Raw genomic sequence first — 120,504 nt, forward strand, 5'->3', positions numbered from 1 at the left:
ACTTCCCTTTTGGATTGGAGTATATGTGTTTAGTAGGTCGCATTAGTTAGGGTAAAAATTTGCATTGAACCAACATACGGGTTAACAAAAATTTAAAATTCTTACCAAAATCTTGTATTTCTTAACAAATCATTGAGTCGAGTAGTCTCGTTCATTAATTAAGAGGAGGATCATGGATTTATAAGTAAGGAACACTATTCTATTGGTAGCTCACATGAGGCAACCCCTGTTCTTAGTATGATGTCGAGGTCGAGTTGTGCCTCTTGGCCCAATCTTTGCCTCATTCTTAACTCGAGTCAAGGACACTTTTTTTTTCTTTTTTTTCTTTTTTGGTAGATAAAGCTAGCCAACAGGAACTTAGACGTAGATGACTCTTATCGAAATAACCATTCATAGAGAACACAAGAAAATGTGTCTCCTTGGCCTCCTGACTCAAGAAAAGGTACAGTGAAATGGATCAAATTAAAAATATACGATTGAGGCACGTGAAATGGGTTAATTTCTCCAAATCAGATTTTGGCATCAACAACGGTAATAATAATTATAAAAATAAAATTGGGTATATACTTTAAAAATCTTTGCACTTATATCTAAATTTTAAGTTGATCGAAGTGATAATAGATTACCTTACTAGGTATATACATATTAAATAAAGCATAGCTCATATAACGATAAGATAAGGTAAGAAAGTGTAACAAAATAATATATTCGTAGAAGCAAAGTGGGTGTGTGGAAGTTTGGGTATTTTGTTGATATGTGATCAAATCCCATAAAACAAGGTATGGATGTAAATTTGACAAACATTTAATTAATTAAAAATAAAGTATTAATATGAGATTCTCCCTTAAATTTGACCAAATCAATGTTTTTAAATAAATGTTTGAATTTCTTGTCTTCACAACCCCTTTTGTCTTACTTTCGTTAATTTAGTCAACAATGTTTTGAATTTTAGGTTACGACCTCCCTCCGGACTACAAAGGTTTGGTTAAATAGAGAGCAGAAGGAATGAGAAGAGAGTTTATCTCGTTACTAAACAAGACCGAAGATGAAGATTATATATATAAATTGAGCTAGGTAGGGCGGTGATTCCCCGTCCTCAACCTTGTTTAGGTAGTAAAGACAAGACATGTTAAAATAACTTGATTCGTACATAGGAACAATCTTTTCTCTTAAAAACAACTGGAGACAAGTAAAAAAACGAAACTAGGACACAGAAAAATATTCGACAGTTAAGAATTTCATAATATCTTTTTAAAGTTAGCCTATAATATCCTCTAAATTTAGCAAAAATTCCAATTTTACCTCTCTCAACTTCAAAAGTTTCATTTCAACCTTTTAATTTTGAAATTTAATATATATATATATATATATATATATATATATATATATATATATATATATATATATATATATATATGTTATAAAAGTAAACTTTTCAAAAATCTAGGGGTATAGTTGAAATTTACCAAGGATATTTTGTAAAATTTATTTATTTTTAATTATGAAAAAAAAAAAACAATTGTAAATTATCCCCATGTAAGAAAATTGAAGAGATTTAATTAATTAATTAATTTGTATAGAAAACAGAAAAGAATTAAATGCTTTGAATGTTGTTCCATATATACACAAATTAGAAACCCTAATGTAGAATTCCAAGGGATGGTTGACATTTAATGCCATTATTAATTAATATTAATAAACAATTAGAAGACTGTTTTATCTTAATTAATTAAAATGATTAACAAATATATGTCAGTCTTAAATTTTTATTTATTATATTTAATTCCCGCATTTATTGCTCCCAACATTATTTCATAATTTTATATGTTTGTCAGAAAATAGACCAAAACCTAATAATAATAATAATTATTTTAAAATTTGTTTGTATTTAATTTATGGTTTTCTTAATTCTAAACCCTAACCTAAGCAAACACCCAAATCTTAATTAATAATTTTAATTCTCTATTCCTATATTTCTAGAAAATAATATATCAAATAAATAAATTCCATGTCCCAGATATATATATATATATATATATATATTTTGTCATTATGCCATTCTTTTATTTAATTCTCTACCATTTTTTAATTAATTTTATTTTTCAATCCTCTAAATATTTTTTTGGCATTTTATTGAATATTTAAAAAAAAATATTCAATGCTCGTTCATAGGTTCCTTAAAATTAGTTTGAGTTGAATAGAGCCAGAATACAATTTTTTAAAATATATATTAAAATTGAGTTACACATTTTAATTCAATAATTTAAAATAAATAAGTAAATATTCTAAATATTAATATTTATTTTCATTATAAATAAAAAAAATTAAACAAATAACGTGAATCATCCAAATCAACCTAACTCAACTCGAAATTTAAGGTTGGTCCAAAAGATTTTTTTAACCCAACTCATATACATCGCGGTAAAAAAAAAAAAAAAAAATCTTAACCTAAGTTTCAATCCAATGAGATTGAAAATAAGAAATAATGACGCAATAAATTAAACATAGGTTATATCAATTATTTGATGATAAATAACTCTCAAAATCCAATTATTTGGATATGAATTGATGGAACAAATTTATGTAAATATACTAAGAACACTATAATTTATTGTGGTGAGAGAGAGATATTAATTAATTAATTAATTAATTAATTAACACAAATAATAAAAAAAAGATAAAAAGGGTCCAAGTTTAGGATGAGGTTGTAGGCTATATATATTGTACATAGGGTTGAACAAACCCTAATTAAAATGCCCATTCCCTAAACCTACTTAGCTTTATTATAAACATTCACATTTTCCCAATAATCTTTTCACCAAAATATCTTTCAAATTAAATAATAATAATATCTAAATTAAATGTTGATGTTTTGTTTGATGATGGAAAAGGGAATGTTTCACACACATTGATGTGAGATTCCACATCAATTGGAGAGGGGAACGAACTATTCCTTATAATGGTGTGGAAACTTCTGTCTAGCAGATATATTTTAAAATTGTGAGACTAACGACGATATGTAACGGGTCAAAACGGACAGTATCTACTAGAGGTGGACTTAGGCTATTACAAATAGTATTAGGGTTAGACACCAAACAGTGTATCAGTGAGGACGTTGGCCCTCAAGGAGGGTGAATTGTGAGATTCTACATTGGTTGGAGAGGAGAACAAAACATTTCTTATAAGAGTGTGGAAACCTCTCCCTGACAGATATATTTTAAAATCGTGAGGCTAACGACGATATGTAATGGGTCAAAACGGACAGTATCTGCTAGAGTTTGACTTAAGTTATTACAAATAGTATCAGGGCTAGACACTAAATAGTGTGTCAGTGAGGACGTTGGCCCTCAAGGAGGGTGAATTGTGAGATCCTACATTGGTTGGAGAGAAGAACGAAGCATTTCTTACAAGGGTGTGAAAACTTCTCTGCCTCCAAGGAGGGTGAATTGTGAGATCCTACGTTGGTTGGAGAGAAGAACGAAGCATTTCTTACAAGGGTGTGAAAAATTTCGCCCTAGCAAACACGATTTAAAATCGTGAGGCCAACGACGATATGTAACGGGTCAAAACGGACAGTATCTGCTAGAGGTGGACTTAGGCTATTACAAATAGTATCAGGGTTAGACACCAAACAGTGTGTCAGTGAGGACGTTGGCCCCCAAGGAGGGTGAATTGTGAGATTCTACATTGGTTGGAGAGGAGAACGAAACATTTCTTATAAGAGTGTGGAAACCTCTCGCTGACAGATATATTTTAAAATCGTGAGGCTAACGACGATATGTAATGGGTCAAAACGAATAGTATCTACCAGAGTTTGACTTAAGTTATTACAAATAGTATCAGGGCTAGACACTAAACAGTGTGTCAGTGAGGACGTTGGCCCCCAAGGAGGGTGAATTGTGAGATCCTACATTGGTTGGAGAGAAGAACGAAGCATTTCTTACAAGGGTGTGAAAACTTCTCTGCCTCCAAGGAGGGTGAATTGTGAGATCCTACGTTGGTTGGAGAGAAGAACGAAGCATTTCTTACAAGGGTGTGAAAAATTTCTCCCTAGCAAACACGATTTAAAATCGTGAGGCCAACGACGATATGTAACGGGTCAAAACGGACAGTATCTGCTAGAGGTGGACTTAGGCTATTACAAATAGTATCAGGGTTAGACACCAAACAGTGTGTCAGTGAGGACGTTGGCCCCCAAGGAGGGTGAATTGTGAGATCCTACATTGGTTGGAGAGAAGAACGAAACATTTCTTACAAGGGTGTGAAAATTTTCTCCCTAGCAAATACGATTTAAAATCGTGAGGCTAACGACGATATGTAAAATCGCATTGGATGTTGTCTCAGTTTATTCATGTACACTTCCAATGTTTATAACTATTGTCGGGTCAACTTTGATCCATCATTTTGATTAAAAAAAATTCACCATTATTTATGTTCTAGTCGAGATGTCTTAAATTGACACGATTTTGTGTAACCCTTTCTCATATATAATTAATTAGTTTTTCCTCCTCGAGAGTTGCTTAAAAAGTTGTTTCATTCGATCAAAACACTTTTTTTAAAAGACATCACGAACCCGACCTTTAACTAATGAACAACGGTAAATTAATAAAGTCAAAAGAAGATTTAGTTTCTAAACCATTACCAATTAATTTATGGTCGTGCCAAGTTCGTGCCATCGACTTCGAGAACACCGTGAGTACCCTCCCTCGTGCTTTGTTCTTTCTACTCTCGAACCCGCCCTCTTTCTCTATTCTTTCTCTTTCTCGATCTCTCTATCCCTTTCTCTATGTTCCTAGGTTGTAAGACGAACAAGGATGTGTTGATGAAGGAGTACATGAGAGTGAGGAGGCTTTAAAAGGTCGTGGGGTCAAAAACCACGCCTCGCTGAAAATCTCGCGATTTCCGACGAAGTTTGAATTTATTTATTTTAAATATTAGAGATTTTTTTTTTGCCTATAATAATAAAGCCTAAATTTCCAAATTAACAATAAAATCTTCCATTTTTAACCTCTAGGGAAATCAATCATTAGTTCCAATATATAAACAAAGGGGAAAATTAACTTTTACTTGTTTTGGAAATTAACAAAAACCCTAGGATTCTTTTTTTCCCCTTTTTCTTCAAATTACGGTTTTGAATGAAACGGGGAATTTTCTTGTTCGTTTTATCAAGTGAAAGCAACTTCGCTCGTTTAATTCCCACAAATGACCTTAATCATTTTTCGGAAAAAATAGATTGAGAAACTTTTTAGGGTTTAGGGTTTAGGATCTGAGACCCACAAGCACCACGAGCTGCAATGTTTTTTTGTCAAATTAAGGGTCAAAATTAGGATAAAACTAAACTTATGGACCTGTTTAAAATAACGTCGATACATGTTCAGACTCGGTAAATGATAACTTGAACATAACTCAAACGTTGAAGCACGAATAATGTCGTTATATTTTAACAGTGTTTTCTATAAGTTAAAGGTTCAAATCTTCGTCGTTAATTTTTTTGTTTTGACGTTAAACGTAGAAGGTGAGGGGTAGTTTGGTAATTGTGCGACGAAAAAGACATTGTGATGGATTTTTGGGGAAAAGAAGAAAACGAAAGAAAAATGACCTCAGCTCGTTTAATTCCCACAAATGACCTTAACCAATTTCGGGAAAAACAGATTGAGAAACTTTTTAGGGTTTAGGGTTTAGGATCTCGGACCCACGAGCAGCAATGTTTTTTTTGTCAAATTAAGGGTCAAAATTAAGATAAACTAAACTTATGGACCTATTTAAAATAACGTCGATACATGTTTAGACTCGGTAAATGATAACTTGAACATAACTCAAACGTCGAAGCACGAATAATGTCGTTATATTTTAACAGTGTTTTCTATAAGTTAAAGGTTCAAATCTTCGCCGTTAACTTTTTTTTGTTTCGATGTTAAACGTAAAAGGTGAGGGGTAGTTTGGTAATTGTGCGACGAAAAAGACGTTGTGATGAATTTTTGGGGAAAAGAAGAAAAAGAAAGAAAAAGAGGGAATGATGAAAACAAAGCATTGGTTTCAGTTCAAAAAAAGGGAATTTTGTTAGTGAGAGGAAGCTATAAAGGTAAGAGGATGAGTTGTTAAGGGACAAATCCACATATTAAAGTTCAACTCGAAAATAAAATTTAAATAAATATATTTTCCATTTTTTTCTTATTAAAAAAAAAACTAAATTAATAAAAATATTATCGAATTTTACCCTTAAACTTAATTAAAAAAAAAATCTCAAAAATATTTTAAACGATCAAAATAAAATTAAAAAAATACCATTATTCTTAGTTTTAGATGGAACCCGTTTTGAATTTTTAAAAAATTTCGTTAATTGTGATGTCACACGTTGGTTGGGGAGGAGAACAAACCATCGTTTATAAGGGTGTGGAAACCTTCACCCAGTAGATGCGTTTTAAAACCTTGAGGGGAAGCCCGAAAGGGAAAGCTCAAAGAGGATAATATCTGCTAGCGGTGGATCTGGGCCGTTACAAATGGTATCAGAGCCAGATACTGGACGATGTGTTAGCCTTCTCGCTCTTTCTCGAAGGGGGGTAGACACGAGGCGGTGTGCCAGTAATGACGTTGGGCCCCAAAGGGGGTGGATTTGGGGGTGGTCCCACATCAATTAGAGGAAGGAAAGAGTGCTAACGAGGACGCTGGGCCCCGAAGGGGGGTGGATTGTGATGTCCTACATTGGTTGGGGAGGAGAACAAACCACTATTTATAAGGGTGTGGAAACCTTCCCCTAGCAGACGCATTTTAAAGCCTCGAGCCTAGATTGTGATGTCCCACATTGGTTGGGGAGGAGAACAAACCACCATTTATAAGGGTGTGGAAACCTTCCACAGCAGACGCGTTTTAAAGCCTAAGGGGAAGCCCGAAGGGGAAAGCTCAAAGAGGATAATATCTGCTAGCGATGGATCTGGGCCGTTACAAATGGTATCAGAGCTAGACACCGGACGATGTGACAGCCTTCTCGCTGTTCCCCGAAGGGGTAGACACGAGACGGTGTGCTAGTAATAACGTTGGGTCCTAATGGGGTGTGGATTTGGAGGCGATCCCACATCGATGGGAGGAAGGAAAGAGTGTCAGCGAAGACGCTGGACCTTCGAAGGGGGGTGGATTGGTAGACACGAGGTGGTGTGCTAGTAATGACGCTGGCCCCCAATGGGGTGGATTTGGGAGCGGTCCCACATCGATTGGAGGAAGGAAAGAGTATCAGCAAGGACGCTGGGCCTCCGAAGGGGGTGGATTGTAATGTCTCACATTGGTTGGGGAGGAGAACCAACCACGATTGAAGTGTTGATAGACTGTTTTCGTCTAAGAATTTTAATTAATGAGTATTTTGTTTTAAGTAAGAATACTTTATACTTTCATATGACCAAATTTAATCGTTCTCAATAAATTTGGGAAGCATATTCCATTATTTAGTGAAAATTATTATTATTTTCTAAATTCAATAAAATATATCTTAAAATAAATCTCTCTCTCTCTCTCTCTAAAATGTCATTTTCTCACATATACTTCACACAATAGAAACAACCATTCACTTCATATACCTTCTCCTCTCTCTCTCTCTCTCTCTGTCTCTCCCTAATCTCTCCCAAATCTCTCTCTCTCTGTCTCTCCCTAATCTCTCCCAAATCTCTCTCTCTCTGTCTCTCCCTAATCTCTCCCAAATCTCTCTCTCTCTCTCCCAAATCTCTGTCTCTCTCTCTCTCCCAAATCTCTGCAACTACTCTCTTAAATTTGATCAAAACCCCATCTTCAAAGAACACCAGAAATCTCTGTCTCTGTCTCTCCCAAATCTCTCTCTCTCTCTCTCTCTCTCTCTCTCCCAAATCTCTCTATCTGTCTCTCTCTCTCTCTCTTGAAGAAGAAGAAGAAGAAGAAATGGAACTGTTTGGAGGGCAACCAGATTTATCTCTTCAAATTAGCCCTCCAAATTCAAAACCCACTTCCTCTATTCCTTCACACAACCCTCTTGATTTCCTCTTTTTCAATAACTTCCCTTCTTCTTCTTCTTCTTCTTCTTTTTCTAATTTTGGCCCTTCTCTTTCTAATCCTAATCCCTCCCATTTCCTCTACCACCATCTCCTCCCCACACCTACCAATGTCGGTGGCGGCGGCGGCGGTGGCGGTGGCGGCGGTGGAGGTGGGGTTTTCCACCGTCATCCCCATGATCTTCATCATCAAGGCCTTGGATTCTCGACACCCATTAGGGGAATTCCCGTCTATCAAAACTCTCCTTCCTCTTCCTCTTCTTCCTCTTCTTACCCGATATTCGGGAGTGGCGGCGGCGGTGGCAGTGGCGTTCAATTTAACTACAACGGCCTTCGATCGAGATTTTTGGCTAGGTTTCCAGCGAAACGGAGCATCCGAGCGCCGAGAATGCGGTGGACCACCACTCTCCATGCTCGTTTTGTTCATGCTGTTGAGTTTTTAGGTGGCCATGAAAGTAAGTAAAAGCTTACACTCATATTTTCTCTCTCTAAAAAGCTTGCAAATTTTCATTCCTCTCAAAGTTTTTTCTTCAAATTTCTCTTTTTTGAGCTTGATTGAAAAAACCCACCTTGTTTTTTTCTTTAATTCTTCACTCTCTCACTACAAATTTGCAAATTTTCCTCTCTTTCTCTCTCTAAAACTAGAGAGAGAAAGAGAACTTTCCAAAAGAAAAAGAATGAAACTTTCTCTCTCTCTCTCTCTCTCTCTCTCTCTCTATCTCTCTCTCTAGCCATGAATTCAACAGCTCTGATTTTTATATCTGAAATTTTTCGATGTGGGATTTGATGATTAGGAGCCACACCCAAATCAGTTCTTGAGCTCATGGACGTCAAAGATCTCACCTTGGCTCATGTCAAGTCCCATTTGCAGGTTTGAATCACTCCCTTTCTCTCTCTAAAAAAAATGGGTTCTTTAGGTTTCAATTACTCCCTTTCTCTCTCTAAAAAATGGGTTCTTTAGATTTGAATCACTCCATTTCTCTCTCTAAAAAATGGGTTCTTTAGGTTTGAATCACTCCATTTCAGTATCCAAAAAATGGGTTATTTGGGTTTGAATCCCTCCATTTTCTCTCTCTAAAAAATGGGTTCTTCTCTCTCTAAAAAATGGGTTATTTAGGTTTGAATCCCTCCCTTTTCTCTCGCTAAAAAATGGGTTCTTTAGGTTTGAATCACTCCATTCTCTCTCTAAAAAATGGGTTCTTCTCTCTCTAAAAAATGGGTTATTTAGGTTTGAATCCCTCCTTTTCTCTCTCTAAAAAATGGGTTCTTTAGGTTTGAATCACTCCATTTTCTCTCTCTAGAAAATGGGTTCTTGTCTCTCTAGAAAATGGGTTCTTGTCTCTCTAGAAAATGGGTTATTTAGGTTTGAATCAGTTCTTGAGGTGTGCTTAGATTCAAAATAATTAGGAGTATGGTGGGGTTGGGGTTGGTAGCAAAGCTGGTCAGATTATTATGAACAAACTTCTGCATTATTGTACTTTAATATTTACTAACCTCAAACCATTAATATATGGCCTTCACATTTCTAACTATAAATGTTTCAAACTTCAAGGCCCTCTCATAAATTTGGAAGCAAAAGGACAATATCGGTTGAGAGGATAACGAAACACCCTATATAAAGCAGACACATTTTAAAAATCTCGAGTGAAAACTCAAATATGACAATAGGAGGCCTGAGCCGTTATAGTTTCAATTCACGGTTGGATGTATGAGAGAGAAACTGCAAAAGTATCCCGAGCTTTTGGATCTATATTTAACGGTTGTTTACACGACGGGCTCGTTAAATAATTTCTATGTTCCGAAATTAGGGTTTTTGTGATATTTATATAATCCCTTGATCTCTTTTTGCAGATGTATAGAACGGTAAAGACCACTGACAAAGCTGCTTCTGGTGCAGCTTCTTCCGGTAACTTTAACCCTTTTTTCGTCGCACGTTTAGCCTAATACGTTAATTTTCTCGTTAGAATTAACACGAGATTAGGTTATGATATAAATGTAGGGAATTCAGAAGTTCACGATCAAAATAGGTCATCAAGAGATACAACAACAGAAGATACAACGTACGAACCCGAGAAGTCATCAAGAACAAGACTTAACACCCCAACCACTGATTCTCCTCGGCATCAACTCTCGCCATCCTTCCAAGATGAATTTCGTAAAACCGTCGGTGGAGAACAAGATCATCGTCGTACTCACACCGACCTTCCTGCCTTATGGAGTAATTCTTCGAGGTAAAACATAAAACCCTAGCTCCCTTCTCGAGACATTATTAATACATACGACTATCTATTCTAAACCGTTTGATATACGAGAGAGGTTAAAAACGATACGATGACGTTTTTTTTTTCTTTAATAGTAGAGAAGCTTTATTCCATGGCATTATTCCAAAGGATTCCTCACAAAACCAGCCCTCTCAGCTTGATCAGGTACTTCATTTTCTAATATTTATAACAATTATTTTCCAAAATTAAATGCTACCCATTTATTAAAAATCAGTAAAAGAGATATTTTTATATAATTATTTTAATTATTTGGAAGAATTAATTAATTAATTAATTTTTTAATTTTTTAAAATATTAGAGATATTTGGAAGACAAGAACTCAAGCCATGAAAGAACATCAGATGGAAGCTCACTGACAAATCTTTCAGCTGGAACCAGTCCACAAAAACCCAATTTGGAATTCACTTTAGGAATATCCATTTAGCAATTTTATTTTATTTTATTTTATTTTATTTTTGTAATAAAAAATTTATCAGAAGAGAAAAGAAAATTAATTAAAGGAAAGAAAAAAAAAAAGGGTGGGAAAAAACATGTTTTTTTTTTTGTTTTTTTTGTTTTCATTAAGGTTGGCTATTATTATATTTCTATGTGAAATTCAAATTAAGAATGTAATTTTTTTTAATGTAAATACATGAAAATCATGCATGCAATTCATTTTGTTAAATATTTTAAAATTACTTTTAGAGTATAAATTTTTAATTTCGGACAAAATTTGGAACACGGAATCGTGTTAGGAGTAGGGTCATTCTTGTGTTGTCATACGTACCTAGACGTTATACCAATTGTGGTTGGCCCAATAGTTCCTAGTGTGACGATGACCTAGAACGAGTGGCGAGTCAAATTACAGTTTTAGGTCACCGCCACATCATTCTATGTCTCAATTTTTGTTTTATGTTTATGAAAGGTCAATGATAAAAGATTATGGACCCCAAATCACTAGTAGATAGTGGTGATAATAAAACGAGAATAGTATTTATACTGTCGTAGATATCTCAATTTTTATTCTCTTCGATTCATATTTTTCAGCAAGTGAATATCTATGAGATCCCATATCGGTTAGAGAGGAGAACAAAACATTCGTTATAAGGGTGTGGAAACCTTTCCCTACCAGGTGCGTTTTAAAATCATGAGGTTAACGACGATACATAACGGGCTAAAGCGAACAATTTGTTAGCAGTGGGTTTGGGCTGTTACTAATGATATCAAAGCTAGATACCGGGTTATGTGTCAGCTAGAACACTAGGCTCCCGAGAGAATGAAGCATTTCTTACAAGGGTGTGGAAACATTTCCGTAATAGACGCGTTAATATCTAGTAACGATCTCGTTATCAACCTACCCTATTCAAGTCGTACCGAGATTTAAAAATTACCCTAAGGGTCATTATCAAAATCATTACTTTAGTTATTGCACTTTGAATTTGGGAATTTGGGAATGGATAAAAGCCTTAAAAATACCACATTTACTTTTGTAACTTTTTTCAAAAAGAATGGCTATCAATTGTGGTTTTGAATGCCATTTCTCCAACAAAGGGAACAAAGTACTCATCATGTTTTTTTACCCTAAACCCTTTAATTCATTACAATTTATCTTTTTTTAAAAAAAAATTATTAGGAATTATAAAAGAATTTGAATAACCCACGAACTAAAATTTTCATAATCGATGAACTGATGAGTCGTTTTCGAATAATTCTCGATAAGTACTCGTTTACTGAACTAAAATCTTCCTAACTGATGCATTGATGAGTCATCTTCGTGTCCCGACTTTTAATAATTCAAAAAAAGTTAACTATAAGTAGATTTATATTCCGTTCTCAATCATTTAGCTTTTGAAATAGATGAATAATGCCAACCATTTAGGTTTGAACGAGAGAATAAAGATATGCACGAACAAAAAGATAGGTATTACTTATATCGCTTTTTTGAACGTGGAATATGGTGCAAATATATATATATATATATATATATATATAGGTGAACTTGTTGAATTTCAACATAGACATCGAGCAAAATGAGTTAGCTTTAACACGGTTTCTCTTTATTGAAATTCTACGAGCCACTTTTTTCTTTCTATTTATTTATTATTATTATTATTATTTTCCGGGGAAAATCAACACCAACAACTTGGAAGCAAAAGTCACTTAAAATTTATATTAAAAATAAAATAATTAATATAGAAAAATAATGACAACTTTAATAATTAAAAAAAAATAATAAATATTTCATAAAAATGCATTTATTTAATTTTAAATTAATTTAAAATATAATAAATAAAACTTGCACGTAAGGATCAAAAAGTAGTTGCCGTCAAAAAGCAAAAAATAAAAAATAAAAAATAAATAAAAGAGAGAATAAAAGTTATAGTAATTGCTTTAGTTTTCACCTTTATATAATCTCTCTTTATTAAAAAGAAAATATTATTACTATCTTTTCTCCGAAAATAAATAAATGGATACATAACGACTCGACTCCCGAAAAAAAGAGCCCATGTGAATCTTTTCAATGGCAGCCCCGAGCCACTTAGAACAACAGTGGACATATTTGATTGAACGATCAAGCAAATTATTTGGGAGGATGCAAAGTAACATCATGAACACGAAGACAGTACGCTAGGTCAGTCGCTATACCTTTTGATATAGGCAGTTTCCTGCACTGAAACGATAAATCAAGTTATAATTTTGTGTCATGTTAAGATATTTTAACGTTGAGGATGAAAATGAGACGTTGATTAGACGAGAGTCGAGTAGACGTGTTTGAATGAATGATGTGTTAAGACATGCATGCGTTAAAGCGTAGCCTGTATGATTGACGACCCAACGAGCCGAACATGGGTTGGAACACAACCGAACTCAAGTCGGTACGAAATGGGTCATGATATTGACCTTTTCAAATAATCAAAATTTTTAATATTAATATTTAAATTAAAAACTACTATATTAATGAATGTACACATTATATTATATTAAAAACTATGGGAATTACCACATTGATATAACCACACCCACGTCGGTCAATAACATTCATTTGCAGAACCGAATTGTCAAATTATTTCACCATCATTACACTGTAATTCCACGTGGCGAAATCCAACACCCTTGATTTTCGGGCCCCTGCAATCCCTGTCTTCCGTCAGATCTGGATAGCGACGTGTGCTATACTGAACCCTACCGTCCTTGATTTCATCCTTTTTTTTAAATTAAAATATTAAAAAAAAAACCCTAAAATTTACAATTTGTCTAAAATAAAATAACAAACTTTTTCAAAACATTTTATACTTTAAAAAAGAAATTAAAAAGTATCTTTATTTAAAAAATGTTTTAAAAATACTCAATGTTTTCTAAATTTTTATTAATACTTTTAATTTTTTTAAAAAAATATAAAATTACTGTTACATTTAGATAATTTATGAATGGTAAAAAGACAATTTATACCAATATATTGGTGGTAATAACTTTTTTATTTTAAAATTAAAGAGGTTAATGTTTAAAATTTTATAAGTATTTTTAAACAATAATAATATATATTTTTTTGACATTTTAAAAATTAAAGGTTATTAATAAAATTATACCCCGTTTAAGGATATTTTAAAAATAAATATAAAATTTAGAGGTATTTTTATTAATTTAATGTAATTATTGTGCCAACGTTTTATTATTATTATTTTATAAAATTTTTATAAAAAAAAAAAAAACTCAGTATAAACATATAGAAATTTTATTAATTTACCAATCAATAAATATTTGGGATAAATATTTAATTGGAAATATAATCTTAAAATTCTCAATATTATTAGAAGTATTAATTCTTATTTATAAATATTTAATGCATATTTAATTTGAAATTTAATTTTAAACAAAATATTTAAAATTATAAAGGGAGAGAGTAAAGTTAAAATTATAAAATTTCTATGGCACAACACAACGCATTATAAGGCGATATTCTCGCGGGGACAAAAGAATAAATAAATAAAGCAATCACACACACGCTTACAAATTCTTCCCACGTGTGAAAGTGACATTTCAAAAAGAGCAGCAGTGGCTAAGCGACACGGTCAAAGACACAGCACCCAGCGTCACCGCCAATCACCGTGGAGAGCGTTTTTAATTTATTTAATAATTTGGAAATCATTTTGTAATCCATTGCTTTATGATTGATGCCTCGCTGACGGCCCTGTCACCCTAGCACCAGTGTCGCTCCTTTGTCCTTTCTACCCTTTTCCGTTGGGCAGCACGGGCAATCCAAACCTATTATACTCCGATTGTGACCATTCTTTATTAGTCCTGTCCTCTCGGGCAGTCTTTTCCTTTTCTACCCGGCATTCAAGGCGGGCTATTTATTTTATTTATTCTTTTTATTTATTTTTAATGAGTATTAGAATGTATTTAAAATTATACGTAATTTACTTTAGACACTTCTTTTCTCTTTATTTATTCCTTGGTCCAAATATTCTTGCTATTTTGTCTCTAGATCCTTCCCCGTCGATGCTTAATGATGACGTCAGCAAAATGTCAATTGATCCTTACGAAAAAATAAAGTCGATGCTCGAGGATACAATGGTTAAAAAATACGTAAAAAAAAAAAAAAAAAATTATCATATATAACAACAAAATACACGTTCCTTTTCAATAACGGTTGAAATATAATATTTGGAGAATATATTATTTATGAAATATATATATATATTATATCTTAATATTGTTTCTATTTTATTTTATTCTCAATATTTAATTAGTTTATATTTTCCTTTTTTAGGTATTAGCGGGTAGCTTTTATCCTGTTTAAAGGTTATGAATATCAATGAAAATACACCTCTTCAATTCCAATTCTATATCAGAGCACTGATCTTGGTATAAATATCAAAATTTCCTCTTGAGTTGGGGTTGGTATCAGAGTCAAAGCCAAAACCTAACTCAATCAGTGAAGCTTTTACCGCTACCGATCATCTATCGTTATAAGTCTATTTGAAAAGAGAACAACCACAACTTCCGGCTTTCAACAGCTTCCAAACCATCGCCGTTGCTTTCGAATCTCAATCATTCTACTAGACCTCTACTTGATCGAGAACTGTGGTTGGCAAACTGTTCTCGATCATCTAATATCAAGAATACGTTATAAGCATTTTGAAATTTCTCACTAAACATGTTTTAAAAAAAACGTATAAAAAATATGATTATATATAAAAAAAATACGTAAAAAATATGAAAATGATCATTTATACTGATAAAATACACGGTTCTTTTCAATAACTCAATCATAAGAACTTCAAAGTTAAGCATGCTCGGTTTTGAACATTTATTTATTCGGTGATCTTATAAGAATTTTCTTAAGAAACATGTGAGTGAGGACAAGACGTGTTAAAAAAACGTAAGAGAATATATATTTTTTAAATCTCTCAAGTGTATTCATAAAATTTTAGAATAAAATAGTAAATAAAACAAATTAGAGGGGTGAATTTGAAAATCCCAAAATCAAGAGGGGGTGGATGGAAAAATAAGTTGTCAGAAGCTGTGACACTCTGACATTGTCATAAAGTTTTAATATTAATATTAAAATAATAATATAATAAAATTATATATATTTTTTAATATAAAATTTTATCCCATAGTATGCAGTGAATCATTCATTAATAATGGTAGGTTTTGAAAATGCATGGTATGAAAAGAGGATGCATGATGTGACGTGTGCTGAATTGTATGTATTATGACTGCTCCCTCCCATCTATTTGGGCCCCACCTTTTTGTCGTTTTCCACCAAATAATAATAAAATTAGGTCACACTGAGCCGAGAGTCCGAACAGACACTGAGCGGTGTGCCAATGAGGATGCTGCCTCCCAAAGGGAGTGGATTATGGGATTCCACATCGGTTAGACAAGGAAACGAAATATTTCTGATAAGGGTGTGAAAACCTCTCATTAATAGACGCATTTTAAAACCGTTAAGCTGACGACAGTATGTAACGGGACAAAGCAGACAATATATGCTAGCGGTGGGTTTGAACTCTTACATGATGTGTACAAAACGAGATATATAAAAATAAGAAGGGAAATTATTAAATATACTATGAACAGCTCGAGTCTCATTTTACTTGTGATCGTCTGTAACAAAATGAGTAAAAAGATAACTGCTCGAAATTAAATGAGTAAAAAGATAACTGCTCGAAATTAAAGACCGTATCAGTAATTTTTTACCTGAAACACGAATTTTTTTCTCTGATTTAATATTCTAAAATTAATTTAAAAAACCTATTATATAAAATAAGTTTTTTCCTTTTATCTTATTAAAAAATTGAAAAGAAAAATAACAAAAATTAAATAAAAATTAAATAACATTTCTTTTGAAGGGCCCATTAACAAGACATTTGGGCCGGCCTTTTAGGTACAAAAGAAATTGGGCCGGCCGTTTAGGTACAAAAGAAATTGGGCCGGCCTTTTAGGTACAAAAGAAATTGGGCCTTGAAAGGCGTCGTTGAGCCCACAGTATAAGTATCAAGTTCTGGGCTCATTTTGGAACGCTGAATATAAAATTCGAAAGACTCCGGCCACCATGTGCCGATCGCGCCTCCTGTAATCTCCTTATCCATTTTCTTGGCGCGAAGCTCTAATGGCTTCGGCGAGCTTTACCAGCGCTCTGTGTTTCTTTTCGCAAAACCCTATAAGAAACCTCGAGGTATCCTCCTCTCCGATCTTCTATTCTAGCTCCAATGGCGTTGAATTCGCTTCCAATTCCATCGGTCTCACTTCCTGTACCGGCCTCTCTCCTGCAACTTCTCGTTTCAGTTCCCGTTTCACTCGTAACTGCTCCTCCAGCACCGCTCCAGTTCGCACTTTGGATTACGAGGTACTTCTTCTTCTACGATGTTTTTTGTTTAGTTTGTGGAAAAATTGGAACTCTGAATTGTATGTCGCTTCTTTTATTTTGTTGAATCTCTTTGTTGTTTAGTCTGTACTAGCCGCGTTCATGATTTTTGGAAGTATTTCTTGGATAACCTTTCGCATTTCCTTCCAAAAGTGGTAAGGATTGTATCTGGACTGATTATTGTTAGAATGTGCTTCTCTTTTCCACTCGTTATCTCTAGAACGGTGTATTTGATCAACATTCGTTGAACTAGAGGTTACAGAGCTGAAGTTTTGTATGCAAATGCCTTGTTGAAGCTGTGGTGAAATTTTGAGTGCTGTGTTTATGTGTTGTCTTTGTAAGACATGTAAAGAGTTTATTAGCAATGAATAATCAATCCATTTGCATTAGTTTATTGCACATAACGTTTGAAACAAATTGGTTTATGTATCTGGTAATTATCATAACTCACTAGAATAGCATAAGAAATGGCAGGAAACATTATAATAATTGCTAAGGTAGCATGTGTTGTGGCCATTAGATGACGAGTTCTAACATCATATAAGCATTAGCACTTTATATTTCATGCATTCATCCAATAAGGATGATTTTCTTCGTTCCCCAGTCTCTTACCCCCCTATTTACTGGATGAAATTTCATGCAGTTCACCGATGGTTCTTCTGAAGTGGAACTGAGGTTACAACTTGAGACTCAAGACATTCGAAGTTCAAAAGATGCTTTTGTGGATGCAAATGAAACCTCGTTGACTATTAGAGTACGACGCTTGGGATCTATTGTTACTCTTCTGGAAACAAAGCAACTATTTGAGAAGATTAAACCTGCAGAAACAATATGGTTTGTCGTTGTCATTGTAGATAACCTACTACATCCAGTATGAATTTCAATTTCTGAATATGACATTGCTTATGTTGAACAGGTATATTGATGAAGATCAACTAGTTATAAGCTTAAAGAAGCATGATCCAGACTTGAAATGGCCCGACATTGTAGAGTCTTGGGAATCCCTAACAGCAGGATCTACACAGCTTCTAAAGGGAACATCTATATATTTGATAGGGGATTCGACAGATATTAACCAAAAAGTTGCTCATGAACTCGCAGTTGGACTTGGGTATGGTGTTTACTCTATCTTGGGTCATTTTAATCTTCCAATGGTCTAAGTTGATAATGGTCGTCACATAAATTGCTAGTTTATTTGAAACGACTGATTGTTTGTAATGTTCATCAACTGAATTGTGGCCTTGTAACATGACAACTTAAACAAGGTAAATATTTTATCTCCAGATAGTACATACTTCATCAGTTATCATAGGTAAGAACAACGTTAACTCCCATTTTTCAATTATTAACATCAAAGACTTTGAGAAATTTATGCCCTCTTGGTGTTTTGAAAAGCCCACTTAACCGTGTGCCTAGGCCCATGGCATGCCTCAATGCTCAATGCCTACTAAGGCAAGTTTAAAGTTTAAATTAATACAACTATTAGTTTGAGGCTTATATAACCTCAAAGTTTTGGGGCATAAATTTATTTCCCTCCAGAAAGTCTCAACTCGGAGGAAGAAATCTATTAATATTCTTAAAATGTCTTTGTTTGTTACCCTATAATCTCAAATAAAAACTATGCTTTCTTAAAATTTTATCACGTTATTATTTGTCATACAATATTTCTTCATACACAAATAAATTATTTACATATTTCTTTTGTGCATTCATAAAAGCCCACACTTTTTTTCGCCTCGTACTTGAGCCATGGGGGGCTATTGTGCTCTAGTGTGCCCAAGGCTTTAAAAAACACTACCCCTCTCTACAATTGTTCCTGCTAATTTTGTCAAACTTTCATCTGAGAAATTTTATTGGCATCATTCTTAGGTATACTCCACTGAGTACAAAAGAATTGCTGGAAACGTTTTCCAAGCAGAACATTGATTCATGTAAGTACTATTTACTCTAGCCCTGCTTCGATGTCACTAATTACCGTCAGGGTTGTTGAGGATTGTTGGGATGGAGTCCCACATTGGCTAGTTTAGGGAATGATCATGGGTTTATAAGCAAGGAATAGTATCTCCATTGGTATTGAGGCCTTTTGGGGAAGCCCAAAACAAAGCCACGAGAGCTTATGCTCAAAGTGGAAAATATCATACTATTGTGGAGATCTGTGATTACTAACATGGTATTAGAGCCATGCCCTAAACTTAACCATGTCAATAAAATCCTTAAATCTCGAACAAAGTATTGTGAACCTCGAAGGTATAGTCAAAAGTGACTAAAGTGTCGAACAAAGGGTGTACTTTGTTTGAAGACTCCAAAAAAGGAGTTGAGCCTCGATTAAGGGGAGGCTACTCGAGGGCTCCATAGGCCACAGGGGAGGCTCTATAGTCTACTTTGTTTGAGGGGGGTATTGTTGAGGATTGTTGGGATGGAGTCCGACATTGACTAATTTAAGGAATGATCATGGGTTTATAAGCAAAAATAGTATTTCCATTGGTACGAGGCCTTTTGGGAAGCCCAAAGCAAAGGCATGAGAGCTTATGCTCAAAGTGGACAATATCATACCATTGTGGAGATCCGTGATTACTAACAAGGGTCTTTTAAACTTCTATCCGTTTTCACCATAAACACGGAGTTTCTCTAGAGAGAAAAACGGATTTCCTTGACTACTAACAATTTAATAATTTGGTCTATACTGATTCTGAGGTCAGAATATGATGTACCTGTTTCTTTATTTCTCATCTTTTAGAAAAGTGCAGAATGGAAGGCCCTCACCAAAAAAGAGGACTACCAAGCCAAAAGGGAAGCACAGAAACTTGCACAAAAAAATCCCTAATTTTTGGTAACAAAAAATAGTGGGTAATCACAAAATAAATGTGAATTAGGAGTAGTCTAGAAGGAAGCGCTAATTGCACTACCTCCTCATGCAATTCTTCTTCTTGATTTGAGGACTCAAAACTACTTCTATCATCTCATTGAACTAGAAAAAAACAAAAATTCTACCCCAAGAAATTCCATTTTATGGATGTGAAAAGGCCCACGAAATATGATTCATATCCTCTGCCATGCTCTTACACACCAGTTACGACCAAAGACAAAAAATATAGCTTTAGTATTGATTCTTCTGAGGGCTGCAAGCCAGCAAAGAGCTGCATATTCTCTAAAAATTTCAACTTCCACTGAGTAAAGAAGAAAGAGTGTGTGTGAGAAGAAACCGAAAAGACACCAATCATAACAAAGCAGAAATAAAGCGAAAAACTTAGAAATTCTCTGTTGCAGGGGTCGGCCTCGGCCTCCCACTGTCGAACATCCATGGTGATTGCCACCATTCTTGTTTCTTCAGATAGCATTCTTTTTGAAGCTTTCTGCTCCCCCCTTATCATCCCAACACCATGTGGCGTTGGAAATTTCATGACTTGGCGGTAAGCTGATGGAATGGCCTTTAATTCGTGTAGCGTTGGTCTCCCTAAGAATGCGTTGTAAGCTAAAGAACAATCCACCACAAGGAAGTTCACCATCTTCCCTACTGACTTGGAGTTTTCCCCAAAGGTCATGGAAAGTTCAATGTTGCCTTTAGAATCGGTACAATTGTGCCCCCGAGAAAGTCATCGAGGATGATGACTAAGTTAAGTGGGGGAGAGTGTCACAACCTCACTAAGAGAAAGTAGGGTGTGACCCCCACACGCAAGATAGACAAGAGGCGACTCTCAAGTGGCGCCCCTTCGGTCACATGAGGGTCAAAATTGAGAAGTGCCATGATGCGACTGAGGAAGACGGTGCATCATCCAACACACCAAGAGTGTGCATTGAAGCTAAGTCGAGACATACGCAAGGTTCGAGAGAATGAGGGGACACGAGTGTCAAAGACAAGCTCGAAGAGGGCTAGGTAGGACCTTGGGCCATAACCTCAGAAGTTGGGTTTCGATATGAGTTTTGGCACGTGGCTTGGGAATTAAATCCGTATATATGAAAGATGAAAGCTCACCAAACCTTCTCCCCTCCAAATTTGAGAAGGGTTCGACAGCTCCTTAGTCGCTCTCTTCCCAGGTTCATTGCATTAAATGTTGTCAAAGATAGGACATCGGTTGAACTTCCTCCATTGACCAAAATACGTTGGACTTTTCGATTGGCGATGGTTAGAGCTACCACCAAGACATTATGAGATGGATGGAGGGCCTCACCTCTCTAAACTCAATATTTTGGGTATCACTCTGCACGTGGGCTGAGTACACTCCATTGCCCTCAGGTGCAAAGCTATACTCGTGTGACCCAACCCAACGCCTTTCAGAACCTTGAGCAAGACCGTGCAATTAAACCCAAAAATAAACCTAGCCAAGTGTGTTGATGCGCTGATACTGACCTTAGATACTCGTAGGGAAGTCTCTTATACTGCGGTAGTAAGGGTACTACTCTCATTAATTGATTTTCACATCAACATTTTTTTTAGTGGTGTGAAGTTTAGCTACAATAAATGTAGTTTTATGAAAGGGAAATTTCTAGTGTGAGCATAGTGGGTTCTACGAGAGTATTAGAAGAATTTCTGCTACTCAAGTTTAGTTTCAACAAATTCTAGATAGATGTGTGTTTTTGCCTCAAGACTTGCGAGACTCGCCCATACTCCAAGCTCACTCATTAAAACAAATAATAATAGAAAGAAAGAGGCTCAGTTCATTCCTTAAGGAGGCAAGGAACTTACATAACCTCGATCCGACCCAATTTGAATTTTTTCAATATTTTCCACGAGGGTGTTCCCTGCGTGGATTTCTCATCTTTGGATGCAGAGGTAGACATTGAAAGATACTCCAACAATTGTGTGAGGAATACTAACAAGTTCCACATTCGGTTCATGGTTTATAAGTGAGGACAATTATCTCCAGCCGTATGAGGCCTTTTGCATGATTCAAAAAAAAAAAAAACCATTAAGGCCTATGGCCAAAGTGAAGTATATTATACCATTAAAAGATAGGCGGAGGGTGTTTTGTTCTTATCCAATTATTTTCAAATCTACAACTTGGATTTTTTAGAAAATTGGTGTAGCCAAAGAAACCAGGGGAAATTCTCTCCAAGGAGTCTAAACTCAATATTACCAATCAATGTTAATGAATACAAGAGAGCAATTCTCTATTTATATGTATAGTGAATTGGAACAAACTAAAAATTCAAAACACAAAATTAAAAACTAAAAGGATTTACCCAAGAATTAACCCAAACTACTAAGGTTAACTAACTATCCTCGCATGCATATTTACAATAGGAGGTTTAACATCAGGTTCCTAAGATTTACCATTTACCTCAAGATTTGATAGTGCCAACTCAGACAGAAGCAAAATTGCGTTACATGCTTGAAATGACTTTTATCCCCGATTTTGCAGTGTGTTAATGACTAATCAATTCCAGGGATGCTTGCCGAAGGCTCTGATGCTGTAGCACAAGCAGAAAACGCTGTATTAGAAAGTTTAAGCAGGTATATCCAAAACTTGTCCATCCTTTTAGCATTTGCTTGATTAATAGAATTGGAGAATGTATGTTCTCTTTCCTGTTGATTACGCAGCCATGTACGTACTGTTGTCGCAACGCTAGGTGGTCGACCGGGAGCTGCAGGAAGAACTGATACTTGGAGACATCTTTATGCAGGATTCACTGTCTGGCTTTCACAAACCGAGGCTATGGGTAACTTCTTCCATACATTGTCTCTGTTTTATTTAGTTCCAAAAGAAATAGAAAAAGAAAGAAGAGAAACATTTATCATCTCTATGGGATTAAATTAAGCATTTACTTTCATTGTCCTATGGATTTCTTTCACTCGATAAAGCTGTTTTTCAGAACCTGAATCTCGGTTGATCTTACTTTTACTTCATTCATCCTTGTCAGATCATTAATTTTTTATGCTTTATCGGTAAATAAGTGTCAAGCCAGTATGAAACAGGAGAGCCCCTTCCGGGCAAGGTTCCTTAGGCTCCGTTTTTCCTCTAATATTGAGGGGTTGGAAGAATCCCGCATCGTCGCAACTTTTCTGAACTTGGTTCTTTAAATGCAGATGAAAGTGCAGCTAAGGAAGAAGCTAGGAGACATATGCAAGACAGTAAGGTAGCATACTCAAACGCAGAAGTTGTAGTTAAACTTCAAGGTTGGGATGATGCTCATTCCAAAGCAGTGGCTCAAGCAGCATTAAGTGCCCTTAAGCAACTTATTCTGTCAGACAAAAACCTTCCAGGTATACTTTGTTTCACCCAATCTCGAATTCTAGTGTGTTTGGAATAACTTGCATAAAAAATTGTTTTTCTAAACAAAATCAATCCTTATATAAACTATGGAGTATTTCTAATTTAAAGTTATGTTTAGCATACATTCATCGGGTATGTTTGGAATACATTCATCGGGTTCGCCATTTCGTACCCACTACATCTCACACAGAAACATTGCTTATTTCTTGCTGCATGTTGAGATAAAATTAGGAGAATGTTAATGCATATGCATATACATGTCTGTATATACACACACACACATACTTCAGACAGCATTACTGATAGATAGGAGACTAATATCAGATCTTATGCCATTGAATTATGATCAATACGAATATGATATCATACTGACATGTAATATGAATCTCACGATTGTGTCGATATGGAGTTTCTTGTTTAGCTTGAACTTTGAGTTGTTTGTTATGACTCAAAAAACACTCGAACAACAAGAATAAGTATTTATCGAAAATATTAGTAGGATATTGTTTTATTGTAATTTATGTTGATATTCTAATACATTACTATCTTAGTGTTACTTCTGTTTTTGTGTTTTTTTTGTGTGTGTTAGGGTACCTAATAGAATGCTTAGCCACAGCTTTGCTGAGGCAGCCTAGGAATAGTTCGTCATCATGTTTCCAAATTTGCAATTTATTTCGATCTTTGATTTGTTTGTACATTAATACATTAAAGATCGAAACATGGAGGCTGTCGATTTTCTTTGCAGTTTGAATAATTTCAGTTCGTGTGGTTCGTTTATATTTCGACCGATTGAGCGATTTCCTCTGCTATGTTATTGTAGATAAGAAAAGTCTTTACATCCGATTGGGATGTCGTGGTGACTGGCCAAACATCAAACCTCCTGGATGGGATCCTGCTTCTGATGAAAACACAAAGAAGACCAGTGCCTGAAACAGAGGCTTTGCGGCTCTTTATTTCCACATTAAGCTTTCAATTAACAAATTTTCTGGTGATTTCACTCCTCCACCCTCAATTGTACCTTTGAATAAAAAAAGGGTTTGTTAAAAATGTGATTTTTTTCTTTTTTTTTTTTTTTTTAAAAAAAAGAAATATATGTAACATTATTCATTGGGTGGAATCAAATTATGAACTTACCCTTTTTTCATATTCGTGCCGGTAAAACTTTTACAGCTTGGCATCTTCATTAAGATTTAGTAAATTTTATTAAATTTAGTTTTAAACTTTTTAAGTTTTTGTTTATTTGATTTGTAAACCTGTCGACATTGCAAATTACAAATTTAGATTTATGTATAATGTATAATATTATTTTATTTTATTTAATAGAAGATTACTGATCTTTTTAATTTAACCGTTCATTTTTTTTGTTGAGATATTAAAAAAAAAAAACCCTGAAATGGAGAAGGGCAAAAAAAAGGATACATGAACGACACGAGATAGAAAGATGACAAGAAGAGATTTCAATACGAATTTCAATTAACTTTCATTACAATATGATGAGATCACAAGTACATTTTGCTCGTCTCATTCCCGACAACTTCCCACACCTAATCCATACTAACATTCAATAATCAATAACCAAAATCCTTCGGCATAAAATGAAAACTTGGAAACGCTAAATTCGAAGAAATAGACACACGACAAAGTACATTGCAAGAGCTTAAAACAGAAAAACCCGACATCCCGACGATTGGAAAAATAATCACTAGCAAAATGAGCTTCTACAGTCGGCACATTTATGAACATATGTTCGAGAGATATTCACAATTTTATGTCGACACATTCTAACCAAAAGCATCATATAACTATTACCATTAAAAGCACTTTGTCCACGTTGGGTCGAATCCAAACGTTATGGACTGGATGATTTCAGTGGCACCTGCAAGAAAGAGGAAGTTTCAGTAGAAAAACATTGGACATCCTAACGAAAACAGATTTCTCACAAAAAATTATTCAAGCCAAATGCACTGGAATTTTTTAAAAAAAATTACAAATGAATCTCTCCAACTTCATTAATCACCCATGAGTAATGATATGAGACCCTACATCGATTGGAGAGGAGAACAAAGCAATAAGTGATGATATGAGATCGTACATCAATTGGGAAGGAAAATGAAGCATTCTTGATAAGGGTGTGGAAACCTACCCTAGCAGCGTGCTCCAAAAATCTTGAGGGAAAGCCCAAAGAAGACAATATCTACTAGCGATGGGCTTGGGCTATTACAAATGGTATTAAAGCCAGACACCAGGCGATGTGCCAGCGAGAAGGCTGAGCTCCAAAGGGGAATGGACACGAGGCAATGTGCCAGCAAGGACGTTGAGCTTGATGGGGGGTGGATTGGGGGTCCCACATCAATTGGAGAAAGGGAACGAGTGCCAGCAAGGACGCTGGAGCTCGAAGTGGGGTGGATTGTGAGATCCCACATTGGTTGGAGAGGGGAATGGGGCATTCTTTGTAAGGGTGTTGAAATTTCTCCCTAGCAGACACGTTTAAAAAATATTTAGGGAAAACCTAAAGAGAACAATATCTGCTTAGCAGACACATTTAAAAAATATTTAGGGAAAACCTAAAGAGAACAATATCTGCTATCGGTGGGGTTGGGCTATTACAGATGATCGCACAAAAAGCACGTTAGTTGGGACAAACTAAAAGCATGCGACCAAAAAATATATTTTATCTACCCGTATAATACGTTTTTTTTTTTTTTTTTTTTTTTTTTTTTGGCTCATATGCCCTATTTTATTTTATCCCATTAGCTAACTTGTGCCACCTAGTTACTTGCTAGGTCATGCTAAATAATCACTCGTTAATCCAAGCAATGTGCCACATAAATACTTGAATAATGATGTTGATGGTAAGAACTGACTGGTTAGACACCACTGTTAAAGAATGTAAATGAGACTTCTTAAATGTTGGAGACTGAATAGACACCACTGTTAAAAAGTTGAATCAATTTGTAATAAATAAATAAAGATATATAGAGTAAACATGCAAAGACAAATCAGTTATCTCATCTCATGTCTACAACTTAGCTGTACTTACAGTGATGCATATTAGACTTTACAATAAACAAAACATCATCTATTTCCTACATTGGTGAACTCTACCAACTATTTCTGGATGACGTTTTGCAATTATGCTCCAGTGTTGAGAGTGAAAAGCTTCATGTCCAAATAAGTGGTTTATATAATTCATTGTGATGTCCAAATAAGTGATTTATATAATTCAATGTGGCACTATTTGTTTTGAATATTCTTATGATACACACATTGTATCATTGGAAATTGTTCGTCATACTTTTCTCTACTTATAAGCCTTTCCTATTTAATGAGTTCAATAACATGCAGGGTGAGGATTCAAACATCTATAACTGTCGAAGATATAATGTCTTAATCTTGAGCTATGCTCGGTTCACTTTTCTTACAAGCTTTTGTAACAAACATTGTGTCATTAGAAGCATGTCATTGGCCTTTTCAACTTTCCATAGGTACTGGTACGGCAATTTTTTTATGTTCTTTGTAGTATTTCTTAAATGTGAACAATACAATTTACAATTAAAAATTTTTAAAAGTAAAAATGTATTAAATTTTTAATTGACATTTTAATAAATACGACCATGTCTTTGCCACTTTTGTATGGTTTATTTCCACGTGGGGTGGGGTGGATTTACATTGATAACTGACAACAGGATTATAAGCTCCAAAAAATGCATTTGATTTTTACTTTGTCGTACTTTAATTCTAAAATCAATAATCATTAACTAGCTAGCATGTTTCCAATTTTTGGGCATCTTGTCTAAGACTAGGAGGTTTAAAGGACTAAATAATTTAAACATCCTGAATAAAGTAACTAAGTTAACAAATTACTAATGCAATCTCAAAAGATTGTGATTTATTTTTTACCCGAATTTTCATGTATAGAGGTCAAAGAGAAACATTGGGCAGTTTTAGATTCAATGTCACTTTGGTTTCGCGGTCTTGCTTTCTTGCCATTTTAGTCAGCTTGTTTCTCCCTAGGGTGTCTTGTTCCTTATTGTTCTATCTTACCTTGTATGTCTTGGGCGGTTTTCCCTTTTTGGTTTGGTTGCTCGTTATCTTTCACTCCTCTTGGGTGTTTATATTCATGATTTTTATTTTTCATCTAACAATGAAAAGTTTGTTTCATGTCCAAAAAGAGAGATGTTGAAATTTCATGTATAGAGGTCAAAGTACCAAAAATAGAATGAATTTGGAAAGAAATAGAGAATCAAAGAATTTTTTTTTATAGGAAAAAAAAGAAGCAGCAGAAGATGACCTTGGAAAGACTTGTTATTGTAGACCTCAACAAAGAATCTCCAACTATCAGTCTCAGCTGTCTTACAAAATCATCACGATTCATCTTCTTGGCCTAGAAAACAGCATCAAGATAAATAACATGAAAAGAGAGAAAACGAAGTATGACATAAAATTCAAATTTCAAATTACCCTGAATTGTTCGTATTGCACATTAATAGATTCCATGTCTTTAGAAGAAACTTTATTAGAGATAGCAGCAAACAACATGGAGAAAGGCATCCATGGAGACTTGGGCGTTTTCATAGAGTTGGAACCCACACTAACTGCTCTGTCGTGAGATCTCAAAATATCTGAAGGTTGGCCATCGCTAACCTAAAAGATAGTTTAATATTTGCAAGTAAAGCCACGTGCTAAAAGATCAAATATAAATAAAGTTCTCATGCTTTGACACAGCTCACCAAATGCCATCTTCAGGAAAACAACAAACATGAACCACAGCCCATGTTTTGAACCTTCATATTCATAATGAATGGCTGCAATGCTATAGACATAAATCAATTGATAAATTTGGAGGCTTACCGCATTAACTACTGAAGACTCCAACTGTATTTGGTCAGGAGACCCTTGACGAGATGCCGTGATCCCCGAAACATCATTAGTATGGCATTCAACTGCATGCATGGACTAGCATCAATAAGTGCTCAGAATACCATTCCATGTATTCATTAGATTTCTACTAGTTTAAGTAAAATTTAAAAAAAAAAAAAACTGTAATCAACAGTATCATTTCCAACCATCAGTACAGTAACATCTCTAAGAAAAATATGGCTGTTCTAGAGCAGGATTTGTAAAACTTATCAAGGAAATAAGAATTGAGTCACTATCTCCTCCCAACAAACAGTGAAACCAGGGAAGATGGTCACCTTTGGGACTGGGAGCAACCTTAAAGCTGACAACAGATTCTGGATAGATGTGAGTACTCATATTCATTCTCCATACAACGTAATATGTTGGTTCTTTAAGGTTGTCCACTCCACAGTCAAAATCCTTGCTACTTGGATGGAATTGTCTGCTTCCAGGGTGAAGAAGTTCCACGTTTCCCAATATTACACGGCAAAATACCAGATGCTGCACTCCATTGTCATCAATATCGCAATGACTTGCACTGTAAATAAACAAAAGATCAAATCTTCTGAAAGCAATATGGTATGCATTTACCAAGCATAGGACAAATTGTAACATGAGAATACCAGTCAACATAGATACATTATATGAAATTGTCGTGCCAGATGAACAATAAGCAAAACATGTAGGGCAGGTGGATGTATAATAAGACGAAAATTTACTGAGTTGGACGAGTTATATATATTTCTAGTCCACTTAACCAAAGTAAAAGTCATTCAGAAACCAATTCTCTCGGCCGTCATTGACAAAAATCACTTGAAAACACTTTCCAAGAAACCGGAAATCACTGTGCACAAATGATAAAATCACTCAAAACAAGAGAAGATGGTAAAAGAACTGCAAACATTAAAAAAGTTGAGTTTTTTTATGGCAAATAAATAAAATAATTATTTTTCTTAACAATAAATGTAAATCCAAGAAGAGGGTAACAGAGTTACATTAAAATAATTTTTTTTCTTTAAAAAAAATCCTCCCCCAATGGCACAAATAAATAGGGGATCTCAAACATTAAGCGAAGATGGTAGCCAACACATACTTTATACGAGTTCAAAATCATATAAAAGATGATTATTGTTCTGAAAAAATCTAACCACCTGACATTTGAGCAATTGACAGCTGTGAGGTGAACACCAGTGCCATATATGGATCTGATTGAAGAAACCCCACAATGCCCAATTCCATACATCATCAAGCTAGATACTTCTGTTTTAGAAACAGGAAGCCAAGCATAACGAACATTTGCATCCCCTCTGTACACTTTGATCATTTCTATTTGCTTATTGAAAAGCTCTAATTGAGATTGCATTGAAGCGTCAATGCAGTGTTTTATATTAAGTATCTCTACACTACCATCAGAGCTCATCATTCCATCACGAAATATTTTCTCCACGGTTCTGGTATCCAATCCTCCGCTCACATATTGAGTCCCAGAGATGAGGTTTACATCCAATTCTTTAAGTTCTGGTACAACGCCATATGTTTTTCCAATAGGTATTCTACCACAACTATCCCCAACTTCTTCCATATCACGGTCATAAGCAAGTTCTTCGTCAGGTCCGGACGGCTTGACATAATCATTTGACTCCCCACTGCACACCTTCAAACTCGATCGGTCAACTTCACCTATTTCAATTTCCAACTGCAACTTGATTACATTAGACCCATGAGTTTCTTCAACCTGTGGTTCTTTATTTTCAAAATTATTGGAATGGCAGCATTCATTTGTATCTGCACAATAAATCTCAGGAAAGAAGCAGCTCCCTGCTGCATCAATCCATGCAAGAGGTTGTTGCAACCCCGTATTTAAGTCCAAGAAAAACATATGCAAAAAGTCTAGAACACAGTGCTGTCCGTTAAACTTGATTTCCAAAGATGCTTTCTTCACCTGCAGATCTTCCACAACCAAATCAAGAAGATCACGGGGAAAGTTAATCCACTCGCCATTTTCATAAAACATTATGTGTTTTGGTATCCCACTTTTCATAAAATTTGAATAACCTCTGTACAAGGGTTTAAAACGAGTTTCAGAGGTTGCAAATCTGCTGCTACATCCACCTAGCTTCCGTCTCTTTCCCACCCTACTTAATGAAGTCAAGGTAGGCCACTTGTGCTCCATGCAGACTGGTTCTGTTGAATATGCATCAAACTGTGCTGCTCGCTTTCTTTTTAAAGCAAGTGCAACTCTCTGGCTACCCAATACCTTTGCGATCCTGTCTTCCATTTTTACTACCTACACTAATATTTAAACCCAACTTCAAACCAAAAAATGTGTCACAAATCCGGAGCACACACTATACATTAACCGGACTTATGAATAAATCCATTTGGGATCTTGGAAAACCCTGGAAAGTGAAAATATGGCCATTAAATGAGAAAATGTCGAGCAATCATAAACACTAGACAAATTATGTGGACAAACATCAGAAAGAAAATTTAGAATAAGTGATAAAAGTTTATTTTCACATTTGGAGGTGTGTGAAAACTTAAGCCTAAACCTCAGATTATTTTTTCACATTTAGTAGTCTACGCCAAAAAGGACGTCATTTATTTTTTAAATTAGACTTCTTCCACACGCATGATCTTCCAATCAAGATTAAGATGCTCAGCTCTTTCCTAGAACTTTGAAACATAAGTTTTGCGATGGGCATCCAAATAAATCAGATGTAGAACATGTAATATAAGAAGAACCATAAATATTTGAAAATAGCAAGAATGGACCACACCACATTGAGGTGGGGCTCTTGAAGGTTTTTTTCATTATTATGAGGAAGATAATAAATAGTATACTATCCATTCATGCTAAGAAAGAAAAATAGATTCTTATGACCAAAAATCTTTCGAAACTGCAAGATGCAGCATAATTAAACTCAATGTACAAAAAATATTCATGTCAATTTGAAAGAATAAAACTATAGATTAATGTTGGAGAAAATCTAAACATGCTAATCTATGCCAAATTCTTCAATGAGAAGGCATTACCAGAGTCACCTTCATACTAGATCAGAGCAATTGAGTAAAGGCACTATGCTTACGCCACTTTTTCAGGTAAAATCTAAATTCATCAGGAAGGAACTTTAAATTTGCTATTTTTTACCCCCTTTTTTTTGGAGGGGGAGGGGGAAAATTATTGTTGCCTAATCGAAGAATGTAAAGAATCCTCAAGTTTTAAGAGCTGGGGGCATTCATTAGACATAATTGTCCACAGCTATGTGTAGTGATGTGCTTATTCAAATGCATGCTGAAGTTGAAAGCATGGATCAGTGGAAATAAATTAAGACAAAATGGAGATAAGAGGACGACAAAATGGGATTTTGTTGTCACAGCAAAACTAGTTGAGATTACCAGGTGCAACTAACAGTCTTAAAGTCGATGATTGCTTCATAAAAATGTATAAAAATAAAGGAAAACAAACAATATAACACAAAAGAGCTTCAACAGTTGATGCTACACTGATCTTAAAATTGACAGCCAAATCTTTCCTCCCATCCCCTTAAACCGATACTAAAATCTTGCTATGTCCTAAATAATCCAGTAACTAATGAAAATTTCTGCACTTAAATTAGGAATACCATAACCAATCATTCAACTCAAAGTCTCAAACCAAACAAAAATTCACAAAAATAACCTAAAACTGCCATGAAAAATTAACCAAAATAACTGAGATCGAATAGATCGGAGTCACCCGCAAGTTTTTATCAGCTTTGACTACAAAATTAACACTCCTAAACACAAAAATCTAAATACAGCCATAAACAGGAGGATTAAAACCTGAAAACACAATCGAAACTTTAAAAAAAAAATTTGCGAAAAACAATATAACCAAAATCTTACCATTAATTTGACATGTAACACAAAATAACATAACCATCCGCTGGATTTCAATTTGCATAAAAGAAAAAAAAAAAAAAGGTCAAGGAGCGAAGAACAAGCAAGGAAAAAAAAAAGAAAAAAGAAAAAAGAAAAAAAGAAAATAAAAACTTAGGTATGAACAACGAAGGGCGGTAAAAATTGACTTTATATATGGAGATGAAACGGCGTCGTAAGACCGTTCCCGCCAACGACTTATAAGTCGGCGATGTCTTTATCCTTGGCCTTAATGTTAGCTGCCACGAACCTTCGAACGGCAAAATTAATTAAAATAGTTAAATGAGTTTTTTCACAAATTATATTTTAAAAAATATCAATTTTATGAAAAATAAAATAAAATAAAATAAAATAAAAGGCTTGAGTTGAATTATTGCATTTTTTAAAAAATTATCCTCGTTTAACATTACCTCAATATTTTAATTCTTTAAATTTATTTTATAGTTTTTTTCTATATACCTAATTTATTTAACGCAATTATTTATTTATATATATATATATTAATTATTATAAATTTTAATATAAAATAGAGGTAGAAATAAACCATTTCTTATAAGGGTATAGAAAACTCTACTACCAGACGTGTTTTAAAACCGCGGATGACTATAAATAATATATCAAAGTAGACAATATTTATTAGTGATAAGGTTTGGTTGGTACAAGTGACATCAAAGTCAAAGTCAACGTCTGAACAATAATATTAAATTATTATAGTTCAAAAAATATATATATATATATTACATTTTTTTATGTCATTGTTTGAAATTCTTTCATTTAAGAAAGTGATCGACGTGGATATTCATACGACCTAATAGCTCGATTAACCTAGATTAACAAATCCAGCTAAGATTGGAATGAGTTCATTTTTCTTTCGGTGCGAGTTGAGTTTAATTCTTGAAAAATAAAAAATTCTATTTAGTTTGTAGATTGACTTTTTTTTAGTCAATTCAATCCGACTAATTCAACCAAGTCGAAAACTAGATTACAATTCAATTCTATTACACTTTGGATTAAGAGTATTTAAGGTTTGTAGCCAATTTTAACCGTGAGTGAGTCGTGACTTGTAAATAATTTCTATTTAAATTTTAAATTTTTTTAGATATTAATATAATCGATAAAATTGATAATATTCTTCACGTGGCGGGCGGCTATTGTGTTTGGTGGGAAGCATCTGATTCCCACATTCATCGCCTAGAACGCCGCGGTAGAAAATACTCCGCCCTTATTTTACTTTTTTTTCTCCATCTATTTATTAATTATTAAATAATTTAGTGGGTACATTTGTAAATTCACTATTTTATCGACAAAGCTGAAAGTTATACAGAATCTCGAAATTAGTTAAAGCTTGTTCACGTTGATTGAAAATTGTCTCGAGAGCATCAATTGATATGACTCCATAACAAATTGATAGCTTTTATTTCACAAAATGGGTTATCAATTTTATTATCATTAATTTTATTCGAGATATCTACGACCATGGCGTAGAATCTAAATTTCAAATTTTTATGGGTATTTTTTAAAAGTTTAAAATTTTATTTAATATTTTTAAATTTATCACCTTAGTATACACTAAATAAAAAGTCGACTCACTAAAATTCAAATTTAATTGAATTAAAAAACTATCCGGGTCGGGTCGGGTCGGGTCGAGCGCGATTCGATCCGATCAGACCCGAAAAATGTTTATCGTCTTGCCAGTTGCCACTCCCAGTTCTATACGTCAGGTCGCGGCAAGCTGAGGCGGGAGCACATTTCCTTCAGGTTTTTATTTGGTTCTTCGTCAATCGCATCAATCTTAGAATTCAGTCGAGAATATGGAGCTAGATAGAATGTACTGGGATGATTCCATGATTGTCAAAGCCATGGATGAAGCAATGTTGAAGTATAAGGTTATCCTTCTCTTTTTCTATCCATCTGGTAATTCTCCGTTTGCAGTATCCAGAAAGTGCTGTTTTGATTCGTCGGTATTGATTTGTGTTGATTTTCTTTGAATTGTATGATTTGTGGCTTACATGTGATGAACTGTTGGCGTTTTTCAGACAATGCATGGATATGAAGTCCGCCGTGTTTCAGCCGAGGGAGGAGGCGTTTTTAATGGTTGCGGTAAGAGTGACGAACCAAGAAGGTCCGTAGTTTTTTTGCCCTAGCGTTTTTCTCGTTTTTAGGTATCATCTATTGCATCTCTAAAAGTTGAAATGCTAATGCAATTATTTAACATTCCCTTTTTAACGGTTTTATTATTTGAGTTCGACTCGGGTGTGGATTCGAACCTTTAACCTTTGGGCGAGGTTTCCCTCAAGGTTTTTTAAAACACGTCTATTAGGAAGAGGTTTCCACAACCTTACAAGGGTGTTTCGTTCTCCTCCCCAACCGAGATCTCACAATCCACCCCCTTCAGGGCCCAGCGTCCTTGCTTGCACTTGTTTCCTTCTCCAATCGATGTGAGACCTCCCAATCCCCCCCCTTGCTGACACACCGCTTTGTGTCCACCCCCTTTGAGGCTCGGCCTCCTCTCTAGCACCTCGCCCGGTGTTTGGCTCTAATACCATTTGTAACAGCCCAAACCCATCGCTTGCAGATATTGTCATTTTAGGGCTTCCCCTCATGTTTTTTAAAATGCGTGTACTGGGAGAGGTTTTCACACCCTTATAAGGGGTGTTTCGTTCTCCTCCCCAACCGTTGTGGGATTTCACAACCAGTTTATTATTTAAAGTTTTGTGATCATGGTTTCCACACCCTTATAAATGGTGTTTTGTTATCCTCCCCAGCCAATGTGGGACATCACACTAATGATCAAAGAAACTGTGCCTTGAATACATTGCTTTTCGACCTGCAAAATGCGGGGGGAGCATTTACAGGTGCTTGGTTTGAAATTGGCTCCACAATATTATGGAGGTGCGTGAACGATTTAGGGGTGCAATTTGTATCGGTCCAAGCCCATTACTAGCAAATATTGTCCTCTTTGGACTTTCCCTCAAGTTTTTTAAAACGCGTCTGTTAGGAAGAGGTTTCTACCACCTTATAAAGAATGCTTCGTTTCTCTCTTCAACTGATGTGGGATCTCAGAATCCACCCTCCTTCGGGGCCCAGTGTCCTCGCTGGCACTCTTCCTCTCTCCAATTGACGTGAGATCTCACACAATTGCTTTCAGGATGTAGAAGAATAGGAATGGTTGAAAGGTTGTTAGAACGGTTTCTTTGGCTGCTGTTACAAACACAACTTAGGAGAACATTTTGAGAAAAATAAAAATAGTGATTTTGTAGAGATTCATGGTATTGTAACTTTCCATTTCAGTGTTATTCTTGTCCAATTGTGGAAGGGTCCTATAATTTGAGGGGGACACATGCCCCCGCTGGCCCCAATATGATCTGCCCTTGCATGACTCCTTCTTTTGTCTTCTATGATCGTTTTTGGGACGTTTTTTGGGACGTCCTGAGTGTCTTCTTTGAAGCTATCCCGCTTAATATTTTATTACTATCGCATCTTGAAAGAACAGGAGTGTAGATGAAGAGAGCTATATTGGAGCAAATGATGTTATGTTTGAAGTCAATGAGCCTACAAATACCTCAGAAGCTAAGGAAAATATCAGTGTAGAGCCATGTCCTATATCTTGTACAGATTTTTCAGCCGCCCTATATGTGAAAGAGACGGAACAGGAGACCGTTAAGGACTCCAATTTAAATCTAAAAGGTGAAGATGGCTATAACGAGCTACTCAAGCAGTATTACGAGCTTGAGGAGAAGAGGCAGAAGGTTCTAGAACAGCTTTATCAATGTGGTGCTGGTGGTTGGAACTACCAGGATGTCGGTGCAGGGTCTGACATCGGAAATCAATGGGGAACATCTGCTGCCTATCAAGAACACCCAGTCTCTGCAAGCCAACCTTCTCTTAACCAGGCAATACCGTCTTACCCGCCCTCCAGCTATCCAGTTTCAGCTGGTATGTGATATCAATTTTCTATTTGTTCCTTGTTTGGAATGGCTGTTGGGCAAAAGTGTTACCCATTATTCACTCATTGGCTACAGGTCCTCAAAGTTCGTCCCGTGCTGATGGTGACATAATCAAAACTGCAATGGATTCTGCAGCAAGAGCTATATCGTCCATAAAGACTGTAAATAAAGGTTGATTCTATGGAGCCTGAATGAATCTCTTCAGATTATCTGCATTTCTTTTTATTCTATGATTGAAGATTCTTTTTATGTATGCTCTGATGACATAGATGTTTTGAACAAGTAACAAAATTTGTATTAGAAAAAACATCATGAACATGATGTTCACTAGAAAACATGAACTAGAGGCAACAAAATATGTCAAAAGGGGGCATGAAAATACCCCCAAAAAAAAGCCGGAAAGAAACAATACAAAGCAAAACTGTAACGACCCAGATCCACCGCTAGCAGATATTGTCCTCTTTGGGCTTTCCCTTTCGGGCTTCCCCTCAAGGCTTTAAAACGCGTTTGCTAGAGGAAGGTTTCCTCACCCTTATAAAGAGTGTTTTGTTCTCCTCCCCAACCAATGTAGGACATCACAATCCACCCTCCTTCGGGGCCCAGCGTCCTTGTTGGCACTCATTCCTTTCTCCAATCGATGTGGGATCATCACCAAATCCACCCCCCTTTGGGGCCCAGCGTCCTTACTAGCACACCGCCTCGTGTCTACCCTCCTTTGGGGAATAGCGAGAAGGCTGGCACATCGTCCGGTGTCTGGCTCTGATACTATTTGTAACGACCCAGATCCACCGCTAGCAGATATCGTCCTCTTTGGGCTTTCTCTTTCGGGCTTCCCCTCAAGGCTTTAAAACGCATCTGCTAGGGGAAGGTTTCCACACCCTTATAAAGGGTATTTTGTTCTCCTCCCCAACCAATGGTATCAGAGCCAGACACCGGACGATGTGCCAGCCTTCTCGTTGTTCCCCGAAGGGGGGTAGACACGAGACGATGTGCCAGTAAGGACACTAGCCCCAAAAGGGGGTGGGTTGTGATGTCCCACATTGGTTGGGGAGGAGAACAAAATATCCTTTATAAGGGTGTGGAAACCTTCCCCTAGCAGACGTGTTTTAAAGGCTTGAGGGGAAGCCTGAAAGGGAAAGCCCAAAGAGGATAATATCTGATAGCGGTGAATCTAGGTCGTTACAAAAACAAAGCTAATGAAAGGAATTATAATGGCTCTTCTCTTCTCTGCTAAAACTCTACAATAAAAAGATGATAAAATGTATGTCCCTTTGGACGTTTGTATCTAAGGACTTCGTTGTTACTCGTTTTGCATTAGATTCCCTTTCAAGGTTTGTTCTTGTTTGGCTCCTACTAGGTTGTTGTTTTTGCACGCCCTCGTGTTGTCCTTGTTTAGTCATGTGCCCCTCGTGTCATATTCGCTTAATGAGTATGTAATGAGAACGGACCAAACCACTTGATGCTCATGGTATGATATTGGAACATGTATATGGTCATCTAGCACATTTCATTTCTATATGATTCTTTATTAGCTTTAGATAAGATTATAGGGACTTCATGTTTACTGGTTCAGATGTATAGGTTTTTGTAACAAATGGTGACAGAAAACGTACTAATGAACTTCCCATTAGGCTTTCCTTTACATTGTCTATGTACTTTACGTTTTCATCTTATCCTTTTTTAAACATCTCTCGAGATTCCACGTTGGTTGGGGAGGAGAACGAAACACCCTTTATAAGGGGTGTGGAAACCTCTCCCTAGCATATGCGTTTTAAAAACCTTGAGGGGAAGCCCGAAAGGGTGAGTCCAAAGAGGATAATATCTGCCGACGGTGGGCTTGGAGCTGTTACACTAATCCATACGACATTGCTTCTCATTGGGCTTTAAGTTGCATGATTTGATACCTTGCGACATTTTTTTTTTCTTTTTAATCAGTTCACATAGAGAAAGAAAGCGAGGGACATGCTGGGATAATGCCTCAAAGTGGTGCTAGCTCTGAAACAGACCTTACTACTGTGTTAAATGCTTGGTATTCTGCAGGCTTCTACACTGGCAAGTAAGTTTTGCTTAGTTTCACTCTCTCTCAAGACTTGCATTCTATATTTCTTTTTGTCCACAGATGTTTCATATTTTATAGTATCTTCCTTTTTTGAAAGAAACACAAAAAGGTCTTCCAATTCCTAATAATCATGGAGAGGCTGTATTCATTCTGTCATAATCAAAAGGATCGACTTCTCTGGGGTGTTGGAACTCCTTCTCATGAATAAACTATCTACTTAAAACAATCGATCGTAATAGGCTTGCAAAGTATAGGCTATGTAACCTTGTTCACCGACCACTGTGATAGGCTATAGTTTTCTAGGCTCTTTGCATTTGTTTTTTCTTTATTGAATTCAATCGAACTATCAACTTTTTACTCTTTTCTATGGAGCTATGTGTCACAATCGCACTTTTGATGGCAGCGGACTTGCGATTGTGCGGCACTCACTTTCCAACGACAAGTGAGCTAAGCCAATTCGTTCTTGCGTCGTCTACGGCCAAGCGACGTATGCTCGAGCCTCTGGCCTCGGTTTTAAGAGAAGGTTTTAGAAAACGAGGGCAGAGAGAGATTTTCGAAAGAGAGATTTTTGAAAGAGACGTTATATAAGCAAGCAAGAGAGAAATAACAACGGCTCACAATATATAACCTTGGGTAGGGAGAAGTTGACAACTAGTCGTATCCCCCTATAGTACATTCTGAGGCATTTATGTCTGACAGGCCTAGACATGATATTTCTAAAACGTCATACTTCCTCGAAATACAAAAGTAAAACACTAGAATATGAAAAGACATAAAGGGTTGGGCTTATCATGGGCATGCGGCCATGGGCAACACGCCTTGGACGAGCATGACCGTGACACTATGCTCGAATTGAATGCTCTTTGCATTTGTTCAAAACTCGGTTTTTCCATGAAAAGAAAATTTTTACTGATCTTTTCAGTGCTTTCTGCATGGTATCTCAACAGAAATATAGAACACAGAGCACTCGATTCTTCGAATACTTTGCTTTATATTTCCATCAGCCAAAGGTTCAGCTCGTTGCTCAATCAGCCAAGCTAGCTGTTTATTATATCTATCATTTCAAAATTTGATGTGCAGTTTCCTTCCTCAAGCTGTGAATTTAAATCTCTTGACTGAAGTGTTTGTTTGTTTGTTTGTTAGTTATATGCTGAAATGAAATGCAAGTATTGAGTTCTCTCAAAACTAGATCTGTTTTGCAGATACCTTGTGGAGCAATCTCAGGCCAAGAAATAATGAACACCAGGCTCATCTTACCAATTTCCCCCACTTTTGATACCCACCCAATGGCATATGTGTGCTATGAGTTTGAATTTTGATCTAAATGAGTTTGAATTTGATGTTTTTTAGAATTCTGATCAAACTATAGTTCAACGGGTTAAGACATATATTCTCGACCAAGAGGTAAGATGTTCAATCTTTTTATTCCACGTGTGGTCGACCCATAATAGAACTCTGATCAAACTATAGTTCAACTGGTTAAGCATTATTCTCGACCAAGAGATAAGATGTTCAATCTTTTCATTCCACATGTTGTCGACCCATAATAGAACTTTGATCAAATTATAGTTCAACGGGCTAAGCATATATTCTCCACCAAGAGGTAAGATGTTCAATCCTTTCCTTCCACGTGTTGTCGACCCATAAATAGAACTTTGTTCAAACTATAGTTCAACTGGGGTTAAGCATATATTCTCGACCAAAAGGTAAGATGTTCAATCCTTTCATTCCACGCGTTGTTGACCCATAAATAGAACTCTGATCAAACTATAGTTCAACTGGTTAAGATATATATTCTCGACCAACAGGTAAGATGTTCAAATCTTTTCATTCTGCGTGTTGTTGAATGAAAAAAACATAATCAAGGTGGAGCTCTGTCGATTGAGCTATACTTTCTCGAGCTAAGTGGGGCTTGTATGAAAAGGTTAGATATGTGTTCTATTCTTTTCCTTGTTGCAGCTCGACCATTCAAATCTTGACAACATAATTTGATGTGATTTTATTTGTATTTTAAAATGGTCGTTTTTTTGTGACTTCTCCCCAAGCGCACTATAATTTGATCTCTAAGCCGATAGAACATGTAACGAACAATAAAATTTATCCAAATTAAATGTTAATTTACTAATTTATAATTAGTTTATCAATCTAAATTCTAAATTATAAAGTAAATATTATAGAAGAATTAAATTAATTTAATTTTGAATTGAGTTGGAAAATTGGGTGGCTTGATTCAATGAAAGTCCACAACCTTCCACGTCATTGGCCGTGGAGTAGGCCGCCGCCGGCGGAGATTGCAGCTCGCCGGAGAAGAATCGTGGAGAGGGGCCGCCCGCAAGAGAGGCCGTTAGGCGATTTTCGGAAAGTTAGGACCGAGTTCTAGAAAAGGGTAAAAAGGACTTTTCGCTCCTAAAAACTGGTGAGATTTCCCTAGGATTTCATTTTGGACGGACGTCTTCATTTGTTCTTTGCTCATTGAGGCTCCAGAGCTCGGTATTGCAATGGCGAGATCCACAAGCAAGGACGCTCAAGCTCTTTTCCAGTCGCTTCGCTCAGCTTATGCTGCCACTCCAACAACACTCAAGGTATGTATATCTTTTCACTCCCGCTCTGAATTTTGCTGATGGAACTTTGACCTAGATCGTCTTCCTCGCAGATCATTGATCTCTATGTGATTTATGCTGTGTTCACGGCTCTGATCCAGGTTTGTGCCGTTTTGATCCTTCTGTGAACGCCATTTCCTTGATTATTGATAGTTTTGTGTTGTTCCGGAACGGATTTGTTTCGAATTTTCCTTTTCTGCGTCCGAATTCGTCAATGTGTTACGCTCTTTTGATTACTGTCTTTGAACTGTGTTCGATTGTGGAAAACTGCATTGCAATGGAAAAACGAATGCAAGTTTGACGTTGCTTCTGTTTTCTTTACTTTTTATAAAATACGATCTAGCCTGTTATTTTACCAGACTCCATGCTGGTTTGTATATCTCAGCATAAGTTCTTGTTCCTCTGCGTATCATTGTTTTTTATGAGCAACCTTCATTGAAAATGGAAGAATACAATAGAATGGAATCCTCTGGCTTGCTTAAACTGGTTGCAGAAATTTTCCAAGTACCTCAAACAGTACAAGCTAATAATTACAAAAATCTGAGTTGCCTCAAGAAGATATAAAAAGTAATGTTGCCTAAACATCTTGAAAATTCATCTCGTACCAAGGACCCAACAAAGGGATCGGCCTTTCATGCCGAGTCCATTTGTGGAGGAATGTTGCGATCTTATCTTGATACCCTTTACATAATGGCACGTATTTTGTGCTTCATCTGTTCAATTCAACGTTTGGCATCTTTCTTTTGAAAAAGCTATAATTGAATATTCATTATAAGAGATTAACTAACTCACCGAGTTCTGAAAGTTTCCTGATTTCCTTGGTAAGTTATAACTCTCTTTTTTCGCTTAATTGAATTCTTGAGCTTGTTTCATTTACGTTGGATAAATTTTATCAACAAAAAGTGCTGTGGGAGTGGAAGGTTTCATTAGTGTAGGCTGTGCTTGATAAACTAATGCTACTCAATTATTTGCATTTGATCTTTGTTTTATAATCGTGGGTCTGTATCGTTGGCATTCACATTTAAAACTTGGTTGAGTTTATGATTCATCGTTTGGATTTTCTACGCATTTTATATTTTGAACTGTGATGCCTAACTAAATAAATAGAACATATGTATTAGATGAATGACAATGTAATGAAAAATTAGATGATATTTTTTCAGGTGATTCTTTAGCTATAGGCTTTTTCGGTTTATCTATGCAACATAAATTTATAAGGTCAGAGATATCCAACAGCACGCACCTTTTGCGCTGTGGAGATGCCTTCATCTTGCACAACGCCGAGTCGCACTTTTGAAAATGTTTCTGAGTTCTTAAATTTGTTTTGAATTACTTTTAACCGATAAGTTCTTGTAAACAGGTAGCATACATGGCGATTGTTGGATCGTTCCCATTCAACTCCTTCCTCTCAGGCGTTCTTTCTTGTATCGGGACAGCTGTCCTTGCTGGTAAGCAGGATGTATATCTTGGTTATCAAATCACAAAATAATGTGAGGAGCAATTCCTATTCTGATCGAATTCTTCATTTTCAGTTTGTCTCCGGATTCAAGTTAATAAAGAAAACAAGGAGTTCAAGGTAATTTCTTCATGTTTTTCTACTTAATTTGACCTCACTTTCATTTTTCATTTGCATATTAGGAAAGAGTATGGGTAAAATCCTTGTTTTCTTTTCATTAACAATGAATATTCCAAACTGAAACCGTCCAATCCAAGCCCACTGCTAGCTGATATTGTCCTCTTTGGACCTTTTCTTTCGGGCTTCCCCTCAAGATTTCTAAAACGTGTGTGCTAGGGAGAGGTTTCCATACCCTTATAAAGAATTATTCATTCTCCTCTCCAACTATCCAACTAACGTGGATGTGCCATAAAATTTTAAACAATTTGTTCAAATACTTATCATTCCTCACATGATTTGAAATGAAAGGCATTAACCCTTTCTTTCATGCCATTTTTTCATGGTGGAAAGGAAATCACTCCCACCCCCAACCTAACCTCCATTCATTATGGGAAAAATAAATAATAGACGAACTTCGTATCATGAAATCCAAAAATTGGTTACAACACGTTTCGAAATGCTTAACGAATCCTGTTCAAATTTTCAGGATTTGGCCCCGGAGCGAGCTTTTGCTGATTTCGTTCTGTGCAACCTGGTTCTCCATTTGGTGATCATCTGCTTCCTCGGATAAAACACCTCATTTTGGGTTCTACTTCTTTTCTTGCTTTCTTTGGAGAATTAATTTAAACCCAGAAAGTAGCTTATGCTAGAAATTTTCTACCAAACATAGCATATTAGAAAGAGAGAGTTATTCCTGCAACTGAATTAATGTCATTCTGAGTTATTTTCTACAGTGATGTTTTTCCAGACAATCAAATGCGTCAACACTTTTCTGGCCATTATGTTGCAAAGGTAAGAACTATACTTACACTTTCTGTCACTTAAACAATGAAGATAACACAAAACAAGTTCTTTTAACTCTTGGGATTGGATGATGAAAGTCCCACGTCGACTAATTTAGGGAATGATCATGGGTTTATAAACAAATAATACTCTCTCGATTGGTATGAGGCCTTTTGGGGAAGCTCAAAGCAAAGTCAGGAGAGCTTATGCTCAAAGTGGACAATATCATACCATTGTGGAGATTCGTGTTCGTCTAATATGGTATCAGAGTCATGCCCTAAACTTAGTCGTGTCAATAGATTGGTAACTCCTCAAATATCGAACAAAGGACTCCAAAAGAAAATGAGTTAAGCCTCCTCGAAGGCAGTAAAAAATGACTAAGACTCCAAAGGAGTCGAGCCTCGATTAAGGGGAGGCGCACGGCGCACTTCGAGAGGAGGTGTTGGATGATGAAAGTCCCACATCGGCTAATTTAGGGAATGGTCATGAGTTTATAAACAAAGAATACTCTTTCCATTGGTGTGAAGGCCTTTTGGGGAAGCCTAAAGCAAAGCCATGAGAGCTTATACTCAAAGTGGACAATATCATACTATTGTGGAGATTCGTGTTCGTCTAACCCTTGCAACTACGAGGAGGTAAAATTGTGAATTAAGTTCTTGCCAACTGCATGTTCTATCTCAGTATGTTTCTTTTTTTTTTTTTCTTTTTCAGAATATGCTATAAATCTTTTTTCACAATTATTGTATTTTTTACACTTTTCAAAGTTAAAAAATATTTTAAAACCATTATTTTTTAAAGTTAAAAAAATAATTTAAAACCATTTAGAAAGATAAAAAAAAATATTTTTGAAATAAAGTATTAATTGTTTTTATCTAAAACTAACCATAAAAGTATTTTTTTTAGACATTTAGATATATATTTTTTTTTAGAGAGGGCATTTTTATTAATTTGACTATTTTTATAAGACTTAAAAGGTGTTAATCGTTCACTAAAAAACAAGTTTTAGAGCATTTTTAGATTTTTTTTAAAAGTTTATTTCTGAAAGGTTTGAGATATATATGGTATTTTTATTAAATTAAATCATTTTAAGTAAATAAAAATGATGTGGAAAATATGATAAAAATGGACGGCCAAGATTGAAAGCGTGGGCGAAAGAGGATCCAATGAGACGGGTTCGGCGCTTAGGATGTAGCAATTTTACTGACAAAACTGTAACACACGAGTACTGCCTCACTGTAAAGTTCTCCATTTCAAGTAAACTTCTCCTTCCACACTTTCTTGGGCCCACTTTTTATTTTTTTATTTTTTTTTTTTGTCTTTATTAACATCTTGACATCAATAAAAATGTACGTCTAAAAAAATATTATTAAATTTTCAAATTTTTTAATAATATTATTAATTTTTAAAATATCTTTTTTAAAAATATATAAAAATAGGAATTCAATCTCCGTAAACATAAATGTAAACATAAATTAAAAAATTTGAAATTGAAATAGGAGATAGAGACAGAGGTCGAAGAGTCCATCATAATTTTTATGATTAGTATTAAAAATTAATGAAATATTATTAAAATATCAACCAAATATGGTTTAATTATTTAAAAGAAGTGAAAGGCTTATTTCTTAATTTAATATTTGAAAATTTGAAAATTTTATCTATATTTTCATGATTATTATTATTATTGTTATTATTATTTAAAATAATTCAACAAAGGCACCCAAAAACAGAGTTGAATTTAATATATAGGGACTGTTTCTGCCACTCCCATTTATCTATCTCTCTTTCTGTGCTTATAGAAAACTTTACGTTACAAACAACGATCTTACACCAAGTATAGCTAAACATCCAAATCTCATTTCCTTCAATTTCAAATCCCACTTTCATTTCTCCATTACTCTTATTTCTCTCTCTAACCCACTTTCTCTCTCCTCTCCTCCAAAAAAGATGTTGTGAATCTGATGAATTTGAGTTTAAGCTGTTTTTGCAGTGAATGGGTTGCATGCTCTCTCATTTGGCTTCCAAATTCGCCTTCTTTCCGCCGTCGCCGTCGACTTATCAGATCATAAAGCGAGACGGCGACGGTCGGCTTACGGTGGTTTCGACGGCGGCGGGAGCGGTGGGGTCGGCGGTGGAGGACAGTTTGTTGGATGTTTTGATGATTGATACGAAACGTGGGAATAAGATAGTGGGATTTTATTTGAGGAATCCTTGTGCGAGACTTACTCTGCTTTATTCCCATGGCAATGCTGCAGACCTTGGCCAACTCTATGACCTTTTTCTTCAGCTTAAACGTAATCTCAGAGTTAATCTTATGGGGTTTGTTCTTTTTCCTTTCTTTCTCAATGATTTGATCTTCACTTTGAAGGAGTTGGGTTTCCTTTTAGACTTATTTTTGAACTTATGGGCGTAGTTTCTTCTGGGTTCTGATTAGTTGGAGCTCTGTTTTTTCTTGAAGCTTTTCTGGGTTTTTTTTTTTCACTGTCTTTGTATCTCTCATATAATTTTATTCTGATTAATGGTGCTCTGTTTTTGTTGAAACTTTTTTTGGGCTCTCTCTCTCTCTCAACTCTGTGCTGATTAATGGAGCTCTCCTCTTCTTGAAGCTTTACTTCCCTGTTTTTTTTTACATTCTTATCAATGGAGCTCTGTTTTTGTTGAGGTTTTTTTGGGTCCTCTCTCTCTCTCTCTCTCTAAAACTCTATTTTTCTTGAAGCTTTTTTTGGGTTCTTATTACATTGAAGGATTTGGGTTTTTCCCCCTCTCTTTTAACATTCTTATCAATGGAGCTCTGTTTTTTGTTGAAGGAATTGGGTTTTTTCCCCCTCTTTCAGTTTTCTTCTCAATGGAGCTCTGTTTTTTGTTGAAGTTTTATTACTTTGAGGAGTTGAGCTTTTCCCCCCCTCTTTCATGGGGTCAGTGTTCTCTGTTAACTTTGTTCTGATTAATGGATCTCTGTTTTTTAAGCTTTTTTGGCTATGGCTTCTCTTTCTGATAAGGATTCATTTTACTTACCTTTTGATGAAATTGGCTTCCATCTAATGGGTTAAATCTTGCAATAGACGAAGGTCATACAGCTAGCAGATATTGTCCGTTTTAGTCATATGTACGGCATTAGCCTCGTGGTTTTAATGCCTCTCTTGGGGAGAGACTTACACACCCTGATAAAAAAATGTTTTGTTCTCCTCTCCAATCGAAGTGAGATCTCATAGTGATAGTGTTGGACTTGAGCGATTACAAATGGTATAAGAGTCAGACATCGAGCGGTGTGCTGCGAGGACACCGAGCGGTGTGTCAGTAGGACAGAGCACCCTAAAAGGGGTGGATTGTGAGATCTAGCATTAGTTAGAGAAGAGAACGAAACATTCCTTATAAGGGTGTGAAAACTTTTCCCTAGAAGACGCATTTTAAAATTATGAGGCTAACGACAATATGGACAATCGGGTGTTAGATTCTCACTTTGCTCTGATTCAGGGAACTCTGTTTCTGTTGAAGCTTTCCTGGCTATGGCATTTCTTTCTCTGACATTTTTGTATAAGAAGCATTTAGTTATTGCTTATCCTTTCAATCTCATGGGTTCAGTCCTCTCTAATTTCTCTTCTTTTCCTTTTGAATGTTCCCTCGAAATGGAAATTTGAAAGTTACCGTTGTTTTTGCATTTGGGTTGGGAGATTTACATCAAGTATTTACCAATGGAGAGTGTAAAGTGTAGAAGAGAAGGCTAGTTTTAATAGTTCCAAAGTTGGTCTCTTTTCAGGACATTTTTTAACCTTCTTTTTACCCTTTTTCCCTGAAAAAAGCAGCCATTTTCCCCTCCTCTTTGAGTTGCAAATTATGTTTTTTTGATGAAGTTCTGTGCTTTTGGGGTTCTGGGAAAGTTCTGCTTTTACTCCCTTTTTCATTGTTCTGTTCTATGCAAGATTTGCTTTCCTTTTCCCATGAAATCACATGTTTTTTCCTCAATAACTCATCTTTTGTTTACTAGAAATTGTGCACAATCTCACTAGTGTGTGTTCATATTGACGATATACACGGAAGTCCATTCGTCCTTTTGGATTAGTTGAATCCTTGTGGTCAGTTGTAACAACCCAAACCCACCGCCTAGCAGATATTGCTCTCTTTGGAGTTTCTCTTTCGGGTTTCCCCTCATGAGTTTAAAATGTGCTTGTTAAGGAGAGATTTCCACACCCTTATAAAAAAATGCTTTGTTCCCCTCTCCAACCGATGTAGGATCTCGCAATCCACCCCCCTTTGGGGCCCAGTGTCCTCTCTAGCACATTACCCGGTGTCTAGCTCCAATACCATTTGTCACAGTCCAAACCAACTGTTAGCAGATATTGTCCTCTTTGAGCTTTCCCTTTTAGGTTTTCCACAAGGTTTTAAAACGCGTCTGTTAATGAGAGATTTTCACACTCTTATAAAGAATGTTTCGTTTTCCTCTCCAACCGATATAGGATCTCACACCAGCTACCTAGAATATTGAATTCTACTAGTTTCTTGAATTCGAATGTTGTATGTTACTACGGTTGTCCCTTGAGATAATTAGCCGAAGTGAAGTGTGCTTAAGTTGCCCTAAACACGATTGAGATGAAAAATGTTTGCACTAAGCTGTTCATTTGTTTTAGGAGAACAAATGTGAAGCCTAACGCCATGATCTTGAACACGCTCTCATGTCTTATGCATTTTGTTGAGCTTTTCTTGGTTTCGTTTTGGGGAATTTTATCGTTTTCATCGGTTTCTGGCTTATATTTTTTCGTATCTAAACTTTTGTAATCTTTTATGCAGATATGACTATTCTGGCTATGGAGCTTCAACTGGTAAGGTATGTGGCTGTTCTACTCTATAGAACAGCAAACAGTTTATACCTTTGATTTGACCGTTCAAGAGTTTAGGGATTGATCTCTAGAAATGAAATGGCAGGTTAGGATTCTAACCTTTCTACTGTGACAACATCGAAAAGGTAGGGGTCGAACAAGGGAATGAGATTAACCCAAAATAGACGGGAAATAATGTAATAGCCCAAGCCCATTGCTAGCAGATACTATCTGCTTTGGCACGTTACGTATTTTCGTTAGCCTCATGGTTTTAAAATTCGTCCGCTAGGGAGAGGCTTCCACACCCTTATAAGGAATGTTTCGTTCCCCTCTCCAATCAATGTGGGACGGTGGGCTTGGGTTGTTACAAATAATCTAGGCTTGTCATTGATGAAAATCTGATGAATTTGGAGTCCTTAGCATTCCATTTGAGCATTTAGTGACGAGGTTCCATTGATTCTCGTTACGAAAATGGTCGGATCGTTGTTAGAACGTGGCGGAATTAGCTAGCTCTTGCTCGGTTTTTGCTCATTGATCTTCCTGTTTACAAAAATTCTAAATCACAATCGCCATCAGTGAGTCAAATTAACGTTGTTTGTGAAATTCAGCCGAGCGAATCAAATACGTATGCTGACATCGAAGCGGTTTACGAGTGCCTTGAAACTGAGTATGGAGTCAGCCAAGAAGACTTGATCTTGTATGGGCAATCGGTTGGAAGTGGACCAACGTTGCATTTGGCTTCTAAACTGCCACGGTTGAGGGGTGTCGTGCTGCATAGCGCAATCCTTTCGGGTCTACGGGTTCTATGCCATGTGAAGTTCACCTGTTGCTTTGACATTTATAAGGTCACATACCTATCTTTGACGTTTATGGCATCAATACTTTCATCTGTACGTTAAGCTTATGAGTATTCTCACCATTGCAGAATATTAACAAAATCAAGAAGGCGAAGTGTCCTGTGCTTGTGATACATGTAAGTTCTTTCCACCATTTCCCCCTTTTGGATATGTTTCATGAAAAAAAAAATAACTTGAACTTTGTTTCCATGGTTTCGAACCCGAGCGTTAATTAGATGGTCAAGTGATTATTGGTGTAGACAAGTTCTTACGGTGAAAATATGTTTAGATAACTGTTCTATTCACAACTTTACGATCACATATCATAAAAACGAACCCAAGAATGATTAGATGGTTAGGTGGGTATCGGTGTAGACAAGTTTTTACCATAAAAAAAATGTTTGGGTAACTGTTCTATTCACGACTTTATGAAAACATATCATAAAAATGGTTTGAATTCTGCCAAACAGTTTTTGTACAAACTGTGAACGTTACCAAAGATGACTTTGATGTTCCTGGATAAAATTCACAGGGCACGGACGATGATGTTGTCGACTGGCTCCATGGAAATGGTTTATGGAAAATGTCGCGAGAACCGTACGACCCTCTATGGATAAAAGGAGGAGGACACTGCAACTTAGAGCTTTATCCAAACTACATCCGCCATCTTTGCAAATTCATCCAAGATATGGAGAACATTACCACGAAAGTTCGCCTAAAAAAGATTCGACAAACTCGTGATCTACCAAAAAGATCGTGTTGCTGTACAGTCTCTTGTGATGGATGCTGCTGCAAAGTGAAATGCTGGCGACCACCAAAATGTTCGAGACCAAGCTGTGCAGGTTGCTGCTCGATACGGTTGAAATGCCCCGAATCCTGTAAACCCAGATGCCCAAAATGCCCGACGCCAACGTGCTGCTTCAGCTGCTCCTCCATCACCAGTTGTTTGGCTGAATGGAGATTCAGTAACTGTTGTAGCAGCAGCTGTTTCCAATGGAGATGCTGTTGTGAAAGAGGGTCCTCCAATGGGTAGGAGGGGAAGGACTTTGAATGGTGGTTTGTATAGAAGAACGCTGGAGGAAGAAGGTATTTTTATCAGATAAATTCTTTTGGGGGACAAGATTTTATTTAATGATGTTCAGTTATTTTAAGAAGAATTTCTATACCATTTGGGCAGATCTCACTGTTATAAAGATGAATATGAATCTGCCCCCTACTGAACTGAAGCTACTATTTGATGGAGGCAAGCAAGGTCGTTTGCTTACTCTCCGTTCGCGGCAAGGAAGGAGGCATTGAAAATCAAACTAAGACCATAAGTCGAGGCATTCGGAAAACAACTAGTCACTTCTGACCAAGCTTCTATCAAATCGACCACTACATAAATAATCTAGTGAAGCTGTTAGAGGCCGAAGATGTAGCTTATTTGACAAAGCAAAGCCACTAATGGAGCGACGAAGGAGGCATAGTAACACCAAATGAACTATTTAAGTCATTAGTGTGATTGCATTTTGAATTCGCTTGTCAAAAATCCTAGCATTATGAGTTCGTTGACCGAGTAAAAGCAATCCATCTTGATAATGAATTCCACGATAACAACTCAACGCGTTACGAATAGATTGTGATATGTTCGGGTTCGCCGATAACTCCGTTGTTTGAACTATCTTATGTGTACCTTAATGAATCTCTCTTATAGACTTGCTAATGTGCTCAGTCTCAGGATGGTCAACAAAAATTCAAGAAAACCACAAATAAAGAACAGAAAGTACAAGAAAAAGTAAAGCCTTGCCAAGGTGTATTAACTTTTCTACAAGTTAACAATAATTAATGTGGACGGTTTTAGTACAGAAGCTAACGTGTGAATGCTACAAGAATAAATTCACACACCAAATATCTAATCTTTGTGGGCTTTTACAGTTAAGGATACACCCCATGGAGATATCATAATATGGATTGCAGGAACAAACAGTCCCAACACTACAACAGGTCAGCAGCTTACATTTAAACTAGAACTACAAGCTATGGGAACTACAATTTTGGGGTTGACAAATTAGTTAGGTTATGCGCGTAAAAATGCAGCAGTAAGCAGGAAGGGAAGATTCAATTCTTGTTACCAACTTGCACGACCGCTGACTCCGTAAGTTGAGTGGTTTCGTTACTCGAGTGCTGGCCGTTCCTGCTGGTCCTTAGTTCTTCATTTCCTGGAACTTCCCCGAGTCGTTCCTGCATAAACAAAATCTAGCCCATTAGATGGGACAAGTTTGTGCCAACATATATCTGCTGCAATAATGAAGGGGAAGATGATTTCTCCATGCTCATCACTCTAGCTGCATACATACAATGAAATAGATAATAATATTTGTAACAGCCCAAGCCCAAGCCCACCGCCAACATGTATTGTTCTCTTTCGACCTTTTCTTTTGGGTTTCCCCTAAAACGCATCTGCTAGAGAGAAGTTTCCACGCTATTATAAAGAATGCTTTGTTTCCTCCCCAACCGATGTGGGATCTCACAATATTTATTGCGACGTAAGTCTAAATATCATACCCATCTCGTTGATTACCAGAAAGATGGCTAAGGATTATTCAAAGGAAAACAGCTTGCTCCATTTCACATGTACACTTCTTAGTAAATTAGATTTAAAAAATCAACATCATAAAGTAATTATAATGAAGTGATGGTCAAGGTGTGACAAAACATTGAGGGGGTGAAAGAAATGAGAAGCAGGAAACTAAATATTTTTAGTATTACCTTCAGAGAAGCATTCTCTGAGAGTAGTTGTTCATATTCACTCCTTATCCGGTTCACTTCAGACCTAAGACTGGCATTCTCTTCTTGTAATGCTTCAGCTCGGTGTGCTAATTCGTCACATTCTGCCTGAAAATCATGAGTTTGGAACCAGTTGGTAATAGGAGAGGGGTACGAGAACCCAGGTCTACCAACAAGATTAATAGTTTCCAGCAGGTTTTTCAATACCTGCTTACGTAACCGGGATCGTCGTGCAGATTCTCTATTTGATTGCTTTCTTCTCTGTCGTTTAATCTCTCTCTCATCCTAAATCCAAAATTTTATATTACTTTTTTTTTTGTCATTTTTCAACTTCAAAGTTCAAGTTATTGAATCATATTAAGAGTTTACCTGCAACCAAAGTTGTGACTGTATGCCATCCCGAGATCCAGTGGTAACTAGTCCTCCAGCAACTGGAACGGATTGAACCTTTCCACGCATTGCAGGGATAGTGGATGGTGTACCCCAATAGTCCATGCCAATATTTAAGTTGGTTGGGGGACCAGGACCGATACCCGGGGCCCCAGCAGTTGCCAATGGGATGGCAGCCATTGCCTGAGTATTAGATCCTCCGTTTTGAGTACCATGCATAGAGTTACCATTCTGAGATGCTTCAACTGTAACAGGAAAATGTATTTTTTACCATGTCTGACAAGAGATATTGTCGAGACGAAAGAAAAAAGAACCAAACCTTCCGAAGTGTCTTGCCTGGAACCTAACTTAGGTTGTGATTCCTACAAAAGTAAAGTACTGCTAAATCACTTTATCTCAAAAGAAAGACTGGAACAGCACTACCAAAAAAAAAAAAAAGACATTGGCATCAGAACTATACAAGCAAATAATAAACAGTATTGACATATTTCCCAATCTGTCAGTACATTTCCCCCCCTCAAACAATCTAAATTAACATTTAAACACAACTTATGAAAACTCTTTAACTTTCATTCTCAAGCTTCCTCATCGTTGAAAACGTCGTTCGACTTTAAGCACAGGGCTGAGGATCTCAATGAGGTAAGAAGAATAAATCTTTTTTTTTTTTTTGGGTGGGGGGGGTCCGGTCCCACTACTTATTCTTCAGATAAAGTGAATGCATAAAGAACCCAATAAACTTATGGCATGCAACATTAGTTTGACTCACCTACAGAAACAGAACCTATCCAGGTCACATCCAAAAATGAACAAAATCGATTCATTCGAGAGGAAGATGTCAATCGACAAGCAATGACCACTACTTACATTTTGAGAATTGGCATCGCTTCCTTCACTTGAACCTTCGCTGGCACTCTCAGCACTACAAAAATCAGGTCAGATTCACATCACCCAAGGATCCAATTGGCACATCAATAAAATTGTTATTCTACATAGGCAATTTCTAGAAAAGTTAGACAACCTCTTAGAGTATGCTCCATTGGCAGATGTTCCAGATGTTTTACCGAGCTCATTATTCTTCCCTGTAATCATGTTCAAACTGCCCAAACTTCCTTTTGATCTTTTAATTGGCAGCTTTTCCTTCACTTCAGGTAGCTTAACGTCTCCCTCCAAACTGCCTGCGGTATTACCCTATATACGTCTTCACATGTCATTTTTATCCGCTTAAAGACAATGATACCTGTCATAAAATAAGGAGGAAACTCACAGAGGCCTCAGTGATGCCATTTGGAGAAGGCATTGCAAATGGGCTAAAAGGATATGATCCCTATTATACACATTGGAATATAGCATAAAGTATTAAGCAAATCCGTCAGACAAAAAGATAATAGAAGTTTTAAACATTAAAAAAAAAAAAGTCAAATTATAATGCCCAGAAATACCGGGGGAATGGACGGATGAGCGTATATGCCACCAGGTGGATACATTGCAACATATGGATGTGGAGGCGTGCCATAAGGAGGCATAATATGCTGTAGATAAAAACCTACGTTTAGATGAATACACAGAGCATTCCTTCCCCAAAAGCACAAGGCCATATTCCTTAAAGAACTGTCACGAATATTGTATGTAATGCATCATACAGTTATCAGAAATGGCATGAACCATTACAGCACTCAACGATACGTAAACATTACCAAACAAGAAGTTCGCTCAAGAGACACGGGCTTCATGTTAGTATCCCCAAATACATTAATAGCGCCATAATTGAAATAATAATAAAATCAAGAAAAAGAGGAAGAGTGCTATAAAAACAGATTTCCAGTCCAATCAGAATATATGTGGGTCAACAAGCAGACATAATAGACCCAAAAAACCAGTAGATGTACCTGAACTCCCCACATATATGGGTGGGCTTGAGGGCTCGATGCCAAGAAACCATGTGGAGGAATAGGAGAATATGCCTGAAAACCAAAAAAGATATATATACATAATGATTTAACCACAATGTCATCCCAACAAACAGGATTAAACTAAAAGCTCTTGCCCCAGGGTAACCTGAAAACCTGACCAATCAGGATTAACTGCGCCGGCGCTTGTGGTTGAAGTCTGCTCCTGTAAAACGATTACAAGAGATTATCATACAGAACCTGTGAGGACAGACTTTAAAGAAAATGAAATAAACACTAAGAAACTGTAAGTTAACATTTTCAGTGACGTTTGATAGAAAAAATTTAAGTAACAACAAGAAGCCATAACCAATTAGAATCTCTGAGTACTTACTTTAAAGAAAATGAAACAAACACTAAGGAAATGTTTGCTCATATGTATTTGTTTCTGTGATAGAATTTTTAAACACGTAATACTAAATTCGATCTTGAAATTACTTTCTCAACCCATAATTTTATTTAAGAACGACTTGGTCGTTACAGGAAACGAAATTCTCGTGAAAAACAAAGAATGAGCTATATAGAACACAGTAAAAAGAAAAACAAAAATCACTTACAAAAGTCAAATGAAATAATATGCAACTCAAAATGAGGCCTAAATTAAACCTGGGTAGTAGGAGGCGGTGTCTTCGACTCCTTGTCTTTTGGTGGTTTCTCCATGTCACTGCCACTCATGGTTCTGCTTCCCATCTTCCTGCCATCCCCCAAGCCTTCCAATAACACGAATCCTAATCTTTACAAGACTGTAAACTGACCGAACCGCAGCCACTCCCTAATGGATTTCCTTGAACATAAACAACAACTTCAAATTTTAAATTCCGGTACAAACTGAATAAGAAGAGGAAAAAAAAATCTATATTTTCGTTCCCACAATTCAGAATTTCATTTGTGTGTTCAATTTTCTAGCAAAACAAACAGAAAACGCATAAATTTGAAGGAAAACAAGCACACTATTCAGCCCTAGCATGCATGAAGCTGAACAACAACGAACATAACCAAAAACCCTAACAGAAATGTGAGAGGAAAACAAAAGCACGAAAACACACACAATTCAAAATTGAACAAGATGGAGCTTTTTACTTACCAAAAATCGAAACCTCAAACCCACTGGGAGGAATAATTCGAGACTCAATTGAAGGAGCCTCGAAAGGTGATCAAACGATGAAGAGGAGGTTTGAAACAGCAGCGATGGCGAGGAAACGAATGGAAAATTTAGGGAATTGAGCGAGGAGGAATTTGGAAAAGATTCAAGAATTTTTTTTTTTTTCTTTTTCCTTGAAAAACTGAAAAAATGGAAAGATCAGAAGTAGAACACGGGAGATTGACGATGAGAGTCTTCGTACGGCGTGTTACTGTCTCTCTCTCTCTCTCTCTCTCTCGAGAAGAAAAGTCGCGAAATCGCCGTCTCGCCCCTCAGCCTCAGGGCATGAGCCACTCGATTTTCTCTCTCCTTCATTCCTTCGGCATGACCGGGCTCATGGGCTGAAGCCCAAATCTGTCTTCTTTCGGGCCCTGATTAATGGGCTTGGCCCATTCTTTCATATTGACATTCCTTCGGCATCGCCAGACTCGTGGGCTGAATTAAGCCCAGAGCTGTCTTCCTTCGGGTCCATATTAATGGGCTTGGCCCATTATTTGCATGTCGGCAGCCGAAGCCCATATCTATCTTTTTGGGCCCTGTTAATGGGCTTGGCTCATTATTTTCATGTTGGTATTCCTTCGGGATCACGAGACTCGAAGGCCCATGCTTGGCCCATTATTTTCATTATAATAATTACAATTTTAGTATGTGAATAATGATTTGATTTGAGCATAATTTTGGTGTATTTTGTTGGATATATTAATTAATGATTGAAAGCTGACCTGGCAGCGTGCGTTTAGGCAATAGGAAGAAAATCATATCTGATCCCTTAAGGATATCTCTTCTCACCAAATAAAAAAATAAAAATAAAAAACCTTATGGGTCCCACTTCCACACTTAATACTGCCATCCACGTGGCTATCATTAAAATCACCTCGTCCTGGACTCCCACCCACCTTTTTACTTATGCTATATATATATATATATATATATATATATATTATTTTTTTTTTAATTTTATTTTATTTTTTTTTTTTTTTTGTTAAAAATTAGAAGGGATAGAAAAATATTTTTAAAATCGTAAAAGATTTTATTAAAAAATTTAAATATTACAATAATATCTTTAAAAATAGTCTATATAATATATTAAAACTATGAGTACATTATTTCAAAAATACTATTTAACTTTAAAAGTTTTATTAATATCTTCAACATTTTTAAATTAACTAGATTTAAAAGATACTCATTAAAATTTAAAAGTAATATTAACATCATACTTTATTATTATTTTAGTATATGAACGAAAACAAATTATCCCATTTTTAATTTTTAGAAAGTTTATTAGCAGAAAGATTATTTTTTAAGTTTTTAAAAAATTTCAAGAGTTTTTCTTAAAAAATGGTATTTTTGAAACATTTTTAAAAATTGATGGGTAATTTAAATAAGAAAATTAAGTTAAAAAGAGAAAATTTAAAATTTTTAAGATTTTTTTTTTTTACTTAAAATACAAAATTTAATGATATTTTTTATTTATTTAACCTAAAAATTTAAAATAATATAAAATATATATATTTTAAGAAGTCCGCCTTTTCGTACTCTGCTCAGTTCTTCGTGCCTTGGATTCCCACGAAGACACTTTGGACCCATCTTCGGCGGTGCTGGACAAAAATTCCCCGCAACCGACGATCTTTGGACCAATCTTCTTTGTAGAATCCCATCCGTCGTTGTAGAACTCCAAATGTTCGATCTATTCGTCGCCATTTCTCCGTCGGCGTTGGCAATTACAATTTCGAGATCGACTTTCAAGAACTTTCGAGTGCCTTCTCATTCGCAATTACATTGCGATCTCCGAAGAAGAATCTTGATTCGGATTATAACTTGTGGTTTCTTGATTCAATTGTGCCAGGAAATTCGTCTTGATTTTGAGTAAATTTTGAGGATCGAACAGGTCGGCGCCTCTCTGTATTTTAGGGCTTTTCGGTTTCAAGAACGCAATCGATTTCTTTAATTCGAGCGATGCGAAGACGATTAATCGAACCAAAACGAATATCAGATATGAACTGAATAAAATCAAAGCCGTAAACTAGCATTTCGATGAGATTCTCTAACCTTTTTGATCGAGATTGTTTTGCCTGATTCTACGGCTGTCGGCGTTGGCCTGATATTGCCGGAAGTGATCGTCGGTCGCCGATAATTGCTGTTCCGCTGCCGCCAAGGTCTGAACAGTCTATCGTGGGATTGTTCTACGCGAACGAACAGTCCGCGATATTTAATAAATAAATAAATAACTTATTTCCTTTTTTTTAATACTTTTATCTATTTTAATTTTTAACCTAATAATTTTTTCATTCATCCAATACAATTTTGACACGTAAGCAGGTTTTAGTCTAATAATGGATTTTCAAAATTAATATGTTCATCCTTTGGTATTTGAGAGGTTAAAAAAAATGACTTGGGTGTACCAGAGCTTTGAATTTGATCTCTAATTTGACTTTGAAATTTGAAATTTGTTTCCTCGTCACCCCAAGTAAAACCGTGGTATATGAATGAATTGGGACAGATGTGTGATGTCGACATTGGCTGAGTGTGGAAACAAAACCACCATTTTATAAGAGTGTGGAAACATTTCCCTATTTTAAAACTTTGAGGGGAAGCCCGAGAGGGAAAGCCCAAATAGGATAATATCGGTTAGTGGTGGATCTGAGTCGTTACAAATGGTAATCAAAGCCAAACACCGGACGATGTGTCAGCATTCTCATTGTTTCTCGAATGAGGGTAGACACGAGGCGGTGTGCCATTAAGGACGCTGGCCCCAAAGAGGGGCGGATTTGGGGGCGGTCCCACATCAATCGGAGGAAGGAAAGAGTGCTAGTAAGGACACTAGGCCCCTAAGGGGGTGGATTGTGATGAGGACGCAGGGCCCCTAGGGGGATGGATTGTGATGTCCCACATTGGTTGGGGAGGAGAACAAATCACCCTTTACGAGGGTGTGAAAACCTTCCTCTAGCATACGCCTTTCAAAGCCTTAAGGAAAATAATATCTGCTAACGGTGGATCTGAGTCGTTACAAAATGAGTGAAGACAAAACATATGGGTATGTGGGATAGCCTTCACACTTAGAAACAAAGAGTAAATAACACCATTTTACAAAAATGCAGCGGAATGTCAAGTTCATCAAATGTCAAAATTGTAGTTTGAATCCTCGATATCGATCATAATTTACCTACGGAAGGGTTAAAATAAAAATTAAATTTATATTTAAACACGTCATATTCAATATTTAAAAATATATTTTAAAAAAAATTAAATTCAAATTTCAATATTCAAAAAAGTGTTTCCCCTTTTCTATTGCTTTTCCACCTCCCAATTTCTTTTGTTCTCGTAATGTTGTCATTTTCATAATAATTCCCCCACTCACGTTTTTAATGATGAGCTGTCAAGCGCGGGAAGGTCGATTTCACTAAATAATTTATTTTTATTAAACATAATATTTAACCAACTTATTAATTTAAAATACAAAATTTAACTTTTTTAAGCTATATATTTAGGGAAATGATAATAATTCAACTAATTACTGATAAATATTAAAATATTTAATAAATAATAAATAAATATCCAACAATATAATCAAATATAGTTTTCATTCAATATTCATTTTATAAATGGTTAAAAATATATAAAATAAAGTGTTTTTTTGTTACATGATTATTGTTTAATTAGCTTCAAATTAATTTTAAGTAACTAAAATTACAATTTATTAAAAATAAATAAATTAAAAATTAAAAAATACAAAATTAAATAAATGAAACTGAAAGTAATTACTTAAAAAAAGAACTAAAAGAAAATGTTATTAAATTGAAGTCAAATGACATTAATGAATAAATGGTGGAAACTAAAATTACAGCGTCAAAGTTAACGATACCGTTACCGTCAAAATCGAGATGATTTCCCACGCTCTACGAAGCGCTTTCAAACAGCAATTTCATGGTACCAGATATCTTGGTCGTGTCGGCATTTAAGTCCACGCGCTTCATAGGCGCGTGGATTACTTCAACGAAACCGTCTGTTTAAAATTTGGGACCCACTTCTGTCTTTATCCCCTCTCTCCCTAATCAATATCTCTCTTACTTACCCTCTGAATCGAGTAGTTTTATTAATATATATATAATTAATTAATTAATATATTATCTTTCGATTAACAATAAATTAACTTATACTCTAAATTTTGAAGTAAATTATATAATTATTATAAAATAGGTATATAGATTCCGAGATCTCATAACAGTTGAAGAGGGAACACATTCCTCGTAAAAGTGTGGAAACCAGTCCGTCATATAAAACTGTGAGAATGACTGTGGTGCTTAACAGACTGAAATGGACAATATCTGTTAGGGCTTGAAGTGTTACAAATAATATTAGAGCCAAGCACCTGGCGGTGTGTCAACGAGGACGCTAGACCCCAAGAGAGGTGGACTATGAGATCTCACATTGGTTGGCGAGGGAAACTAAGTATTCATTATAAAGGTGTGGAAGTATCTTCTTAGACGCGTTTTTAAACCGTGAGGCTGACAATAATATAGGCAAAAGCGGACAATATCTGCTAGTAGTGGACTTGGACTGTTACCGTTATTGAAAAACAACTGCATTAGATAACCACAACTAGTAATTAAAAAAACAATTTATATTTTTTAAATTAAAAAAATAACGGTATTCAATTGATATATAGGATAAGAATTAACAATATAATAGTTGCAGTGATGTAACGCTTTTTTTAATATTTTTTAATACCAAATTTTACCGTAAGCCTTTCATCGTTTGAATCTCGCCCATAACCTTAAGGCTATGCCATCCTAAGGTGCTACTAAATGGAAGGATCGATGTCGGAAAAATGGAGTGCTATCATATAGCTTTGTATCGGCTAAGTTCACGAGTTGGAGATAAGCGGACTCGAACCGCTGACATCTGCCATAGGGTAAACCACCGCCTCTCAGGCCCCCGACTGATTCTACCATAGAGGCCAACGATAGACAATAACTCCCCCCGAACACAGCTTACAACTTTCATCGTACTGTGCTCTCTAAAGAGCAACTCTTTTCAAAATCTCAGAAGGTACTGAGTTGGAATGTAATACTGCTATAACCCCGACTATAACTCAACCAGTGAATTATATATTTTAATGTAATAAATTATAATAATAATTTTTTTTATATATTATAAATATAATAAATATAAAGTAAAAAATATATATATATATATATATTTTTTTTTGTTTATAGATATTTTAACCGGATTGAGCCTTACACCCATTGCTCTCTCACCATTTTTGTTCTCTCTCCGAACTCCGTACTGTATTTCATCTCCTTCTCTCTCTCTGGAAGGGGCTTCGTCTTGTGTTCTTGCGTTCATGGTGGTGGGTTTCGCAGAGGCTTTGCCTTTTGGGTTCCAAAAGCCCCAATCAAACCTCAAAAAGCCGTCTCTCTGGCTTCCTTCGCTTCGCAAACTCAACGATTCGCTTTCATTTTGTCACTTTCCTCATCCATTTCCATTTTGACTCTCTCTAAAAGCGAAACTGTTTACTCTTCAAAAGGTATTTCTCTCTCTCTAGTTTTCCCCTTTTTTTTAATCTATTATCTTCTGGTAAAATAGTCTTCGCTTTGAATATTTGATTCTTGTGGATTTGTTGGGCGTGCTCTGCTGTTCTTTATCTTTTTGTTTGTTTATAATTTGTTTGACTCTGATTTTTTCAACTCTTGGATTGTAGAGGTGCGTTCGTCTGCTTTTTTCAAGGTTTTGAAAAATATTGTTTGATTTGCGTTTTGGATGTCCTGATTTTGACTGGAAACTTCGTGATCGAGAACCTTGATGAATGGAGCTTTCTGATTTTGAAGTTTTCTTAGCATTCTGTTCTTTCTCTTGAGATTTTGAGTTTGATTTCTGTCATTGATGTGATTTGGTTGAACTAGGAACGATCAATCCAGGCTCTGATGAATGTTTCTGTTGGAGTCTTCTTCGTGTCAGGATTTTTGTTTATATCTTTTGCCATTGTCTCTGTTGATTGAGGAGATGATTAAGCTTTACTCGTGGATGCTGTTGTAGGGAACCATATATAAAATTTGAGTTCTTCTATCTCAAAAAGTGTTCAGAAGTTTGGATTTAGTACTCCGCTGTAAATCTAGCAATATGTCGGTTGAAACCAAAAGAAGGGGGGAAAAAAACTGGAAGGAATTGGTGAAGAAGATGCTCCCACCTGGAGCATCTCTCCCTGAAAGTGCTAGCGATCTAGATTACTCTATAGCTATGGAGTACGAGGGTCCACCAGTAGTCCATGACGTTCCAAGAATCGAACCGCTTGACGTAAATTCTCGTTCAATTCCAGTTGCTGAACCTCTTTCTGAATCCCAAAGGTCCATTGCAAAGGACGGTCCTCCAACGATCGAACCAATTCCTTTGCCTGTCTCTCGTATTGCTGGCGTCACGAGTTCGCCTGCTCAAAGCCCAAGGGCATCAGGAAGTTCAGAGTCTGTAGTATCCGTCTTGCAAAACCATGATTTTTCTTCAGCTTCACCTTCTGCCTCCCCAGCTTCAGTTCACAACCCACCTAGCAATCAACCTAAACAAGTGGTTATTGATGCAAGAAGAGCACCTGTTGTCACTTTTAATACTGTTGATCACTCCCATCGAAAAGAACTTAGCGTCGAGAAGCAAGTGTATCCTGAGTACATAGGAGTTTCGAAAGAGAAAAAGAAAAAGAAAAGTCGGGTATGTTATAGGTGTGGCAAAGGAAAGTGGGAAACAAAGGAGTCATGTCTTGTCTGTGATGCCAAGTATTGCGGCAACTGTGTGCTTAGAGCCATGGGATCGATGCCTGAAGGGCGTAAATGTGTCACTTGCATTGGTGATCCTATAGACGAGTCGAAGAGGTCGAAATTGGGCAAGCATTCGAGGGTCTTGTCTCGACTACTTAGTCCTTTGGAAGTGAAGCAGATTATGAAAGCAGAGAAAGAATGTCCTGCTAATCAACTTCGCCCCGAACAGCTGATTGTAAATGGATCACCCCTACGATCCGAAGAGATGGCAGAATTACTTGGATGCCCTCTGCCTCCACAGAAACTGAAACCCGGAAGATATTGGTACGACAAAGAATCTGGTCTCTGGGGAAAGGTAACTATAATTTACTGACGTTAGCTTTTCTATGTGTACTTAATGTATGGCCATGTGACCTTTGCTTCTGCAACTAGAACTTCATGAAGTACTTTTGTTTTGACCTGACAGGAAGGAGAAAAACCAGATAAAATCATTAGTTCGAACTTAAGTTTCACCGGCAAACTTAGCCCGCACGCAAGCAATGGGAACACTGAAGTTTACATCAATGGTCGAGAAATCACGAGACTCGAATTAAGGGTGCTTAAGGTACACCTTTTGGCTTCATAAGGTGGAATATAGGCATTTAATGCTCTTTGTTTTTGCTTCTGAAACTGTAACTGCTAATTTTTTATATCATACACAGTGCCCTATGTCATAAATGATCAAGGAAAAAGATTATGGAGGAGATGATGTACTGTATTGCCTCTTTAGATGGAGAATCTGAATACTTGTAATCCTTAGTCAGCTTGAATGTTGAAGAAGTTATATAGAAAATGTAAGAACTTATGAGATCCCACATCGGTTGGAGAGGGGAACGAAGCATTCCTTATAAGTGTGTGAAAACCTCTTCCTAGTGGAAGCATTTTAAAACCTTGAAGGAAAGCCCGGAAGGGAAAACCCAAAGAGGACAATATCTGCTAGCGGTGGCTTGGGCTGTTACAAATGGTATCAGAGCCAGACACCGGGCAGTGTGCCAGCGAGGATGTTGGACCCCAATTGGGGGGGGGGGAGTGGATTGTGAGATCCCACTTCGGTTAGAGAGGGGGACGAAACATTCCTTTTAAGAGTGTGGAGTGTGGAAACCTCTCCCTAGTGGACGCGTTTTAAAACCTTGAGGGAAAGGCCGGAAGGGAAAGCCCAAAGAGTGCAATATATGTTAGCGATGGGCTTGGACCGTTACAGGACTATATGTATAAATATATTGAAACATGACTAGATATCTTATATTTGTTTAGTTTTGTTTAGTTTTGTTTGAGATGGTTGTTCTGGTGGCTGGTCTTGGGCACATCACGTAACATCTATCTATAGAGGAGACTGCACTTTAACTGACCTGTATTGCACACTGTTTTCAGCCTCCTTGTCACATGAATGCCTTGATGAGAACTCTTAAGCTTATTTCATTGGCTTCCTTTCAGAACTAAAATTATCTTGATGTCTACTAAAAAAAGTTATTAATATTATGAACTCGGTTCCCTTTAGATGTCTAATGGCTTGCAGTATCTGGTAGAACTAAACGTACCCAATGCTATTAACTTTTCAGTTGGCAAACGTACAATGCCCACGTGACACCCATTTTTGGGTCTACGACGACGGTCGCTACGAGGAAGAAGGTCAGAACAATATCAGAGGAAATATTTGGGAGAAGGTGAACATAAAACCTTTTGAATGAAGGCTAACCTATGTCAAATTTATCCTTTTTGATATCAAGAACCTTATATATGCTTTGGTTAAGGCAGGCTTCAACGCGCTTTGTATGTGCTTTGTTCTCATTGCCCGTGCCACATGGTCAGCCACCCCATGGAGTGAGAGAAGAGGCTAGCAATTATACAACAGTTCCCAACTACTTTGAGCAACAAAAGAGGATTCAGAAACTTCTTCTCATTGGGATTGAAGGCTCCGGAACTAGCACAATCTTTAAGCAGGTAAACATTTCATCATTATTGTCGTTATTTTTGTACTCAGATCGTCGCTTCCTTGGGCTTTTCGATCTTCCCAATATTACATCTGAAGTTTGGAAACCATGTAACATAACTTAATGTAGGTAGTGGAGAGAAGTAGAAACTTAAATGTATATATGTTGACAGAACTAGTACAGCTAGACAACCACGGTTTTTTCTAAAGAGTTGTCAGACGTCTCGATAAATCTAAGTTTATACTTTTTCTTTTTAAGTTTGGGATACAATTATAACAGTCCAAGCCCACCGCTAACAGATAAGGTCCTCTTTGGGCTTTCCCTTCTCTCTAGGTTTTTGTTCCCCTCTTCAACCGATGTGGAATCTCACAATCCACCCCACTTTGGAGCCCAGCGTCCTTGCTGGCACTCGTTACTTTCTCCAATCGATATGGGATCTCACAATCTAGCACCCTTCGGGACCTAGCATTCTCACTGAAACACAGCCCGGTGTCCACCCCCTTTTGGGCTCAGCGTCCTCACTGACACACTGCTCAGTGTCAAGCTCTGATACCTTTTGTAAAAATCCAAGCCTACCGTTAGCAGATATTGTCCTCTTTGGGCTTTCCCTTTCAAGCTTCTCCTCAAGATTTTTAAAACGCGTCTGTTATGGAGAGGTTTCCACACTCTTATAAAGAATGTTTCGTTCTCCTCTCCAACCGACGTGGAATCTCACAGCAATAGAGTAAACTTCTCTTTATGTCAATAGATCACAAACGTGGATGGATATATGGATATATGAATATATGAATGCATGTATTCTTTTGGCTTTTGGTTTCTACTATTATTTTCGTGGGCCATTAAGCTTTGAAGGTAAGAGGTCTGTTTGACGTATTGTATAAAAAGAAAACGAAAGATTTTATCTTGCAATTGTGAGGTGGTCACGGGGAATGTATCTCTGAGAAGGTTGTTTAAAATCTATTAGAAATGAAACAATTCCATCCACTATCTTCAATGTTTACTTTTTTGGGCAGGGAAAATTTTTGTATGGGAACAGATTTACTGAAGAAGAACTTCAAGACATCAAACTTATGATTCAGAGTAATATGTACAAGTATCTTAGCATCTTGCTTGATGGTCGAGAACGCTTTGAGGAGGAATTCATGAACCGAAAAAAGGTTCAAAGTTCCCAAGAAGGTCGAGCTCTCGAAACTGGTAATTTTTGCGATGTTCATTGGGCTTTATGATTAGATCAGGCTAGAAGTCTCTCCCTAAAGATTGTACTTATTTAATGAAATGTTACTCATGCTTCTCTAAGTACAAAATTTTCTTTTCACAGATGGAGAGAGGGAAGCTAGTGAATGTATTTACTCCATCAACCCAAGGTTGAAACATTTTTCCGATTGGCTCCTCGATATCATCGCTACCGGAGATTTGGATGCGTTCTTCCCTGCTGCAACTCGTGAGTACGCTCCGTTAGTTGAAGAGCTATGGAAGGATCCTGCAATCCAGGAAACGTACAAGAGAAAAGACGAGCTACACTTCCTTCCCGACGTTGCCGAGTACTTCTTAAGCAGGGTAATCCATCACATACTCAAATTTCAAAACCAGAACGTTTTTATTGATGATAACATTGTCTGCCATCATCACGTTTCATCTTTTTTGTTTAGGAACGATTGAATTGTTTCGGGAAAATGCTTAGAATTTGTGATTGTTTGCAGGCAGTGGAGGTTTCAAGCAATGAATATGAACCTTCTGATAGAGATATCCTGTATGCAGAAGGGGTAACCCAAGGGAATGGATTGGCTTTCATGGAATTTTCACTTGATGATCGGAGTCCAATGTCTGAGACCTACACTGATAATCTTGAAGCTCCGCCCCCACCTCTTACTAGGTATGGAGTGGAATTAGTGAATGAATGAATTTCTAAGCCAAGAATCCCCTTAGAAGTGTTTTGACTCATTGGCTTGTATCTATCGTTACAGATACCAACTTATAAGGGTAAGTGCCAAGGGGATGAATGAAGGGTGCAAATGGGTAGAGATGTTTGAAGATGTTCGAGTTGTCGTCTTCTGCGTTGCGCTTAGTGATTTCGATCAATTGTCTCGTGCCCCAGAAGGTAACAGCAGCGGAAACCTATTACAAAACAAGATGATGCAGAGTAAGGAGCTTTTCGAGACAATGGTCCAACACCCTTGTTTCAAAAATACCCCATTTGTGTTGATACTCAACAAATACGATCTCTTTGAAGAGAAAGTAAATCGAGCATCATTGAATGTCTGCGAATGGTTTAACGATTTCAGCCCCGTGCGACCGCTGCATAGCAACCAGTCACTATCTCATCAAGCTTACTACTATGTAGCTATGAAATTCAAAGACCTTTATCAATCCATCACGGGTCGTAAGCTTTTCGTGTGGCAAGCTAGAGCGAGGGACCGAGTGACGATTGATGAGGCATTCAAGTATATAAGAGAAGTTGTGAAGTGGGATGAGGAGAAAGAGGGGCCTTACTATGGAGGACCTGAGGATTCCTTCTATAGCACAGATGTGAGCTCATCTCCATTTGTTAGACAACAATGAGGTTTCTTTCTTGTACTAGTTTCATAGATAGTGTCAAAAGGAAGCCCAAAAAAGGAAGAAAAACATGGCTTCACTTTCCATCGCTTCTCTACTCCTTTGAATAAGGTTATTCTTGCAAATTTTTTTTATGAAGGCTAGTTTATAAGAAATCTTGAACTTTGGATGAAACTGATCCTCATGGAGCTCATTAAATCTCAATTGTATGCAACAAAAGTAACAAATACAGAAGGGAAGAGTCCAATAACCACTCTTTAAGTCCGTTTCTCAACTCCTCCAATCCATGCTCACTTTCAAAACTAAGACGTAGAGGCTTCTGATTCCTAGAAAATAGTTCAAGAAAGATGGAGGCAAGATAGCTAGCTAGCTAGCCAAGCCAGCACATGAGAATCTTATGAAGGATCAGTAGTTTCTTCTGGCTTTTTGCTTCCTCCCTCTGCTAAGTTGTTTAGAGATGCAATGAAGAGGATTACGATGCAACTAGATCAGGCGTCTCGGCCTCGACTGAAAGCAAAGTTGAATGAACTTTATCCACCCAACTGTCCAGTCGGTCTCGCAGGGATTTGATCTGTGGAATGCCTAGTACCCTTGGTTGCACCCAGGAAACATGGACCGTTCCCTCGACTTGATCGATGATACCCTCTATAAGGTGGACCTGCAATAAAAATCACTCAGCTTTTTGTTATCATTCGTCAGAAAAACAATGGTCGAGTTCTCCAATCATGGCAATTATCGAATCAGTAAGAAAGGTCGTTAAATGAAAAGGAACGAGGTGAAAGAAAAAAAAAACTGTAAGACAAGGGTTTCGTCAGAACAGGTCAAGATGAAACATGTTATGAGAGGTATCAATCAGCAACCATGTTGATCGATATTTTTACACATTCAACCTAGAAGGAATTTATGTGCCTTTCAAAATAATATCACCATAGCTTTTTCTCTAGGTAAAAACCGAGTTCTTCCAGCATCATAATTTCTCGACCCTATCTTAATTTGAAGTGACCAAAGCCATGGACAAATTTGAAACAAACATTCTTGTGAAAAAGAACTATAAGTGAAACTTACAGACAGGCTCTTCATTAGTAGATGCTCCACATCCTCAATAGAGAGTTTTGTTCGTTCTGCTATAACCTTCAATGGGATCGTTCGATCTTCAGATGGCCGGCTGCAATAAAATCAAATTAGCACAAAAATGATACAGAAAATCAAGTTATTGGGCAGATATCAAGCAGAGAAAGGAGCAAGGCCTGCATGCCTGAAGATAATTTCCATGAGGCAGAGAATATTGATTTTCTCCAATAGTTTCTTTTCATTTTCAACTAAAGCCGGTTGAGCCCTTAAAGCTGCATTATGGACTTGGCATAATTCTTGATAGCGAACTAAATCACCAGCATTGAATGCCTGAAGAATGTAGTAAAGCCACTCGACCTTTGTGCCCAACAGACTTTTGATCTGAAGAGACAAAAAGTTACACACACACATCAGGTTTGAAGTCGAAAAATAAATAGAGACAAAAAGATTAGGCACGGGCTACAATATCTACATAGAGATACCAATTGTTGCAGCCATTGTTAATCACGTTATAAGTACAAAGATCGTTGTATTTGCACTCGAACTAAATTATTTATTGAAAAAACTGAGTGATATTTATGTTTATTACTCCACCTCAAGGAGAAAAGACCAATAAGGAAATAAGCACTCAGAGGTGACATAAAATTATTAAACAATGAGATAGCAAAATAATAATGAACTATGGTGCAAATTCTTACAATAGGATGTGCAAGAAGCTCTCCAAAGTTGTAGATGTTATCTCCCAAAAGTGCAGAAAGAGACAAATCAAAGGCCAAATCCTGCAGGCACAACGACGGGCAATAATTTAAATAATGAACATGAACCAAATATGGATAGCGGATAAGTACCGATCGACGGGCAATTGGATTTATGAAATGAGTTATTTCTTATTTGAAAGGGGAAAAAAAAAGAAGAAATAGAAAGAAAAGTTAAACTGTACATAAAGAAAGAAACTATTCGCCATACCAATTTAAATGAGTCTGAGAGTGATTCCACTGAAGTATATGCGAGATAAAGAAGAGCACTTTTATAGAACTCAGCAAATTCTTGGCGGAACTTATAAAATTGAGATGAAACCCAATAATAGCTAGCATAAACAGATGGATCAATGTCAGTCATGCTGTCAAGAGTGCTCTTTCCATCTTCCAAAAGTTTCTTGCACTCTTTTCGGTCACCTTGCTCGAGCTTAAAAATAGCTATTTGCATTTTAATATAAAGGATAGGCTCCTCTATGCGGTGCTCTTTAGTACTCCTCAGTTTCTCGATTATCCCTTCAAGATAACTAATGGCAGCTTCTTTCTCTGCATATTGCCGAGAAACAATCACAGCAAAATGTGCAAGCTTGAGAAGATTGATTTTGGTCTCAAAATCAGTGATGAAGTTGTGATACAACTGAATCAGTGCATCACCAGCCTGAACATTTAACCATAAAAAAAATATTAATTGAACTTGAGGTTTCTGCATAAAGGCAGGTAGGTAAAGCATGTTCAAATATACAAGGATTCACCAGAGATAAAACATATATTAGCTAGCTCGAACTAATTTAAAATTATTTCGGCTCTAGATAGACCGAAATCAGTGCCCGATGAATGTAGCAATTATCCTCTCCTTAATTCTAAATATCCCGAGGTCATATTCTTTAAGAAATGGGTGAAATCAGGGAAGTCATACTCAGGTAGTAACAAAGACCCAGTTCATGCTTACTATCTAATTCTCCAATCTACAGTTTTAACTTCAAATCCAGATAGTGCACGTTAGATTACCGAGCCCCAAAGCTTAAGATGTTCATGGTGACAAAGGTGACTTTGGCCTTTCAGTTAATGCCTCAACACCTCTCTCTCAAATAGACCTAACAAGCAGGTTATGAACATGAAATGGAGAGAAAATTATGAGGCAAAGATTGGAACACAAAACTTCTTGATCTACTTCAGTGAAACAAAAACTTAACCTACTCAATCCAGTCTTCAGAAATGAGTAAATTAGTCACAAGTCACCTCAAACAGATGATTAATTCTCCAACTAACCACCCCGTATTCAGTCGATCTGTTTAACTAATTTGCTCATATTACAGATATAAACAAGGGGAAATTTCTACCGTAGTTTAGATTTCGACAACTCTGAATCCAATCGGGAGTCGAATACGGAATCCAGTAGGCTAAACAAACCCCTGTGAGCAAAACCCCTCAAAGTTTCAACCCCCGCGATCTTCTCCGTCTAAAGAACCCTAAGTTCGCCATCCATTTCGCCATCACAAATTCAATCTTAACATTCCCAGACACAAAACCCTAACAGTATCCATCTAAAAATCAAAGCATCTAAAAGCTAAAATACCAGCACACACTTCATGAAATCGAAATGTCAATACATTCATCGAAAACGTGGTAAGTTGAAAAAACACACCTGGAAGACCGTGAGAGCGACGAACTGCTCAAGCTTAAGTGTGAGCTGATGCCAAAGCTTCTTCTGGTACAGATCTGCTAGCGAATTGTACCATTCAGCGAGCTCAGGATGCGAGTTGCGAAGAGAATCGAGGTACTGCAAAGCGGCCATGGCTACTCCGGCTATGGATTCTCGGAAGGAGACAAGAAAGAGAACTCCAATGATTTATATAATTCGTGCCTCTTCCTCTGCTCTTTTTCTTGTTCTCAAAGAAAAGAATAGAAAAGCAGAGTAAGCTTTAGACGAGAGAGGCTTTATGGTCAATTCGCACCGTCGCATATGGAGTCGGGTTGGGAATGACCCGACCCGACCCCGTGATGGGTTATCGGGTCGGGTTGAGCAATATCACCGTCAATTTTTTTTAATTCTTTTTGGAAAAAAAAAAAAATCAAAATTTTCCCTTAAAAAGATATTTTCTTTTACATTAAATTTTTTTATTTTATTAAATTACATTAAATTTTCCTCAATTAAGTTTTTTTTTTTTATTTAATTTATACCGTTTAATTTTATTTTTTTTTAATTATATTTCTTACCCTTTAACTTTTTTTTAATTGAGTCCCCCAATTTTGGGGATGATTAAAATTTATTGATGCTAAATTTACATGAAATACTTTGTGAAGAGAGGTTGTATTTACCTAACATTAATCGTCTTCCCGTCTGCAAGGCCGAACCAACAATCCCAACTCTCGAACGTTCTTCCTCGACTTTTGAGATATCTATGATAAAATAGTACTTGAACATCAAAACTATCAGAGATAACATAGAAAGTTTAAGATTTTGGTTTACGAATCAAGGTTTCAGTTTTAAGCCCGTACGCAGTGGAACAAGTTTTTATTTCTTTGAAACTCGTCTCGATACTATTTCCTAGGAGAATATTGAGACATTAGAAAGAGAAAGAATCTTTTTGGAGCTGCCTGAGTGAGCGAAAAGCCTCCGATAACAGGGTGTTGGTTGCTGATCATGCATGTCAAAACCATCGAATTTAAACGTTCATCGCAACAATATAAAAAGATATCGACAGTGAATCAGTTTTTTCGCGTGCATGCTTCAAACGGCCCTATTAGGGTTTCAGTTTCAAGCCAATACGTACAGTGCTACATGCTCTTTTCTTCGAAACTCAAGTCCCGGTATTGTTTCCTAAGGGAATATTGAGACATTGAAAAGAGAAAGCAGCTTTTCAAAGCGGCTCTTCCTCGGCTTTCGAGATCTCGAAGACGAAACAGTACCTGAACAACAAAACTAACGGAGATAACAGTGAAGGCTAAACACTTTTGATATATTATGTAAACACTGAACCTGTGACATGCTATTATTGTACATGGAAAAACAATAAAGGTAAAAATCTGGACTGCAAACTTTAGAAAATATTGTGTATAGGGAACTCTAAATTCCAGTTGAGAAGAAACTAGTTATGCTACATCCCGGATTCCTTGAGCAGGTTTAGGATGTTGTGTTCGGGAGCGCTGATGGATGGTAAGATTGTTCGTGTGGCCCGTGGTCTCGTCTCACCGACTTCTGCTTCTTTCATTACAGGCAAATCTGGCAGTTTTCGTATACTCGATACTCGTTCCTTCCATATTCTTCCATCCTAGTGTTTGAGCAGTTCAAAATCAGATTCTCAAGATATATCATAAAACCTATAACTTTCACTGATAAGTTTGGTAAATCAATAAGGACAGGTTGGTTTAGGTGAAACTGATGATGTTATGCAATAAGTTTGCTCTGGAGAATACAGAAACATCTCTACTGGCTTCTTGTACAGTTCTAAATCTCATCTTTAAAATGGTGAACAGATTTCCTAACATGAATCGACGAATGAATGACTCGACCTGTCAAACACTTGATCTGTGAGATTCCACATTGGTTGGGGAGGAGAACGAAATATTCTTTAGAAGGGTGTGGAAATCTCTCCCTGGAAGACGCGTTTTAAAAACTTTGAGTGGAAGCCCAAAAGGAAAAGCCCAAAAAGGACAATATTTGCTAGCCCAGCTTGAGCTGTTACAAATGGTATCATAGCCAGACATCGGGCGATGTGCTAGCGAGGAGACTGAGCCCCAAAGGGGTGGACACGAGGCGGTGTGCCAACAACGACGCTGGCCCCAAAGGGGATGGAATGGGGGGGTCCCACATCGATTAGAGAAGGGAAGGGGGGTGGATTGTGAGATCCTACGTTGGTTTGGGGAGGAGAACGAAACATTCTTTATAAGGGTGTGGAAACCTCTCCCTAGAAGACGCGTTTTAAAAACCTTGAGGAGAAGTCCAAAACGGAAAGCCCAAAAAAGACAATATTTGCTAGCGGTGGGCCGTGGCTGTTACATGACCTTGACATATATACATCAATATATGCAGATATATAATTAACCAGACAAAACTGACAAAATTGAGTAAGAAGATCGATTCGGGAGCTTACATTCAGAATAGACGGTTCGGGCAACGGGCACTGAATTGGCTTATCGTTGTCGTGAGGCTCGATCGGGTGTTCAACAGGCTTAAACTCGACTGCTACTTCAATTCCATGAGAAACAGCAGCAGGGGTTGCACTAACACCAGTATTCTCAGGGTTTGGAGGCAGTCCTTTCCCATCCTGCATCAGAAAAAACACACTTTATAAGCATCAAAACCACCCAATATATTGAATTAAATGTCTACCAAATCTAAAAAGTAGAGAAAAACATAGGCTCAGATGATAATTTACTGACCTCCATCAAAGTTTCAAAGTAAAACAGGACAAGCAAAGTAGCAAATATGATAAGATTTCAGAAACAGCCATGGAAATCAGAAGCATAAAAGCTAAACATGTCCACTACTATGGAATCAACAAAGTTTATGATTTTATACATACAAAAAAAAAGAGTCCAAAATCAGCAATAGATTCGAGTTTGGGATAATTCTACAAAAAAATGGCCCCAAAGAATCGTATTCTCCACCACAACAAGGAAGGTAAGATTCCAATTTATCAAAAATTAACCAATCCAGCAGCCATGAAGAACCAGGAAATCAAAATTATTTAAACGTTTCGACGAATAAGTTCAGATTCTTCAGAAACAGAACCAACAATCTCAATCGCGAGATACATAAATTCGAAAGCGACGAAGTTATCGCAGTACACAAATTCGAAATAGATGAACAAGTAAGATCAATCTTCATTCGCCATATAGAGATTAAAAAAAGAAAAGAAAAAGTACTTACAAGCGCACTTTGAGCTCGACGATGCCCTGTTCTGCTAGAAGAAAACCTTGAAAAAATGCCCACCATCTGTTCGACAAAATGCCCAAAACAAAAAATACTCGCAAAAACGTAATGAGTATTGAGATCTCGCCGCTCTTTGCCCTATAAACTCTCCTCTCTCTGTCTCTTCACACTTCAAAGAGTCTCTCTACTTCTCTCTCTAAAATAGTCCAAAAGCCACAGACAAACACAAGAGTCCAAGTTTTTTCAAACCCGATAAGGATCGGATCTCGACTGGTCCAGTGGAGAAACAGAAATCGCCTTCTCTCTCTTGAATTGAAGAGAGAGAGAGGAGAAAGAAGAAGAAATTGATCGAATTGGAAAATGAAGAACAATGGAGTTTTTGGATTTGATTCTTTCGTGTGTTTTTGTTGCAAAATCGAACCGATTTGCTTCACGAAATCAATAGTGTAATGATAAAGCCGTGAAGAATGTTAGAGGTCGGTCTGACAGAAGGCATTGAACTCCCTAAGAACTACTTTTTAACGCAAAAAAAGAAAAAAAATAATAATAAATAAATATATATATATATATATATATATAATATAATATTAGTAAAAAATAACAATAATTTCTCTCATTAATATTTAATTGTTAAATTTTTTAGTATTTTTATTTGAAAATTATTGAATTTTGTGTTTCTCCTAAAAAAAAATATTAATAAACTTTCAAATATTTTAATAACATCATTTTATCTGTAAAAAAATAAATAAAAAGACGAAAATAGTTAGTATTTATTAAAAAAAAAACGTTCAATTTCAAAAATAATTTTAAATAAACTTTGAAAAGTTAGTACTTTTAAAATTTTTAATAAAAAAATTAAAAAATACCCTAAAACTTTAAAATATTTTATTATTACGTTATTGATTTTTTTAAATAGTTAAAAAAATACATTTACCATTAGATATTAGATTATGAGTTAATACAACGTTCCAAAAATACCCATAAACTAAAAAAACAGTACCATTACTTTTAACATTAAAAACGATTAAATTTTATTATCATAATATAAGAACAAAAACGATTTATCTACAGATAATTTTTCCTTTTTTTTCACTTTTTCCTGTTTATTAAATGCCCTAATAATTAATGTTTTTCATTTTTAATATTTAATAAAATTTTTGAACATTTAAAAATAATTTTTAAACATTTTTAAAAATTCAATATTATTTTTTAAACAAGATATTTACTATTTTCATAAAAAATTAATTGCAAACTTTGAAAAATAATATTAAAAATAGCCTTGTTAGGTTAATATTTTGTTAATGATGCTGACTAAAAAGCCTATAAATATAATTGTTAAAAATTAAACAAATTAAATAAATTCAATGTCGGAGATTAAATGATTAAAACTATAATTGAACTAAAATCATACGATGTTTGGAAGTGATTTTAAAATAGTTAAAATCACCGAACAACCGAACGTATATAATTATTCAAAATTAATTTTGAATCAAAATAATATTTAAAAGTGTAATATTAGGCAATAAAATGGTTATATAAAAACAACTTTTAATAAATCATTAATAAATAAAATTTAATTTTAAAATCCTAAAAAATTAGAGGATTAAATAAAATATTCAAAAAGTATAAGGGCCAAAAATGAGAAAAAATGGAAATATAGGGGCAAAAATGAGAAAAAATGGAAACAAAGGGCCAAAAATGAGAAAGTGTAAACAAAAGTTTAGGGAACTTTTTTGGAAGAGTGCGAAATTCAAATTCAAAATTTAAAATTTAAAATTAAGTTTGAAATGATAAAAATAATAAAATATAAATTCAAAAAAAGAATTATTGGTTAGAATTTCCAAGTCAGATCCCGCGTAGCGAACAAGCACCGATAATAAAAAGGCGCTACAAAGAAGAAACCTTCACTCAACTCCATCACTGCTACCCACCGTTTTCTCTCATTTCTCTTTTCTCTCAAAACAAATTGCTCGATTTTAGGGTTCTGAAAAATCGCTATGAATCGCCACAATGATCCAAATCCGTTCGATGAAGGAGAGGTCAATCCATTCTCGGTAAGTTTCTCTTTCTTTTGTGGCTAAATCTCAGTTTCTTTTAGATATTTGCATCTCATTGTTTTTTTTTTTTTTTTTTTTTTTTCGAATTTTTGTTGCTTGTTTCGTGCGATTTTCATTCGGCGAGTGTCGCGATCGGGTTCTGTTCCTATTTTTGAGTCTCGAGGGGGCTAGAGTGAGGTTGTTGGATTGATCTGAATCTTAGGGAAATCTTGCTAAATTTGGTGGAATACGGTTAGTCTATGGCTGCTGAGAAATTTCGTGGGAGAATGAATTCAAGGGCGGTGTGGAACATTTGAAGTGTTGAAAATCACGACCTCGACCTCCGTAATGGTGTGATATCAATATAATGGAGATGCATTCCTTACTTATAAACTTAAGATCCTCCGTAATGGTGTGATATCAATGGATGATATCAATGGAGATGCATTCCTTACTTATAAACTTAGGATCGACCCTCTCCATAATGGTATGATGTCAATGGAGATGCATTCCTTACTTATAAACTCAATATCGACCCTCTCCATAATGGTATGATATCAATGGAGATGCATTCCTTACTTATAAACTCAAGATCGACCCTCTCCATAATGGTATGATATCAGTGGAGATGCATTCCTTACTTATAAACTCAAGATCGACCCTCTCCATAATGGTATGATATCAATGGAGATGCATTCCTTACTTATAAACTCAAGATCGACCCTCTCCATAATGGTATGATATCAATGGAGATGCATTCCTTACTTATAAACTCAAGATCGACCCTCTCCATAATGGTATGATGTCAATGGAGATGCATTCCTTACTTATAAACTCAGGATTGACCCTCTCCAAAATGGTATGATATCAATGGAAATGGAGATGTATTCCTTACTTATAAACCCAGGATTAACCTCTTAATTAGCCGATGTGGGACTCCTCTTCCAACAATCCTCCCCTCGAACTTGAACAAAGTACACCATAGAGCCTCCCTTGAGGTCTATGGAGCCCTCGAACAGCCTCCTCTTAATTGAGGCTCGACTCCTTCTCTGGAGCTCTTAAACAAAGTACACCTTCTGTTCGACACTTGAGTCACTTTTGACTACACTTTTGAGGGTCTCAACTTCTTTGTTCGACATTTGAGGATTCTATTGACATGGCTAAGTTAAGGGCATGACTCTGATACCATGTTAGAAGTTGGTGAAATCAAAACTCTCCACAATGGTATGATATTGTCCACTTTGAGCATAAGCTCTCATGACTTTGTTTTTTACTTCCCCAAAAGGCCTCGTACCAATGGAGATGTATTTCTTACTTATAAACCCACTATCAACCCCTTAATTAGCTGCCGACGTGGACTCCTATTCCAACAATCCTCAACCGTTTAAGGATGGAGTAGAAATCAATGTTTAAAGGTTGAGCAATACTAAAAGTAGACTAACGAAAGTAGTCGTTGTTTTGGAGTCCTAAGGAAGATGATTTCACCAATTCGGATTGAGAATGAGTGTCGTTACAATCTGTGTGGAATTGTTATTTGAATATGCATAAATGAAATCAACCGTTGGTTGATTATTGACAATTCCACGGGCGTTCTTTTGATATCTGAAACTAAAATCAAGCAAATCAAGCAAATCAAGCTTGTTCTATGGAGGATTAGAATGGTAATAACATCACTCATTGTTGCTAATTTTGACATTTGCAGAAAGACAATGCTGCTCCTGGATCAAAGTTTCGGATCCCACAAATGATAACGGACACTCTGGGATTTGGGCAGAAGCAGGATGCTACAGTGGATATACCACTGGATACGATGAATGTAACGAATATCATGTCCTTTCTTTTTCTTGCTTACATTTTCTTTACCTGGAAGAATCAAGTAACGCTTCATTTAGTTCGTGTAGAATCTGAGGAAGAACGAGAGAGACATTGCCGCTTGGGAAGCAGAACTTAATAGGAAAGAAAAGGTATTCTTCGATATCCATGATTTTGAACTTGACAATATATGAATATATCTGCAGAGGTTACCTAACTGTTCTTATGCCTCATTTTTACCAGGAAATCAAAAAGAGGGAAGAAGCTGTTTCTAAAGGTGGTTGACATCAAATGTTGTTTGATTTTGTTTTTATGAAGCTATCGACAATCTTTAACTTTTTCAGTGTTGCACAGCTGGTGTCCCTACTGATGATAGAAACTGGCCTCCATTTTTCCCCATTATTCATCATGATATAGCTAATGAAATTCCTGTACATGCTCAGAAGTTGCAGTACTTGGCTTTCGCTAGCTGGCTAGGTATGCAAAGTTAATTGTCTCAATTCTTTTTTGTTATTTTATAAACTTTATATCAAATAATATTTGAGTTTAAAAATTTTGGAGTATAAACTGTGAGATCCCACATCGGTTGGAGAGGGGAACGAAACATTCTTTATAAGAGTGTGGCAACCTCTCTCTAGTAGACATGTTTTAAAAACCTTTAGGGGAAGCCCAGAAGGGAAAGCCCAAAGAGGACAATATCTACTAGCGGTAGGCTTGGGCTGTTACAAACACATCGATTGGAGAGGGGAACGAGTGCCAGCAAGGACATTGGGCTCTGAAGGGGGGCGGGGGGTTGAATTGTGAGATCCCACATCGGTTGGAGAGGGGGAACGAAGCATTCTTTACAAGAGTGTGAACACCTCTCCCTAGTAGACGCATTTTAAAACTTTGAGGGGAAGCTCGGAAGGGAAAGTCCAAAGAGGATAATATCTGCTAGCGGTGGTCTTGAGCGGTTACATAAACATTCTTGAAAGTGTTACTTTTCTATGTGTATATGATGTTCTTCACCTCACTTAAGTTCTTCTTGCCAACTTAGCGTCTTATCCTTGACATTATCTTTTCAAACCATATGAACGTAGTTATTTTTAACTCTACATTTTATCCCTTGCTGTTTTTGCAGGCATAGGGTTGTGCTTGGTCTTCAATGTTATTGCTATAACTGTCTGCTGGATAAGAGGCGGGGGTAATTACTTCACTATCAGTTTTCTATTTTTTGTGCAATGGGTCACTTTAAGCTGCAACAAATGGATTTTTTTTTTTTACTGTTGTCACAACTTGCAGGAGTCACAATCTTTTTACTTGCTGTAATATATGCCATACTTGGAATTCCTCTTTCATATGTGCTATGGTATAGGCCTCTATACCGTGCTATGAGGTGAGGTCGAATAATCTCTATATTTCATTCAAACGGGTTAAGAAGCTCTCCTTTATTGGGTTTCTTCCCTCTACCTCGTACTCGCCTTCCCTCTCTTTTCCTCGTCTCTCGTTTAATCTCTATTGTTGCTTTTGCTCATTATTGTACTCTGTAGACATTATGCTGACTGCTGATACTATTTTGCATTTCTCATTTTATCAACTTGCAGGACAGATAGTGCCTTGAATTTTGGTTGGTTCTTCATGTTCTACGGGGTCAAATACTAAATTCTCTCATGATTTTTTCTTTCCATAATACATATATTTTTTAATCCCTTAGTACTCAATTAATTGAGTTTCTACCACCTTACAGATACATATCTTATTCTGCGTTTTTGCTGCCATTGCGCCCCCAGTTGTGTTTCATGGGCAGTCATTGACGTAAGTTTATGGCTATCATTTCATTTTAAGCTTTTAATATGCTTCAACTTCAAAATGTTCATGAAATGAGTTTTCACTCTTCTGCCTAACATATGAAAGTTTCTTCTTTAAGCTTTTTTTTTTCCTTCCATACTGCTTGCCTTGTGCTAAATACATCCTTCAAACATTTTCAGGGGCATCTTAGCAGCAATTGACGTCTTCTCTCAACATGTCTTGGTTGGGGTAAGTTTCGAATAGATAAGAATATACGACCACAAATCTCGTAAACCATCTATTTACTTATTTATATAGAGAAATGGAGGATCTGATCAATTTTCACCATGATAGAATGGTGAACATACAAATTGGACCATCTTTATTGCGTCATTATGCATCTTTTTAGGTGGTGTATCATGTTTAAAAATTGAATTTAAACTATCTTACTCTGTGGCTAGTCATTATTTAGGCATAAGCACATGCAGTTTCACTATAGGTTCCTTGCAATATCAATAGTGTGGGTTTGTACGTATGTTGAGATTATTGGGTATTGCTGGAACAATGGTTTTAAATGGAGAGAGAAATTGATGAATGTATGCTTCTGGTTCTTCTAGGACAGCCACAAATACAATTTTAGTAACTTTTCTTCAGAATTAAATGATTGAGTGACATGATTGTTTTGAACTGCTGTAACAATAGAACCATTGTTTGAACATTGAATAAAACATAACTGTAATTGAAGATCAGATTCATATTATTTGTTAGCGTTTGTGCTCTTCCAAGTTTGACTATTTTTGTTCTTTTTTTATCAGGTATTCTACCTCATTGGATTTGCCTTTTTTTGCTTGGAATCACTTCTTAGTTTGTGGGTTCTTCAGGTAAGACATTTTCGTTCGAAAATTAATCTTATAAACACGATTTTATTTTAGAATCGTAATTTATTTTTTCCTTCTGCATTCTTTCCTCCTCTCAATAAATAAAATGCACAGAATATATTCATTTATAAGCTTTGTATTTTTTTTTTTGGACAGAAAATCTATTTGTATTTTAGGGGAAACAAGTGATGAAGTGAGAGAGCTTAGCTTATTATTAAGCAACTGGCGATGTTGCAGCGGTGGTTAAATCTTCTGGGAGTATGGTCACTGTAATTTTAGGACGTTGGTAGTTTTTTTTTTTTTTTTTTTTTTTTTTTTTTCTTTTTGTTCTTTTTTATTGAGCTCAGAGGAAGATGTGGATTTTCTAAACTTGATTATATAAATATATGATTTTGCGGGAAATTGCTTTTTTCTTAAGATTATTTATTGTATCTCTCCATAGTCTTTTAATTATTCAAATATATAGTTTCTAATCTTATGAATAATTAGAGTTTCTATTTAATTATTCAAATATATTTTCTAATCTTATGGATATATTCAAATATATAGTTTCTATTATCACAGTTCTTCCACCATTTTTCTCCCTCTCAATAATCAATATGAGCACCTAACCCTTTAATTTATGTGAATGTCAACATAAATTTCATCAAAATTTTATTTCATGTTTATAATATGAACAAAAAATTCTTCGTACTTTCTATAGAAAAAGATAGATCGAGTCTATCTCATGCATTACTCTATTTACCGTTTTTTTTAAGTTCTACCAGTCAAGCTCCCTTCTGCCTTTGCACTCGAGGGCCAATTTCCGTCTGGCTCGAGGAAACCTTTGCACGCCTCCGTTACCTTTTGGGAGGCCTATGCCCCATAGAAATTGTCTACTTGAGACTGTTCCTTGGCCCGTAGGTCCTGACATAAGGTTAAAATTCTAGCCCTTCCAAAGTAGTATCTCACTAATGGCTCGGGCCCCCGGAAGGACATTGAGAAACTGTACAATTCAAAGAGCCAAATATTGGATAAATTGAATTTCAGAGTTTTCACCTCTTCTCCATTCTACACCTCTCACTCCTCATCCATAACCATCCAATCCGCCACTGCCACGTGGGGTCCAAAATATCAAAAACTGAATGAAATCCACCACAAAGTTCCTCTCATCACTGTTTCTCATCACCTCATCAAGAACTCCATCTTCAATCAGAAATCCAACATTTCAAATTCTCATAGGAAAAACAACTAGGAAATTACAGTTTTACCCCTCTTCCAACCCATAATTAACAAGGAAAATCAGGGGTAATTGAAGAAACTTCTCAGTAAGTTAACATACTTTTCAAACTATTCTCTGTTTTCTTGATCCTCTAATATTTGAGCTCTAAATATTTCCTCTGCAAGGGAAAAAGGAAAGGAAAGGAGAAGGCCAAACCTATTCTATGCTTCACAACACCAATCTAGAGTAACCAAAGATCCAAGTTCAGACAATGGCAACAGTCTCTACAGCCAAGCCCCTAAACTACACAAATTCAGTCTTCTCTTCATCAAGAACAAGCTTAGGACGTCACCAAGAACAGGTAATTTTCTTCACAACAGGCAAACAAGCCAGCAAGAGAGGCAAAGCCAGCACAACCCCATGGCTGATAACCTGCTCAGCAGGCGACCAACAGACAGTTGTGATCGGTCTAGCAGCAGATTCAGGGTGTGGGAAGAGCACTTTCATGAGGAGGCTAACCAGTGTGTTTGGAGGTGCAGCAAAGCCACCAAGAGGTGGAAATCCAGACTCCAATACACTCATAAGTGACACTACAACTGTGATATGTTTGGATGATTACCATTCGTTGGATAGAACTGGAAGAAAAGAGAAGGGAGTTACTGCACTTGACCCAAGAGCCAATGATTTTGATCTCATGTATGAACAAGTTAAGGCTCTCAAAGATGGAATTGCTGTTGAGAAGCCTATTTATAATCATGTCACAGGTCTTCTAGATCCACCTGAGCTTATTAAGCCCCCTAAGATCCTTGTCATTGAAGGCCTACACCCAATGTAAGTTATTTACGGAATCCAATCATAAATATTCCTTTTTCGGTCGTCTATGAGCTGCTGCTTAATCAATTAGTTATGAAATACAGATAACTCTAGGTGTGTTCTCAATATCTATGTGTGATATGTTGAGACATAAACTATTAAAATATCATCACTAGGCCAATAAGGTCATGCCCAATAATCGTATGAGCCAATTGTCTATGCATTTTAGGAAAATGATTTAGGTATTTTCGGAATAGATAGTCATATATTTTCAGAATAAATTGTCTAGCCTTTGCTATAAATACCCCTCCACCCTACCAATGTTTTCATCCGAAAAGAAATACAGAACAAAGTGTAGTAGTATTCTACAAAGTGTCGTATAATCTTTTATCGATTGATCTTAATAAAGAGTACGAGTGTTTCCCACATAAATATCCCTTCACCCTACCAATTTTTGCATCCCAAAAGAAATACAGAGCAAAGTGCAGTAATATTCTACAAAGTGTCTTGTAATCTCTTCTCGATTGGTCTTAACAAAGAATACGAGTGTTTTCCACAAAGAGTTGTGTTCAACCAAAACTTCTCCGATCTGTTTTTCCTTTATTTCTTGAGAAAAGGGGTGAAATGAATTGAATAGATATATTCATTTTTACAACTTCCTTGTTCTTCGTCCTGCATTCAGTTCTTATGAAGGGATCAATTGAAGTGAAGAATTTTCAACTCTTTGCATTTCCATATGTTTTTTCTTGTTTTCTATATAACTCTGATCATCCAAATCTAGCTTTCCGCCTACTTATGAAGGGATTATTTGAAACGAAGAGTGTTTTCCCCCTTTGAATCTTCGTATGTTTCCTTATTCTCTGTTATCTGCTCAATCAAACCATTCCATTTTAAAATTTTATGAAATTTCATGCATTGGAGCTATGTTTATGCAGGTATGATTCACGAGTTAGGGATCTGTTAGATTTCAGCATTTACTTGGATATCAGCAACGAGGTCAAATTCGCTTGGAAGATTCAGGTATACATTGATCAAATACAATATGAATTAGCAGGCAGAGCATTCTAAATCTCAACATCTCCAATTAGAAATTGAAATCAAAACGATTGCAGAGAGACATGGCAGAGAGAGGTCACAGCCTCGAGAGTATCAAAGCAAGCATCGAAGCGCGAAAGCCAGATTTCGACGCGTATATCGGTAATAATTAAGCTTCAGAAATTCAAAATCCGCCATAGCTAACAAGATTCAAGAAAGAAATTAGGAAAAACTTACTTGAATCTGAGTGCGATTCTTCGATTTTAGATCCGCAGAAGCAATTCGCCGATGCGGTGATCGAAGTGCTGCCGACGCGATTGATTCCAGATGACTACGAAGGGAAAATTCTTAGGGTTAGGTTGATAATGAGAGAAGGAATCGAGCATTTCAATCCAGTTTACCTGTTCGATGAAGGCTCTACGATCTCGTGGATTCCTTGTGGGAGAAAGCTTACATGTTCTTATCCTGGAATCAGACTATCCTGTGGCCCTGAAACTTACTTCGGTCATGAGGTACTCTTCCTAACTCATGCATTTCATGCAAGAAAACTTGGGATTTTTTGCTCTCTTTTTTCAGGGGTAAATTAGTAATTTCACGTTTAAATTTTGGACAAAACTTTAAAAATAAATTAATTTTTTAGGTTGGTATCTCTCCACCTTAAAAAAAAATATCTAATAAATTATTAAAATTTCAAATTTATGGTTTTTTTTAAAAATTTATGGTTAGGGTTGTGTTAGTCCTAAAAATTAATTTTATGTCTAATTAATTAATTTTTAAAATTTTTAATTATCAAAAATTTATTAAAGACAAAATTTAAAATTTAAAAGCTTATTTTAGACTTAAGAAATATATATATATATTTATTTATTTATTTATTTATTTATTTATTTATTAATTAAGTAACAATTTAGTCTCTATTATTTTATGCCAAATACTTTGAATATCATATTTTAAAATTTGTATCGATTTAATTAATTGTAGAATATTTTATTAAAATTTAATGAGATGTCTTCGATAATTTAGTCGACGAAATAGCTTAGAGTGTTTTAAAGAAAAAAAAAAATGATTAAAGTCAAATGTGTTTATAAATTATGAAAAAAAATAATAATAATAATTTGTTGCATTAAAATTGATATACTTAATGAGAATTTTTAAAGTAGGGATTAAATTATTATAATTTTTAAAATACAAGGACTAAATTGTTATATAATAAAGTTTAAAACTCGAAGAATTACAAGCTTTTTCATTAGTCACCCTTCTAAATTTATGGAATTTTACAATTTAGTCCTTAACGAAGATTTTGATCTATCGTTTATAATATTGATTTGGATGGAAACCCGACACAAACTGACTCGTGCACCCGTACGATATCGTAAATTCACTGATAACGATCGGTTTGGATGGTAATTTTCAGGTAACTGTATTGGAGATGGATGGGCAATTTGATAAATTGGATGAGCTTATATATGTAGAGAGCCATCTAAGCAACATTTCCACCAAATTTTATGGTGAAATTACACAACAAATATTGGAGCACTCTGATTTTCCAGGAAGCAATAATGGAACAGGCCTTTTTCAGACCATCATTGGCTTGAAAATTAGAGACCTTTATCACCAAATTATAGCCTCCAAACAACTATCTCAAACTCAATCAGCTAAGGCTTAAAAGTCGACCCGGTTTGTGTGAGTCGAGAAATTTGAATTTTTTAGTTCAACAATGATCGAGTGGAGGATTGAACCGTATCGACTTTTGGAATGGTAGTTAGTAATTTATCCACTGACCTACGCTCGAATTGGTTTGGTTTTGGTCATGGTTAAAAATAAGTTTTTTTTTTTCCTACTTATTTAGAAAGATCTTCCCTCTTATGAACGAGTTGCTTCTTGTATGGGAGATTTTTGTTTCTCAACTTTAATCTCGGTTAATTCTTCTTCCTCTACCGACTTGAAAATTGGATGCAAGTAAGCATCTGATAAGAATGCTTTTACGTCAAGGTCAGGTTCCGTGCTCCGCTCTAGTGTATCTTTGGCCATTGCTTCCTAAATGAGCAAAAGAAAACAATAGAATATGTAACTTTAGGGAAAATCGTGAAAGTTCACTCAAAGTTTCATGTTTGCTATAGTCACACCGAGAAATAACATTAACCTTTTATATCCATAAACTTGATGCGATTATGCTAGTGGTTTGCAAAATGCACAAATAACATGCTAAAAAGGTCGGGAAATTGTTACTCTTAAAACATAGGGGCCAAAATGATATCTTGAAAGTTCATCAACGATTTCGTTAATATACTAACGATTTTTTAAAGAGCTTAAAATTTTCAAAATAATTTAAAATTTTTAAGGGTATTTTTGAAACCCATTTGAATTTCAAAACAAAATATTAACAATACCTTCAAACGTATGAAATCGTTCTAGACTTGAAGAGCTTAGAATTTACCTCGAGAGGGTATTTACGAAAGGCGGGTTCGAACCGGTTCTTGCAGTACTTGTGGAAGAACAATGTCAATATCGGTAAGGCGACGAGCAAGGGAGTAGAATTGGCAGCCTTTTTTGTACTGAGCAAACCCAATAAAAGTAACTGAGATATCAACAAGCTTGCTATGATGCGGCCATGGACATGGGGCCAAAAGGCACCAACACTCTCATATTGCTGATTATATACATTGATGATCTGCACAGATAAACCAGCATTTACAATGCATGATTCAGCAAGACAAAAGACGACGGGACTGAGAAAAATCGAGTACGTCAACCGTGTTACTTCATGATCACAATAATAAGAGAAAATATGTACTAAAGTGTGCCTATAGATGTCCATGGGGCAGGGGCCAGGCAAGGGGTAGATAGAGAATACAATCCTAGTTCCCGGTAGGGATGTATATGGTCCGGGTTGGGTTGGGTTGAGGGAATTTTTTGGACCAACCCAAAAGTTCGGGTTGGATTGATAACCCAACTCAAAAGTTCAGGTTACTTCAGGATCACACAATAAGAGAAAATATGTATTAAAGTGTGCCTAGAGATGTCTACGGGGCAGGGACAGCAGGGGTAGACGAAGAATACAATACTAGTTCCTAGTTGGGGAGTACATGTTCCGGGTTGAATTGAGTTGAGGGTATTTTTTGGACCAACCCAAAAGTTCGGGTTACTTCATGACACAACAATAAGAGAAAATATGTGTTAAAGTGTGCCTAGAGATGTCTACGGGGCAAGGGCAGGGGTAGACGAAGAATACAATATTAGTTCCTGATTGGGGCATACATGGTCCGGGTTGGATTGCGTTGAGAGTATTTTTTGGACCAACCCAACCCAAAGTCCAGGTTACTTCAGGGTCACAACAATAAGAGAAAATATATAGTGAAGTGTGCCTAGAGATGTTCACGGGGCAGGGACCGGAAAGGGCGTAGACGGAGAATACAATCCTAGTTCTCGACCCAATTTATCTAATAGGAAGGAATCTCTCCTCACCTCTCTTCCTTCTCCGTTTAAACCAAGATTTCTCACTCTGTTCGGGGCGGATACTCACAGGTCCTTGTATGGTAAATGAACATCTCTAAGTGTGCTCGAGTGCTTTTGAGTACAATGAAAATACTGAATAGTCAAATAATCCGAGTGCTAGATAACGAACCTGATGTCGGTAAACCAAGTATGCAAACGCGAAGAAGACGAGTATAAACGGGAGAAGAATCGGAGTGACGACGGCGTAGACGATTCCAAGTAGAAAGTACAATTGTAAGCTTGGTAAAGTTTCAGGAAAATGCACACCTTTTGGGTTCATTGCCTTTTCTCTATCTCTATCAGTTTTCACCAAAAAAAGATTCTTGAGATGAAAGATGACCAACGGTTTCAATCGAAGAATCTCGCTCGCCATTCCAGCCCATCCATCGACCATTATGTACGTAATGAAGAACGTCGCCTTCATCGGTATGGAAACTCCGATCGTCCGAGGAATTCTGCAAAAAAGTGCATAAGAAGGCTTAATATAATGGTGAAATGCATATCATTGAATGTAGGGGGTGAGGCATTACTGTGTAGGAGATTGGTGAATGAAGGCATCCAGTTGCTCAAAAGCTGTGCCAGTCACAATACTTCCCAAGAACACATTTACTAGCATGAAGTAATAGTACTTAGCTGCTGCCCTTCTTTCCAGCATAGAAACAGCTACATGACCCTCAATTTTGGACATGATCATCAGAACTTTTGGCAGTATAAATAGAAAGATTTTGAGAGTCAAACCAGGAAGGAAGCCCTGTAGAAACGATTTTACGAGCTTCCTGCGTAACACAAGAAAGTAGTCAAATGGATCAAAACCCGAGCAGTAGAGATGTCTATTTGCCCTGCAGGAACCTGCACCGAATAGTGCAGGAAATCCCAGAAAAAAGGAGAATGAGGGACGGAGTGGGGAAAGATTTCTTCCCGTTAGATATACGGGGCCAAGGACGGGGATTGTATTCTCCATCCCCGTCACTGTCAAATTCCTAGCATACGAAGATAAAAATGTATATCGTGGATGGGGAAGGCTTCCCTATATATATATTACAAGTGTCCATTAACCCCGAGTAGTGCGGGAATCCCCGTTCAAAATGAGAATGGGGAGAGATTTTTTCCCGTTTGAACGGGAATAGGGGAGGGAGTAGGAAAAGATTTCTTCCCGTTATATGTATGGGGCCAGGGACGGGGCCCAATTCCCATTCCTGTCCCACCATATCTCCAATTTTTTACATATGAAGATAAAAGATATATATCAAGGGTGGGGAAGGCTTCCCTATCTCCGCCCTGCCTTATGGACATCTCTATGGAGCACACATTCAGAGGAAACAATGTGCAATTTCCAGGGACGGAATTCTTCTCGTTAGATATATGGGGTCAGGGACGGAGATTGTATTCTTCATCCCCGTCTCTACCCAATTCCTAGCATATGAAGATAAAAATATATATCGAGGATGGGGAAGGCTTCCCTATATATATATTTTGCAGGTGTCCATTAACCTTGCAAGGACTCACCCCGAGTAGTGCGGGAATCCTCGTTCTAAAAGGAGAATAAGGAGAGATTTTTTCCCGTTTGAACGAGGAATGGGGGAAGGAGTAGGAAGAGATTTCTTCCCGTTAGACATTCGGGGCCAGGGATGGAGATCCCCGTCTCTGCCCAATTCCCAGCCCTGTCCACTATATCTCCAAGATAAAGATAGATATCGGGAATGGGGAAGGCTTCCCTATCTCCGCCCTGCCTTATGGACATCTCTATGGAGCACTAGTACAGAGATAACACTGTGCATTTCCCAGCGACGGAATTCTTCCTGTTAGAAAGGAAGAGATTTATTCCCATTAGATCTACGGGGCTAGGGACGGGGATTGTATTCCCCATCCCGTCTCTGTCCAATTCCCCATCCCTGTCTCCGCCCTGCCTTATGGACATCTATATAAAGCACAAAATACAGAGAAAACAACATGCAAGATATCAGCATCATAATGACTCACAGTTCTATGACGGGTCTTAGGAAAGGAGCAACTCGTTCGAGACCTTCCAAATTGGCAAGTGATTGTACGAACGCAATCGGTATCATATAGAAGAACACGAGAGCGAAAACCGACAACGATATGAGTAATTTTCTGATGCTTACAGAAACAAATGGTATAGCCAAGTTCTGCCAATAAACATCAAGAGGCTCAGGAGCCCAATTAGTGAGCCATAACGTGGGATTCTTACTCTGCTGAGTCTGTGCACAAACAGCAGCACCCCATCGAGACTTAAACGAAACAAAAGAAACAGGCAATATTGCTTTCGGATCTTTGACAATTTTCTGCCTCTCCAATGCCATCTAACACATGGGGTTCACACCAATTTAGAATGCTTTATAATGAACAAAGATTTAAGGACTATATGGAGAACTAGCTTACTCGGGCGTCGAGATCCTTCATTTGTCGTTTGTAATACTCGATCGAGTCGACTCTTTTACCGCAAAGTCCGAACCATCCGGTCTGAAAGAAAGAGATCAATAGTTCAAATCTCTAGCCATGAAAACGAACCGATTGGTTTGATGGCTGGGAAGTTGGGTACCTTTCGAGTCGGTCTCTTATCGGGGTGCCGTTCGAACTTCAAGAGATTGTAGTCCAACCAGTTCTGGAGCCTTGCTCTCTTTTTTGCAAGCTTAGCAAGCTTGTTGGCATTATATACAGCCTAAAAACAAGAAATGAGTTACAAAAGTAAATAGCAGCCAAAGAAAAGGTGGTCATGAATCATGGTATTATGGAAATGAGTTACCTGATGAGAAAGATAGTGTTGGGGATGATTTTTATGGAAGTATTGATCAACTGTATCCGAGTTCGAGCGACCGGATGAATGTGGTACGTTTCTAACCAACACCTGCAATATATACAGGAGAGATGTCAGTTCGGGGGAGAGAGTTGGGAGAAATTTCTCCTTGTTAGTTAAATGGGGCTGGAGACGGGGGATGGATTCCCCATCCCGTCTCCGCCAACTGCAATATATATTATATTTTGAAATAGGATAAGGAGACGGGGAAGGAGACATGGAAGGTTCCGCTCCACTTTACCCTGTGGACATCTCTATGCGAGTAAGTGAAATAAAATTTCAATTTTCGTAGTCGGTAACAATGAACAGACGGAACGAAATCGAAGAATTCAATCCAAAATTTTCTGATATTGAAAAATGGTTATCAAAAGAAGTACTAGGAAGTAATAAGATTGTTGACTCACAGTAAATTGATCGGCACATCTGCGTTGCGACGCCAAGAAATTCAATCTCATTCGTGCTATATTGTCATATTCTTTGTAAAGCATGAAACAAATCCATAGGGTAAACAAATACTCCAATCCTATATGAGCAAAAAACCTGAAACAAGAATGTAATAATTTGGCATAAACACACATATTTCACCATTTTCGAACACCCAAGCCCCCAATTGATGTGGGATCTTACAATCTACTCCTATTAAGGGCCAGCGTCCTTGTTGGTACATTGCCCGGTGTCTGTTTCTCCAACCGATGTGAATCTCACAATCCACTCACATTAGGGATCAGGGTCCTCGTTGGCACACCGCCCGGTGTCTGTTTCTCCAACCGATGTGAATCTCACAATCCACTCACATTAGGGATCAGCGTTTTCGGTGGCACACCGCCCGGTGTCTATTTCTTCAATCGATGTGGGATCTCACAATCAACTCCCACTAGGGACGAGTGTCCCACTGGCACACAATTCGGTGTCTTATTCTCCAACCGATGTGGGATTTCACAATACACCCACTGGGGGCCAACGTCCTCGCTGGCACACTGCCCAGTGTCTATTTCTCCAACCGATGTGGGATCTCATTAATCCACCCCTACTAGGGGCCCAATGTTCCCACTGGCACACCGCCCGGTGTCTGTTTCTCCATGTGAGATCTCACTATTCACCCCCACTAGGGGCAATGATACCATTTGTAACAGCCTAAGCTCATCACTAGCCGATGTTGTTCTTTCTTAGCTTTCCCTTTTGCGTTTTTCCTCAAGGATCTAAAACGTAGACGGTTTCCACACCCTTATAAGGAATGTATGGCTTCCATCTCCAACCGACGTGGGATATCGTTCATGTATTTGTGCTTTAAGATGAGGAGATAAGCTGACCTTATGGAATGAGGACGAACATTGGATATTGAAAGCTTATCAATGTTGCTTACAACCAATTCTTTCCTTAGGAAGGAGAGTGTCCCACTAGACACATTGACTGGGATGAGAACAAGTAGCGCAACAATCGCTATTGGGAAGAATATCTTCAACCTGTCAATACGCATAGTCAGAAATAACTACCTAATAAATTGTTTATAAAACCAACAAAATTCTCCTTTTTGTTAATTTAGAATAATTTTTAATAGATAATTTTCATTTTCTAATATAATTTCTATTAAAAATATAAAATTATTTTAATAAATTTAATAATATTTCATAATAAAAAAAAATATTTTCTAAAAATTTAAATTTCATTTTTTCAATATTTTAATATTTTTTTCTTATTAATTTGGAAGAATTTTTTATAGATAATTTTCATTTTTTAATATAATTTATATTAAAAATATATAACATTTTAATAAATTCAATAATATTTCATAACCAATAATTTTTTTTTTTGTTAATTTAGAAAAAAAAATTTAATAGATAATTTTCATTTTCTAATATAATTTCTATTAAAAATATAAAACATTTTAATAAATTCAATAATATTTCATAATAAAAAATATATCCCTATTATAAAATTTTTAAAAATTCAATTTTTTTTTTTTTAATTCTTCATACGTATTTACTAAATTAAATGAAACAACAAAAATATATATATATATATATATATACTATTTTATACTATAAAATAGTGGCGGGTAAAGGTAATTGGGCGGGAATAAATTCCTTTGGGATGGGTCCCACCGTGCTCCGGCCCAGCCAATTGAAAAGAAGAAAAAACAATATCTTAAAAAGAAAATAAATAAATAAAAATAACCGTGGTTCTGTTACACAGAGCACAACTATGATATTGTCCATTTTGAGCATAAACTCAATGGCTTTGGGTTTCCCCAAAAGGCCTCACACGAATGGAGAGTGTATTCTTAGATTATAAACCCTCGAACAAAGTACGTCTCCACTTGAGCCTTAGTCATTTTTTACTACCTTCGAGGAGGCTTGACTCCTTTTTATTTTTGGAGTCTTTTGTTCGACATTTGAGGATTTGCCATCTATTGACATGGTAAGTTTATGGCATGACTCTGATACCACGTTAGATGAACACGACTCTCCACGATGGTATGATATTGTCCACTTTGACCATAAGCTCTCGTTGCTTTGCTTTGAGTTTTCCTAAAAGGTCTTACACAAATGGAGAGTGTATTCTTAGATTTAAACCGATGACCATTTCCTAAATTAACGGGACACTTTCATCCTAACATTCTAACATTGAAACTCTGTTTCTCTTTACAAATCTGTAAAAAAGAATTCAAGAATCCTTTTACAAAGATGATGAACACCACAAATAAATTCAAAATAAAAAACACAAAGTGAAAAAAGAGCAAAATCCATTAAAAACAAACATAAAAACGGCCAAAATCCCCAAACAGAACAGATTCAGACAGCAAAAAGTGCTCAAAATCAAATCAAAATCAAAATGAACTCAACAAGAACAATGGGAGAGAAGATGAACAAACCCGAGAGTATAAATCCTGAGAAAAATAGCAGAATCAAATCCAGCATGGCTAATGATCTCATCTTCGCTCATCTTCAAAGCCGCCGGCATCCATTTCAAGAATGTGAAGTAAGTCCAAATGTTGAGATTAACATATTTCCGCACAGAACTTCCGGAGGCGCGAGGACTATTTCGTCCGCCATTGATGTACCATTTCGGAAAATAAACTCTGTCGTTGATCGGTTGAATCCGCAGAATCGCAAAAGCAAGAAGGAACACAACCGCAGTGATGATATTGATTAAGGCGGAAACTCCAATATCCGCGAGAGTCGCCATTGTAGGGCACAGAGATTTCTAGAGAGAGAGAAAAAGGGAGAGGGAAATGAAAGGATTTATCAGGAGGTTGAAGAAGAAAGGAATATGAAGGAATTTCTGAATGTGATTGATTATCAATGGAAGGATTTAACCGCTTGAGAGCATATTTTTGCTTGTGGGAATTGGTTTCTGACTTCCGCAATCCGCCATTTCTACTGCAACTGTGACAGAGCTTAGAGAGAGAGACACACATATTCTACTTTTTAAAAAGAATTAATAAAAAAAACTTTAAATAATTTCTTTTAACTTACAGTTTTTAAAAATTAAAAAATTATCTTCTTCTTTTAAATATTTTATTAATTCCAAATTTTTAAACACTTCCTACCTTTAAATTTATAATAAAAAGTTTAAAAAATATTTTAAACTTTTTTAAAAAAATTAAAATTTTAGTATAAAGAGTTTGTATCCGGAGTATAAATGTTTACCGATCATGGTGACTTCCGCCTAGTTCTGATACCAGTTGTTAGGATCGCACAACAACGCACAGTTAATCTAGATGAACACAAATAACAGGATAGAGAAAATGCAAGGAGAATATTTAACTAAGGGTTTTTTTATTGATGACCACAGATATGTACTCTCTATATTCTTTGTATTCTCTCTGTACATATCTGTAGTCATCAATACAAAACGTTTAGCCAAATATTCTCCTTGCATTTTCTCTGTCCTGTTCTTTGTGTTCATCTAGATCAAGTGTGTACGTTGTTGTGCGATCCTAACACTGTGATTTGTAAATGTTTGATATTTGAATTTTATTATCTTTTAGTGATTAATGTAACATATATATTATAAATAAATAAGATTTTTTTAAAATAATTATAAAAAGAACCATCCCCAAACAGAGAATTGGTTAGGTTGGGTTGGGTTGGGTTGTGATTCTATTCGGATTGATTGGATTCGTCTATTCAAGTTGTTCAGGTTCGGGTCTTCAATCTAACCAACCTGAAATTTCAGATCAAACGGTATTCCAGTTCATCTCCATTTTAGTAGGAAAGAGAAGGCAGTTGTACTTCGTCATTCCTCGATTCTCGGCACCATCGGGTTTCTTCCCAAACATCATCGTTATCTCAGCTCTCGCCATTTCAACCCGTATCTAATATAGCCCACAGTTCGCCCCGAACCCTACCCAACTTTCCAGACCATCCAATCTCCGTCATTCCACTTTAGCTCACCCCCAACCACCTCGAAAGACCAACTCTCATTCAAGGAAGCAGACTTAAGTAATATTATAATATTTATAAAATAAAGAAAATAAAATATTAAATCAATTTCTCTACTTTTTATTTATTTTTACTTTTTTCCCATTTATTTCTTTATTTCTTATCTTAAAAAATAACACTACTAGTGCGGGAGATGTTATTGTTGTCATGTTGTTACTTGGAGAATGATGCTATAAGAAATGAATTATATATATATATTCTATATATATATATATATATTAAAGGTGGTTTGTTAAGTGGTGGCAACGTGAGATCACCATTAATTAATCAAAGCATGCACTATAGATTTATGCTTTCAAACCATAGTAATAAGTTAGGGCCACTTTTTTTTTTTTTTTTTTTTTTTTTTTTTTTTTTTTTTTTTAAGAAAAAAAAAGTTAAATATTCGAATCTAATAGGTCCTTAAACTTTTAATTCAATAGTTACGTAACTTTACAAATATCTAATCGATTCTTAAACTTCCAGTTTCTTACCAATATATTCCTCGCGCATTCAAACATTTTAAAATCAATGATCAGTTGGATTGGGTTGGGTTCGGGCTGATTCATGAGCTCTCTTAAAATTAGATTATGTTGAACCAAACCGAGATAAAGCGGAAGTTATCTATTAAGGTTAGGACTAGGCAAATGGAGGTCTATGAACTTAAATAAATTAGTTCAGTAAGGCCTACTCTCTTGAACCAAACCGAGATAAAGCTGAAGTTATCTATTAATGTCAGGACTAGGCAAATGGAGGTCTATGAGCTTAAATAAATTAGTTCAGTAAGGCCTACTCTCTTGAACCAAACCGAGATAAAGCGGAAGTTATCTATTAAGGTCAGGACTAGGCAAATGGAGGTCTATGAGCTTAAATAAATTAGTTCAGTAAGGCCTACTCTCTTGAACCAAACCGAGATAAAGCGGAAGTTATCTATTAAGGTCAGGACTAGGCAAATGGAGGTCTATGAGCTAAAATAAATTAGTTCAGTAAGGCCTACTCTCTTGAGTCTATAGGAGTAAAGACAGACGCTCTAGCTAACAACTGAACTCAGAGCCCTTGTTACTATTATATTACACACAACTGTAAAGAAGCCTAGATGCTGTCGAAGTAAAGGATCCCCCGACCTAAAAAGAGGCTTTCAGTTGGACCAGGTGAGTAGGGATGCAGCTCCATGACCGCTCGTCATTCTAGTAAGTCACCTGCAAATTTTAATTAAATATTTTAAAATAAATAATATATATTTTACAAACTACCATTTTACTTTAATTAAAAATAAAATTTAAATAAACGACTCAAACAACTCGAACAAACCCACCACTCGAACAAACCCACCGAAAAAATTTACGACCCGAAGGAAGAGACTTTTCAATATCTCAATATTTCCCCCACAAACAAGGACTTATGAATATGCAAATAAGCACTTTTCAATACTAAGAACAACAATATGTTACAAGAAACTGCCCAAACTAACTCAACAATAAACTCTTAACGAACTCATAAAACAGTATATACTTTCAACAATTTTGTATTATCCCAAAAGAACTTTCCCCAACCCCATTTACAATGTTCTTAACTCAAATCCCCTAATCGAAACCGCCAAATTCAAGTATGAAACTGCCAAATTCTATTCTATAACCAGAAATTCATGCACTCACCGGCGAATCTCCAACAAACTTCACGATTCACTCTCTCAGTTAACATGAAAGAACTCGAAGAAGAAGCCCCCAAATCCAAGAAGAAGAACTGAAGTTCATCTTCACCGATGTCGATTTCAATCCTTGAATCCTGCAAGAAGAGGAAGAGAAGGCCTAAGCTGTTTGGATTCCAAACGTTCGGCGACCCCGGATCGCCGATCAGCCCTGCCGGGCCGTTTCGTGAGAATATAAGAATCTTTCTTCAACAATGTGCAGAGATTGAAGAGTATAGAATTCAAGATATGCCCATATGGTGCACTCTCCTCGTTCATGAAAACAGAAGCTTCGTTGTTCCACTTTACACCATTGAAGAGGATGTGAAGCTCTCCCCAAAGCCCTACTGCGATCAATGCAGATGTTCTGGTTTGAATTCTTTATCCGCAGTGAGTTTCTGTTTCCTCCATGGATTCGATTCATGGCTCATCTAATTCTGTATTGAATTTTGTCTGTTGCAGGGTGGAGTAATCATTTTGTATCGAAAAGAAAATATCATATCATCATACCTTTGGATGATCGGTGGAATAAACGTTTAGATGATGGATTTGATCTTGATGATCAGACTCATCTTCTCCATGGCTTGATTCACTGCAATGGCTTCGGGCATTTGCTTTGCATCAATGGCATCGAAGGAGGCTCCAAGTTTCTTTGTGGCAGAGAAGTTATGGATCTTTGGGACAGAATCTGCACAAATCTAAGAACAAGGTGTAAAGAATTAATGTTACAAAAGCGTTAGTAAACTGATGGCAAAAGAAATCTTGTCTAACTATCTGTTTGATTCCTAGGAAAATTACAGTTGAGGATTTGTCCAAGAAAAGATCAATGGATCTTCGTCTACTTCATGGCGTGGCCTATGGACATCCATGGTTTGGGCGATGGGGATACAGATTCTGCCGAGGAAGCTTCGGTGTTAAAGAACACCATTACAGTAGAGCTTTGGAAATCCTCAGTTCATTGGAACTGGACAAGATAATGCATGATGTTGATGACACAGATCGAGGAACAGAGATGAAGCAAATCATTCGACATTATAGAAATCTCAGCGAAACACAATTGATTACATTGAAAGATCTACTGAAATTCATGTTGACAGTAAAATACGTTACCACGATTCAGAAGAAATCGATCCAACCAATCGTGAAATCTCCTCCTCCTTCCAGACAATCTCTGCAGCGAATCAAGCAGCCTTCTCTGGTGAAGGAGAAGCAAATACGGTACAGGAAATTCGCCACCGCAATCTCGAATATGGATAGCCGATGGCCGGCGAGACGGTTAGAATACGCGGCGGAAGTGATTGTGAAAGCGCTGGAAGAAAAGAAATCAGACAAATCCAGCCATGGCGGAAATGGAATGACTCGACAAGAAGTTCGAGATGCTGCTCGCCTTCACATTGGCGACACAGGATTGCTCGATTATGTTCTAAAATCACTGAACAATGTGATTGTAGGGAACCAGATGGTTCGCCGCGCAGTAAACCCTAAAACGCGGATTTTGGAATACACGATTCACGAACTCAGAAATGGCGTTCAATTAACGGAAGAGCAAGAATCAACACAAAATTCAGAACCGATTTCAACTCCTGGAAATGATATTTACAGCGACGTTCTATGTCTATACAGAATCATTTTCCTCGATTATCCAGAATCAGAAATGGTAGAACTAGCAACACAAGGAGTTCTCGATAGCAAACATTTTGCCAAAGAATGGCCTCTACGAGACGAAGAAGGCCATCTACTAACCTTCATTATCAGATTGACGCCGAGGCTGGCTTTTACACAGTCGGAATCGGAGTTGAAGAGCGATTTCATGCCGTCAGGCGAGGTAGTGGTTCTTCCATTACACGCAACGATCGGAGAAGTGAAAGAAGCAGCAGAAAAAGCCCTAAGAGACACATATTACGTTACGGAACAGTTTGAGGTTATGGATATCGACAATTTGGAGACCTCCGAAGACAGAGAGGTGATTTTCGGAGCGGCGGAATCGGGAGCGGAGTTGTTTGTGAAAGGAATGGGGATGGATTTTGAGACGCCATTGAAGTACCAAGGAGGAGTTGATACTTGGAAAGTCCGGTGCGAGTGCGGCGCCGGCGACGACGACGGCGAGAGGATGGTGGCCTGTGACATCTGCGAGATCTGGCAGCACACTCGCTGCTGTGGAATTGACGACGCCGATAACGTCCCGCCGCTGTTCGTCTGCGTCGCCTGCTGCGATTCGCTTGGCCAGTTGAGGATCTGAAAAGGAACAATCGCCGCCGGAGTTTCGATTCTCCGTCGAGATTTTGTAGTTTTAGAAAAGATTTGAATGAACATGCAAATATCAGCATATTCAATTTTGGAAAATGAAAAAAAAAAAAATAAATAAAAAATAAAAAATACCAATCCTTTACCTGGTAGAAAATTACAACTAACCCCCTTTTGTTTAGGGAATAATAGTAATCAAGCTTTTTTTTTTTTTTTTTTCTTTTTTTGAGATAAAATACCAATCAAGCTTTTGATTAAGAGAGTGTGAATGAATATCTTTACCATATTTGTCTACTTCGGATTTAATTTTGAAATTTGTATTAATTTGAGTTTTTTTTTTTTTTTTTTTTTTTAACGATATTTGTATTTCTAACAATTTTTTTGAATAAATGAATCCAATGTTTTTTTGTTTTTTTTAATTTTTTATTTCAAATAAGATAAAGTTATTATTTTATTATTAAAAAAACTAAATTTAGGGCTGATTATTATTATTATTATTATTATTATTTCCATCATTGTCTTTATTAATGCATCATAAGTTTATTTATTTTTAAATAATAATAACAAGAATTTAAATTTTTTAAAAATGTTGGACTGCTAATAAATATTAGTTTTCTTCTATTTTATTATAATTATAGAAATATCGGACTTATTGTGAGATCATATATTGTTTGAAGACAGAAACTAAGCATTATTGTAACATCATACATTGGTTGAAGAGAGAAACTAGACATTTCTTAGAAGGGAATGATACACTGGTTGAAGAGAGAAACTAGGCCTTTCTTGGAAGGGAATGAGACTTTGTACTTATTATTCCTACACGTTATCCTTATTTTCAATAGCATATTTGAATCGGTGAGACAAAGATTTTGAGTCCTGTGATCTACTAACTAAGCGATACTGGTCATTTCCTACACATTAGACGTATTTTCAATAGCATATTTGAACCGGTGAGACAAAGATTTTGAGTCCTCTACTCTACCGATTGAGTGATACCGGCCATTTCATTTCGTACACATTATCCTTATTTATTTTCATAGCAGATTTGAACCGAACCGGTGACACAAAGATTTTGAATCCTCTACCCTACCAACTGAACGATACTGGCCATTTCCTTTTCCAATACATTAGACTTTTTTATTTTAAAAGATGATTTGCATATATTGATTGGAGAGAGAAACAAAACATTCATGATAAGGGAGTGAAAAACTCTCCCTAAATCACCATGACCAAAATCGTAGTCTCACAGTCATACGTAATGGATCAAAGTGGACAATATATGTTAGATGTAAGCTTGAATTGTTACAATTGGTATTTAAGAGCTAGATACCGAGTGACGTGCCAACAAGGACACTGACCCCAATTGGAGTGGATTGTAAGATCTTACATCGATTGGAGGGAAAAACTAAATATTATGACACAATGAAGCAACGACGCTACTCCTTAAAACCTCTCCCTAACATTTTAAAACGGGACGACCATGGACTATTACAAATATTAATATAATTAAATACTCAGATTTAATTGACAATAAAGTTTGTTAGAGCAATAAAACTTGAAATGGGCCCTTTTATTACGCGAGCAAAGAATTATCAAAAATCGTAAATCAATTTAAACCATCGCTCTCATTCTCACGGCGACTCAAGCTCTTTACTCACACTCCGAGACTCCAATCCAATCACCGGCGATCCCTTTTCACCATCATTCTTCACATGTCCCGCCGCCACAGCGCCGCCGTAATCAGTAACATTACCATAAATCAACACCACTCCTCCGACGACGGCGCAACAGAACGCCACACCGGAAGAAACCTGCAACCTCGCCGGGACCACCGCCGCGACCGTAAATCCAACGCAACCGCCAATCGCTCTCATCCAGGAAAACCACATCGAAATCGCAGCCTCCTTCCCCGCCGGCGAGCAATCGAGCACCAAAACTCTTCCGTATGAATGAAGAAGCGCCGCCGCCGTGCCTTGAAGAGCGGCGAAGACGAATACCACAGGGCGCCGCCACGCGTCGTTGTGGAAGTAGAAACAGATGGCGGAAGTGACGGCGGAGAGGATAAACCCTAGGATCTGCATTTTAGAGGCGTCGGCTTTGATTCGGATCTGAAATTGATGGAGTAATGGAAGGGAAATGAGAGGGATAAGGAAGTAGATTAGCCATAGATAGAGAATCAAGACTGGCTTGAAGCAGATCTGGCCGATTAGGAAGAGTGAAACGGCGATGAAGACGGCGATTGTGGTGAATGAGGAAAGGAATCCGGCGGAGATTACGGTGCCGATTGCGTGAGGATATTTGAAAATTGTAAGAAGGTGAAGCTCTGAATCGGAAGGGATTGTTACAGAGACTGATCGATTTGTGAGGAAGACATGGAAAATTCCTAGAAGCCATTTCAGGCCGCCGAAGATCGTGACGATCCATAGGCTGAGGAAGTGGTTCTCGGCTCCTTCTTTCTCTTGCCTGTTGCTAGATAGAAATAAAATAAATAAATAAATAAATAGATTTAATTTTTTTTCTTTGGTTTATTTTGGCCCTTGCAATTTTAAAATATATATTTTGGTTAAATTAATCAAAATATCATAAACTTTATACTTTCAATTTTTTATGATATTGAATTTTTTAAAAAAATTGTGCTGAAAATTATTAATACTTAAACTTTTAAAAATAAAGTTTTATTAATAATTTTAAATGATTTTTAAATTAACTTTGTAAAAAATTCAAAAATACTTAATCATTCTCCTTTAAAATACTAATGAAAATTTAATAATAATATTAAAAAAATTCAGAAATAATTTATGAGGTGTTGATATATGATTTTTGTTCAGATATTGACGATAAGAATTATTTTTGTTAGTAAAAGTAAAGAGTGTTAATGCTCCTTTTAAAATTTTATGAGTATTTTTTAAATATATATTAACAGTAAAAATATTTTTTTTATAAATTTGAGGTTTTTATTTTTTTATTTTTAAGTTTAAGGTATTTTTGAAACACTATTAAAAGTTAAAAGGGTATTTTTGTAATAAAATAATAACGGTTTCCTACAAAATTAAAATAAAAGTATTTTTTAAACTATTTTGAAAGTTAAAAGATATTATTAAAAAAGTTTAGTGGATTTTTTTTTATTAATTTATTAATTTTATATTTTTTTTTCAATCTAAAATTTACCACAATATTTCATAATGGTGTATTAAAGAGTTTTCACTAGACCAAAATTAACCAAAATAACATTAAAAAATTTAATTTTATATCTAATAAGGACTCATTAAAAATTTAGTCTCTATAACATTAAATTTATTTATAAAAATAAAATATGTCAAGAATTTATAAAAAATAAAATTAAAATTTACCATTTAAATAATTTAAATTTTGTTGTAAATATGTGAACTAAACATGTAATTTTAAAAAAATTCATTAATTATTTATTAGAAAAAAGTTAATATTTTAGTACACATTTTCAATTTCATAGGTTTAGAGAAATGTTACCGTCGAAGCATGTGGTAAGTGAAGGCGGAGATAGCGGCGGCGCCCAAGCCGCCAACGGCGGTGGAGCACGACGAAATCAGACCAGACCCGGTTCTTCTTTGAGCAAATTTGGCCTTAAGGACGGTCGGTCCAACGAGGCCACGCAGCATGAGGCCAAGGTGACGCGTGTGAGAGGTGAAGGCAACCGAGTGAGCAATAACGATTAAAACAATGTAAAGAGGAAAAATCTTGACGGTTCTGAAGACGCCGGTCGGAAGACAAGAGAGTGCTCCGGCGGCGACGGCGCCGACAGCGATGAGGTGTTGATTGAAGCCGTAATCGAGGTGGAAAGAGGCGAATGCGAGGATTGGGCCGGCCAGAATCAGGCCCAAAGCCCATGAGATTGAGGTCCATATTAATGGCGAAAATCGGGTGCCCGATACTTTTATTGTGTGCTCCGTTAGTATTTGGTACCTGCGTCCAGCCAATCAGAGAAATCCACGTGTACGTTATTATTATTGTTTTCCATCCATTTTTCCAACATTCTTTTACTCCTAAAAAAATTTACCCTAAATATACTTTTTCAGACAAAATTGGTTAAAATATTGTAACGACTCACACACAAATCCACTGCCAGTAAATATTGTTGTTTGAGCTTTCCCTTTCGAGCTTCCGATTCTAAAATGCATCTACTAGGAGAAGGTTTACACACTCTTATAAAACGTGATTTGTTACAAAATGGTATTAGAGTCAGTCACCAGATGATGTGCTAGCCTTCTCGCTGTTCCCCGAAGGAGGTAGACACGAAGCGGTGTGCCGATAAGGACGCTGGCTCCAAAGAAGGTGGATTTGGGGGCGGTCCCACATCGATTGGATAAAGGAACAAGTGCCAGTGAACAAGTGTATAAAAGGTGATTTGTCACGAAATGGTATCAGAGCCAGTCACCAGACGATGTGCCAGGCTTTTCGCTGTTCCTCGAAGGGGGGTAAACACGAAACGGTGTACCGATAAGGACGTTGGCTCCAAAGGGGGTGGATTTGGGGATGGTCCCACATCGATTGGATAAAGAAACAAGTGCCAGCGAGGACGGTGGGCCCCGAAGGGGGTGGATTGTGATGTCCCACGTTGGGTGGGGAGGAGAACAAATCACTCTATGTGGAAACCTTTCCATAGAAGATGCGTTTTAAAAGCCTTGAAGGGAAACCCGAAAAGCCAAAAGGGACAATATTTACTAGCGATGGGCCCGGGTCGTTACAAATATATTGACTTGATGATATAGTTTATAACATTATTCATATAAATTAATATGATAACTGATAAAAATTATCATATAACGATTTTTACAATATATTTTAAAAATAAAATAAAGGGTAAAAATCATTTTAATTTTTTATATAATTATAAGTAATACTAATTTTTACCTACGAACTTACAGCTGCATTTCTCCTGGAGCGCAATCGAAGCCCATAACGCTCTTAAACCATCCCTGCGGCGGCTCCGTCGCAGCCCCACTAATCTGGCTGATAATCAACGGAAACACAACCGGAATCAACACCGTCAACACAGACAACGAGCACAGTTCATAGAAACACCATCCCGCCATCTCCATAATCGACGGCTTTTCCCCATGCCCTTCGTACGCCCTATACACCTCCTTCGCCCTCTCCAGCTTCGCCGCCATGCTGTGAAAATCCGGCGTATCCTTCCGGCTTCCGCCGCTGACCGACCTCGTCGTCGACGTGATCCGGCCGCTGCCAGACCTCGGCGGCGGTGCGTTCTGGATCTCCGATGACTTCGGTCGTGGACTCTGCTCGGCCATAGCGATGTGCGCACAAGGTGTTCGATGAAATGCCGAAGTGAAAAATTAGGGCAAATTTTAGCGTAGAGAGGGGTAGAGTATTAAAATGGGGGATTGGGATGGAGGTTGACGAGGCTACAGCTGGTGGAGCGAGAGAATCAATGAAGATTGAAAGAGGAGTTTCGATACGTTCAGTGACAATGGCGGCCCGTAGGTATGGATCTTAGCATCTTTCTATGCTTTTTCTCGTTTCTTCTTGTTTTTTTTCTTTTTTTTTTTTTTTTTTCTTTTTTTTTTTTTTAAATGTTAAAAATATCCTTTGTTCTCCAAATTTTTTTTAATTATTTTAATTAGTCTTTTATTTTTTGTAAATTCTATTTTTGTCTCTAACTTTCATCTTTTATTGTCTACGTTCCCTATATATATATATATATATATATATATATATATATATATTTCTTTGTTTTTTATTTTAAATTTTAAATTAAAACTTATTCATCTTCAAAGAAATTGCTTTTTAAATTAATGTTTTTAATTTTAATTTTTAATTTTATTGCCTTTTCTTTTTCTGATTTCTCCTATTTATTTAAAAAAAGAAAAAGAAGGAGAATAGCGTGTTTAATATTTATTTATATTTTTTTAATGTAAACAAAATAAAATAGGTTTTTGTAGTTATTGTTTATTAAGTTTAAATTAAGATGATTAATTATTCATTTTATATGGAAAACATGATAAATAATGATTTGCTCATACTTTTAGAAAATTGAAATTGGAGGAGAAAAACACGTGAAACCATTTTTGTTTTTTGTTTTTTGTTTTTTTTTTTATTTTAATTTTGTATAACTTTTGGGATATTTTTTTAATAGCATAAAATAATTACGAAACAATTTTAAAAAATAAAATAAGAAAAAACACAAGTGGTGTACAATCGAGAAAACGACCAAATAAAAGGCGTCCCAAGCCCAAATATCACAAGTACCACCTTGTCCCGGACCGTCGCAAGGAAAACTATAACAATTTTTTTTTTTTTTTTTTTTATATCCGGCATTAATTTGGAACCACGTGCATCTAAAGCACATTTTACTAAGATCAATGTAGTTGCATGTAAAGCTAAAGCAATAGGAACCAAGAAGTCTCCGGGGCCCTATTGTTAAGAATAGTGAATTACTGTTCTCATTAACAACATCTAACCAACCAACCTGGCAATCATATGCTTCGACCCACATTGAACGTCGGGCCGCTTGTTGAAGATAAAAGTACATCGAATCCATATGAAGTTTTTAGATTGAATCCATTGGACAAATATGGGTTCGATATGAAGTTTTCAGATTGAATCCATTGGACAAATATGTGTTCGATTCAATATGGGGTTTTCCCAGATTGAATCTATTGTACAAATATGGGTTCAATTCCGATCATGTTAGGATGAATTAGATAGTAATTTGGGATTAATTGAATTAGATAGTTATATTTTTTTAACTAACCATTGCTCAAATATGGGTTCAATTCCGATCATGGGTAAATATTTTAATTTTATGGTCTAATTTGATTTACCTAATACTTTTATTAATTTAAACGAGTGATTGTTTTTTTCAAAATTAAAATAATAAAGTGATTTTTTTTTTTATATAAATAAAAAACTAAAAAAAAAAAAAATATATATATATATATAAATAAGTGAAATGGAAGATTTGTATGATTCCATTCGGGCCTCTCGTTTGGAGGAAAGAACATCAATCATCAATATTCTCTCTCTCTTGTTTTTCTTTTTCACTTCGAAGTGTGCTTCATTCCTCAGGCAAGGCTTCCGATCGAGGAGAAATGTATTTCTCCAACGCGAATTTTGTCTCTAGCTCTACCATTCCGGCTGCGGTTCTTCCACTTCCTTCTCGAAATGTAATTTCTCGTGAAGTTTCTTTCTCGTTTTCTTTGGCGTTCTGCTCTATTTTACTTCGAAATTCTTTTTCCTCAAGTATTTTTTCTCTGTTTCTATCGGTAGTTTGCGTGTTTCAGGATGTCTCACCGGAAAATTCATCGGAGTTTGCTTTCTAGTTCAGTGTTGGAGTTTATGGCGGGAAGAAATCTCAGAGTTCTGTCGAATTCGAGTAATCGCGAGAGTAGCGATACTTCGACTGATTTTGACGTTCCGTTTCCACGAGATTATTTTGATCTTCTTGATCAGGTTTGGTTTCAATCACTTTAGAAATCTCGTTTGTTTTTTTGTTTTTACTTCTTGGAGCCATTTTTTCTACGATCACTTCAATGCTGTGTGCGTTTTCTTGTGGTAGTTAGCTACTTCAATTAACTTCCACTTAGCTTTTCATTTCATGTTTTTTTCAAATTACGTTAAACTTTGAGATGTAACTGTCATTTTCGGATCTCGTCTATAAAAAACTGCAGGCGAAAAAAGCAACTGAAGCGGCTTTAAGAGACAACAAACAGTTGATGGTTAGTTTTGAGCACATTTTGATTTCTGTGGAATGGAGAGAAGCATTTATAATAGATTCATAAAATAGTCTTGAGTTTTCTGATCAAATCTATTCTACTTCAGGAGATTGAATTTCCAACTGCTGGACTCGAATCAGTTCCAGGTTCTTCCTGTTCTCGATTTATTGCATTTTAATTGTGTTACCATCTCAAGTCTTTCCCAGGCCTCTCTAGTAACTTCCTTTGCCTGTTACAGACCATATAACCTTATGTATCAGGTGATGGCGAAGGAGGAATCGAAATGACTGGGAGTATGCAATTGATTCGCCAATTTTGTGACTGCTTCATAGAGCCACTGAAAGCCACCAGGACCAGAGTGGTAATGTCCTACTCCATTATCCTTCTATTGTCTTATAAAATAAAATGTTTGCGTTCACATATATATGCTATAGAATTTATCACTGGAAGGAACTAAGAAGCAATCGATCTTTTATGCGTCTCTCTGAAATTTCATCTGCATACAGATCAAAACTATGAAGATTTTTCCCTTTTTCTCGAGAAACTACTCAGTGAGGTCGACACAATGTGGCTAACACATTTTCATCATCAGATGTATGATGGAGAAGTTTTCAAATTCATATCTAGTGGTTATTAAGAGGCCTGCAGATTTTTAATCCAAATCTAATAGCTATTACAAGGCAGCCATATGATAGTGGCCTCATTCAATAATTTATCAATCTTTTCCTTCTGATATCAGTACTAAAAACTTCTCTGGTGCTATGGACTATAGTTTAGAAAAATCTTCTTGTTTTCTTCACAATTAATCAACTTTTTCCCTTTTATCTTTACGATTTATCAACTTTTGTCCTCCGAAATACATTCATATTTTGACATTTGAACGAGGAAATGTAATGCAGCTAGCATCCTTTCTTTGTTAACAATCATTGTTTTGTTTGTAATATGCATGCTGTCTGATGTTCTCTCTCTTTCCTGACCATGAAAAAGCTCTTTCACATTCTAGACTGTTGGTTATAGTAAAGAGAAACATTTGTAGTTCTTTCCAGAGGCCAACGAAGTAAAATTTGCAAGAAATACAGCATTTGAGGGAGCTTCGTTCAAGTTGGACTACCTCACGAAACCATCATTCTTTGAGGATTTTGGTTTTGTTGAGAAAGTGAAAATGGCAGATCGTGTGAAACCAGAAGATGAACTTTTTCTGGTTGCATATCCATATTTCAATGTCAATGGTTAGTGCAGCCTTCCTTTGTTTCTTTTCCCTCTTATTTTAAACCACTTTGCTCTTTGTCGGTTAAATTACATCGTCTTATTCCCCATTGCAGAAATGCTTGTGGTTGAAGAGCTTTACAAGGAAGCTGTCGCAAACACAACACGAAAGCTCATCATATTTAATGGAGAGCTCGACCGCATTAGATCCGGCTGTATCCTTTTATCATCTTTTCTATTATCCAACGAAGAGTGGGCTTGGGATCAACTTTTAAAACGGTAAAAATGACATTAAGTGGTTTCTGAATTTCAAGAAAAATGTCAAAATCTTAATTTTTTTTCATTTAATTGGTTCATGAACTTAAAAAAATGTCCTCTAGTGCATATTTTTTTAAATTTATGAGACTTAGATTAATAGTTTATTAGTCTAGTGAATTTAGCTGGTAATGATTTAGTCTCATAACTCAATTTTGGTACTTTTAAATTTGTAACAATATAACTCAATATGCAACAATTTATTACTGTGTATTTTATAATTTGTAACGATTTAGTTCTTAGTCTAAACAAATAGTAATTAAATCGTTACAAATTGAAATGGTAGAAACTAAATTGTTAATTGTTCATGTTACCGAGCAAAGTTGAAAGACTTGTAAGTCCTTTTTAATCCTCTTTTACTTCATAAAATGAGATGAATTTTCCCATGACAGGTTGTTGGGTTGTAATTCCACAGTTCTCTTTTATTATTATTATTATTATTTTGTGTTTGTTATGTGACTCGACCTTAATAGAGTAAAGATTATCCGCCATTTTTCTACCCAAAGCTGGCGGCACTTACGAAGACCCTCTTCCCCAAGATGGAGACTGTATATTACATCCACAACTTCAAGGGACAGAAAGGAGGAGTTCTTTTCAGGTTGAACACGACACTTTTAAATCTTTTCCCGTTGATTATTCCTGTTGAGGATTATTGAGAGTGAGTCTCACATTGGTTAATTTAGTGGAAGATCATGAGTTTATAAGTGAAGAATACTATCTCCATTTGGTATAAAGCCTTTTGGGGAAGCTCAAAGGAAAGCAATGAGAGCTTATGCTCAAAGTGGACAATATCATACTATTGTCGAAATCCATGATTCTTAACATGGTATCAGAGCCATGCTTTGAACTTAGCCATGTCAATAGAATCCTCAAATATCGAACAAAGAATTATAAGACTTGAAAGTGTTGTCAAAAGTGACTAAAGTGTCGAACAAAGGGGGTGTACTTTGTTCGAGGGCTCCAGAGAAAGGAGTCGAGCCTCGATTAAAGGGAGGCTATTCGAGAGCTCCATAAATCTCAGGAGAGTCTTATAGTATTGTGTTTCCCGTTAGAGTGGAAAATATTTAGATTATTTTTTTTCATAATAATAGAATTAAAACCTTCAATTATTGTGTTTCCCGTTATTTATGGTAATGTAGGTGCTACCCAGGTCCTTGGAAAGTCCTTAGAAAAGTGAGGAATAAATTCGTCTGTGTGCATCAGCAGCAGGACATGCCTTCTCTCAAGGAAGTCGCTTTAAACATTCTTCCATCATCTTGAGGTTACGTAACTTCTCCACTAATGAACTCCTACTTCACAATCATCTCACACACATTCCATAAACTTTTTTTTTTTTTTGTTCTATAGTTTTAGAAATCAAGCTTATAAAAGTTACTGATGTATATTTGGTTTATTTATTACTATAATAATTTCAAGATGGTTGGGAATGCTCGACTTATCAATTTATCCAGTAAACTACTGGGGGCTCATGTAGCCCGTTAAGATAAATTGCAAAAACAAAAATAATCTTTTCTATATTGAATGAGGATTATTTGGTTTAACTGCATATGTATTGAGCGAACTACATTTTTTTTTTGGCAGGTCTTATTAGACGATATTACCCTTCATTTTCATGCAAAGAGGATCATTTGTTTGCTAGCATCGAAGTCTTTTCTGGTAAATGCTACATCATCATAATCTGTATATTCCTATTCAATATTTGACGTCCATGAAATTTACGGAATGCCCAATAATACACATAATTAAAAAAAAAAAAAAAAAAAAAAAAAAAAAAAAAACTTCTAAAATTTAGTTTTATGTTTAATACATTCCTAACCTATTCCAATAATAATAATAACAGATTTATTAGTCTTTAAATCCACAAACTATAAATTTTGTATATAAAATTAGAATATACATAAAAAGTATGATTAAAAGTTTAGACATTTATACACTTTAAGGCCGTATTACAAACTTTTTAAAATTAAAGAAGACTTATTTTTGGAGTTAAAGACCCATCTGTAACTGTAATTTAACCTCAAGAAGGATTACTTTACGGTTAAATCTTAAAGTTCACTAAAATTCATTCAAAATGTAAGCATTAGAAAGAAAATAAAATTGAACTCTATGAACTATAAAACATAATTACAAATCCACGAACTGTTCAAGATTATTTGTTGCATATTGCTAAATCCAATTTCCCTCCAAGAAATACAGTGCAAAAAAAAGAAAAATGTACACAAGGAGAAAGTTCTTCGAGGGTATTATTGAGAAAACAACCATTTCCATTTCCATTTCCATTTCCATTTCCATTTCCATTTCCATTTCCATTTCCATTTCCATTCAGCTCAAACTATCAATAGTTATAAAACTCTTCCTTCCTCCTTCACCCTAAGAGATCACTAAAGTATCCCTTTTTGGGGGCCACAGAGAATCAAACAAAGGCACAAATATGAGGCATCTTTCAATATTAGGAGCTTGAAAAAGAGAAATGGTATTAACTCACTCGCTGGTATATAGTGATGCGGACGCATATGGTTCTATCTCATCCTTTTTCTTTCTAGCTTCTGTTTCGTGTAACAACAACCCCCCCGAATGACTCCAGTTCCTAAAAGCCCCACCCCCTTAATGAAGAAAGGTATAAGAAGATAGAGAAGGAAGTAGGTATTCTTCTATTTTCCACTTTTCTTTTTCTTTTTTTTATGTATAAAAAAAATAATATGGATATAAGTGGAGCTTCTGGGGAAAAGACAAGAATGCAATGGTATTGAGAAGGAAGTGAAAGTTAAGAGAGGGGGTGGAGAAATGAGTGTTTAGATGAAGAAGGAAGGACGAAGGACGAAGGAAGAAGGAAGAAGGGATAATTTGATGTATAAATTCAATCAGATGATGAGTCCAAGTTAGAGGGTATGGCTGAGGAGAGCTGAATATGAGACATTCGCACTGCTCCAAGTAATCTCTCTGGTAATTCTTCTGTTGTATTTGCCTACATTTTTTCACACACCGCCAAAACAAATTATATAACTGCTTTTAACACTTTTATAATAATACCATTTTTCTAATCTATTTTTACCACTTATTTTTCCTTAACTTGATTAACAAAAAATTTCGATAAAATATATTTTTTTTACATAAGCTAGTAGGCCGTATTTAATCTACCAGAACTGTATATTCAAAAAAACGCTATGACTAGTAAACTTGGTGGAAATTTAGAACATGTTAAGTGGAAATGACTTTGAAATAGTTAAAAATCACTTTTGTTCTAAACAATCAATTTTGATGGTATGAACATCTCGTTTAAAAGTAAAAAATCTAGTATTAAATTAATTTTAAACGAAGAAAACAACATGTTTTAGTTTCAAACATGTTAATCGAAAGTGATTTTAACCATTTTAAAATCACTCCCAAAATATGTCCTAAAAACTCATTTTTATTCCCTAACATCATTCTTTTTCTCCTTTTTCTCCCGATGAACATATTTAATTATTGAATTTCCACACCAAAATTGGTCTCTCTATATATCATACCTCTCTAAATTTTGTCTCCAAATTTATTTTTCTTCCCCCTTCTCTAACTCATTTTCCTAAAATATCACTCTAAAATTTCCCTCTAAAACTTTTTCCCTCTTTATCTATAACTTATAACTTGTTTTTCTCTAGTATCTTATAAATATAAATAGAATGATAAATTTTGAAAACTTGTTTGTTGTTTTAAAACTATTGCACGGCGGATTAAAAAGATAACTAATAAACATTTTTTTTGTTTGGGAAACAAAAACAAAAAAAAAATTTGTTAATAAATGACCCGTTTTAACAAAAGACCATTCAAGGGATACTTCAAAACTTTCAAATTATGATGTAAAAGTAACGACCATTGCATCTTCATCAACAAAAGAAGAAACTTTGCAGAGTTTGAAAACAAACCTGTATAAGGAAAGCCATGTCAACCACCAATGTTGTAATTACACCAATGACAAGTCCCAAAACTCCATTAGCAACTGTCGACGAGCCAATATCGACATCGACCTGCACGAACAAAGATCACTCATAAGTATCACAATACTTGTGTTGTGAGATTAAAAACAAACAAACAAACAAGCATTTTCTCTATTGATTGAATGTATTAAAGAATCTGTTCTTGTTCTTAGCCAAAACCAACGGAAAGTTCAAGAGTCATGGAGAGTTTGTACCTCTAAATACTTGGGCCCTCGAATATAGTTGCAATCAACTGCTTTTCCCAATAAGCATGGCGTACTTCCAACACTTTGGCGAACAATCCATGAACCCTGCATCATTTCATATTTTTAATAAACATAACCAAAAATGGCTTCTTATAAAACATTTAAATACAACGTTGGGGGGTTTTGAACCAAAGGCACTTAATCCATTGACATTTTTAATGAAAAATTAGAGATTCAAACCATCCAGAGTTATACCATCATTGTGATTTATTATTATTATTATTTTGGGTTAGAAAGAATTTTCATTAAAAAAAATGATACTCAATTTTAGGAAAAAGGGGCAAAAAAAAAAAAAAAAAAAAAAAAAAAAATTGTTCCAGTTGAACGTTAACTGATAAGGAGAACAGTTGCAAAATTTTCTCAGAAAACAAGTACAAAACCTTGAAAAGATTTCTAGAGACACCCTACATAGCTCTCCTATTCATCACCTATCAATAAAGAATAATAAGACTAAAATTTCAAGCAATGGAAGATCGAATGGTATCTGGAGATATATACCTTGGGAACTGAAGGAATGAGTTTTAACCTACTGTTGCGAAATTCATCGTCGCCATCAACAAAGCGTTGCAAAAGAGATCCAGAAATTAGTTCCTTCGTCACGAAATAAAATATCATGCTGTAGTGCGTCGAACCAGGTACCTGAACAAATAGCATTAACTCGACCATCAGAACTCGGAGTATAGTACATTCAGTTTCCTCTTTGAATTGAAATGAAATAGAGAGCTTACTTGCACGTTTATGACGATAGAGAAAAGACCCTTTTCTGAAGCAACCTAAAGAAGTAAACATATACAGAAACTTTAATCCAACAAAAAGAGAAGTAACACAGAGCTTTCAAGTTTATTTAAATGAAAAATGCGAAAGGGTTAAGTGATGATGATGTATCTTGTTGCCTTGCCTGATGATTATTTAGTAAAAAAAAAAGTATAATTGGAGAGGGCAGTCTATAAGAGACGAGAAAACCAAGGTTTGTATAATATAATCTAGAGATAAAGTGAGAATGCCAAACTTGTAGCACAGACATAAGAGCTTACTTGAGCTGCACAGCCTTGACGCCTGGCAACGTGGTCCATTCTTTTCGTGTCCTTCAGCCAATCGACAGCAACCAGATCCATTAAATGCTTCCCAGCTGGAATCTTTGAACACAACATTAAGCACAGACATAAGCGTTCTCTTAACAGGATCGGCCTTTCGGAAATGGAAACAGATCCAGAAGAATATCGTAGTAAGTGAAAAGGTTTAAAGTACCTTAGTCTTATCGAAACAAAAGGTCTTGCTACGAACTCTAAAGTTGTTTCCATCAGAAATTCTCCAGCAGTCTCGAGAAGTATCACGATCATCGTGCCTTACATTTCCCGAGAAACTGGATAAATCAATTCGATCAATTGATTCTTCTTCCAAGGCTTACATCATCCAAATACGAAATTAAATCAGCATTACTACGCAATTATTTGTCCCAAATAACAAAAGGATACTAGAGCGCATAAGAATTTACCTGCTCTCTTGCTATCATTCTCCTGCTCGTTTGGGTATACCTAAAAATTAAAACACTTGTTATAAGGTGGAAAATATGCTAAATAACAATAATAAAAGAAAACAGTTATTGTTATTATTCATATATTAGAATAAGAAAACCACAATGAATCTCACTGCAGCTTGTACCTCTGGTTCATTCTCAGGTATTTGATATTCTTCATCTTCGTCAGAGTACTCATCCAACATCACAGAATTTCTATTTGCAGCATTCATTTGATCAGAAGAACTAGCATGAACGCTAGACCCCTGAACTTTCAGGCTCTTCTGTGATGAAACTGAAGATGAAGCCATATTTACCATAACTGGTATTCTTAGAGGAGCAGTCCTTTCATCTGTTTGTGCAAACCATTCACGCAGCCCTATCATAGGAAGGAAAAAATGGGAGTTGACTGCATGATTTCCATAAAGTAATATATCATTCATTAGCGCTATAATTTCATGAGTTTACTTTGAAAATGCCAATAAGCTCTAGGAACTTGATGGAATGTGGAATCCCCACTGCATAACATCACAACCTTCTCGTACGATATATATAAGAGTAAAAGAAACATACAAAGTCCTAATAAATTTTCTAATATTTGGAACTGGATTAGCTTAATATCTTATCTCTACAAAATTATTTCAAAGGCACTTGCTGAAAGACAGAAGAAAGTGTTTCCTTTGATTATTCACGAGGACCAGACAACTTTTATAGATGGAGGGCAGATTTTAGATACCATTATGATTGCGGTTGACGAATAGATCTCGTAGAAGAAGGCTGGTTGCATCCTCAAATCGGATTATGAACAATCTCATGACAAAGTGGATTGGTCTTACCTTGATGCTATGCTTGAACAAAAAAGGCTTCAGTAAGAGGAGGAGAAAATGGATTTGGGGTTGCTTGTCCACTGTGAACTTCTCGGTTATTATAAATGAGAAACCAAGAGATAAACTTGAGGCTAGAAGAGGGTTAAAACAAGGGGATCCTCTCTCCCCTTACTTATTTACGATGATAGAAGATTTGATTAGTCAGTTAGTTCTGCCAACATAGAATCCTCAAAGGCTTTTTGGTGGAAGAAATGCAATTTAAAACATCAAAGTTGTAATAAAGTAATGCAATTTTAAAAATTCCTTGAGCGAGGCAAGAGCTAGAGGAGCTACCTACCAGCAACACTATTTAACATTTGCAAGAGACAATGTTGCTGAAACGATGACAAATAGCCCACACCCCATCCTTTCAGATCAATCTGCATGAGATGCTGCACCTGAGTTCTTGGCTTTCCATTTCGAGGTTTCAGAGGTGAAATGTTGAATCCTCCACCTTAGAAAATCAGGAAAAAAAAGAAAAGGCAGTTGAGATGGCATGTGTAAAACTCATTGTAAAATAGCTCTATTTTTCAAAATTTCAGTCCTAAATGAAAATGTTTGACAACTCACTCTCAATATGGGCCCTCACATACCCTGGTTGTGGACCACAATTCTCATGCTCCCTTGAGCGAAATAATACAACTGCATGACATCAAGAGGAAAAGAAAGTTAATTTATCACCAGTGGCAACAAACGAGAGTTGATCATCAAAACACTAACCATAATTTCCATCGTCATTCCGGCGCCAATAGCGCACATAGCAGAGGTCACGGGGCCATACCAACCTGTACAGCATGAGAAATTCACAATAGGAAAATGAACGCCAAGAGAGAAAACTTTGCACCACTCCCAACATATTGTAGCAAAAATGGTTACTCCCACAAAACAACGAAGGGCATGTAATGCAGACAAATTACAAAAAAAAAAATACTAGAATCTAAGAAATGGTAATCGATGCAGACCAACTCGGACAGCGTTCTCCAAACCCTACTCTAATTAGTTCTTGGGTTTAAAACGAAAATACATGTGTATATATATACATACATGAAACTGAAATGTTGCGTACAAATTTGATAATGCTTGAAAATAAACCAGAAATGCTAAATAGTCCCAGATTGAAAATCTGTTCTCTTAGCTCTCTGTTTTCATCATAGGACACTTATTTTCTCCATATGTAACACATTTGATCAACTTTTGGAAAAAAGTATCTAAGACGTTCCAGAAAGCAGCTACCGAATAAATAGAAATCACATCATAGAGTGGTTATTGTCGAGGATTTATGTGCCTATTTCAAAAGTTCACCTTGATTAATTTACATGTGTTCTTTAATTATGCCTGTGAAATCTTTGTCCGCAAAATTGAGGAAAAGGTAACAGCTTTTTCTGATAAATGGAAACGCAAAAATAACTTTTTGTAGAGGCATATTACATTGGAAACCAGTCTAGCTGTAGCCTATGGTAGAGTATTGCCGTATGTCCATCCACCTCTTCAACCAAGCTACCATATTGGAAACTGCAGTCCCACCTAACAATTACATAAATGAAACTTTGAGAAGCACAAACATTTGAAATAGGCCGCGAAATCACAATTTAGGAATATAATGACAGCTAATGTTAAAATGATTCTTCGGAGAAAATAACCACTTATGGGCTTTGATAATAATGTTTCAAAGGCATGACTATGTAATGGTGCATTGAGGAAGTCAAATATGACATTTTCCTTGCCCAAAATTGTTGGGTTGTAATCAAGGAAGCTAACCTACAATTTTTCCGACACATTCAATAATGGAATTTGTTAGGATACTATTAGCATAAAACTTTTCGTTTATAATCAATTTATGGTAGGCTAAGCAGGACAAATTAAAGAATAGGCTTCAAATTTTACAAGTAACAAAACTGATTTCAACATACACAAGAAATTCAATAAAATTAGCTTTCTATATAGCTTGGAAATCTGAGTTCCATTTCTTCTGCATAGTTTTTTATTAGATACAAAATGATTTCATTTATAATCAATTTTTAAAAAACATTAATAGTAATAAGAAAAAATTTTAAAAAAAAAACTATTGCACTAAGTCTACAAGTGTCTCAAATTGACAAGGGAAACACCTACTCAAACCGTGTTCCATCCATGCTCATGACAAGTTCAAAGATTTCCTCACAAGTAGCCTCCACTACACCAACAGCTTTCATTGCCCTACTATAGCTCCTTGGCTACAAAAAGAATTTATACATGATCATTTACACTATGAACTTATCAATGACAAGACCTACTCATGAGTGTAAACAATGAGAAAAAACTTACAAGGTAGTCAACCTCCACAAGCTCTTCAAAGATGCGAAGTCCTGCCAATGACCAGATTGAGAAGATCACCATAAATGCGAAATTACAAATGCAATTCTCCAAGCATCCATTTTATTGTTCTATCCTTTGTTATACAGGCTAATTTAAAAATTAAAAAAAAAAATAAAAAAGAAAAAGAAAAAAACAACAACAACATTAAGTAGCTGACCATTTTGGCACTGAACTAGACGCCAATGCTTCCGTGAAAAGGCTTGACTATTGGCATTTTGATTTGAAAAATCTGATCCAATTTCCCTTGTCCAGTCAAATACAGACTCTGGAGGTCCTGCCATACATTACATGGTAATGGATTTAAAAGACGAGTTATCAAATTATGAAAAAGAATTGGGTGCCATATCATTGAAAGAAAAGAGAAAAAAGTGAGAAGCAAAACTATAATTGACAGACCATTTCCAAAGGTTGTCCTTCGCAGTAAACTTGGACGAGCACTCTCCTCATCTTCCTGTGCACTGATCCTAGTAATGTTTCATAAATAAAGAAGACATGTCTCACAAAAATGCGCATTGAGCAGAAAATAGACATATAACTGGTAATATGTTCCAGAAGGACAAGAGGAACATTTTTATAAGAAGCATATTAAACCAATCTTTTTAGGATGTTAAAACACCGTAAAAAATGTAGGGAAAACGTCAAATCAGATTTAAGATTTCTATAAGAAAAACATTCAACCAATCTTTTTAGGATGTTAAAACACCATTAAGAAATGTGGTAGAAAATATCAAAGCAGAAAACAAGTTTTCAACTGTATTACATATTTAAACTACATATTAGTAAAAAGACAATATGCAGATCCATTGTCAAATTATCAAGTCAACTCAACAAATAACCACTTCCTATATGCAAAAGGTAAAGCTTATGACCCCAAGTTCTAATGGCCAGGGATATCCTCATTCCCAAGAACAGCATTCTAGACAAGAGATACTCAAGTGTCATAACATAAGCTGCAATTATGAGAGGCTTATCTCATATCCAACCAAGACTAGAGAAAGACTAAGAATGTGGCCGAATTAAATTCAAATGAATCATGTGAAAAGACTGGTAGACTGAACAAAAGTAACAGAACTTATTAACTGATGCCTTCCCAATTTGACAATGAATAGAATGAAGAGAAATCAAACGGGCATTGATCAATAATTATCTATTATTTTATCCACGCTTATTTTTTTATCTTTCCTTTCCTTAAATCATAACTGTGAAGGGGAACTACTAATTTATTACTCTTGCTCCGTTTCTGAAGCATTCCCATGACAAGGCCACAACATTTCACTTAGCACTAGTTACTATCTTTTCCTTTCAACCTATCATATGCATAATAATGCTCAAGATATTTTAGGGACTTCTTGTGAGAAGAGAATGCAAAGGCCATCAGTTAGTTACAAGTATTATCTGTACCAAGTAAAATAAATTCAAAACTAGTTTAAGCACTATCAGCTACCATTTTTCTTTTTTTTTTTTTAATGAATAAGATAAAAAAATTCCTTGGGGGGGGGGGGGGGGGGGGGAAGTGTGTGATGAATGCTAAAAGTACAGAACATAAGTACCCTAATTACAGCATCTCCAGGTAAATCATTTTACAGATTCTTGGATACAAATCGAGGGAAAATGTACTCACTGACTTTCATGATCCGAGGAGGAAGCAGTCCTCCCATTATCCATCCCAGATTTATATTCAAATGATATAAACTTGTTCCCATTAGGAACTTGTGAGCCTTGGTGCTGACATTTCCACATGCAAATGAGATTAGATTCATTAATTCATGAGATATAGTAATAAGAAAACTAGCATAAATGTTTAATCGGAGGGCAAATGATGGATATGAAGAAAACCATGCCCAAAAAAAACAAAGAACCCATTATAAGAACTAAAATAAAATAAGCAATAGACAGCCATTTGGATTTCAGGCATTAAGGTAATATCCAAGACATGATAGAAAATAATATAGGAGGATATTCTTAATAAAAAGATGAGAATAACTGTTCAATACTGGTACGTTCTTCATTATTAACGATATTCTTTTTATAGGAAACAATAACTTATCATTCATGTATGAAAAGATTAAAAGCCAAAAACTCTATGACAATGAACTTACAAAGCACTCCACTTCGGTTGGAGTTAATGTTGGAAAACAAGTAAAGGAAATTCGAATACTACCAGATCAATGACAAGCTCTATTTTCTCCTTCCATAGTAGTGCTTCTTGGATATTGAAGGCCGCCATCTGCAAAGCAAATGCTGATTAAAATCAGTGCACCCGTCAAGGTTTTGACTATTGAAAAAAAACATGTGATGAAGCAGGGCATCCCATAGTATGTCCAGTCCAACAAAATTTCCTCATATGCAAAAAATAAACTATGAAAAAACATAGAAAACAGGAAGCCTAAAAATTACTGTGCAACTTGTTAAAATTATTGAATTCTGAATAAAATTATGATACACCAACTCTCCCCTATCTACAAAATAATGATTAATAATTGCGATTGATGACCATACCAAATAAAGTATGAGAGAACCCAGTAGCATAAATTATTCATACGTAGATTATCAATGCGAAGATAATACAATGGGCAAAAATCATACAATCTTCATCAATCAAGTCATTGGAAGTAGGAACAAACCGTAATTCGATGGTACTTCTCTTTCTTGTTGTAAACAGACAAGACGTAAACCATCTACAACATCAAAAATAGGAATTGAAATGGATCGTTAAAGTAATATACAATGAAGGAGTGTTAGCACCATTATTCACACTAAACGAAATACCGAATTAAGAAGGTGAAAAATTCAGAACCGTGAAATCACAATCCTAATGGCTGATGATCTGATACGAGATACACATATTTATCACTAACTCATCCAACAGGCTTAAGTATGTATGTTAGTAATTGAAAATTGGAACTGGGAAGGCATAATTATTTGCAAGATCATCTAGTTGTACATGGAATTGAAAATTGAACATAGTCTCGCGGACTAGAGTGGTTAGATATCTACTTCAGAGGGATAATTATTATATCCCAGGATTTTCGGACGCTAAAAGCCCAAAAAGGCAAACTAAACTGCCAGGCCATACCAGCAATAAGAAGAGGTGGCCAAAACTTGGCTTCATTCACCGGAAAATATTATAAATGCTTGGTTTCTTTCTGCCTTAAATAATTAGAATTGAAAATGCATTGTATGACATATGTTACAATTATCAAAGAGTCAAAGACACACGAACAGGAACCTCGACCACTCTTTCTCTCTCTCTCTTGGTGGCACTGTGGACTTTCTGAGCATCATGATCCTGAGTTATGAACAAATCTACTATAGACTAGTTCACTCGTTAAGGAGTCCAAACTACAAACAATTGCAACCTCCTTCCCGCAAGAAGATACAAAAACAACTAAGATATTTAGTCCTCGGTTGCAGCCAATTCTGCCTTTGCAGTAGAGTCTACTTGTTGCAACAAAAAATAACTTAAGTGTAACAGGTAAGTTGGCTACATTCGAAATCTTAAATAAACTGTTTAGTTCAGCTAAAGCAAATAAATAGCTTTCATCCTCGCAATCACAAGACAAACATATTGTTAAAGAGAGAAAAGTAGAAATAGAAATAGAAATAACAACTGACATGTCCATTGTGCGTCTTTAAGCCACGATCCTCCACTCTACAGTTTCCATCTACTAGCATGCTCTTAATTGGAACCTGCCTCGAAAGATCATAAAACAGGCACGTAAGAAATTCATTTCTAAAAAAAACGTAAGAATGCAGATGGATATGACACAGGCATTTGACGCAATTTAGCCATTCGTGCATATTAATATCTTATACGGAGATGCTACAACTTCACTCGAAATACAAAACACAACACCAAAAATCGAAAATCCTGAACTATATCGCACAACACCTACTTGATTATCCTGCGGCTTCCTCTTATAATACGCCAGTAACCGAGATTCAAGCACAAAATACCGCATGTGAATGAAGGACCTGCCAATCTTCCGCCGGCCATACCGCACCATCCAACCTTCATACACAATCTTCGACGACATACCTTTAACAAACTTGATTTGCGCCAGATGAATTCCTCCTACAGGCCGAAAACTGAATATCTGAAATAATCAAATAGAGTATGCACAGTTTCGCAAACTCGGAAGCTCAGAAAACAATCCTTGCTTCCTTGCTTCCACAACATCAGTAGAGTTCAAGTGACTTGATCGATCATCGCGACGCTGAGAATTTCTGAGGCAAACAATCGAAAACACAGATTCAGACGTCCGGCATGGCAAGGACAAGAACTTTCAAGTTTCTAACCACAATTCCAAATTCCTCACAAATTCACTTTTGCAATTTGAGTCTACCAGTAAAGACAACAAATCAAACCATTCTCTCTTTAAAGTGAAAAACAAATTCAAATGACAAAACAAAAGAGAATTGACTTTAGAGAGGAAGTGTAGGTCCATCGGGCGAGCCGTCGGAGCAACGCGATCGGAGAAACCGCGACATCTAGGAAGTGGTGGCGATGAGAGAGAGAGAGAGAGAGAGATCGGACGATTAAGAACGCGGGTAAAGATACTGATGAAATGAAGGGCGAGGGAACCCACGTAAGTGAAAGAGTGGTGTTGGGAGGAGGAGTAACACGTGTACGGTGGTGATTTGGCGGTGACGAAGATGATGGTGGGTGATAATAACAGAGCTTTGGCGCCGTCACGAAATCCAAATAGACTCGAAACTAGGTGGCGACCGGTGTGGGGGTTTACCTTCGTAAGGTCCATTGCACTTGCGGTGGGGCCGCTCAGACACGAACAAAACTTATATTATTTTTTATTTTCTCCGGAATCCGGCAGGATAAAAAATCCACAATAATGTGAAATGACCAAAATATCCTCCTTCAATGTTCAAAGATTTGTAATAGTTTAGTTCTCGGAAAGGGCATTTTGGACAGAGATATATTTTCCGTCAAGTTGTGTATGCGTGCCTCGCACGTGCAACGTTGTTTTAATTATTTTGAAAATAAAAATATCCATTTATACACTAAACACAAAAGTTTTATTTATTAAAATATTAAAATAATAATTATAC

General features: G+C 36.2%; 17 protein-coding genes and 1 long non-coding RNA gene across 35 annotated transcripts; 10 read left to right on the plus strand and 8 right to left on the minus strand.

Moving 5' to 3' along the window:
• The first annotated feature begins 7,609 nt into the window (after nt 1–7,609).
• Nucleotides 7,610–10,950, plus strand: LOC111810442 (putative transcription factor KAN2). Of its 4 annotated transcripts, none has more exons than XM_023697149.2 (6): nt 7,610–8,467; nt 8,807–8,883; nt 9,864–9,918; nt 9,994–10,243; nt 10,372–10,438; nt 10,593–10,950. In XM_023697149.2, the coding sequence occupies exons 1-6, from the start codon at nt 7,903–7,905 to the stop codon at nt 10,716–10,718; spliced, it is 1,140 nt and encodes a 379-aa protein (XP_023552917.2). In that variant the 5' UTR covers nt 7,610–7,902; the 3' UTR covers nt 10,719–10,950. The 4 variants fall into 4 exon arrangements, with proteins under 4 accessions (XP_023552917.2, XP_086973460.1, XP_023552916.2 ...); XM_087117334.1 differs by having other exon boundaries at nt 7,621–8,467; nt 10,012–10,243; nt 10,593–10,945; XM_023697148.2 differs by having other exon boundaries at nt 7,623–8,467; nt 10,369–10,438; nt 10,593–10,945.
• Nucleotides 10,951–16,795: 5,845 nt separating this feature from the next.
• SKL2 (shikimate kinase like 2) lies at nt 16,796–24,418 on the plus strand. The gene is made up of 8 exons (XM_023697500.2): nt 16,796–17,129; nt 17,791–17,981; nt 18,064–18,258; nt 19,017–19,078; nt 22,533–22,599; nt 22,687–22,805; nt 23,173–23,349; nt 24,180–24,418. Exons 1-8 carry the CDS (start codon nt 16,893–16,895, stop codon nt 24,287–24,289), a joined length of 1,158 nt encoding a protein of 385 aa, XP_023553268.2. The 5' UTR covers nt 16,796–16,892; the 3' UTR covers nt 24,290–24,418.
• Nucleotides 24,419–24,814: 396 nt separating this feature from the next.
• On the minus strand, nt 24,815–32,307 carry LOC111809972 (inactive poly [ADP-ribose] polymerase RCD1). Its single transcript, XM_023696478.2, has 7 exons — nt 32,147–32,307; nt 29,410–30,657; nt 28,555–28,796; nt 28,211–28,302; nt 27,821–28,003; nt 27,651–27,743; nt 24,815–25,235 (listed from the first exon to the last, which is right to left on the minus strand). Exons 2-7 carry the CDS (start codon nt 30,534–30,536, stop codon nt 25,209–25,211), a joined length of 1,764 nt encoding a protein of 587 aa, XP_023552246.1. The 5' UTR covers nt 30,537–30,657; nt 32,147–32,307; the 3' UTR covers nt 24,815–25,208.
• Nucleotides 32,308–33,875: 1,568 nt separating this feature from the next.
• On the plus strand, nt 33,876–39,613 carry LOC111809760 (uncharacterized). Of its 3 annotated transcripts, none has more exons than XM_023696165.2 (6): nt 33,876–34,065; nt 34,216–34,301; nt 35,673–36,115; nt 36,202–36,297; nt 38,062–38,182; nt 39,375–39,613. In XM_023696165.2, the coding sequence occupies exons 1-6, from the start codon at nt 33,991–33,993 to the stop codon at nt 39,502–39,504; spliced, it is 951 nt and encodes a 316-aa protein (XP_023551933.1). In that variant the 5' UTR covers nt 33,876–33,990; the 3' UTR covers nt 39,505–39,613. The 3 variants fall into 3 exon arrangements, with proteins under 3 accessions (XP_023551933.1, XP_023551935.1, XP_086973752.1); XM_023696167.2 differs by having other exon boundaries at nt 39,388–39,613; XM_087117626.1 differs by having other exon boundaries at nt 33,902–34,093.
• A 982-nt stretch (nt 39,614–40,595) lies between these two features.
• Nucleotides 40,596–43,179, plus strand: LOC111809745 (dolichyl-diphosphooligosaccharide--protein glycosyltransferase subunit DAD1). Its single transcript, XM_023696147.2, has 5 exons — nt 40,596–40,767; nt 40,839–40,886; nt 42,146–42,233; nt 42,318–42,361; nt 42,888–43,179. Exons 1-5 carry the CDS (start codon nt 40,684–40,686, stop codon nt 42,969–42,971), a joined length of 348 nt encoding a protein of 115 aa, XP_023551915.1. The 5' UTR covers nt 40,596–40,683; the 3' UTR covers nt 42,972–43,179.
• Nucleotides 43,090–50,532, plus strand: LOC111809878 (uncharacterized). Of its 4 annotated transcripts, none has more exons than XR_015411756.1 (7): nt 43,090–43,192; nt 45,171–45,499; nt 47,966–48,002; nt 48,603–48,839; nt 48,920–48,967; nt 49,363–49,916; nt 50,008–50,532. XR_015411756.1 is itself a non-coding variant. In XM_087117625.1 (5 exons), exons 1-5 carry the CDS (start codon nt 45,174–45,176, stop codon nt 49,861–49,863), a joined length of 1,149 nt encoding a protein of 382 aa, XP_086973751.1. In that variant the 5' UTR covers nt 44,876–45,173; the 3' UTR covers nt 49,864–50,006. The 4 variants fall into 4 exon arrangements, 1 of the variants encoding a protein (XP_086973751.1); XR_015411755.1 differs by lacking the exon at nt 43,090–43,192 and adding an exon at nt 43,231–43,818; XR_015411754.1 differs by lacking the exon at nt 43,090–43,192 and having other exon boundaries at nt 44,877–45,499.
• A 61-nt stretch (nt 50,533–50,593) lies between these two features.
• Nucleotides 50,594–57,250, minus strand: LOC111809877 (bZIP transcription factor 16). Of its 5 annotated transcripts, none has more exons than XM_087117623.1 (13): nt 57,123–57,250; nt 54,539–54,716; nt 54,042–54,098; nt 53,873–53,947; nt 53,426–53,515; nt 53,251–53,310; nt 53,005–53,174; nt 52,851–52,905; nt 52,306–52,348; nt 51,966–52,231; nt 51,804–51,881; nt 51,579–51,704; nt 50,594–51,050 (listed from the first exon to the last, which is right to left on the minus strand). In XM_087117623.1, exons 2-13 carry the CDS (start codon nt 54,620–54,622, stop codon nt 50,928–50,930), a joined length of 1,227 nt encoding a protein of 408 aa, XP_086973749.1. In that variant the 5' UTR covers nt 54,623–54,716; nt 57,123–57,250; the 3' UTR covers nt 50,594–50,927. The 5 variants fall into 5 exon arrangements, with proteins under 5 accessions (XP_086973749.1, XP_023552113.2, XP_023552112.2 ...); XM_023696345.2 differs by lacking the exon at nt 57,123–57,250 and adding an exon at nt 55,017–55,327 and having other exon boundaries at nt 54,539–54,704; XM_023696344.2 differs by lacking the exon at nt 57,123–57,250 and adding an exon at nt 55,017–55,327.
• A 3,057-nt stretch (nt 57,251–60,307) lies between these two features.
• On the plus strand, nt 60,308–66,516 carry LOC111809881 (extra-large guanine nucleotide-binding protein 3). The gene is made up of 9 exons (XM_023696350.2): nt 60,308–60,600; nt 61,110–62,174; nt 62,286–62,423; nt 63,418–63,522; nt 63,614–63,799; nt 64,803–64,983; nt 65,108–65,346; nt 65,490–65,662; nt 65,754–66,516. Exons 2-9 carry the CDS (start codon nt 61,194–61,196, stop codon nt 66,346–66,348), a joined length of 2,598 nt encoding a protein of 865 aa, XP_023552118.2. The 5' UTR covers nt 60,308–60,600; nt 61,110–61,193; the 3' UTR covers nt 66,349–66,516.
• On the minus strand, nt 66,506–70,064 carry LOC111809884 (26S proteasome non-ATPase regulatory subunit 13 homolog A). Its single transcript, XM_023696355.2, has 6 exons — nt 69,814–70,064; nt 68,380–68,826; nt 68,112–68,192; nt 67,598–67,794; nt 67,408–67,507; nt 66,506–67,000 (listed from the first exon to the last, which is right to left on the minus strand). Exons 1-6 carry the CDS (start codon nt 69,961–69,963, stop codon nt 66,815–66,817), a joined length of 1,161 nt encoding a protein of 386 aa, XP_023552123.2. The 5' UTR covers nt 69,964–70,064; the 3' UTR covers nt 66,506–66,814.
• Nucleotides 70,065–71,107: 1,043 nt separating this feature from the next.
• On the minus strand, nt 71,108–73,531 carry LOC111809886 (uncharacterized). The gene is made up of 3 exons (XM_023696357.2): nt 73,042–73,531; nt 72,263–72,436; nt 71,108–71,440 (listed from the first exon to the last, which is right to left on the minus strand). Exons 1-3 carry the CDS (start codon nt 73,105–73,107, stop codon nt 71,267–71,269), a joined length of 414 nt encoding a protein of 137 aa, XP_023552125.1. The 5' UTR covers nt 73,108–73,531; the 3' UTR covers nt 71,108–71,266.
• A 1,408-nt stretch (nt 73,532–74,939) lies between these two features.
• Nucleotides 74,940–79,939, plus strand: LOC111809885 (secretory carrier-associated membrane protein 4). Its single transcript, XM_023696356.2, has 12 exons — nt 74,940–75,098; nt 76,783–76,896; nt 76,982–77,044; nt 77,136–77,169; nt 77,247–77,369; nt 78,013–78,075; nt 78,174–78,267; nt 78,476–78,521; nt 78,619–78,686; nt 78,860–78,908; nt 79,475–79,540; nt 79,694–79,939. Exons 1-12 carry the CDS (start codon nt 75,042–75,044, stop codon nt 79,724–79,726), a joined length of 810 nt encoding a protein of 269 aa, XP_023552124.2. The 5' UTR covers nt 74,940–75,041; the 3' UTR covers nt 79,727–79,939.
• Nucleotides 79,940–80,692: 753 nt separating this feature from the next.
• LOC111809883 (phosphoribulokinase, chloroplastic) lies at nt 80,693–84,523 on the plus strand. Of its 2 annotated transcripts, XM_023696354.2 has the most exons (6): nt 80,693–80,844; nt 80,924–81,569; nt 82,487–82,571; nt 82,664–82,748; nt 82,854–83,098; nt 84,001–84,523. In XM_023696354.2, exons 2-6 carry the CDS (start codon nt 81,010–81,012, stop codon nt 84,250–84,252), a joined length of 1,227 nt encoding a protein of 408 aa, XP_023552122.2. In that variant the 5' UTR covers nt 80,693–80,844; nt 80,924–81,009; the 3' UTR covers nt 84,253–84,523. The 2 variants fall into 2 exon arrangements, with proteins under 2 accessions (XP_023552122.2, XP_086973327.1); XM_087117201.1 differs by lacking the exon at nt 80,693–80,844 and having other exon boundaries at nt 80,857–81,569.
• On the minus strand, nt 84,375–92,292 carry LOC111809882 (hyperosmolality-gated Ca2+ permeable channel 1.8). The gene is made up of 11 exons (XM_023696353.2): nt 91,769–92,292; nt 90,207–90,359; nt 89,301–89,436; nt 88,846–88,947; nt 88,642–88,761; nt 88,482–88,562; nt 88,062–88,402; nt 86,612–86,857; nt 86,212–86,536; nt 85,024–85,257; nt 84,375–84,623 (listed from the first exon to the last, which is right to left on the minus strand). The coding sequence occupies exons 1-11, from the start codon at nt 92,080–92,082 to the stop codon at nt 84,450–84,452; spliced, it is 2,226 nt and encodes a 741-aa protein (XP_023552121.2). The 5' UTR covers nt 92,083–92,292; the 3' UTR covers nt 84,375–84,449.
• A 1,974-nt stretch (nt 92,293–94,266) lies between these two features.
• On the minus strand, nt 94,267–96,892 carry LOC111810606 (uncharacterized). Of its 2 annotated transcripts, none has more exons than XR_015411621.1 (4): nt 96,751–96,892; nt 96,118–96,316; nt 94,976–95,695; nt 94,267–94,519 (listed from the first exon to the last, which is right to left on the minus strand). It is a non-coding gene; the product is annotated as an uncharacterized LOC111810606 (long non-coding RNA). The 2 variants fall into 2 exon arrangements; XR_015411620.1 differs by having other exon boundaries at nt 94,976–95,705.
• On the plus strand, nt 95,083–97,252 carry MMD1 (RING/FYVE/PHD zinc finger superfamily protein). The gene is made up of 3 exons (XM_023697334.2): nt 95,083–95,377; nt 95,470–95,716; nt 95,797–97,252. Exons 1-3 carry the CDS (start codon nt 95,083–95,085, stop codon nt 97,244–97,246), a joined length of 1,992 nt encoding a protein of 663 aa, XP_023553102.1. The 3' UTR covers nt 97,247–97,252.
• A 1,355-nt stretch (nt 97,253–98,607) lies between these two features.
• Nucleotides 98,608–102,551, minus strand: LOC111810603 (uncharacterized). Of its 2 annotated transcripts, none has more exons than XM_087117198.1 (3): nt 102,151–102,551; nt 100,738–101,190; nt 98,608–99,720 (listed from the first exon to the last, which is right to left on the minus strand). In XM_087117198.1, the coding sequence occupies exons 1-3, from the start codon at nt 102,534–102,536 to the stop codon at nt 98,883–98,885; spliced, it is 1,677 nt and encodes a 558-aa protein (XP_086973324.1). In that variant the 5' UTR covers nt 102,537–102,551; the 3' UTR covers nt 98,608–98,882. The 2 variants fall into 2 exon arrangements, with proteins under 2 accessions (XP_086973324.1, XP_023553100.2); XM_023697332.2 differs by having other exon boundaries at nt 98,611–99,714; nt 102,151–102,467.
• Nucleotides 102,475–108,195, plus strand: LOC111810607 (LOW PSII ACCUMULATION protein (DUF1995)). 3 transcript variants are annotated; one of them, XM_023697336.2, is made up of 11 exons: nt 102,475–102,729; nt 104,314–104,411; nt 104,515–104,697; nt 104,916–104,963; nt 105,067–105,106; nt 105,221–105,321; nt 105,997–106,189; nt 106,283–106,381; nt 106,962–107,079; nt 107,621–107,742; nt 108,063–108,195. In XM_023697336.2, exons 2-10 carry the CDS (start codon nt 104,337–104,339, stop codon nt 107,739–107,741), a joined length of 978 nt encoding a protein of 325 aa, XP_023553104.1. In that variant the 5' UTR covers nt 102,475–102,729; nt 104,314–104,336; the 3' UTR covers nt 107,742; nt 108,063–108,195. The 3 variants fall into 3 exon arrangements, with proteins under 3 accessions (XP_023553104.1, XP_023553103.2, XP_086973325.1); XM_023697335.2 differs by lacking the exon at nt 102,475–102,729 and having other exon boundaries at nt 104,211–104,411; XM_087117199.1 differs by lacking the exon at nt 102,475–102,729 and having other exon boundaries at nt 104,211–104,411; nt 104,529–104,697.
• Nucleotides 108,196–108,568: 373 nt separating this feature from the next.
• On the minus strand, nt 108,569–120,016 carry LOC111810608 (protein ENHANCED DISEASE RESISTANCE 2). Its single transcript, XM_023697337.2, has 23 exons — nt 119,862–120,016; nt 119,334–119,664; nt 119,053–119,127; nt 118,062–118,115; nt 117,599–117,664; nt 117,059–117,162; nt 115,834–115,901; nt 115,595–115,711; nt 115,387–115,427; nt 115,195–115,295; nt 114,511–114,606; nt 113,803–113,867; nt 113,653–113,724; nt 113,381–113,536; nt 112,363–112,595; nt 112,196–112,235; nt 111,949–112,103; nt 111,735–111,836; nt 111,429–111,473; nt 111,199–111,339; nt 110,650–110,745; nt 110,384–110,485; nt 108,569–109,446 (listed from the first exon to the last, which is right to left on the minus strand). The coding sequence occupies exons 2-23, from the start codon at nt 119,472–119,474 to the stop codon at nt 109,339–109,341; spliced, it is 2,178 nt and encodes a 725-aa protein (XP_023553105.1). The 5' UTR covers nt 119,475–119,664; nt 119,862–120,016; the 3' UTR covers nt 108,569–109,338.
• Between the last annotated feature and the right edge of the window lie 488 nt (nt 120,017–120,504).

Source organism: Cucurbita pepo, chromosome 14 (genome assembly GCF_057944985.1).
Source record: "Cucurbita pepo subsp. pepo isolate OVF chromosome 14, ASM5794498v1, whole genome shotgun sequence".
NCBI classification, from domain to species: domain Eukaryota; kingdom Viridiplantae; phylum Streptophyta; class Magnoliopsida; order Cucurbitales; family Cucurbitaceae; genus Cucurbita; species Cucurbita pepo.

What these genes read in the sequence shown, in the direction of transcription:
- LOC111810442 (XM_023697148.2), top strand. Translation starts at nt 7,903, where the DNA reads ATGGAACTGTTTGGAGGGCAACCAGATTTATCTCTTCAAATTAGCCCT. An exon ending in GTTTTTAGGTGGCCATGAAA is followed by an intron (nt 8,468 to 8,806) that starts GTAAGTAAAAGC and finishes TTTGATGATTAG; the next exon opens with GAGCCACACCCAAATCAGTT. An exon ending in TTATGGAGTAATTCTTCGAG is followed by an intron (nt 10,244 to 10,368) that starts GTAAAACATAAA and finishes TTTCTTTAATAG; the next exon opens with TAGAGAAGCTTTATTCCATG.
- LOC111809881 (XM_023696350.2), top strand. Translation starts at nt 61,194, where the DNA reads ATGTCGGTTGAAACCAAAAGAAGGGGGGAAAAAAACTGGAAGGAATTG. An exon ending in TCGAATTAAGGGTGCTTAAG is followed by an intron (nt 62,424 to 63,417) that starts GTACACCTTTTG and finishes TTAACTTTTCAG; the next exon opens with TTGGCAAACGTACAATGCCC. An exon ending in GAGGAAATATTTGGGAGAAG is followed by an intron (nt 63,523 to 63,613) that starts GTGAACATAAAA and finishes TGGTTAAGGCAG; the next exon opens with GCTTCAACGCGCTTTGTATG.
- LOC111809760 (XM_023696165.2), top strand. Translation starts at nt 33,991, where the DNA reads ATGGAGCTAGATAGAATGTACTGGGATGATTCCATGATTGTCAAAGCC. An exon ending in AAGCAATGTTGAAGTATAAG is followed by an intron (nt 34,066 to 34,215) that starts GTTATCCTTCTC and finishes GGCGTTTTTCAG; the next exon opens with ACAATGCATGGATATGAAGT. An exon ending in GCAGGCTTCTACACTGGCAA is followed by an intron (nt 38,183 to 39,374) that starts GTAAGTTTTGCT and finishes TCTCAAAACTAG; the next exon opens with ATCTGTTTTGCAGATACCTT.
- LOC111809886 (XM_023696357.2), bottom strand. Translation starts at nt 73,107, where the DNA reads ATGGTGGGCATTTTTTCAAGGTTTTCTTCTAGCAGAACAGGGCATCGT. An exon ending in GTCGAGCTCAAAGTGCGCTT is followed by an intron (nt 72,437 to 73,041) that starts GTAAGTACTTTT and finishes TTTCTGATGCAG; the next exon opens with GATGGGAAAGGACTGCCTCC. An exon ending in CCGAACCGTCTATTCTGAAT is followed by an intron (nt 71,441 to 72,262) that starts GTAAGCTCCCGA and finishes CTCAAACACTAG; the next exon opens with GATGGAAGAATATGGAAGGA.
- LOC111809883 (XM_023696354.2), top strand. Translation starts at nt 81,010, where the DNA reads ATGGCAACAGTCTCTACAGCCAAGCCCCTAAACTACACAAATTCAGTC. An exon ending in ATTGAAGGCCTACACCCAAT is followed by an intron (nt 81,570 to 82,486) that starts GTAAGTTATTTA and finishes ATGTTTATGCAG; the next exon opens with GTATGATTCACGAGTTAGGG. An exon ending in AATTCGCTTGGAAGATTCAG is followed by an intron (nt 82,572 to 82,663) that starts GTATACATTGAT and finishes AAACGATTGCAG; the next exon opens with AGAGACATGGCAGAGAGAGG.
- LOC111809878 (XM_087117625.1), top strand. Translation starts at nt 45,174, where the DNA reads ATGGGTTGCATGCTCTCTCATTTGGCTTCCAAATTCGCCTTCTTTCCG. An exon ending in CTCAGAGTTAATCTTATGGG is followed by an intron (nt 45,500 to 47,965) that starts GTTTGTTCTTTT and finishes TCTTTTATGCAG; the next exon opens with ATATGACTATTCTGGCTATG. An exon ending in ATGGAGCTTCAACTGGTAAG is followed by an intron (nt 48,003 to 48,602) that starts GTATGTGGCTGT and finishes TGTGAAATTCAG; the next exon opens with CCGAGCGAATCAAATACGTA.
- SKL2 (XM_023697500.2), top strand. Translation starts at nt 16,893, where the DNA reads ATGGCTTCGGCGAGCTTTACCAGCGCTCTGTGTTTCTTTTCGCAAAAC. An exon ending in TTCACAAACCGAGGCTATGG is followed by an intron (nt 22,806 to 23,172) that starts GTAACTTCTTCC and finishes CTTTAAATGCAG; the next exon opens with ATGAAAGTGCAGCTAAGGAA. An exon ending in GTCAGACAAAAACCTTCCAG is followed by an intron (nt 23,350 to 24,179) that starts GTATACTTTGTT and finishes ATGTTATTGTAG; the next exon opens with ATAAGAAAAGTCTTTACATC.
- LOC111809885 (XM_023696356.2), top strand. Translation starts at nt 75,042, where the DNA reads ATGAATCGCCACAATGATCCAAATCCGTTCGATGAAGGAGAGGTCAAT. An exon ending in AACTTAATAGGAAAGAAAAG is followed by an intron (nt 77,045 to 77,135) that starts GTATTCTTCGAT and finishes CATTTTTACCAG; the next exon opens with GAAATCAAAAAGAGGGAAGA. An exon ending in GGCTTTCGCTAGCTGGCTAG is followed by an intron (nt 77,370 to 78,012) that starts GTATGCAAAGTT and finishes CTGTTTTTGCAG; the next exon opens with GCATAGGGTTGTGCTTGGTC.
- LOC111810607 (XM_023697335.2), top strand. Translation starts at nt 104,211, where the DNA reads ATGATTCCATTCGGGCCTCTCGTTTGGAGGAAAGAACATCAATCATCA. An exon ending in TCCATATTTCAATGTCAATG is followed by an intron (nt 106,190 to 106,282) that starts GTTAGTGCAGCC and finishes TCCCCATTGCAG; the next exon opens with AAATGCTTGTGGTTGAAGAG. An exon ending in CGACCGCATTAGATCCGGCT is followed by an intron (nt 106,382 to 106,961) that starts GTATCCTTTTAT and finishes AATAGAGTAAAG; the next exon opens with ATTATCCGCCATTTTTCTAC.
- LOC111809972 (XM_023696478.2), bottom strand. Translation starts at nt 30,536, where the DNA reads ATGGAAGACAGGATCGCAAAGGTATTGGGTAGCCAGAGAGTTGCACTT. An exon ending in AGTCTTCAGTAGTTAATGCG is followed by an intron (nt 28,004 to 28,210) that starts GTAAGCCTCCAA and finishes ACTATCTTTTAG; the next exon opens with GTTAGCGATGGCCAACCTTC. An exon ending in TGCAATACGAACAATTCAGG is followed by an intron (nt 27,744 to 27,820) that starts GTAATTTGAAAT and finishes GCTGTTTTCTAG; the next exon opens with GCCAAGAAGATGAATCGTGA.
- LOC111809884 (XM_023696355.2), bottom strand. Translation starts at nt 69,963, where the DNA reads ATGGCCGCTTTGCAGTACCTCGATTCTCTTCGCAACTCGCATCCTGAG. An exon ending in TCTCAGACTCATTTAAATTG is followed by an intron (nt 68,193 to 68,379) that starts GTATGGCGAATA and finishes TTGTGCCTGCAG; the next exon opens with GATTTGGCCTTTGATTTGTC. An exon ending in CTCATGGAAATTATCTTCAG is followed by an intron (nt 67,508 to 67,597) that starts GCATGCAGGCCT and finishes ATTTTATTGCAG; the next exon opens with CCGGCCATCTGAAGATCGAA.
- LOC111809882 (XM_023696353.2), bottom strand. Translation starts at nt 92,082, where the DNA reads ATGGCGACTCTCGCGGATATTGGAGTTTCCGCCTTAATCAATATCATC. An exon ending in ACTTGGTTTACCGACATCAG is followed by an intron (nt 85,258 to 86,211) that starts GTTCGTTATCTA and finishes TTATCTGTGCAG; the next exon opens with ATCATCAATGTATATAATCA. An exon ending in TTCGTAAATACCCTCTCGAG is followed by an intron (nt 84,624 to 85,023) that starts GTAAATTCTAAG and finishes TTGCTCATTTAG; the next exon opens with GAAGCAATGGCCAAAGATAC.
- LOC111809745 (XM_023696147.2), top strand. Translation starts at nt 40,684, where the DNA reads ATGGCGAGATCCACAAGCAAGGACGCTCAAGCTCTTTTCCAGTCGCTT. An exon ending in CCACTCCAACAACACTCAAG is followed by an intron (nt 40,768 to 40,838) that starts GTATGTATATCT and finishes TCTTCCTCGCAG; the next exon opens with ATCATTGATCTCTATGTGAT. An exon ending in TGTTCACGGCTCTGATCCAG is followed by an intron (nt 40,887 to 42,145) that starts GTTTGTGCCGTT and finishes TCTTGTAAACAG; the next exon opens with GTAGCATACATGGCGATTGT.
- LOC111810608 (XM_023697337.2), bottom strand. Translation starts at nt 119,474, where the DNA reads ATGTCGTCGAAGATTGTGTATGAAGGTTGGATGGTGCGGTATGGCCGG. An exon ending in TAGAGCTTGTCATTGATCTG is followed by an intron (nt 117,163 to 117,598) that starts GTAGTATTCGAA and finishes TGGAAATGTCAG; the next exon opens with CACCAAGGCTCACAAGTTCC. An exon ending in GAATGACGATGGAAATTATG is followed by an intron (nt 113,725 to 113,802) that starts GTTAGTGTTTTG and finishes GATGTCATGCAG; the next exon opens with TTGTATTATTTCGCTCAAGG.
- LOC111809877 (XM_087117623.1), bottom strand. Translation starts at nt 54,622, where the DNA reads ATGGGAAGCAGAACCATGAGTGGCAGTGACATGGAGAAACCACCAAAA. An exon ending in ATGGCATCACTGAGGCCTCT is followed by an intron (nt 53,175 to 53,250) that starts GTGAGTTTCCTC and finishes AGACGTATATAG; the next exon opens with GGTAATACCGCAGGCAGTTT. An exon ending in CAGAGAATGCTTCTCTGAAG is followed by an intron (nt 51,051 to 51,578) that starts GTAATACTAAAA and finishes TTGTTTATGCAG; the next exon opens with GAACGACTCGGGGAAGTTCC.
- LOC111810603 (XM_087117198.1), bottom strand. Translation starts at nt 102,536, where the DNA reads ATGGCCGAGCAGAGTCCACGACCGAAGTCATCGGAGATCCAGAACGCA. An exon ending in GCTCCAGGAGAAATGCAGCT is followed by an intron (nt 101,191 to 102,150) that starts GTAAGTTCGTAG and finishes GGCTGGACGCAG; the next exon opens with GTACCAAATACTAACGGAGC. An exon ending in ACTTACCACATGCTTCGACG is followed by an intron (nt 99,721 to 100,737) that starts GTAACATTTCTC and finishes ATTTCTATCTAG; the next exon opens with CAACAGGCAAGAGAAAGAAG.
- MMD1 (XM_023697334.2), top strand. Translation starts at nt 95,083, where the DNA reads ATGTCGATTTCAATCCTTGAATCCTGCAAGAAGAGGAAGAGAAGGCCT. An exon ending in CGATCAATGCAGATGTTCTG is followed by an intron (nt 95,378 to 95,469) that starts GTTTGAATTCTT and finishes TGTCTGTTGCAG; the next exon opens with GGTGGAGTAATCATTTTGTA. An exon ending in TGCACAAATCTAAGAACAAG is followed by an intron (nt 95,717 to 95,796) that starts GTGTAAAGAATT and finishes TTTGATTCCTAG; the next exon opens with GAAAATTACAGTTGAGGATT.